The sequence below is a fragment of the Gavia stellata genome, chromosome 18 (genome assembly GCF_030936135.1).
Source record: "Gavia stellata isolate bGavSte3 chromosome 18, bGavSte3.hap2, whole genome shotgun sequence".
NCBI classification, from domain to species: Eukaryota; Metazoa; Chordata; class Aves; order Gaviiformes; family Gaviidae; genus Gavia; species Gavia stellata.
Window position 1 is genome coordinate 17,550,746 of NC_082611.1, and position 142,637 is coordinate 17,693,382.

Genomic DNA, 142,637 nt, shown 5'->3' on the forward strand with positions numbered 1-142,637 from the left:
GCCTGTGCTGCCCATGCACCCGGTGGGTGAGCTCTTGGGATACCTGCGCACCCAGTGGGTGAGCTCTGTGCCTGTGCAGCACCATGCACCTGAGGGATGAGCTCTTGGGGTGCCCAGGCACCTGGTGGGCAAGGTCTTGGGGTGCCCATGCACCCAGTGGGCGAGCTCTTGGGGTGCCTGTGCAGCACCATGCACCTGATGGACAAGGTCTCAGGGTGCCTGTGCCCCTGTAGGCAAGCTCTTGGAGTGCCCATGCACCCAGTGGGTGAGCTCTTGGGGTGCCTGTGCAGCACCATGCACCCAGTGGGTGAAGTCTTGGGGTGCCTGTGCACCAGTGGACAAGCTCTTGGAGTGCCTGTGCACCCAGTGGGTGAGCTCTTGGGGAGCCTGTGCAGCACCATACACCTGATGGACGGGCTCTTGGGGTGCCCATGCCCCCCTCTGGGTGAGCTCTCGGGGTGCCCATGTCCCCATGGGCGCGCTGCCGGCCCCACGGCGGGTCTCCTCTCGCAGGCGGCACTGGGCTGCCGGGCGGCGCAGGTGCTGATGCAGTACTGCATCCTGGCCAACCACTACTGGTTCCTGGTGGAAGCCGTCTACCTCTACAAGCTGCTGATCGGGGCCGTCTTCTCTGAGAAGAATTACTACAGGCTCTACCTCTACCTGGGCTGGGGTAGGGGCCACCCGGGCGCGCAGTGGGGCCAGGGACGGTGCTGGACATCAGCGAGCACCACCACCCAAACCGGCTCCAGGAGGGTGTGGGGTGGGGGCTCTGCTGACCCTGGGCATCCCTATGGCGTCCCCCACCCCAGGGCCGGTTTCTCAGCTCAGGCGGGTGCTTGGTTTTACAGGGTTTGCTGTGTGACTTGCAGGGACCCCCGTGGTGTTCGTGGTACCCTGGATAGCCGCCAAGTACCTGAAGGAGAACGCGGAGTGAGTGGGGAGGGATGGGGGGGGGTCCTACGGGAATGCTCAGCCCCAGGCTGGGGAGTGGGACTGAGACTGCTGTGGGTCCCTGACCCACCTCATTGGGGCTGGCACAGCTCTCAGCCTCATCCTGCACCCCTGGGTGATGGTGCTGCTCTCCGTGTCTCCCTGGGCAGGTGCTGGGCTCTGAATGAGAACATGGCTTACTGGTGGATCATCCGCATCCCCATCCTGCTCGCCTCCCTGGTAGGGAGGCACCTGCCAGCCCCACACTTTTTCGGAGAACAGCAGCTCAGCCCCCTGGCTCCTGACCCTGGGGGGCACAGCGACCCCCAGGGCCGCTCCCAGCAGAGCCCAGGAGGGAGGAGTTGTTCTCCAAGGCATCACGCTAAATGCACATGGGTGGGTGGGAGGGTTTGCACCAGTTTGCTAACCCCCAGGCTCTGGGGTCCGTGCAGGGGGGGCTGTGCTGAGCCCCAGAGAAGGGGGCCGGGGGTGGCTGCTTCCAAAATCCCAGCTGCTTCCTAGCCAGGATTTTGGGATGGCGGGAGAGGAGGAAGGGTAGCTCTGGGGACCCAGCGCTATTGGGCTGCAGCAGCCTTGGCAGTACAGAGGGGTGTCACCTCCTGCGGCCCCCGCGGGTGCGTATCATGGCCGGGGTGGGCTGTGAGGCGTGGGGGTGATGGGCTACGCGTGCCCCTGCACCGTCTCCCCTCCCTAGATCAACCTGCTGATCTTCATGCGGATCCTCAAGGTGATCCTGGCCAAGCTCCGTGCCAACCAGAAGGGCTACGCAGACTACAAGCTGCGGTGAGCCGGGAGGGAGGGAGGGAGGGGGCAGCCAGTCGGGGGTCCTCCCTGGTCCTGGGGCTACACCACGTCCACCTCCACCCCGCACATCATTAAACGACCGCCCTGAGATTAACTGGGAGCTGGTCCCTGCCTGTACCTGTGCCCCAGCCCTTTCGTACTCGCTGCCGGAGGGCTCCCCTTATACTCTTTCAGGCTGGCCAAAGCCACGCTCACCCTCATCCCCCTCTTCGGCATCCACGAGGTTGTCTTCATCTTCGCCACCGACGAGCAAACCACGGGCGTCCTGCGCTACGTCAAGGTGTTCTTCACCCTCTTCCTCAACTCCTTCCAGGTGAGGTGGGAGCGTGACATGTCCTCGCCCTGCCCTGGGCACACCATGGAGCAAGAATTAGGGGGTCCCTCTTCCAGCTCGTTCTCCCCGTGGTGCCCCAGCCTGCGGCGGGGCTGAGGGAGGGGGACACCGGCTCTCCCACCCCCAGCCCTGTTGTTGAGTGGGTGATGGTGCCTCCTGTGCTCCCTGAGGCAGCGGTGGCCCCAAAAGAGCCCAGAAATGACCTCGGGGGACTAAGCCCACCCCAGCCCTGGGAGAGGGGGTGGCGGTGGGGGCTCACTCCCCTGCTCTCCCTCCAGGGCTTCCTGGTGGCCGTGCTCTACTGCTTCGCCAATAAGGAGGTACGTACCCACTGCAGCCTCTCCTGCCCGGCGCTGCCTCGGCCGGTGGCTTTGCCATCCCGCCCCTTGCCTTGCATGGGCTGCGGGGAGGGCATGGCCAGGGAAAAGCCCCCGCTCTCTTCCCCGCCGTGGCAGGTGAAGTCAGAGATGAAGAAGAAGTGGCAGCTCTGGAAGCTCGACCACCCGGCGCTCTGCTGTGCCCAGTGATGCCGCGACCGGCCCCGCAGAGCCAGAGGAGAGGGGCTGCTGGCCGCGACGGGCGCCCGGCTGGAGGGCAGGGGGCCATGGGGAAGCCATGCTGGGGCAGCACCCACCCGGGATGGTCAGACTGGGACCGGCGTCTCAGCTGTGCCACACCTGAGAGCACTGGAGCTGCCGGAGGGGCCGTCCCCCCGCTGCGCTCTGAGGGGGAGGCAGGCACCCTTGACTCTTACCAGACATTGCTCAAAGAGCCTCACCTTGCCTGGGCTTGGTGAGCTGCGTGGGGAGATGCGCCTGCTGCTTTCAACCGCTGCCTGAGCACCATCAGCTACCTCTGTTGGCATCCGCCAGACGTGCAAACCCCCTTCCCATCCGCACCAACCTGGGCACCTGTAGAAGCGGATCCCGGCGGCTGGAGAGGGAGCCCAGCCATCAGCAGAGGGCAAGCAGCGGGGACTGGGAGACGCGGCTCAGCCCGGCGCTGCCGCCCAGATCTGCTGCCCCAGTGCCCGGATGAACAAACACCTCCTGTTGCGCCCTGGGCCATGCCAGCACTGCTCCGGTCCAGCGCATCACTGTCCTACTCTCCTTGTCCTAAGCAAGGACCGTATCACCAACACCCCGAGAGCTCCCAGACACCCACCCCAGAGTCACCCTACAAAGCTCTTCACAGCGAGGTGCTGCTTCTGCACCTTCTCGCCACCCTCATCGCCGATACAGAACGTGGCATCAGCGCCTGCCGCCCTCCTTGCTGCTCTCCAGCCGCACAAAACGCCGGCTTTCCTCCTCTCCGAGCTCCTCCTGCAGCAGATCCCCACCCCAAGCCCCCCTTCGCAGGGAGCAGAGCCAAGGCAGCAGGCACGCATGTAGTTTCCCGCAGCGCTCGAGCACTTTCGCTGTTGTATTTATTCTATGCGGTGAGGACAGCACTGCTTCTCCTTTGGTGGCAGGGGAAAATCGCAAGGGAGAGCGAAGGACTTGAGAGCAGCAGCTCGCCAGGAGCTGAGCCCGACCTCCCACGTCCCAGACCCAGCATCCAGCCCAGCCACCTCCCGCTTTGCGGCAGGGAGAGCTGCGAAGTCCCGGGCAGGAACCATGCTCCGCTCAGGAATTGTTTTGCTGACAAAAGGCCGGGCAAGAGCTCTGGTTCAGGATGTTCGCGTTCCAGCAAGGTGCCGAAGCACCCGCTGCCTACCCTTGCCAAGCAGCCTGGTGAACCCCAGGAGCATCTAACACCTCTCTGCCTTTGCGAGCGAAGCATCCGAGGCCGTGCGGTTTGAGCAGTGCTGTTCACGCATGGCTGCACGCATCCGGCTTACGGCTCCTTCCCTGGGACTGGTCCTGGTCCTCTCCTGTAAGAGCCGAGAGCAGCAGCAGATGCCACCGCCGCCACCCCGGCCCCCTCGCTCTTGCATTCACCAGCAGGACAGACGCACCGCTGCGTCCGTTGTTCCTACCACGCGATGCTTTACTTTGCAGAAAAGGCCACTCCAGGAGGGAAAAAGCAGCTCGTACCCTCCACTACAGGCAAGTGGATGCGGGGGTTCTCCGTCTCCAGCCCCATCCGCTCACAGGCTCAGGGAAAGCCTCTTGCAGATGTGGTGTCTCAGGGAGGGTTGCCTTGAGCACAGAAAGGAAAGCTGCAGCTGGGTTCAAGGCTGGAGAGTCACGCAGGAATTTTCCTGGATCGGTGTAAGCCCTGTGAGACCATTTTACACATTAACTCTCTTTTCAGATGTAAATAAACGTTTATTTTTCAGCAAGCAGAGCATGCTGCTTCTATCTGCTCTGAGGGAGGGAAACATGGCTCAGGCTGCATATGTGAACGTACTAATTTGCACTCGAGCACACACACAGTCCCAGTTACAGGGGTATTAAACAGGGACGCAGAGCCCCCGGCTCGAGGTAGCACTGTGTTCCCCTCCCTAGGATTCCATTACGGGTTACTCAAGGAGGACAGTAGCAAAATAAACACTTAACATGACAGTGATAAATAGAAACAGCGACCCAAATCACACGCCAGCTTTGGTACCAGCAGAGACCAAGGGAGGAGGTAGTTTCTCCTGGACAGGAGCTGGACCGCTGTCTGGATTCTCCTCCGCTCTTTGCTGGGTGCTGTGGGATCCAGCAGCCTAGCACCGGTGCGAGCACTTGGGGCACTGCTAGAGAAGCCAATGCCAAAGCTGTACAAGGTCACGCTGCCTTAGGAGGAGAAAGCTGGCCCTCTTCTTGGGATCCAAGCTGGTCTCCCTGATGAATCAGGGCTTCCCACGCTTCCAGGTACTCTCTGAAGTGCCTTTTGTGCAAGGTGCAGCTGAGAAGAGACAAGTAACAGTTCTCTACACCAAGGACCTTGAATTGCAGCAGGAGAGGGGAGCCACTTCCAGTTCTCTGCTGGCGGTTTGAGACCAGGGTACGGAGACAACTGCTGCTGTGGGACATGACCGGACTGAGCTGCAGGTATCCGAGAGCGACTCTGCTCCACTCCTAGCAGTCCAAAGCCCAACTCAGCTTAATTTATGTTGAGAGCTTTAGTTTTGACCAGAGAGAGATTTTTATGTTGCCCTATTTAAAACTTTTTGCGATAGCTGCTGCATAGCGTCCTCTTGCCAGCCTTGTGTCTAGCCACAGATCAGAGGTTGGCTGAAGGTTTAGAAGAGCACAATCACACCAACAGCTCACAGCAGTCTCAAACCAGAGCTGGGCATAAGATCAGTGCTTCATCCCAAGAATCACAGAGTCATTAAGGTTGGAAAAGCCCTGTAAGATCATCAAGTCCAACCATCAACCCAACCCCACCATGCCCACTAAACCATGTCCCGCAGTGCCACGTCCACACGTTCCTTCAACACCTCCAGGGATGGTGACTCCACCACCTCCCTGGGCAGCCTCTTCCAATGCTTCACCACTCTCTCAGGAAAGAATTTTTTCCTAATATCCAGCCTGAACCTCCCCTGGCGCAACTTGAGGCCGTTTCCTCTTGTCCTGTCACTTGGGAGAAGAGACCAACACCCACCTCACCACAACCCCCTTTCAGGTAACTGTAGAGAGCAATGAGGTCTCCCCTCAGCCTCCTCTTCTCCAGACTGAACAACCCCAGTTCCCTCAGCCGCTCCTCATCAGACTTGTGCTCCAGACCCCTCACCAGCTCCGTCGCCCTTCTCTGGACACGCTCCAGCACCTCAATGTCCTTCTTGTAGGGAGGGGCCCAACACTGAACACAGCATTTGAGGTGCGGCCTCACCAGTGCCGAGAGGAACATACCAGCACAACTCAACAAGGCTTAAACTCATTTCTGAATTAGTGCAGAGACAACTTTTGTCGTGCAACTGAGACCTTTCAGGGGCAGAAGTGGCAATCCCCAGCTAGGAAGGAAAAAGCAGAGCCCTCGAGGAGCACACACTTTGTTACCTCTGCAGCTCTGGCACTGCTGTGCACATGAATTCCCACATCACCCACCCAGCTAGTGCTGCAAGGGTGTCACCCCTGACAGGAGCCAGGCAGGGCAGGGAAGCTGCAGATAAGGCAGCCCTGGACCCCTCAGCATGCAACCACCTGGGAGAGGAAGCTGGAAAACTTTTCTGAAAGCTGTTCCTCAATGTCCTGAAATAAATCAGTGAGGTTATTCATGATTCTATAACCCCAGCTCCCACCAGAGAAACCCACACACCAGAAACAGGTTTTCAGTTTTTATTATCTTATCCAAGTCAGCAAATACTATTTTATTCAGACAGCTTGCCTTAGGGTAGCACCAGATTCCCTGCTGCCTGCACAGCCACCCTTTCAGCAATGAATGCTGTTTGAAGTCCTCCATTTAAGGGATTGCCTCCTCAGGGAAACACTCTTCTATAAAATCCACTCCCTGGTGTAACCCTTGGGCTAGTCTAGCACCCCTTTAAGCCTTTACATCCGGGCTCCTGCAGCACCTTTTCTGCGGCGCTCTCCTTTTCCTTCATACATACGCTGCTGCACCTCTCACCTACCCCTTTTCCCAGGTCCCCAGGCATTACACTCTATTGGGTGTACCATCTTACCCCTCAAAAAAACCCCCTTCTTCCCCCCGTGACCTAGAAAAGCCAGCCCCAAGTCTGTGTAGTCCCTCCTTCCAGCCATCCACTTCCCTGCACAGCCCACCCAGCTCTGAAGGCATTGCTGAGCCAGGGCTCCCTTTGATCTCCAGATGCTCCCGGGCCCTTTTACTTGGGTTTTTGGATTGGGTTTGGTTTTTTTGCTTCTATGAAAACTTTTCCCCGTTCCCTTTCAAGTCTGGGCTTCCAAGGGACACAGCACTGACAACCCTGTACTAGTGCAGCCAGAGACAGGGGCAAGGCTAGGGAGAGGGCAGTGCAAACTGCCTTGGCACTCCCCACCATTCCTCCAGCAACAGGGAATGAAGGACAAAGTCCAAAATACTCTTCCAGCACAGCCTCAATACTCTGAGCAGCTTTCAGGGATGCTGCCTTAGGAGAATTGGCTCCACCTCATCAAAACTAATTCTTCAGGGTGAAATCTCCTGCAGCCTTGTCCCACTGCCTGCTGCGCAGCTAGCGCCAGATGCCCATGCGCATACACCCGTCTCATTTACTAAAGAAGAAAAAATAGTGTGCCATGTTAATTTTAAGAGTTAAACATGAGTAGAAAGCAGGAGCCCCAGCTGAGCACACTGCCAAGCACATACAAGCTGGCAGCAGGGCAGGTTCACATCAGAGCGGGCCATACCTGCCTTGGTGCCCCAGGACTGTCCCCCAGAAGCACAAGTACACCAGTTCAGTGGAACAGTCAAACTAGATGTTACCTTTACCAAAGGCAGACTAGCTTTCAAGCCTGCCTAAATGGTCCCAGGCAGCTGATCAGAAGGGGTGACTAGCTCAAAGGATGGAGCCAGAACAGATTTTTGTATTTTGGCATCTGTGATCGAAGTCCAAAATATTAAAATCAGAAGGAACACAGTTTCTTCCCCTTCCCAGCAAAGAGAAAAAACACTTTTCCAGACTCATCAAGGCCAGACTTCAGGATTTGTTGTTCCCCCCCGCCCAGGACTCAGCAATATACAGGAACAGAGTCACTGGAAGCCATTTTACATTAACGTAACTGTCACCAGAGCCCTTGTGGCTGCTCGCCCAGCTCCAAGAGATGGAGCAGTCTCTCCGGGGACAGAGCCTCTTCTCACACCATTTGTCTGCCATTTGAAAACAGCTACACCACCAACATAAGAATGCCTTGGCAGAACTATTTCCAAACACTAAAGCCCGGAAACCAAAGGCAGGCAGTGGTTGAGGACCAAAGCTTTGCACCACGGCTACATCTGGGATGCGATTTCTTTTGCCCATCTTCCATGTGGGACAGATCTATCCCTCAGTTCTTGTTCTGCCTGCCTTGGCACTCTCCTGCCTGCCAGAGGCACAGGAGACTGAACAGTCTCAAGCTCTTCCTCCTCTCATGTCCCTCCAGGGGAACATCTGCCCTGCAACCACCAACCACCGTCAGTGTTGGGATCTTGGCACTGACAAACCAGACCACGAGTCTCTGCCATAAAGCATTTACCACAAAAATGAGTTCTTTGGGACTGAATAACATGATCACAACCAACCCCTGAGGGAGACAAGAATCTCAGCTGAACCAGGGTGGGCTGGTTGGAGGGAGAGGTTTTGAAGCAGGGATGGCAGTAGGGCAGACATTCCTGCTAGAGATCAGGGCTGCATGAGTTTTGCTGCAGCTCAATAAGCTAAACATTATAAACTCTACTCACTTTACCCATCCACAACAAATCTGCCTTCCTTATTGCCTCAGATACATTTTTCTGGGACAGCTCCTGAGCAATCCACATGGCATAGAAGGGGCCAGGGCAAGTGTCAGAGGCCTTGGGGAGGACGGGATGTGGAAAAGGATAATCGATTGCTGTGGGTAACTGTCAGCTTTCTAACACCACGCAGCCCTGAACGACAAGGGCTGCAGGAAGCTTAAGGCAGATAAACCTTTTAGACTCAATGCTTCTCCTCTTAACTTAACCTTTTGGTATGAACGACAATGATCCTGGGAACCTAGACAACAGTCAGGCCCAGAGCTGCTGGGTTATTGTCTTCTGCTGTCCCTCATTCTCCCAGGCACGTTCTCTCATGGCTGAGACCTTCTTCCACGCATCCACCAGCTGCTGTGGCACTCTCAGCAGAGCTGCGGTGCTGCCAGCACGGCGACCCTCGCGCTCATTCTCCCAGGCACACTCAGCTTCCGGGTGGAACAGTCACCCGACGTCGGTATTCCTGAAGTCACCAGGGAAAAAAAAAAAGAGGACAGTCACCCTTTCACTGGGGCAGAAGGACAAGAGGACTAAGGATTTTCCAAAGGGAAAACTAGAGGGCACATAAGGACTAGTAGAGCCTCAGTGTGCAGGCTATGAGGGAGCAGTGGGCACAAGCAGCAGATGGCTGTTACTTGCTGGGAGGAATGATGCCCCCCTCAATACCACTGTTCTCTGTGGCTGTCATTAGTTCCCACTCACCCTCCTGCTTCGTTATGGCTCTAGCCAGCTCTGCCCGCCCTGCCCCGGGCCTTGGAGCCTTTGGAGGTTTTGAGTCACAGTCTGCAGAACTTTTCCTGAGGGCAAACCAAAAGGAAAAATTAGTGTTAGCAATAGGCCAGCAAGTGGTAAAGACCAGGCTGCAGTCTGCATTCAGGCACTGTTGTCCTGCCTCCATGCTGCCTTCTCCCCTGCAGCTTCCAGTGTCCTGAAAACAGGAGTGCATCTACCCTCTGACTGCCTGATGTTGAGATAAATTCCTGGCATCAGGAGAACAGGACACAGGCTTTGGGAACCACTTCACAAGCAGCTCTGACCACTGAGCACAGGGCACATAGCCCCTTCTCTCAGCCTGTACCTGTCAACAGAGGATGAGGCAGAGCCCAAGATCTGCAAGAAAATGCAAGCACCAACTTCAGAGCCTGGAGACTTCCCTGAATGAGGGGGGATTGCTAGGTCCCTCCAACCTACCACTGTCAAATCGTCAAAAACCTGCCCAGCCATGCCACCCCTCCAGCACAACAGTCACTTCATGTGGCCAGAGTCCTCCCCCACCTTACCCATTTCTCCCACACACTCCTCTAGGACAGCTGACAGCTCAGGCAAGCTCAGAGACTTCAAGGAAGGCGGCCATCCTTCCAGCACTGCAAGAAAGAAGAACCACACATTTAATCAATCTGCATGCTCTCTGTGACAGAGCAGAGACAGGGGTTTGGTGTTGCTGTGAAGCATCCACACCCAAAGCGGCTCCAGTTAGGGGTTCTGAGTCACATGGGAAGAGAGTTGGAACTGCCTATGACAAACGGAGGGTTTTTTCTGGCAATTCTACCACTTAGGATTTTATTTTTTTTTATACTGTCTGAATCATGTATTAAGGGAATCTCAAAGAGAGTTGTGTAGTGGAAAGAAATCAACAGGATCTCTACTTGTCTCACTTTTAAAACACAAGTGGCAAAGAGCACATCTCTGGAAGCATGTCATGGGCAGCAGGATCACTTGCTAACTCCTCGCGATAAGGAGCTGGTGGGCCAGGCCTGCCCAGCCACATACAGCAGTTTGCCCCACAGACCAAAGAGCGCAATCCCCCAGACTGGGTCAGAGAACCAACCATGGCTTCCAATTCAGACCCTGCTTTAGCACGCAGTGCGGTAACACACCCGAGGTGCCCACACACTGCAGTGTAGGAAGGGGAAGCCACAGGCCCATGAAGCAGGGCTGCTTTGCATTTTTAGCCACAAACACCTGCCAGCCTCCAAAACTTCCCACTCGCTAAGAATCAAAAGGTGCTGAGAAACTCTGCTGCAGTTAAAGTCCAAACACCCGAAGTGTTTTAAATGCTTTCCCTGAGCAAGAATTTTTACATTAAATTTAAAGGTTTTGGCTGCTCATCTGTTTCCAAATCACTTCTAACTTCATCCTTTCAGCAACAAAAGGCAAGCACGTGGCTTGCTCTGGGGTTTCCTGCTGTTTACCCATCCCTTGCACCCATTTTTGTAGTTTGATAAGCTCTTCCTCACCCGGACGCTCACCAGGCCGCCTGCTCTCACCGGTTCCCAGCTGCACCTTTGTGTCCAGCACTCTGCCGACTGCCTGCTCCTGGGTTAGCCGGGAGGACAGCTCTGCTTGACAGGATCTGCCAAACAAGACAAAGCCCGTTAGAAGTGCACAGGGACACTCCTTGGAACAACATGCCGGTCTGTGCACTCCTACATCCTGCAAGTACCTGCTTGGGGTGCCGAGGGACCGCATCTAACGCCCTGGGTTACAAACTGCTCCTTGATCCTTCCCAGGAAGAGGAAGACGTGCCCCAGACAAAGCTCGGGCCGCTCTCCACTGTGCCCCATCTCCACAGCAATCTCTGCCCCTGTCCACAGAGGAGCTGCGGGGGGAGAAGAGAAGGAGGGGGCGGGGTGAGCAGGAGAAAGCCCAAGCCAGGGGCTGTGCCTGGTTTATATCTGAATCATGCCTGATCCAAGGTTTCTAATGGGCAAATGAAGCTACCTCAGGACAGGCAAGAGAGGCACACAAAGTTCTCTGGGTCACACCATCAGTAGTTCAGTGTATCCTCCGCATGGCAGGGCCCTTCTACCAGGCAGCCTCAGCTCCTCAGTCAGTGGGGAAAAGACAAGTGCTCTGCCCCTCGCAGCTGGGAGTATTGCTCTGCTGTCCTTCTGGAAGCCAATCCTAATTCACACTGGCTTGGTAGTGAGCAGGCCCCATTCCCTGATGGGCTACGAACTATAGAGGTAGGACTAATGCCCCCTTCAAGGACATGTCTGGGCTATCGGTGGACAGAACAGGGCCTGTGACAGGAGTCCAACTGGGGCAGGGAGACAAGCACCACAAAGGCAACAAAAGATGTATTAGGAGGTGTGGGGAAGACAGAACTCAAAGGCAGTGGTGTGAATGAACAGGGCAGGTTTTTTCTGTTAGGTGTCAGAGTTGCAAGAAAAGTATTCTTCACTAGCCAGGCCAGGACATTGCAAGCCCTTTGACGTGGTTTGGAAGTTAAACTCTATCCTGCATTCAACCCATCACTAAGTTATACCCTGGTCACTGGGTCTCATAAAAGCACAAAGCACTTAGCCTTTTGGTTCCAAAGGAGCTGAGTGCCTTCACCTTCTGGTTGAAACAGGAGCACTCAGCATCTCTGATAAGTCAGGCCATTTATAGCTCAGGCATCTGATTAAGGCTTCACATCTGCTCACATGGCTGTGGCTTTCCACTAGAGACAGTCAGGCAGGATCCAGAATGGGTTCAGATGCCTGGTGAACTCTCCTGCCTCACCCTAAGCATCACCTGTAAAACTGCCACTATGATCTCCGATCTCTGTACAGCCCAAATCCCATTTCCCAGTAGCCTCAGTGACATTTCTGAGGACTGACTTACTTGATCTGATCCAGTAGGACTCCAGCATCCTTGGTGATGGCCTGCACCTCTCTGAGCTGGCACTGGACAGCATTCCAGGTCTCATCCCGCTCCATCAAACAGCTCTCAGCCACTGCACGCAGCTTCTGCTCCTGGCACACCTGGCCCTTCATCACCTCCACCTCTTCACACCTCTACAGCAGGGCAGAACAGAGGATTAGGCTGGGAGTACTGCACACCACTCTCACACATGCCTGCTCTGACATGCCCCTGGAGTCCCTGCTATTTTAACAGCTTAGGCAGCCAGAGGGTTCCTGCAAAAGTGCACCCAACCCAGTGGGAAAGGAAGCTGGACAAGGCTTGTACACGGAATACAGTTTCTCTCTACACCAAGACCAGCCCCACAGTTACAATTCTCCCTTCCTCTCCATTTACAAAGATACTCAGTAGGCCCAATTTCCCAAATCAACAGAAGTGTGTTCACTAATGGCTACATGACTTCACAGAAATGACACTACTGAAAAAGAGTAGGTATTCAATTCTTCCCACTCACCCTTTTAGTTCTCAGGGAGATGGGAAACAAAGACGTAAAGGCTTCACAAGCATGGAGCACAGATGAGGAGTGGATAAGCTGCACTTATGGTGCTACCTGATCTACTTGACACCACGCATGTCCACTGAAAGTTACGTCTTTTCCTTTACCCCCGGCCATTAGAGGCACAGCACAAAAATACACCACCGATCACTTATTGCAGTGTGATAAGGCATTGAGCAGCTCATGGAAGACTTCTTACCTTGTGCAGCTGAATGGCCAATTCCTGCATCTCAGCCTCCAGCCGATCCGCGTAGGCCAGCTCCAGGGCATCACTGGGCGGCCGAGCATTGCTGTGCCATCGGGCAATGGCAGAAGTCATCTTCCTCTTGGGTCCAAACAGACTGGTGGGAGAATGGCAAACTGTCAGGGACCAAACACTGCACCGTCTGTCCCTAAGCCCAACAAGATGCCATGAAGACCTCTGCAGTCTCCTGGTTCCTCCAAGGCACCTCCAAAAACAGGAGCCTGTTGCAGCCAAGAACTAGGGGAATATCAAAATTGTGTGGGAGATGGGCAGAACAGAAAAGCACTCACTAGGTAAACTTTCCCGACCAGGATGTGTGCATGGTTTGTAACGGGAAAGGTGAGAACTACTTTACAGACACTCACGTGATGCCTATTTCCTTCAGATCACTCTCTGTGAGGGTCAGGAAGATCCGGAGGTCAACATCTTGCTCCTCAAACACTTGCAGATACTTGAGGCACCCAATCTGCTCAAGGAATGTTGCCAGGTCCTGCAGCCCAACCAAAACAAACTTATTTATACCCTTTCAAGCACTGTCATGCCTCTTCATTACAAATATCTGCTTCCTCAGGTTGCTGTTACAGCTTCCTAGGTTCTAGCAGCAGTCATTACTTCCCCTGGTTAACTGCCCTTCTCTGTGGTCACACAGCACAACAGGACTGGCCTGTCCGCTGCAGCCATTGCCTCTTGTAACAAATGCAGAGAAGACACACCAACATCTACCCTAGCCCCCACCACAGCCATGTTTGGTAGCACACCCATAGGCCTGAGGGTCTAGAATAACCCCCTCCGAGCAACAGCAACACCTAAGCAGACAGTTCTTTGTACAAGAAATTGCTGTTTCACAAGCATTTAAGTTTGGACAGAGGTTTGGAATCAAATGTTTTTTGGTGACAACTTCTCTTTTATCTGAGAAGGCCAAGAAAGCAGCTTAGGCAACCTTGGAAAAACCTCCCACGCTTGCTACAGTGACACAGTCTGCATGACTTCAGAGACAACTTTCTGTGTGGAGTTACCTGGGGCCCTGTATAGGCAGGGGGATCAGGAAGGATTAGGTGCTGACTAGAGCCGCCAGCTTTCCCTGGGCAGTGGGTCCACTGGCTATCACTGTTGCTGTAGCGGTTCTTGATCTTAAAGCTCTTGGCTTGTTTCCGACTAGGGGGACTGTTTGCATGGTCAGAATCCTGAAAAAGAAAGAAAAACACCACAAAAGGGGTCAAGGACGATCACACAAAGATGCCAGGATCACTACAGCTAACAAGCGCAGACTCCTTCAAGTCTCAAGCTCTAAATCCACAAACACAGGCAACAAAGACTAACAAAGCCCTTATTAGGAAGGGCTGAGTCAAGTCACTCCCAAGATGGCAGCCTGGTACTATGGAGTGGTATCAGGCTCTTGCAAGCCCAGCTTAGGAAGCAACAGGCCAGAGCAAAGAGCAACACTGAATCCTCCTTGAACCAATACAATGCACTGAGATTCCAACTGTGAGAAGCTCCTCAAGACAGAGGAGTTTTGCTCACATTCAGCTATATCACCCTCCTGTACATCAGCCCCAGAGCTACACCTTGAACCATGCGAGCTGTGACTTGAACTATGAGTAACCTCCCACCCCCTCCCCTTTCTATACTTCAGAAATGCCAATGCAGCACTGCTGTGCTTCTCTAAATCTTACTATACTGCCTGCTGTCTCACCAAGCTTAAGGGCTGACCCAGCTCAAACAAGTAACACCCTTTCTTGACCACAACCTAGCTAGAAGTCTGCAAAGAGTTCAGAAGCTGGAGAGAACTTAAAAATTACTGACTAGCCATCATCAACCTGTTCTAGAGTGAATGTTCTCTGAGAGCTGGCTACTATCCAGAGATCAAACAAGCCAATCCATAATCTTCAAACATGGAAATTGGTTTTCTCATCCCTGTAATACCACCTTTCCTCACCCAGCCTGGTACTACAGCCTCCTGTGGAGGTAGAATCATAGCAGGCTGTGGAGGGGTGACAGCACTGGCCAAGCTGAAGGCAGAGAACAGAAAATCAAACACCCCACCTCATTGCTTTCCAAGGAGCCTTCACTGCTGACCCCCAGGGCTTTGGTCAGGCATTCGCTACTGCTGCTGCTGCTCCTGATAGTTGCCAAGTTGTTGGTGAAGAAAACATTATCTTCTGGAAAAGAATGTGAAAAAAAAGTTTGAGGTTCAACTTCCTTACACCCAGTGCTGTTTTTGCTACACAATTACCAGCAAAACCTGCTGGAGGTGTAAAGGAAGGAGAAACCCAGAGCAAGGCTTCATATGCAGCACTCATGGCACAAGATGATTCTGAAACAGAAATATCACATCTTATCCCAAGCACTAATGTTTCTCCAAGTCTGTTGAGTACCACAGAGAGCAGGAAGGCTGTGTGTGTGTGTTTCTGAGAGGCTCTTGGTTATGGGGTGGAAAAGCGGGTTATTACTACCAAGCCTGCACTCCCATTAGTAAAGATCAGGGAAGGCACCTTTCCTTGAGCCCAGAGCCTAACGCAGAGCCACATTATCCTTTATTAATTTAGGAACTGGCCATAGATCTTTCCCTCGTGCTGCTTCACTGAATTGTGAGGTTGGAAGGGACCTTTGGATGTCATCTTGTCCAAACCCCTGCTCAAGCAGGATCACCTACAGCAGGCTGCCCAGGACCATGTCCAGGAACATCTCCAAGGATGGAGACTCCATAACCTGACACCCTGCCCCAGTATGCAGTCTCCCTCACAGTAAAAAAACCAAAAGCATTTCCTTATGTTCAGAGGGAACCTCCTGTCTTTGAGTTTGTGCCCATTGCCTCTTGTTCTGTCACTGGACACCACTGAAAACAGCCTTGCTCCATCTTCTTCACATCCTCCCTTCAGATTATTTGTACAAGTTGATGAGATCCCCACTGAGCTTTCTCATCTGTAGGTTAAACCATCCCAGCTCTCTCAGTCTTTCCTCATGAGAGGCTCCAATCCTCAAGACCTTAGTGGGAAAGGAACATGCAAGCCAAGGGGTTGGTCTCACATCCAGGTGTGCACTGCAAGCCAGACTATTTTCTGAGACAGTGACTTACCCCTGCTGCTGCTGCTCTCCACATCCTGCTCATTAATTGGAGAGGTAACGTCCCGGTTCCGGATATTGTCTGCTTCACAGCTGCCATCATCATTGAAGGTAACGTAGCCCTGAGGAGGGACCTGCTCTGTGTACAAGAGGAAGGGAGAACCAGTAAAGATTAGGATGCAAGTTACCAGGGAGGCTCCAGCAGACAAAGCAACCACTCTGGGATTTGAAAATAATCAAAAGAAGAGACTGTCTTCTCAACTAGCAGGTTGCATTCTAAAAAGCAAACAGAAAAGCTGAGAAATGCATATGCCTACAGCTTCCCTCACACAAACACCCATCAGCTGTACTTCATTTAGATGGTTGCATCGAAAAAAGTCAGAGGAAACAGCCTCATAGCTCAGATACACCTTAAATAGCAGCTTTCAGCATTTCCTCTCCTCTTCATACCCAAATTATCAAAGGGAAAAACACATCTGCTTAAGAGAGCAAAGTGCTAGCTAGTCCCGTCCCCAGCCAAGCACACCCTGTGAAGCCAACTCCTCTGCATCTGTGTTAGAACACTAGTAGCATCCCACTGTTGTTTCAGAAGCTGACAGTATCATTTCAATACAGCCATGGCCTACGGGATAGCATGTATCTGTATTAAGAGAGCAAACCGAACTTTGAACATGCTTTTAAGTCCATATTCTTGGCTATTCTAGACAACCAGGTAATCAGCCTGAGAAATACCTACGGCTATGACACACACAAGAAAACAAAACTCATACCACTGAATCCATGGGTTGATGTCTGAGCTGGGATGTTCTTTCTCTTGGCCTATTGCAAGGGTTTTACAATCTCACTTTTAGTAGCATTTCAAGCATCAGGAAAGACAAAACTGACAGGTCTAGGAGCAGCGAGTTCACTTTCATGATCAATGATTTCTTGGTCTGTATGACCACTTCCTCTGTCATCAGCTTGAGAAGGGTTCTCAAACTTTTAAGCCTACCTCAAAAAGGGAAGCTGGACTGTTCTCAAGAGTCAGGGGAACAGTAATTGAGGTAAGAACAGTGTTTGGTCCACAGAAATGTTCCACTCATCAATATCCAGCCCCGACAAGAGAGTTCAAGGGGTTTTCTTTTTAAACCAGAGACTGGATAGCTTTGTATGATAGTGTTCACTATCTTTGTTTCTGTACAAGCCATGCATGAATCCCAAATCAAAAGAAAAAACGTTAGCACAGAAATAGCTGCAAAGCATTTGAGAGACCTCAAAGGACTCTCAGGCTTCTAACTACTCTTACCATAGCGAGACTGTTTCTTTCCCCCGATTCCAACTGCTGTTATCTTAGCCAAAGCCTGAGGCCCGTCATGGATGCTGGGACCCTTGGTCCTACGAACAGGTCTCTGTCTCTGGGGAGCAGAACATGACTCATCTGAGGAACTCAGCTCTTCATATTTTCCTGTAGTTCAAACAAAGATTATTAGCATCATAGTAATTCATTTACCTACTTTATTTGCTACTGGTCCTATAAATGCAGTGGAAAGTAAAAAGGAAGAGTGAAACAGTTTAACTGGTCAGAAAAGGGCCAGCAGACAATAAAATTGTTGGATCCATGCCTCTTCCATCCTCAGAAATGCTGGCATTTCCAGAACAGACCAGCTAGTACTACCCCATACACATAGTAACATACTTTTAAGATATCAAGCACCTCCCTTCAGGTGCTATCTTAAAATGAACAAGCTAAAATATCTGTTACCTGGACCCCTGCAGAAGACCTTGGGCACTGGGGCTGCATGCAAATCTATCAGCCCCACAATCTTCGTATGTCCATACTTCATGGCCAGTGTCCGTGCTGTGGCTCCAGCGTTATCTCTGACATCTGCCTTCACTCCCTATAGAAAAAAACATGTTTAAAATGTACATAGCAGAGGGCACTACATACAAAAATTCAAGGGAGCCAAAGAACTGTCTTAGTTCCTCCAAGCCTATCAGAAATACGGGCTCACCTTTGATGGACAGTTCAAGCTACACTAATACCTTGTTGCCTTTCTAGTTATCCACAGTCTCTCCAATCCCTGAATGCCCAGTGAGCCCAGGTATACGGATTTGTGCATTCCCACAGGGAACTAGTTTGTTTTATCTGAAAAATGTTTTGCATTGCTGCCTCCTTCTGGAAGTAAGCTGAACCAGTTAAATAGGATATTAAAAACAAATTGCTTAACATCAAGAGACATGCACGCTCATAAGCTTTTGGAGGCAGAAGATGCCCACTTGCCCAAGCATGCAAGCCTGTAAACAATATGGAGATTACTGCATTATCTGTTTTCTAATTCAGTCATTATTCAGTTAAATCTGGACAGATAGACCTCACTCCTATCTGTGCAAGGCCAGTGTAAAACCAGAGTACTAGCCTTCAGAAAGCAGATACTTTGAGAACAGTGCTGGAAGTCTGCGACTTCGGAGGTGACTGTCATCAAGGATCAGACATAACACTGTAAAAAGTCTGGTGTCAGACTTGTGGTTCTTTCTCTAAGGGCTGGAACCCCAGATTTGCAGCTTTACAGAGAATTGTCTAGGCACTTACATGATTGAGAAGGTACTGAACAATTATCTCATGGCCAGAAGCAGCTGCTTCCATCAGAGGTGTATATCCATACAAAGGCTCCCTAGAGAGAGAACACACACATGGACTAGAATAATCAAAGCTGAAATACGCTGCAGTCTTTGCCATACCCTAACAGGGCATGTCTAGCCTCTATCCTCAGCTGGTCACAAACTGTACCATGTATTGGCTGTTCTACTGCACTCTGGTCTAGCTCAGTAAAACTCCCAGTGCTATTGCCTGCACAGCAACAGATTACTTTTCCAGTTGCAGATCTGCCTTTCAGTAGCAAAATCAGTTTTGCAGGAAGCTAACAAAGCAAGAACCTCTTGTTGACCTCAGGCAATTCAATATGCATAAATGTACAGGCAGTTCCCAAGGCATGGGAATGCACTGCACACTTCAGAACAAACTGAACTCCAAGTACACAGGAAATTCAATAGAAAGACTTGCAAAGTACACTTCAGTTCAGAAGGTGTTGCACCTGCTTGCTTTCAGAGTTTAGCCCATAATTAAACAAGTAGTAAATCTTATTTCTCTTGATCTTAGTTAAATAAACAGTGACAACATGGGCAGACTTCACTGTTCAGTTTGCAAGTCACCTGTTCTTGCATTAGCTAATAGAGTGTGCCATGCTTCCTAAGGTACAGGAGGAAACGACAAAAGCAGGCATCTTCTCCCTGTCCGTGTTTGAATGCGTTAAGCCAACTGCTGCTTCTGTATCTGAAATGAGTTATCTTTTGAGAAATGACAGCTTCCTCCTTACTTGCAGTTGGCATTTGCCCCATTGTCCAGTAAGAACTTGACCATCTGCTGATGTCCGGCGCTGGTGCAGTGAAATAAGGCAGTCCAACCATGAATGTCCTTCATCTCCAGCTCTGCGCCTTGCTTCAAGAGAACAGAGAATGTTCTTTACTGCACCCCCTCTGCTGGGTCTCTTAGCCACTGCCCCTCTGCGCTGTGATACCAAGAGAGTTTAAACCCCTGTCAGGAAGCTGAACTCGCAACAGAACATAAATTGCACACTTTGGTTGCAACTGGTGGAGAATTTAAACCATGTAGAATGACTTTACCTATTTATTATGGGATACACACCTGTAGAAGAAAGTAAGCAACACTTTCATTTCCACAGCTGGAGGCCAGCATGAGTGGCGTCTGCCCTTCTGGTGTTGGGATGTTCACATTCACTCCCGCTTCCAGCAGCAGGTGCACAATGGTGTCGTGGCCAATGTAGGAGGCATACATCAGTGGAGTCCAGCCACCACAATTCCTCTTATTTAAATCCAGGTCTCCACTAAATAACAGAGAAAAGAATCCAGCTGAACTACTGTTCTGGAGCTGTAGATCACAGCAGGTTACTGCAGCCTCTTGCTACCACCACTCTATTGAAAGAAGGCTGAAAAGAATTTAGCACTGAAGCCTGCATGGGAATTCCTACCAGCTTGAGAACAACTTCCACTGAATCATTAAGGAGATAATTTTTATCAGCAGACTCTTCCCTTGAAACTCTGTACTTAAGAACACTTCAGGAGTTCCAGGGATGCGCCCCGTTGCGATGTTAGACCGACGCATGTAGCAGCCAGTGAAAAAACATAACTGGCAGTAACTAACCATAGACCTATGCCCTCCCCAGCCCCTCCTTACCGCTGAATGCACTCCTGCACCACTTCATACTGGCCAACGGAGGAGGCCGTGTGCAAGTCCAGGGGAACGTCCAGCTCTTCCCGACAGATCATCTGTCCGACCCCATGCCACATGGAAAGACTGCGGCTCAGCAGCTCCGACTCACTGGCTTCATCACTCAGCTCCGACATCCCGCCCTGAGTAACCAAAGCAAAGCAGGACTTTTAGCTGCTGATCTCCATTTTCTATAGAACATGGCATCACCCATTGCCACTACAGCTCCAAGGTGCCATGAGCTTGGAAGGTGAGGTCATCTCAGAGGTATAGTGTTTCAAATTCCTACCTCTACTTTGATAGCCTCCTTAGCCTGAAGCAGTAAGACTTGCTGAGGAGTTTTTGCTGGCAGTTCTTTCTTGCTGCAGTGGACTCTGGGATTTGAATACACTGGAAAAATAAAACCCAATAGCGCTAAAAAAACATCTTTCAAATCTCATTTTAAGACTTCAAAGCACTGGCTTTATGTCCTTCCCTTCTAATCAAAATATGCCTAAGGCAGCTTTGGATACCCTCCTCAAGAGAAGACTAAATGCCTATTTAAGTGCTGATGGCATGCTTAGCATTATACAAAAGGATGTAATTCTTGGCCTGCATGTTTTATAATTCAGGGAGAGAATTAAGAATTCATGTGTCAGATGTTCCTTGTCTTTCTCCATCTGTCTTGTATTACAGGATGGCCCTGCCTAAATTAAGGCATGGTCATTAATAATGACAACTGTCCACTGCTCTCAAAAGTAGTTAATATCACCTGAATATGCTAATGTGTTAATATCACACTTCATTATGTCATCAGGTTGTAAGTAGATTGTTTCTACCATTTATTGTTTCAGCACTTCAGAAGCAGCCCAGTCCTGTCTCTGTGAATCTTGGAAATTGCCGAAACACTTTGAGCAGCAGTGCACCTGCCCATTCATTATCTGAGCACATCCGCCATCCTGCAGACAGTAACTTAATTACAAAGCTAGTACAGTTTCATGACTGCCTGAAAGGTTTATTTCCCATCCCTAGCCTTAGGGAGCAATTGCATATTAATCATTTTAACCACTCACAGGAGAGTGTTCTTGTTTGGCTCTTCATAAAAAGCTGCTCGACACAGCTGCATCCATCATCTGAGGTCTTCAGCCACAGTGTCAGGCTACATCCAAGTCAATCCAATGGGAAGCACTTTCCCCTCCCTGTAGTCTCATCACCCACCGCGCAGCACTTCTGGGGTTTGTCTGGTCCCACTACATATTATCTTGGACCACTAAGCCAACATAAAGTATTCTTTCTTTTCCTGATAATTTCTCGCCAGTTTAATTCAATCACAGGATGGTTCGGGTGGGAAGGGACCTTTAAAGGCCGTCTAGTCCAACCCCTCTGCAATGAGCAGGGACATCTTCAACTAGATGAATCAATCATCTTCAATTCCTCAGACTGATTCATTTTGGGGTCACACAAATGCCAAATGTGGCACCGGTGAAGAATAATAGAGAGCAGGAACACGCTTTCAGCAGCAGTTGCTTTTTAGATTGCCCCAGCTGTAACATTTCAAAACCATACTTACATTTTTCTAAAGAATTGGGAGTCTTTGTCTTGCAAGCATTAGCCCGTTTTCTTACAATATAAGCAAAACGCCTTTTATTCCTACCTCTTTGCTCCCCATCTGGATCCTTTCTCCCACACCTTGCTTTTTCTCCACTCCTCCTTCTTCAGTTTGTTAAGACTACAAAAGCACCACCCATTCTACCTAATCACCATGTGCTGGTAATAAATGATTCCTTTCTTAAGGCATCTGCAAAAGCACCTACTTTACCTAATAGCAGTAATTTGTATTAAACTGGCAACCCAGAGCCCTCAGCCAAGAATATGCAGGACAACACACAATGAAAGACCTGAACACCTCACAATGAAAATACAAGGAGATATAAATGGATTTAAGTGGATCATAGGGAGAAAAGTAGGAGTATTTCTCACTACAACAGACTAAAGTCCCCCCAGAAGGCAAAAAGGTATATTCACAACTAGTTAAAGGAGGTAAAATCCAGGACAGTTTGTAGAAGCACATCCAGATGAAAGTGAAGCTCCCTGTTCTTTCTGCAGACCTCCCTGTTAAGTGGATACATTAATTATGAAAAACACAGTTGTTTAGTCTTTGTCAGTCAGTCCCACATCAGGTACTAGTTACCAACTCAACTTTGGCAAGTTGATCCACAGTCAACAGGGCAATATGGACACGACAGAATGGTTATGCTTGACTCCAGAATATTCAAGACTCTCAGCCTCATTCCTACCACCAGCACTGTGCTCTAACTGCCTATGTCTTTGCTTTTTTTTTATTCTTTTATTTAATCTGAGATTTCACCCCAGCCTGAACTGGAGCATGATGTCAGCCATGCAAGCACCTGAGAAAATGCAGAGGACAGCTGAACATAATCTACATGAGAACAATAAAAGTGATCAGAGCCCTAAGGACTGAAATGAAAAGACTGGGTGAAATGAAATCAGGGTTGTCTGGTCTAAAGAGGAGATGCCTGGAGGGGACATGTGACACAGCCTTCAAATACATACATGGTTGCTGCAGAGAGGATGACAGAAATAATCTGTTCCTTGCAGCCACAGTGAATATGACAGGAGACAACAGGCTCAAACTGTAGCATGGAAGATGTTGGTTAAAGACCACAGAAACCCTTGTAACAGTGGAAAGAAGAGTACTGTGATGGATTAGCAGAGATTCAGTTGCTAAGAATAAGCTAGACAAAGACCTCCTGAATATTTACAGGCTGTTTTCTTGCTTTGGGGCAGAGCAATTAAGTTAACATTTGTTAGAGACCTTCCTCAGCCCTGTGAGGCTGTTAGAATTAATTCTATTTACTACACCAACACCTATTTAGCAGGATCAACAATAACAACCTATTTATCAGGATTAGAACTCTACAATGCTGAAACTCAGAGCAGGTAGCAAACACCACACTGTCCTGGATTCAGAGAGTTTGCTACATGATCAGATGAGAAAACCAGAAGGCAGAGGAAAAGAAATATACCATAAAAACTTAGTAGAAAAAATGCAGCAAAAAGCAGCTTAGTACACCTTTTTGGAGGATAAGCCTAAGGAATAAGTCACAATAGATGAAAGAGTGGCAGAAGAGCCATACTAAAATAAATGGGAGACAATTTGAGACGCAACTGAGGCAACCAGTCTACAGAACAAATCCAACACTGCTCGTTAATCACCAAACAGGCATCATTAAGCTGCACTGGCTCTGCCAAATTCATTCTCTCACATCCTCTTCCACAAGCACAAGTAACATCCACATGGGTCCTTCTGTCCCAAAAGACACAAGACACCCAAGACAGCACAAGTGTGGAGGTTGTTGGAGTTTTCAGCTGAGCCATCAAGCTGACAACATGCTTCATTTCTGCTCCTAACTTAGTTCTATCTCCACTAAATTCAGCAACAACCTATCGGAAGAAATAAGAAGCCTTGTTACACCCTTGTATAGGTACAACTAGCTGTTACCAGCTCATGCACAACAAGCACTCCTAGAGCCTGAACATCTCATCTTTGCACTACTGCTGTCTGCTGACTGACCAGAGATGGGCATACACATTACAGCTGTAGGAACCACATCAGGTTTCAGAGGATAGTGGTGTGTGAAAGAAAGTATTCCTGCAGCCCAAGCGCCAGCTGAGGACCCGCAACACCTAGGTTCAATTCTACGCATGCCTACTGAAAAGACACCAAGCTCTTTATTTGTACCACGAGCCTGGCACTCTCAGGCATGTTAAAGCACATAACAGGCTCCTAAAAAGACAAGATAAGAGACACAAAAGCACTTCAACAGCCACATTAGGGAGCGTACGTCCCAGGACAGGGGCTATGCCAGGCAAGGCGCAGCACTCCAAGGCAGCTGGTCGCCACAGCCCCCGGGGCTCGGTGCCGGGCAGGCTCCAGTCGCACAACGATGCGCCTGAATTGGAGCAAGCCCGGCTGTAGCTGTCAAACCGGTAACTACATGGCTGTTACCAGAAGCCTCACAGCAAAACTGTTTCCAGGCACGTTATCCTCGCACTTTACCGGGCCTCAGTTCCCCCAAGGACCTCATAGGGACTCGGTCTCGGCCTTGCGCGGGCGCCGCTGGGGTGCCCCGGCCTACCCCGCCGCAGGGCCAGCAGACCTCAGCTAGCGGTCTGGAACCGCTCCGGTCTTAGGCCCAACAAGACCGGCAAACGCCTGGGGACGGCCCTCCCCACAGTCACCGGAGAACGACCACCGGCCCGGCCCGCCACAAGGCCCACCGCCCCTCACCTGCACACCCGGTGAGCTCCGCTACCGGAAGTCGCCCCCACCCACGCAAGGAATGCTGGGAAACCCCCGACCGAGCCTCCAGACTACAAAGCCCAAGAGCCTCCACAGCGGAAAGGGCGACTCCGCCCCCTGCGGCGCCGGGCCAATATATGGTGCCGCTGTGAGGAGGCGGAGCGAAGGTCAGCCAATGAGATTCGGGCTTCGCGAGAGGGCGGGCGGTTCTAGCAGGCGGGGCGGACCCGAGCCGGTGGCTGAGGTACGGGGAGGGGGAAAATAAAGAGTGGTGGCAGAAACGATACGGGCGGGCGGAGCGACGATCGCGGAGGCCTCAGAGCTGCGTTGTTGCTGACTGGCCCCTCCTGTTTTCTCTTCATCTTATAAGTCACAGCGGTTCGTTTTTACCCCGCTGCCAGGACCCCAGGCCGGGGCTGAGGCGGCGAGGGGGGAGCTTGGAGGCGCCCGGGTGGGTGCTGTGAGTGAGGGGAAGGGGCGGTGCAGGGCAGGGGAGGGGGGGCCCGCGGCGGGAAGCGGCGCCGGGACGGCGGGCAGCCGCTAGACGCGTTGCCATGGCGACGGCGGCCGCTGGCGCAGCTGCGCGTGCGCCGCCCGGGCCGCCATCTTGGGTGGCTGTCAGGGAGCGCCCTCAGCGGGTTCCCTCAGGGCGTCCGTCTCGCCCTGCGGGTCCGGAAAGCTGTCGGTGCGGTGTGACGGCTGCTGAGGGCAGGGGTTAGCTCATCCCCCGGCTACGGCGGGCTGCGTGCCCGTGAACACCGCCCCGAAGCGAAGGTTTGTTTCCCGCCGTCGCCTGCATCGTCTTGGCTTCTCCCTCGTCGTCGTCGCACCCAGACAGCGAGGCTCCCGAGATGGACGTGAGGGGAAATGTCAGTTCTAGAGGCACGGAGAAGCTCGGGATGTCACGTCTTAGTTGGCCCAAGCTTTCCAGAAAGTGCCTGTTGTGTTACAGCTGTCTAACAAGTCTGCGCTTTGTTTTAAACATAGAGTACTGCTTGCGCCCAGAGAAGATGCTGGATTAGTAACTGATAAGTCAGATCCAGTGTAACATCCTTAACCTTGGGAGGCATCTTCTCTCAAGTTGGCAGAGGGAGCCATAGTATGCAGCTTGTTTTTATCCCCATGGGACTCCTCTTGCCCTTAGCAACCTCTGCTTACTGTCAGAGCATAGTACTCCAGACTTGGAGTACTCCCCTTCACCTAAATCAGACTCAGGGGTTGTCTCACTTGAACAAAGCCGCCACTGTAGGGCTATAACATACAAAATACTTGCAAAGGCGCTTTGCAACTTGTAAACTTCCCAGGGCATGAGATGAGTTTCACTTTATGTTTAGGGGGGTGTTGTCGGTCCATGCCAATGCAAATAATAGTGACAGTGTAACCATATGAGCAGTTATTTGAGTACTGAACAACATGCAGTCACAAACCTTTTAACCTTTCTTGCCAAACAGAAATTATTTACTCTCACGTTTGATTCCCCAGGAAACCATGCAATTGTAGCATAAAATTTAAAAAGCAAAGGCTTTCTGTGAGGGTTAATTATCTAACTTGTCAGTACAGCAGTAGTCCCTGCTGCGTTGTCTTGATTCCTCATGCACATCAAGGAAAACATGAGGAAAGAGTACGCTTTATAAACACTTTGAGAGGTCAAAATCCAAGAGCGTGCCTATTCTTGGCTATTTTTATACAAATCCAGCGGAAAAAAGCAAACATAAATCATTCTGTCTATCATTTGAGCAGTGAGGAGGGGAACGTGAGACAAAAAGGAAAGAGGAGAAAAGACCAGCTGAGAGCAGAGGTGTCAGCCTTGCCTTCGCTGTGTACCTTCCCTCTCCTTGCAGGCAGCGTGAATGTGCTTTTCTGAGAACACAGTTACAAATCAGTCTGGCTAAGAATCCCCAAAATGCTTTATAAACGAGGGGCTAAACTGCCCCTCGTGTGGCCCCAATTATGGGTGTATACGGTGAGCAGGACAGAAAGCTCTCAGCCCTCTGAACTCAGGTGGGAAGGAACGACTCCAAAAATGCAGGCTTTATCGTTCACTGCTGACAGTGAAAGCCCTGGGAGTGCTGAGAATTATGCTGACCCTGAATGCACATGCTTTGTTCTTGCTTTGTACTGATGTTATCCCTTGTGTTCTTTCGTGAGGTGTACTTAAGCTCATCTTTCATTTGATTGAAGGGAAGCTGTTCGAATGGCCTCTGAAGGGCAAAGTGAGGATACAAAGCATCCATCTGAGCCTCCTGCAGCTCCTGTTCAGAGTAACAGAACATTTCAATGGGGAGCCATACTCGCTGCAGTGAAAGATCAGCTCCCATCTCTGGACTCTGACACCTCCACAGTAAGCACTGAGACCTGCCTTTCTTTCTCACTGTCTTTTAGAAAAATCTCTCAAAAGCAAGAGAAGGTCACCTTAGCTAGGCATTTCTGAGTAGCTACTATGGCATCCTTGATGGACTACCTGTTCTGACTATTGTAACACTGTGCATTAATCCACAGCCTTCTGGATTATCTCTAACTGTCAAAGTGTAATTGCCATCTCCTCTCACTGTATTCTTTGGAACCTGAAAATGGGACTGATTTTTCCAGATGATAAGTATTCCTAGGTTGGGAAGGGGAGGGTAGGGGGCATCTTGCAGCATGAGCCCCATTTCCTCTTAGTTTGTTCAGTCAAAAATACAGTATGAAAGAAGCATACTGCTGATTTAAAATGAAATAAGGTTTTATGCTTGAGAGCATTATGCTATTCATTCCAATAATGTACTTGCCAGACAGTAGGCCTGTTAGTATGTTTTTCTATGTATGAGGATTACAGGAAAGTAATATTCCTGAAGACTTTGTGGTCCACTGGAAAAAGCATTTGGCAGATACCTCAATCCTGGATTCTGCTTTTTTCCCTGCCTGTAATTCTCTGCAAGCCATGTTGCCTTTTTGTGCTTCAATTCTACCTGCAAAGACGCATAATGCCACTAACCTTTTAATATAAAGCATAAGATTGATAGATATTGTGCAGTATTCTTCAGTTACAGGTTTTTTACATGTTAGTGTCTGGGACAGGCTGCCTCATGGCTGCTGAAGATCTCTGTTCACAGGACAGCAGCAATCTGGTGGAAATAAAAGTGCCTGCCTCTCTAGTCCAAGATGCTAGCTCTGGCATTGACTTTTCCAAGGTGATAATGTGTCTCAAGACTCAATTATTAGTGGTCTTTTGTCCAAATCAGAATATTTTATTAATTTTCAAACATGTATAAATTTGAAAAAATATTTTTGAACACTTAAAGGATATATTTTACTCTAACTTAGTGTGGCCCTGAATGGTACAAAAGGAGTCTTGTGAGCAGTGAAGGAGCCAGAAATGCCTCCATGGTGTATTTAGTACTTATTATTAATCAATCGTGAGAAGCAGTGTGATCTAGTGGATAAAGTGTTGATACAAATTCCATGACTTCTTTTCTGCACCTGGCTCTATCACTAACATGTTGGACAAGTTATATTGGCCGATGGTTTCTCAGTTCCCCTCTACCTACATTCTGTTTTAGTTATTTAAAACAACTGTTGCATTTTAATAAGTGTCTATATAGTATAGATTAAGGCCCAACACTCAAAAGTTATTTTTAGGCATTCTTGTTGTATAAGTGGACAATAAGGTTAAGACAGAGAGATAGCTTCGTACTTTGGTGCCACATACCATGCTGTAACTCTAAATCATGTTGAATGTTTTTTTACTTATAAACAATCTCCAAATTCTCTGTTTCTATTACATGTGGAAAAAATTTCCTGCTGAAGGAACTGAGGCAATCTATTTGGCACTTACATGCTACCCTTAATTTGCATTCAAAAGATCTGCTTGTATAATCCCTCTTCTGCTTAATGTGAAACAGCAGCCTGCTGAGCCTGCAGTTTCAGTGCTGCACCTCTGTCCGAGCGGTTTCCACTTGTGTGAAGATACTTTTACGCATTTGAGATCTGTAACCTCAGCAGGCTGTGCTCCTGCATTCAAACATGACACTGACCAACCTGTTTTATGCCCTGAAGTACTTTCATTACCCTGATATGGAATTTATTAAGAGGAAAGAAGTTCTATTGCAGTTTGCTTCATGTTAGGAAACGTTAATTACACCACAGAGAATTCTCCGAAGCGTGAGTTACTGAAAATGTACACTTGCAAAACAAATGCACAAGCAGGAAATCTGGGTCCTGACTGCTGAGGAGGTGCTTGATCTCACTTTGGTGTCTATGCATAAGGATTCATCTCAAATGCATAGGTTATGTTCAGAAATGAGATTTTCAAGGCTATTTAAACTCTATCCAACCAAATACAGATACTGCTTTGCATTCTGAATTGTGAACAGCAGGGTCCTGATTGCAATAATAAGCCTTCATGGCCCTGCCTAGCCTCACCTGGGGCTCCCACCCACATGCCCAGCAGCTCTATTTAAGCCCAGCTCTGGGCCTTCACTTTTTGTCTGAGCTATGTTGGAGGAGTACTGGTTTCTAGTTACAGTCCTGCTTGAGACAGGCTTTTATCTGTGAATTGACTTTCAGGCTTGATCTCTGACCTGCCTCATCACCACAATATTGCCTTATGATCTGGATTCTTGACCCAGCCTGGTCACCATCTCTGGTCTGTCCTGCTAACTCCTCTTAGGTACTGTGGGACCCGGCTTTGCCTGGTGAGGCCCTTGCCGTTCCAGTTCTGTGCCTCCCCTCCCAGCTCCCCTTCCCTTAGGGAGCAGCCCTGCTCTTGCTATTCCGTGGTGGTGAATGAGGTAGTATAAAGAATCACTTGGGAGTTAAAGAACTTGCCCGTTCCTGTCATCACTTTGCTCAGAGGGATGTTAGTCATCAACCTCCATGGTAATTCAATGTTTTACAGGGTTTTTACAGTTGTAGCTTGCTCAAATGTTAGGCCCCTGTAAGACGGCCTAGGTTGCTGAGTCTTGGGCTATCAGACTGTCTAGTGAAGATGAGACTGCACAGAAAATTGTCTCTGAACTTCAGCCGAGTGGTGACGACACAGGATTTGTCACTGCAAAATAGATATTTAGGCGAGTATTATAGTCTCTCATTTAATTTCTCTTTTTTGTTTGCAGTCTGATTGTGAGAGTGATGGGGAGCTTTTCATCTTCCAGCGGGAACAGCCAAACTTAATTCCTGACCTGACAAAAGAACTGATGGAGTTTTCCCTGGAAGACGCAAACGTGCAGGTTGTTGACTGTTGTGTGCGGGCTGTAATACTGTAACCCCACTCTTCTGGTTGTCTCCAGTGTGGGTAGCTGCTGTTTTTTGACCTATTTGACTGAATTGTGTGGTTGAAGAGCATAGTCCCCAGTACTTTCTCCTGCTAGAGACTAGATCTTTCTTTACGCTGTGACTCTTTAAACTTTTCTCTGTTCTTGAGATTTTTAGACCTTTTTTGTCCTACTCCTTGCAGTTTTTATTATTGCCTTTGCACTGTTTTTTTCCTGTGCACTAACAGTAACACTGCAATGACTCCTAAATTTTTCAGGTTTGAAATAGTTTCAGCCATCATTTTATGTATCTAGAAAATGCAGAATTAGTTAGGACAAGGGGTCCTAAGTAAGGAGGATGAGTATGAAATTTATCCCTTGAACAGCTTTTCTGAGGTAAAATGGTTACGTTGTGTCTGCAGTGATGAAGACTAGCCATCATAGGAAGCTGGCAGAGAAGCCAGCTGACCCTATTGCTTCATCATGGGAAGACTAACTTACTTTGTTTGTCTTGGTGTAAGAAATGTTATATGATAAGCAGATGTAAAGGAAATTAATTTCAAGGATGTTTAATACTTCCTGAAGTTAGACTTTGAAAAGTAAACAGCCTTACTGTTTTCCATGGTGGATATGGTGTGTGCTGTTACCAGATGGTGTCTGAATTGGAGCTGCTATCTGCCAATCACTTTGTTTTGCTTTACTGTCAGCTTCTAAAGCTTAGGGAGATGTGACTTTCTGCATGCATGTATTTTCTCTACCTGTGGCAAACCCAGGAAACAGAAGGACACCCATGGGAGATCTGGAATGAAGATTTGGAAAGTTTTGGCGTTCAGAAAAAAACAGATGGTGCCCAAGTCATTGCAAAAGATGTACAAATGATTAAAGATGAGACACCCAATCTTGCCAGCCATACTGAAGACAGTCCAAACCAAAAGGGAGCTGTTCTTGAAGAGTCTCTTGCAGATTCCACAGATCACCTTGAAGAGAAAGAACTAGGCAGGGCCAGGGAAAGAGGTAACTCTTGGCTTAATACAACATTCTCTGTGGAAGAGCTGGATGATCAAAAAGAGAGAAGAAAGCTGATAGAGACAAAGATACTCTCCAAAATAATTGTGGAGCCGTCACCAGGCCACCCAGAGCTCGATGTCAAATCTCCGTCACATGGCATTAGCAACAGTCTAGAAAGACTTGCTAAGGAAGAAACCTCCTCAGATGATCATCTTCAAGATCTAACCCATTTGTCATTGCAGGTAAGTGGCCCAAATAAATGGTTTTGGGGAGTGCTGCTTGTGGGTTAGAGGGCACAGCACATCGCTTGCAGAACCCTACTAAAACAAAGAACTGAAGTGCCAAATTCTGCACACACCACCGCTGCCCTTGTTGCTTTCATTGTTGTCCTGAATTTGGGTTCTGTTGGGTCATGTGCTATACGCTCTGCCAACAAACTAGCTCTGTCTCATAGAGCTGTGATTAGAAGCCTGTAATGGTAGCAAAAGCCATGGGTCAGCAGCATGGTTCATGGTCTCGTTCAGGAAAGCCAACCGCAACATCTGTCCCCGGGAGGCAGGGAACTCCTCTGCTCCCAGGCAGACTTTGCATTAAAACAGTGAGCCCTCTGGCCTTCCAGCATCTCGTCTTTTCTGTAGCACTGGGGTAATGCCGGAGGTGAGAAGAGAAGGTGGTTAGGGTTGTTTCTGAAATCTTGAATCTCTTCCACCTAAGGCAAGTGCTTAGGTCTGCGGGGTGACCAGTCACGTGTGCTTAGCTGGTGTGTGGCCCCAGTGTAGAGAGGTGGTTCTCTCCAGTATTATAGTTATAGATCTCTTTTTCCTGTATCGATTTTTAAGGTCATTAGGACTTAATCAGCACAGAATGTGAGCCTGGTATTTCTGTTCAAATCCTGCTATGGAATCAGAGTACAGACGTTTTCTTTCCCCTTTCACCTACATTCACAAAAATAAACTTTTTGGTGTTAGAGTGGTTCTAGTGTAGGCAAAGGATGCAGGTGTTTGCCTGTTTTTTTTAAATTGTGCTGCATCATTTAATCATGCCATTATTGGAAGGGATCTTTTTCAAGTGGTTCTGGGTTTAATTCCCATCTCACTTTGTATAAGTCAGTTGCTGTATCAATTCAGGAGGCATGATTTTCCTTTCAGAACATGTTTGGTATCACCGACTTCAATGACCTGAAGTGTGATGCTTTTGGGTGAGCACTGAGACCAGGCTTAGCGTGTTCTCACTTTCATAAAGTGAGGGCAAGGCTGTATCCTTTGTATGCACGTGGTGTGTGTGTGTTTAGGTTTCAGAGCTGGTTGTTACTTCCCAGCTCAGCAAGGTACCTCAGTTTTTCAAGTAAAGTTGTTAAAACTAATACATGGTTTCTTCTTGATTCTAATCATATCAGTTCGTTGGAAGTTTTTTTTTTTCTTAAAGTATATTTAAGTCTTTCTCTGTCTTAGAAATGGAATTGTGCAAATTTCTTTTTCTTCTGGACACTGTATAGTACTTCACAATAGTGCTGTTCCTGTTCAGGGGTAGGAGGATAAAGCCTTAATACAGCAGGTTAATGGTAGTTTGGTCTTTTTACTACAATGGTTTGTATTTAAGTGCTATTATTGAAAAAGAAGCTTAGTAGCAGCTGCATCACAATTAAAGTGAATGCATGTGTTGTCTTTCCCTTCAGGCTGTTTTATCAAACAGCATTTGTACTGACCTGTGACATGATTCTCATTGCAGTAAGCTCAGCTGTCAGTCATTCTTCACTCTTCCAGGCCAATACATCTCAATGACATTGTTGAACCAGTATTAGCTTTGTGTTGGTGTGAGAGACTTCAGCTTGTGACTCTCATCAGGCTTTTACCTTTCATCAGCTGCAACTTGTAATATTAGAATAGATCTAATCATGGTTCAGGTATGTGTGAAGATTTATTGCTCTGGAAAGAGTGAGAATCTTCTCTTAAATGGGAGGGGCAGATGACAGAGGTTTTTACAAGGTGAAACTGTGTGTTGTGGAGGCTCCTTCTGCTTTTCTAAAGCCCTTGAGTGGTAATTTGAAATGCATGTTAGTTGTAGTTGTGATATTAATTGTGTAATTGACAGTCAGCTTCCTTTTAAAAAAATCATGAGTACTTCCAAGTTCTGGTGATGATATTTCAGATGGATGTGGATATTTTTAATTAAAACTTCCCTCTGAATATTATTTGAAAGGATAAAGCAATCAGTGTTTTAAATGCATGTGAACTTTTGTCATCGCAGACTGGTTCTCATACAGAAGTGAGCAGTGTGCAGTGCGAGCATGCCCTCAGCCAGTGCACGTGTGATTCATAGCAATGAAACTGATGATCTTATCTTCAGTGTGGGATAAGCAGCTGTGAGATCACAGCTGATGCTGACTGGACCTAGAGGAATGGGAATGTGCCCTGGTTGGAAGTTGGAGGGGGAGGAAAAGGTTGTGGGCATCATCTCAAAGAACTGAAAAGCCAAAAGTCCTTCTGTCTTAGTGGCAGTAAGAAGTTCTCGGCATTATTCAGGATCAACATACATATGCTTGGTCTTGTATCAAGCCTTCTTTTAATCTTTTTTACTATCTCCAGTGGTTTTCTGTAGCCTATATCAAAAGGGTTCATGATTCTAGGAGAAAAAGCCTCAGCGGAAGAGGATGAAGCAGCTGGATAGATGCACTGTCCAAAGAGATACACTAAACACGTTCATTTCATTACAGCAGTTCCACAAGGAAGTGCTGTAAAAGCAAGCTGGCAGTATAGTTAGGGGCATCATCTTTTGAAGATGGTGAAAGCGTGAGGAAGGGTACTTGGAGGCATGGACAGAGGGAAATAAAAAATGTGGGGATCTGGTACTGTTAGTGGGTTTGAGGGATGAAGGGGAGTACTTGCGGTTGGAAAGAGACTCCACCATGTGAATGCATGTGGAAGACTGAGCCACGTGGAGGACACAACATGAGTTAGGTCCCAGCTTATGGCGAGAAGGCTCAGGTGGATATTTAGGATGGGCTTATGTTTCTCCTTTTAAGTTCAATCCATTCTAGAAACATCTTCTAGACTTTGCAGTTTTAAGTGGGGAAGGAGAAGGCACTCCACCTTTGTTATATTTGAGTGAATATTGGTTAATCCTTCACTGGCTTCTCTTAGTAATTATACTGCACTTGCCTATGCTAGATGTGCAGAGCCTTGGCAATGATGTGAGGCAAGCAGTGTTCAAACAGCAAATATCCTTTTGTTAGTCGTGCCAGTTGTTGAGGCTCATGCTGAAGCAACTGTGTCCAGAGTGACACACTGGTTCATCTACTGCCAAGTGACAGTGGCATAGTACTGGAGATAAGTAGGGTGACCTTCCATGCCATTTGTGTATTTATATGTGCCAGAAGAATCTGATGGAGTTACTACAAAGAATGTGAGTCAAAGGAACTTTTATTTTGTAGCAGTCTCTTGGGAGTGAATTTTCCATCACAGTTCAACTGTCTTCTTTCAGAATATTGAGAAATGGGATCTAGACAAGATTCTTGAGGAGCTGGAGCAGCAGAAAGATAACACTCATGCAGAAGGTTCTTTCTCCTCAGCAGATCATGGTAACACTGCTAAATTAATACCAACTTTGCTGAAAGTGTATAAAGATAAATAAAACTCAGGTTCCTGTGTTTAAGTCATTCCCTGCAGCATCATCTTGAATGCTGAAATCATAGTGGTTTTTAAACGCCTTTGTAAAACATATTTTTAATTAGCTTCCCTCAAGTTTTCATCTTGCTTTTGTAGCTTGAAACCAGTGCTTTATGGCCTGTCGTGGCCTAAGACTCAATTGGACAAGATGGATGAAGGTTTGGAGTGAGTGAGAGCCAGATGACAATAGTATCTTTATCCTTCCCCTTCTGACAGGCTGTAGGAAAAGGGACAACGTGAAAATGGGAAAGGGTATGTTGGGTGACACCATGGCAGAAGACCACAACTGGTGATTCTTTTTGTTGCTCTTCCATAGATACCTTCAGGAGTAGGTCTGAAAATCAGCTCATGGAAAAGCTAGAAGAGCTGTGTGCCAGGCAGTCCAGGACACTGTCTCCACACTGCGGGTGGCCATCAGGCAAGCTTTCCTCCTTTCGAGAACAGCAAGAGAATAAGAAGTAGGTCCTTTTCTGTCATATACACTAGGGAATTATGACTGGCAGTAGGGATACTTGGAAACTCATGTTCTATAGGTGCTTTTCTCTGTAGCCTCTGCAGAAAGCTGATATCGTGGTTGGAATATGCTACAGGGATGTTAAAGGGAAAAACTAAGACTCGGTCATTCATGTACGTTTGATGATAAACAGGCAGTATCCTGCCACCTTAGCATTCTCCATCAACCACCACATTTGCCTAGACCTTACCAACCACTTGAGACAAATGGGAAAGACAGGAAAACAAGGTGAAGCAAATTATCATGGCCACATTTTTTGTCATCTAGGGTATCAGTTTCTCTCACTGGTACCTCAATTTAGCTAAAGTATACAGGATGATTTTTTTTTGTAGGTATCACTGGAGATGTCAGTGCATCTTGGAGGGTTCTGTGTGAGGGAAGTGGGTTTCCAGACTGTTCGGATGGAACAACATCAATGGTGGCAGCACAGAGGAAACAATAGTGGAACAAGCCTGTAAAGGGGAAGGTGCAGTGAGGATACTTTTCCAGAGCAGGGAGAGCCTTGAAGACGATTCACAGTTTGTATGCTCTGAAGTATAAAATAGAATTGCTGAAGGAGGCAGGGAGGAAAAAGGGACCTGTCTTTATAGATTGACACTGGGTTCTTGAAACTTGTAAGCTCTTTGGTATGATAACTGCTTGCCTTCGTTCTACAGAACAGTTTGACATTGTCAGCCTTTAAGAACTAAATATCCCTCATCATGCTGCCTGTGATCTGTATTCCTCAGGGGAAGCTGAATCTTTGAGTTCAGCTTTGTAGCGTGGTGGATAGTAGGCGGAAGCAGAGTCTGAATCTGTACAATAGCCAAGCACAAAGCTCCTTTCACAATCCAATTTTGATCATAATCCACACCCTGCAGGACTTCTCGTCTGGATAAGGCGGAGGACGTGCTGAACAGTGTTTTCTGTACTTAGGGATGTTGCCTTCCTATCAGCTTCACGAAGTTCTCTAAGGATGGACATGATGAGATTACAGTGCCTGCCAGAGCCTGTAACTGTGTACATCGATTTAAGAGATGCTAAACCACAGAAGTCAGTAACGTTCCCTGATGAGAAACAAAGGTAAATTCTGGCTTTGTTACTTACTTCTCACTAACAATAAAAAGTAGGAAATTGAAACCTTCTTTCTACATCTCACACTCATGAAATATTACTTTAAAAATGTTCTCTTCTTCCACACCTCTGTGACCTTAGTAGGAAGGCATAGCCCCTGTCAGAGCACAGGCATATTCTCAGGAGAGAATAACTTGTCTCAGAAGAATTAAATGTGTGGGGGTGCAGGCAGCACAGAAAGGACATGCAAATCACCCAGGGAAATAACATTTAGAAAGTTTCCATCTATAAAGGAATGGGCAGTGACTACAAAGCAATGCTTGCAGCTGTCTGACAGCACTGTGTACAAAATGGACATCCTTGACTACATTCCTGGCAAGCAACTGTAGGTGCTGATTTCTGTCTCCTGTGTGATAAGAGGGCCTTATATAGTCAGTTATGGGAGGCCAAATTCTTCTCAATCTGCAAGAGATTCTGGTAAACATGTCCTTTCCCCGAGAGCTAACGGTGTCTGAGGTAGCTGTTTGCTCCCTTCTCAGGATGCACATTTGCTGCAGCAAGGGGTCGAAGAAAACAGTCACCAGAAGAAACAGCTAACACATATTGATGTAGTTGCTTGAATTTATTTTTTTGCTAGAATAATAGTGTGAAGAACTATCCATAACACTGAGGGTATCGCTCCCTTTTTCATAATAGTTCTAAATTTGCATCCTAGAAATGACAAAAAGCCAACACCCAGTTGGAACAGAGTTAACTAACTCTAATTTGTTTCATAGTGCAAGCGACAGCTCCAGTGAAGAAGAGGCTATGACAATTAAGGACCAAGAAGAAAGACGAATGTAAGAGTCTTTTCCAGGACCCTAGTTCAAACAATACAATGTTTATTTTTTCTGAAACTAAAAGAATTGCCCTAATGGCAATTAGAGTGAGAACTCGTGTACTGAAACATCTCCATTCCTGGTCTTCACAGCAAAAAAGCCCAATAATGAAAGTGCTTCAATCTGGCCCCAGGAGATCACTCTTTTCTCTTGCATGGTAAAGATACCAAAGCTAGAAAATAGTTGTTGATCCTTGTGGCAGTACAGCACCTTGCTCCTGTACAGCTGCATGGAAACAGCTCAAAAGACAAATAGAGAGTGGACCTGGGTGGCTGGGAAACCTGACTCTTTCTCCAGACATGTTTGAGTGACATGAGAACTGTTTTTTAAATGACTCAGAACCAAACTTTGGAAATGTTGTAGGGAGTTGACTCAGACAAACCTTTATTTTTAGAAATAATAAAATAGGCTAGAATGGATGTTGATTTAGAGAGAATATTGAATACATTGTGTGGGCAGGGGTGCTCTCAATTCTCCTTAACTGGGGGGAGAGGAAGGCGGGGAAAGGGGAGAGAGTGTCATGGATGGAATCCTAAACTGTAAATTCTTCAATATGCACAGATGCCAGCCTTTTCCTGTTGCTAAACTCAGGGCTTGACTCATACCCATAGGTTGTTAGACTTTTGTTTAATGTGAAGTGGATATGTCAAGCTTTAAACATCTTACTGCATTTATGCTCTGGATTACATTTAGAAGTCTTATGCATGTAAGTTCACATTACAGCAGTGCAGAGGACAAGCAGAACACTTATATTGTTGTGCCAGCCAATTACTCTTACTCTTTTTTTAATAGTTTGAAAGAATAAATGATTTGACAAGGAACGGAGCATTAACACTCAATATAATTTAGAACTTCTAATACAAAGCCAGCATAAAGCAGGGACAAGATGATGCTTGGGGAACTCTCACTGGCACTGATGCAAATGCAGATGTCGCATCAATCTAAATCTGGAGTGATGGACTGCAGAGCTTAGTTGATTGGATTTTGATCCATTTTAATGTTGCTAAAGAACATACACAAATGAAATGTCTGGCAAACGTTATTCAGTTCTGTTTCTAAATAAGAAAGCCTCATGGTCTCAGCAGGGCAAGATTCTGATCTCATTCACGAGGGGTCAAAGCCAGTTTCATTCTTATCTGGATGGAATTAGTACAGGGCCACATATTCTGTAGTACAATGTACTTACATATCAGGGCCTTTGGAGGGTTAGTTGTATTGATCTCCAGGCACTTAGCCTAGAAAATACGCTGTTGGATTATCCCTGGAGTGGTCAGGTAGTCAGTGCCATCTCTAGCACTATACCATAGAGCTGCTCTCCAATACATAGTGCTCCCCTAAAATTCCTGCCACTTGGGCATACTCCTTAGTAGTCCAGCCATCAATGTTAAATGTTGATATGATGGTGGGAGAAGTGAGATCCTTAAGGAGAAAGAATACTATCCATCTGGTTTTCCTTTGTTCTGAGAAGCATAGGTTTAGTTTAGGTAAGTACAGCAGTACGATGCTGTGTACTCATACACACCACCTAACCGCACCATTGATATCCAACTCAATCTGTTGCTTAGTCCATGTACTTTTCAGCTACCACTAAAATAAGGTATATTATTTGCTCATAATCACCAGATGAGCTACAAATTGATGGTAGTCCTCCTGTAGCAGATGATTTGAGAGACTCATCATTGAACAGAATTGCAAGACAGAATAACCATATCTGCCCCTTATGTCATGATAGGACATGTCACAACAGAATACTATCACAACATTGTGGTTGCTGACAGTTCATCAGTCTCATTAACTTGGAGGAGACACGGATGAAATGAAGTCAAACACTCAAAAATCCTAAGAATTATTAGGAGAACTTTTCTTCTGTATGTATTTGAATCCCAACCCCTGTATCCAAAGGAGACAAAGATCTGTAGACTCTGATTTCCATGACAACATTACATTTGTTCAGGGCTCTTCTAGTAGGTGTTTGTTGTGCCTGAAATGCAGAAGAGGTAAGTAAATTGTCAGTAAGATCAGTTTCACGTTCTGTCACTGTAGCGTTTTATATATTACCTGTGTGCTGGTACTGCTATTATTTGTGTAGATGCCCAGTCCTTGTTTTGAGCTGCACTCACATTAGAAGTTCCTCAGAGTTTGAACTTATTCATATAATGCTTTATCTTGATTAAATCAGTTTTTTATTTTCTCTGCAGGAGGAATTGCTCAGGGAAAAGCCTGCTACTGCAACAACTCCATACAGCCCGTAAAGAAGACTCAGAGCTTCTTCATAAAACATCTACCCAGGCTGAAAAACTTGAAGGCATAAAACAGGATCCAGAAAGTCTGGAAGAGATAGGTTCCTCTAAAATCAGTCAAAAGCAATATTTTAAAGTGAGGGAAGAGACAGACAGGGTGATTCCCAGGACACTGATGAAATTGAAACCAGAGAAAAGAAATACCCCCTTGTCAAGCCACGGGGGCAATGGAGCTGGCGTAGAAAAAGAAAACAAAATGGAAACTGAGAAGGTTCAACATTCAGGAAATGCTCCGGAGTCTCTTCTAGCTACAACAGAATTGCCAAGGTATCACACAAGAAAAGCCATGAGTGGTTTTGATTATGGCTTATCTGATTGTCTAAGATTAAAGAACATTACTTATCCGGGCTGTAAACTGGAGCAAAAGGATGTGTCTGGTTTTGTTACCCAGAAAGACAGCCAAGCCTGGCTACTATTGCTTAAAGGTTTAGAGGCAGCCAGACTTAGTAGATCAGAGAACTGGCTTGGGATTAGACATGCTATGGCACTTCTGACATAGTAAATTTAGCCATTTTCTTTAGTTTTTATTCTATGTAAGAGGAGGATAACATGGTATTGATCTCCTTTATGGAAAACAGTACTGAGATTTACTAAGCATAGCATCATAGAAGATACGTCTGGAAGGGTCTGTCTCCTCGTATCAATGTAGAGTGAGGTAAAATCTGATCCTTTCCGGGTAGATCTTTATATAACTTGGTCTTGAAATCCTCAATGGTGAGGATTCCTTGACTCCCCAGGTAGTACATTTTGCTGCTTAATTATCCTTACAATTGTAAAGCTTTTTCTTAAATCTATTTTAAATTATTCTAGCTCCAGTTTAAGCTTATTATTTCTTGTTGTGTTTCCAGGAGGTATGGAAAATGGTTTTTCCATTTCTCAGCATAAAAATCCTTTTACAAACTGGAAGATGATCATGTGTCCCCTTGTAACTTTTTTCCCAAACAAAGCAATTCTGACTCTGACATCAAGAAAAGGGCAAGAGCTTAGAAGGACAAAGTATACCCATGAGGAACAGGTTATACCACAGGAATATCTTGGAAAGCTTTAAAAAAAATAAAAATGGTATTAATAGAGGAAACAGTAGAGTTATTTGGACCTCTGCCTCCTTGGGCTTAGTTTAATGTAGTGTATTCTGCATAAGGTCTAATTTTAAAGTGAAATCAGGTCGTTGCCTTATGCACCTGCCCAGCTATTTGGGAGAGCTCCATCATAGTGACTTTTCAAAGGTTATATTCTGCCTGCTATTTTCAGAGTGAAATTTAACATTTTGACTTTGACATATGAGCCCTTGAAAGAATTAGAATCTGCCTGCTCCAGAGACTATTACTTTTTCAGTGTCAAACAGTTGCCTACCCTGCCACTTAGACACTTCAGTGACTGTGTACTTGGTTTAAATGGCGGATGGTTGGTTGCAGGTTTTTTTCTCTATGGGATTCCTGACATTAAAGCTCATTGCTTCCATCAGTTCTATAAAACTCCATTTTGTCTACCTTCTAGCTTGCCACATAGATGGCAGACCATGCTTGCCACGTAGATGGCAGACCATGGCGTGGCAAGAATCTGGGTTATTTATTGTTGCTGAGTAATATCTCAGAATGATTTTAACAAATTTTAGTTTTCTTGCTATTCTAATTATTGTTGGGGCACCTGGGGCTTGAAGAATTCAGAAGAAATTGAACTTACCATTTGCCATGGAAATGACAGATGAAATCTTTATGCAGGCATCAAAATATAGAAAGATGGAAGGCCTTGGTTCAGGGGAAGCTTGCCACTGTATCATAGCAGATAGGAAAGGAAATGGAGTTAGACTGAGAATTTTGGTGTGGAGATGGGGAGTGAAACATCACAAACACATCTCTGCTTAATGGAGTTCCGGTCTCCAAATAGATTGTCACCACTTGTCAGAGGTTTGAGGTCTGCTCCTTTTCTTTTTTTTTAGAGATGATTTCATCCAATGACAAGTTCTTGTGTTCCCCCACAAACACCATAAGCGCTTTCTAAATCTATTTTAGCCTTTCACGTCACGATTCACCCTCAAGTGTGTGGTATAAAAACAAGAAAAAAGAAATGCAAACAGATTAACAAGAGTGCTTTTTCTCCCAAGTGAAAAGTTAAAGCGAAGAAGAATCTGTGTATTTTTCAGGACAGAAGAAAGTAAGAGAGAGCTATCCCAAAAGGAGGAACAGATGAAAGAGAGACACAGGAGACACAGATTCCAGGAGCAGCTGGAGAGATTGCAGCCTCAGCAGTCAGTTACTGGAAAGCAGCCTATGGCAGAGAAAACCCCCATTTTGTTCCACATGGTTAGTAGTTCAGTGTAGGACTGTCCCTTTCAGAATGGCTTCCTGGCCAAATGCAAGTGTGATCCTAGAAGCAAAAAGTAAGTTTCATTGCATTATTTAAAATCTGTTTGTTATGGAGCACTGTTACCTGATGAGATGAGTGCTCCTACAGCTCTTCTCTCATGCTAGTAATATTTTTCTCACCTTTCCTGTATGGGGAGTGCTCCCCTTACAGCTGCCCACCAGGCTTAACACAGGGTATGGCAGGAGTCCTGGCCTGCTGAACACAGTGGGCTCAGTGTCCTCTACTTCATGGGAGCCAGAGTTTCACGCATGATTTTTCAAAACCTTTTAGAAAAAGTGAAATATTTGTACTGTCATACTTCTAAAGCAAAGCCTATACTGAGTCGTGTCTGGTTGCCTGCCCCTGGCAGCTTTATATTTCAGTTTTGTGGGTAGGTTTTGAGGATTGTAGTTTTAGTAATAGTTTTTGCTTTTGGCTGATGTCCTGATTAAGGGAGTATGAAATTATCCTGATTTTTCCCAGAACCTAAAATATGGCTCAGAGGACAGGGCTGTTTTTCCTCCTGAGAAGACTTGTATATGTAGTCCTAATTCATCCTTGTACTGATTTCACTGAACAAAAGGCCAGCTGAGAAGGTAAGAGGAGATGAGAGAAACTCCAGAATTTGTCCATGAGTTCACCATAATGATTTATTTGAGCTAATAGCAATAACAAAGCTCTTCTGTCAGTACAAAAGTTGAAAGACCTTAGAGCCCTAACTTGTGGGATGGACAACTCAGATTTGTTTCTTTTGTAAGCAACTGACTAGTGTATTTCTGCAGATTAAAAGCTCATTTTTTTTTGACATTGGATTAATAACTGATGAGAAATACAGGACTAACAAACTGACAGCTGAATTTCCCTCTGTCAGCCTGCTCTAACAAGGACAGTGCACTGCACAGAACTCTGTTCTGAAGGCTGCAAAGGTTGTGAATCTAGTCTTCAGACTAGCTCCTTTCTCAGTCTGCTGTGAGGTACCACTGAATTCCAGTTAGCCCTTATTAAGATGTAGGCACTTACTTGCTTGTCAGAAATACTGTTGAACCTTGCTAACTCACTCCTGACAATGCACCAGGTGGTTGCTGAACTGTTCTGTATCTTGGTCATTTCCCATGTTTGCTGTGCTGAAGCCAATAAAATGAAGATAATGGCTTGGTAAAGTGGTTTCTCTCAAGTATGGCTCAGGGTGTATCTACACTGGAGTGTTGCTGTAACTGGATCACAGTGTAAATACGCCTGTAATAGCTCTAAGGGTGTTACCACCAGCTAGTCACAGCAGCATGGACATTGGCATAAGCTAACCAGCCCAGGATTTAATCAGCTTCTGATGCCTGTAGAAACAGGTACCTGAACTGATGACCTGCTTGAGGGAAACCTGCCTGAACTGACAAGGCACTGTTGGTAGAAACAAAATCAGCACAACCCTTAATAACTGTGTTTTGTGGGCAACTTTGCTCTTAGTTCTTCTTCAGAAATATTCATTATTAAAATTAAGAATGAAAAATGTATCAGCATCATCTATCAAATACAAGTCATCTATAAGATTACTTGAAATTCGTCTTGATGGCAGGATTTTTTCTTTGAATTAGAACAGGTTTTTCTTTTCTTTCTTTTTTTCCTTTGCACATAGGAAGACAGAAAAACTTGAATGTTTTGACATTTAAAACTAAAGAAGCTGTAATTTGGCAACTGTGTCTCTCAGTGAAAATATCTATATATAAACACGTCTATTCAAAGAACAAGCCAGTGTTTGACAGAGTAGCACACTTTCAAATTTGTTTTTTAAGTCCTTTGTTTTGGCAATGATAGATGTGCAGATCTGGAACACTTGTCATAGCTTCCAGAATTCCTCTGACCATTTATAATGTACATAAATAATTGAATTGAATAATAATCAGAGGGAAAGTTTAGAAACTCTGCAATTACTGTAGCTGAGGTGCTGGGAAAGAAATGCAAAGGAAATTTAAAAAGCTGCATTAGGATTACATTAGAGTTCTTGTCTAAAATTTAAAAGCAGTGAAATTCAGATTTAATGCTGCTGTCTTTTTTTCTTAACCTAGTTCAGTCAAACTCTGTACTCAGCTTCACTCTGTGGGAAGCACTAATACAAATGAGAATCAAGTTTGAGAACACCACTTTCAAAACAGTGCAGGTAACTTAGGAGACTAAAAACTAACTTTGAGAGGTACTTCAGCATCTAAAGAAGTGGCTGATACCCAGTGGTATTTTCAAGACATGCAAGTAACAAGTTCCCCTGGAAACCAGTGGGTTCATTCTAAGAATTCTGCCTGTCAAGTCTGCGTCTTTAGGTATCTGAACATTTTTGCAATCTGGCCCACCTCTTAATTTCAAAAATGCATGGAAGAACCTGATTTTTTTTTTTCTGCTCCCCTCCACCACCCAAACGTTCAGTGAAACTTAAGACTGGCATGAGTTGACGTCTTCTGAAAATGGGCCCCTTAACCACATTTTAACCTTTGGATCTAATTCAGAACTGATTCAAGCATCTACAGTTCTGCTGAAAGCCAGCAGAGTGGTGATGTGATCCATGCTGTAAGGTCAGGCTCAGTTAATAGTTTAGAGCAATATGCATAGGGTTTGTTTCAGTATTTGATCAGAGTAAGTGTTATTGGCAAGAGAGACAGAAGGAATGCTGCATAGTATGTAAAACAGTTAAATGGAGGATGTAAAATGAAATGGGTTTGATGTGTCATTTCATTCATCTTGCATATTACGATAGAGTAACTTATTACTAATGTTGATTTCCGTATTACAATCCCATTAGATGGGATCCAGGTAATAGTTGTTATTTTTGCCGGGCTCATATCTGAATTTTATGCCAGGGAGCAGCACAAGCAGGTTACTCTGAAAGGGAAGACAAGTGGGGAGCTGCAGGTGACAGCAAGGCAGGTAGGGGCAGAGACCTCACCAGCAAGGAGTGCAGTCCCACAGTACCTGGACAAGAAAAGCAGAGCAGGTCCAGTGAAGGTAACCAGTTGGCAAGTCTGTGGTAATGCGGTAGGTCCAAGATGAAGGCCAGAAATTCAAGGCAGGGACAGGACTGGGTCCAGTGACAGTACACAGGCTCAGCCAGCAGCCCAGTGATCACCCAGGGAGTCTGTGGTGATGAAGCAGGTCTGAGATCAAGCTACAAAGTCAAATCAGTTAAGGGTAGGGTTCAAGTGAACAAGGTACGTAGCCAGGCAGAGGTATAGCTGCAGTGTAAGCTCGGTCAGGGACCAAGGGCAAGCGTCTCAGCTTAAATGCAGCTCCCAAGCAAAGGGGGAAGGGCCCAGCAGAGGCTTCCCACAGCTCTTTTCACAGCAGTCTTGTCTGAAGTTACACGACTGAGCTTGTGTTGGAAATGGCCTTAAACACAGGCAGCTAAACCACTTCAGGGGGTGGTGTTCATGGCCCCAATACTTTACATCCAGCTATGGAATTAATTTGAAACAGTAAATAGCATTTAGCTTTTATTAAGCTCTTTTATTATTGGGACAAAATAGGTGTTTTCAACAGGGCTTCAGCTTGCTTCTTGCTTTACCTTTATTGCTTTATCACGATATGGCAGAACAAGATAATGTAGTTTGAAAGCTATTAGGAACCACCTTGTTACCAGTACCTTATAAACACTGTTTTATCTACCTTGTACAGCCCAACTGTTTGGAAAATGAACAATGTGACTCATACTGAGGCATCTAATTTTTCTTGGCTACACAATCACTTTGGCTAACCTTGTATTAGTAATTATATCACCACACTCATCATCTTATTGCAGCTTAGCCTTACAGCTGGCTTACAAAACAAAAACATTCAGGCATGCAACCGAGTCATTCTAGCTTAACAAATATATTATGCGCATACTTTCTTCTCCATCGTGTAAACATAGACTCTATTCTGTCAAGATTGGTAGGGTTTTTTTAATTATTATACCGTTGACTCAGCTTACTGATGTCAGGTAAAATTCTCAACCAAAAGATTTTCTGCTTGCATTGCTGCAAAGCTAAAATTAACAATATACTATGGTCAAAATCTTCCTTGCCCTTTTATTGCCTTATTGTCACTTTGATCTGATATAAATTCTATAGGAAAAATCCCTGACAAAATTCCTGCGTCGTACTTACCATCAAGAGTAGTGCTGAAGCATTGTATGTTCAGTTACTGTGACAGCTACCCTGGATTAGCACAGTATGACTGAAAGTAGAGGTTGATTTCCAAAACTTGTAGAAATATTTTTAGTTCAATTACTGGTCCCATATGTTTCTTTTTATGTAGTAGGTGCTTTGATCTGCACAGTTGTTGGTGAAATGCTTTTGATTCTTTACCTGTCTTACTAAAACAGGTGTCTGTGATTTCCATTACTGTTGTATGGGTGTCTTGATCTTTTTAAGGCAGTAATGCTGACATCACCATTGCAAACTGCCGTTTTCTTACGTCTTACCTGAGTACAAAGGGTTGTTCAAGGACATTGACTGTGGGTCCCAGGATCCTGACCTAACAGTTTACCAGCTGGACCATACTACCTGGGCGTCTCACCAGCTCCATTGTAGAACTGCTTACATGAATACACTTAGGTGATGTCCTAAGCAGTATTTAAAAATTCCCCATTTTTATTGCTGTGTGGAAAATGCATAAAGGAAAAGAACTGTAAGAAAGTGAAATTCATGTCCCAGTGGAAAGAATGTACAAGGGCCTGATCCACCAGTTAGGAAAGGAATAGGTTTTGTGGTAGTTCTATACAGAAATGTCAATTTATCTCCGACAAGGTGGTGCAATATACATATTTGGAGAAGTCGAGGAAAACGGTTAAATCTTCTTTCAGTTATAATGATCTTGTGACACAGTAGCTGAATTTTTCTATATCTGGATTACTCTAAAACTGATCTTCTAAGTGTAAATCACCCTGTGACCAAACGTTTTCGTTTACACTGAACCAAAGCAACCGCCGCATTTGCACCTATTATTTTACTACAGTTAAAAAAAATTAATTGAAAAAATTGCAAAAGATTTCCTACACTAAATCTTTTTCTGGCATCAGAGCTGAATTTGGCTTGTGCTTCACGCTAGGTCTGCTCGCTCTTGGACTGACTCTGCGGGGTTGTGGCCAGCAGTCATGTGCCAAACAGCCAGCAGATGGCCCCTGAATTCCTCCCTTTTCTTACAGTGAGGTGTTTAATGAGTTCCTGAAACAAGATTAAAATCTTGTGTACTTAATGAACCTGCTGCCTCAACTCAAGAAAGGCTTAAAAATAAACTAAGGCAATTAGAGATGTTAAATTTAGCATGCAAAAACAGAAGGCCAAGATTCCTGTTTGTACCACCAGTCCAGCACACAGGATTCAGAATAGCATGGAAGTTCCCAAGAAAATGTTTTTCTAGCATAGGCTGTGTTAGCTGGCACAGAGCCTGTGTTTCTGGCCTCCTCTTCATCTTCCCACTTGGTACCAGTGAAAGAAAATGAGGGGGGATTTGCTGGCACAGTACTTTATGCTTAGGTTGAGTTTAGCTGGTTTATGGTCTCCTTGGCTGTAGTCAGCAAAGCAGAGGAGCTGAGGCAGCTCCTGCCTCTGCCATGGCCCAGGATGGCACAGATCTATCCTAAGGATTTGCCTTAATAGGCAAAGCAAGGAATCTAGGCCTTAAATGTCTCTGTTATAAACAACTTCCTTTACACAGGCAGAGTCTGCTTGCTTGCTCTCCATGTTCTCTGAGTAAGAGATGTTATGGAAGCATGTGTTTTGGCACTCTTAGGGCACAGATTAAAGCAAGTCAGGAACTTTACAGACTGATGACTCTTCTCAGTAGTTCTGCTCACACGACCAGAGCAGTTAAAAAATGACGTACAAATCCTGCTTTAATAACCTGTTGTCTGCTTCAATAGGTTTCTCAGCCAAATTGCTGCATATATGCTCAGAACCAGGAAACTCCCCGTCCATACTGAATGCAACAGGACCACCAAAAAGCTGTAGAGAACCTTGCATTTAAACTTCTGCGTGGAGACCCAGTCTGATGGTTTCACAGGGGCTCCCACCTTTGTCCATTACACTTTCCAGCTATGGAACAAATTGAACAGTCAGGTCTTCACAAAGAAATGACGGCTTTCAGTGCTGTTTCTCTGATTGGAGTTTGAAATGGCCCCAGGAAAATGTGAAATATTTAATCCTTTATATTCCTTGGCATATCTTGGAAGTGATTAAAATGAGTTTATGCTTATTCTTGAATATACTTATGCATGGTCTTGACAGATGGGAACATTCGTTGCTGTTGCTTAAGGGAAAGGTTAATATAAGTAAAAAGAATAGCATTTCCAGAATTACATGCATGAACTTGCTGCCAGTAGAGGTCCTAAATACTCCTCCATTCACATGAGCTGGATGGTTCAGATTAAACTTGAAGAGAAGACAATAATGTAAAATGTCCAAGGGCTAAATTCTATTTCTCATGTAGAAGAGGGCAGGAGGGCAGAAAACCATTTCTGAACCTTTTGTCTCCGCAGGTCTTGCTCTTTACCAGGTCCTGCATTTGTTGTCAGAAGGAATAGCTACCGTAAGTTTGCAATGCGTATGAACAAGTGCCAGTCACCTTTAATTATATAGTAAAATACTTTCTGCCATGCATCTCTTTCTTGGAATCAGAACAGCATTCACAACTCCTGGCCTTACCTCAGGGCTCTGATCAGTGATGCTATTTGTAGATGAAAGGAGGCTGAATCTGTCCCTCTGTTTTTCAAAGGGGCTGTACAGGCTTGTCTGACACAGCCACGCTACTGTTAAAAAAGCTGCATAATTTAAACTGTATTCCTAGTTTTTCTCATGCCTTCTTGTTTAGCATTGACTTAGGTTGGACTGCAGTTCTAAATCTTAACACACCGGGGGATAAGCTTGGTCACAACTTGTAAACACATTATTACACAAATAATAATTATGGAAGCATTATTCTTAGTGGCAGGGATTGGAATTCAAGGCTTTATCTGAGATTATGGAGTGGAAGTATCATGCAGTTATTTTTATTTTAAAAACATAGAGCTCTGTCTAGCTCTGTGCCAAGCACCTGGACTTCCCACAAGCTTCAGTGGACATTGTAAGCACTTAGCAGTTCTCAGAATCACAAAACCCCCATACTTACTGCCTTGGAGAATTCATAGGCCTGAAGGGTTATCTGCATGGTATTTTGCAGCTGGGCACAAGATCACAGAGCCTGTACGACAACTGGACACAATCCATTCCTAAACTGGAAGCTGATAGTTTGAAAAGCAAGCCACTTGAGCACTGGTAAAACTTCCTGATAAGGCAGCTGAGCATAGTTTGCACCCCCCTACCCCTCTTCTTTTTTTTCGTGGGGGATTTCCATAGAGTATCAGGGGAAATACATGAAAAGATAAATAGGTTAAAGACTAGAAAAAATAAGGCTTTACCCAGGTTGATAAGTATATGGTGAATCTCCTGGAGTATCAAACTAGAGTAATTTCAACAGTATTTAAAGCCAGCTAGGAGCATGTGCCAAATACCAGCCTAGTTTTCAGATGGCTGAGAACTAATGCCGTGCTCTATCACAGGATTTCAAAGTGACTGTGTACAATTCCCTTCCCTGCTGTGGGTCTGGAAATCATGGATGGCACATTTTATTTGTGAGGCAGTTTGAAATCATTTGAAGAACAATGTTATGGAAGATACTACTCTTCAGGTTTTGGAGGACATGATACTGTTTCAGGAATGTCAAGAAAAGGAACAGAGATTAGTATCGGAAGTTGCTTGATAATCTTACACTGTTCCTCTTCAGAGTGTTTTACAGCTGGGTAATTAATCCAGCTAGACAGGGACTAGGATAAGGAAATATTATCCTCACTTTACAATTTCACAGAGAAATACTCCATTCCAGAGCCAGGACTGAGTCACAAGTTCCTGATTCCCAGTTTTGTGCTCACATGAGATGTGTAAGTAATTAAACTTCTTTTACTTATTTCAGCTGCTTCTCCTTAACCAAGAGTATAAACTCATTAGAGGAGGAACTTTTTGTTACGTGTGCTCAGAACACCAGCACAATGAGGCTATGAATCCCTCTAAGCCTAAGTGTTACTGTAGTGTAAACACCAATCATGGAAAAGGCACTTCTCATTTTTAATTATTATGTCTCAGAAAGCAAACAAAACCAAACAGGATTCAGTGTTACTTTGATTTGAATTTTAGTGCAATTTTCAGAGCAGTCCTTTGTTTACATGAGGAGCTGAGCCTTTGTCAGAAAAATTTCCCACTCCTAACAAATAAAGAAGAAATTGTTCCCACTTCTAACAAATAAAGAAGCTGCTTGTTACCGGTTACTTGTGCCAGTTATTTGAATGTTTTTAGCTGCACTCAGACTTGTTGCTAAATGGCCTCAATTTACAGACTTTTTCTTGAACATATTCACGTGCAAATACCCATTTTCAAACATTTTTGGTTTGTTAACATACTTTGCAACCATGCAAACGTTCTGTGTTCTAATGAACATTAGAATTACTTTGGAATTGGTCCTTAGTCATCTTAAAGCTAGGCTGGTATTTGACATGTGCTCCCAGCTGGCTTTAAATACTAATTAGAACATTCTGTGTCCTAATAAAGAGCAATTCTATCAAGGAAGCCATCGTTGCTTTAACTGTACTTGCCTATCAGTGCTGACTGATAGATATTCTTGTTTCATTCATAGTATTCTGGTCTAGTGAACTCTGACTGACTAGGAAGATATTGTCCAAAAAAGAACATTAGCTGGTCGCGTAGGACTCTAATAGTAATAATGTTCCTGGCCGAGGCCAGGACAAAGCAAGAGATCGCAGTAAGACACACTAGCGTATACAAGAGCGACAGCGTGGCAGGGGCAGTGCTGTGTACTCACATCAGGAGTACTGGCAGGACAGGCAGAAGGGAGCAGGTTAGGACAGGGAGCACGCTCTAGGGTACAAGATTCTTCTTATTCAGGAGAAAATGTTTGATGCTGTGGAGTTCTCCACTGCCGATAGCAGAATAAACGTACGTTGAATTTTGGGCCAAAAATACTTTCTGCCTGTGTGATCCTGAGTGATCACACAGTGTCTCTCTGCTGACACATCCTATGGGCCAGATCCTTGACTCCCATGGAAGAGGGGTTATGTGTATCTTTGATAGCACAGATGAGCCGTTAACTCTAGTGAAGCAGTTGAGAATTCCCTTAATGCAGGCTAAAGCAGAAGCGGCATAGAACAGTGTAATTCACGCTACATCACATCTCTTTGTTGTCTTCATTTGTGCTGAGAGGGATTATGGATAGGATGAAGAGGGATTTTTGTAGAACCAGAAGCCAGAAATGTAACTGATCCTAGCTGTCATTAACTGTCTGCCAGTGTTGTGGTGGCCGTAAAGCTACTTTAAATTGCACTTGGAATTGACCATGCTCAGCTGGCAGCAACATGAAATGGTATACAAAGTGAATTTTGCTGTCCTCGGTTCCTATGCTGAGCAGAGCTCAGCTCCTCTCTGTGCATCACGTCTGAACTGCACTCCTATATTCAGTAATTTCTGGTGACGAGCTGACGTTTCTCTTTGACACTTGCCCTCTTTATGCTCCAGCAGAGATGCTGTCTAGCTTTAGCACACTCATGCTGCCAGAGATGGAAAAGTGGTTTCTTCTGAGTCAGGAGAGGTTATATTCTTCGTACCCAAGCCTAAGAATAACTGTCCAGAATAAGAAGATAACTTTCAGCAAAAAAATTTTCTTTTTTTTTTTTTTTAACTTAAGCTCACAGGATATGTAATGTCCTAACTGAACTGGAGAACTACAGAGTTCATAGCAAATAATGCTTCCATTACGCAGCTCTTTGAATTCCTGCAATCTTACTTTGGCAGAGTTATCTGCTTTGGAGGATCATAACTCCTCCATTTTAGCAATCTGAAGCTCCCTTCAGATCAGAAAATTTCAATAACATCTTGCCACCATCATATTTTTCAGATCCATAACCTCAGCATGTTTGATACTCAGAAAGCCATTGGTGCTATAGTGAGTGAATCTAGTACAAAAATGCATTAACAGAAAGACCATTCAGACCATTAACATCAATCGTACTCTCCTTTTTGTTACGAAATGTTGCCTTCCCAATTACAGTATGTTCTGCCAGTTGCATGCAGGAAATGCAGATACTTCCCTCATTCTTACCCATTGCTCCCACTTTGCAATGATAAAGCAGTTCTTTGAATGGTTTCAGGGTCTATTCCACTATTGAACGAGGAATTTCAAATAACCTAACAGATGGCATTGTCATAATTTTTCCTTCCCCACAGAATGAAAATGAATAAACACGTGACATTTCCAATATGTCTTCATCTAATGCAAGAATTTTTAGAAGCCATGAAAGAACGTTATCTGCTTTGCCTTAGATGGACAGAATTGTTAAATGTGTCCTAACTATCTCCTCTCCTACATTAGCAACACGACTGCATGGAAAAATAGATGTATAACCACATAATCAACATGCTTGAGTTTTGTTCCGTGAGGTCTGTCTATAATGAACCATGAACATACAATGCTAGAGCTATTTCAGCATGAAAGTGTAGAATTTTCATTAGAGAAATTAGCTAGAGCTGCTAAAGTACCTAGAAATCAGCTCACATTTACAAATGTACAGCAGATGCATCATTTGGCACAAGATTTCTGCAGTCGGTAACTTGCCATTCTTCAGGGATTGCCTCTTAAAGCTGTGATCCAAGCTAGGGTGCACATGACATAGAAGGATAAATTTAGACATGGCTGAAAACAATTATTTTGATTAAGCCTCCAGCCAATGAGAGTAAAACTCTTCCTATTCCTCCCCTTCCCCCTCACCCCCTCCAGTAAAGAAGGAGGAGACTGTGTGAGTATAACTTATCTTCATTTTACATGCAGTGGGTGTTTTGATTTAGTTCTGGCTGTTGTAGAATCTGCTCAACGTAGCAGAGAGTGGTTTTTTGATTGAAGGTGATACCTTGCTTCAGTGTTAGCATCAGTTTAGTTAGTATTGGAAAAGGTGCTGGAAGGGAAATACAGAAGTTTTGTTTACCTGCAAAAGAGAGACTATATGTGTAAAAAAAAAACAACAAAAAAACCCCCACAAACAAAAATTGGCTTCTTCCTGACCTATCCTTCTACTGTGAGAAACCCTCAGACTGGGCGAGCTGATTCTGCTGGGAAATACTAACTGCTTTCTTGGGTCTATGTGATGAAATGAATTTTCCAAATGTGTAATGTAGTGTGGTTCCCAAACAGCAGTTGATAGCAACTGCTTACACTTGCTATCAGCTGCTTTCACTTGCTGTCAGCCTTGTACCTAGCTGGAAACCATCAGCAAAGTTGTCACCTGGCCCTCTTGGCTCCTGAGCTGCTACTCAGTCGTTCCAGCCACTAACAGTTATGAAAATGTTTCCCAGTTTTAGGGCGACGGAGCTGTTTGTCCAATCTAGTATGCAGACGTAGTAAAAGCAATGCCAACTAGTCTTTTAAAAAAGCATCAACAAAAGCTTCATTTAACCAATTAGAGCTATTTTATTAGAAACAAAATGATGTTAATCTTGGCTGACAAACTTGTATCTGCTAAGCTTTGGCTTGCTGTGATCGTAAACAGCTGTGTTTTTTTAAAAAAAATCTATAATATGGAGGTAAAATGCCACTTTTTAAATGATTGCCTGTATGGATGCCTTCACATTAGAGGGGTTTTTTTATGAGTAGTAGCTCCCTTTGGGGCTATGCCTCTGCATGTGTAACTTCAACACCGCTGTAGCTGAAGGCTAGACTATATAGGTATCCTTAAGTTGTCTTGCAAATCCTTTTTCCTCATTTCTTTTTTGGTATGGATTTGGGGGGTGGTTGTTCCTTGGCTGCTTAATGTGGTTACTGCTTCTACTTGCACCATTGTTGTGTTAGAGGGGAGAAAGATGGCTGGAGCTGGGAGTGGAGGGGTGGTTGGAAAATGGAGCTTGAAGGGCTGTAAGTTGCAATGTTGTAAACTATAATTGCAAAATAAAATAGCAAGCACTTTGGGAATAGGAAATTTTATCTTACTTGTTCTATGGTAATTGTTGACACTTGACTACAATCAGCTGCAAGCCTGTCTGTGATTGGCAGTACAATTCTAGCCAGAGCAACCAAACATAGCCCAGCATTTGAGTAATTTTAGTCTTTTTGTAATCTAATACTGTCACAAATAAAAGCCAGTGTAACACGTAGGCAAATTGAACTCTCTTCATAGGTAGACTAGGGTAAATTGGGCAGTGCTGTGGGTAGGTGTACTAAGAAAGCCCTGAATGTATCTTACTTCAGCAATTCTTGCCCAGAATTAAATAGGATTAGCTCCTTTTTTGTTCATTAGCCTTAATATTTCTGAAATTAATTAAATTCTTCTATGCCTAGATTCTTGTTGGAGTAAGGAGGATGGCAGAGGGAGGAGACAGAAGGACCAACATTGATCAAAACCTCACTCATTCTCAGAAAGAACTTTAATAAGTAAAATTCTTAGCTGATCTTGGTCAGAAAACCTATTGAGCCCTCCCATGCTGCTGGGCCAAGCAAATTTGGAAGAGTTGGAAATTTCCTGCTGAAACATTAGTAGATACTGGTTTCATCTTTAGCTCTTGAGTTACCTCCTGTCATTGATCCCCAAACGGTTGTTGAAAGAGGAAGAAAGAATCATTTCTCCAACGCAGGATATAGAAGAAGGTCATCTTTTCCTGAAAGTCTCCAGGTTTCTTTTAAGGCCTCTTCCTTGGAGAATTACAAGGGTAGGGTCAAAGCCCTGATAAATTCTGGGAGCTCCCCAGGACTACAGTAATATTCGTAACGCAGATCTGCAGCATCAGAAACTTTTGCATGACTACTTTTCCTTTATTACTAATTGCAATTTTTATTTGGTACTTGTAGACAGTGCTGTGTCTGCAGCAGGTATTTCGGCACCAAAACACTGGATGATGCAATAGATCTGCTTGGGGCTTTTTATTAGTATATATTTTTGAAAACTGTTCCAAGCAATTGTCTATTTTGAGGACAGGCACAAAAGTCAAGCTACATTAACTTGTCAAGTGGGTTAGTCATTAAACACCTTTGTGGACATTTTAATTCAGATTTAAAGTGGCTTTAATTGGATTTGGCTTACTTTGCTTCCAAAGTAAATTCAGATAAATCAAATTAAGGTTAATTCAGTGTAAATGCATGGGCAGACATCCTCATTAAGGGCTACCTGGAGCAACTGAAAACATAACTGCTTAGCCGCTCCTCAACACCCTCCTGTTCCCATTGTGTTCCTATGGTGTTCCTCAGCTCACAAAGGGGGTGCTTGCTAGTCTCACACTACGGTAGGTTATTTCAGATTAATTCTGCTCGCCTTAATTAGCAGTTTAGTCTGTTGGCTGATTGCGTTGACATGTCCAGGAAATGCAGTCATGTTGCACTTTGCTGACTCCACAGTGGGGAAGCATAGCCCTCAGCTGATGCTGTGACAAGTAGCTTGGAAAAGTTAACCCCATAAACAGATCCAGCTATTTGCAAAATGAATGTGCATCCATGCCTATAGAATATATGCGCTCAGGATGCCTCGGGAGGGGCCCTGAGGGTCCTTATTAAAGGATCATAACTGCTGAGGAGCAATACTCTTATGTGTACTGGGGAATCTTTGTGATTTTAGGGACTAGCTTCCTAATTTACAAAAGAAATGTCAGGGACAGCAAATTGAATACAGATAGGAATAGCAAGCCAGCTAATCATTACAGCTGTGGCTACTGCATCTTTGGAAAAACAAAAAAGATCCCATAAGCTATAACCCCACAGTTCAAGCTTGGGGTTGTTTCTTAAAGAACAGGTCTCTTAACACAGAGGGAATTTGCATCCTAAATAATTAAGCTTCAATATTAAAGTGAAGAAGGGAAATGAATTCGCTTAAGTGTAACATCATCTATGAATGACATATGTTAGATGAAGCAGAAAATAATGACAGTTTTGATGCTTTTATCAGGCTTGTTTTGAAGACATTTCACTGATTTAAAAAAATAACAGCACTGAATCTTAAAGAATACAGAATAAATTTGATAATACTATTTCCAGTTGTGACCATGTAATCTCCCATTCACTGAGCAGTGTTTGACTAAATGAAGACCCAGGTGACAGCTCTCCAAGAAAAACTGAAGTGCTCCAGAAGGTGTCACTGATATAATGACCTAGCTTTTATGGCTCATGCTTCCTCTTTGATAAATGCCTGCTAGATATTAATTGCCCTCCTGTGATGGCAATGAGTGTAATTCATTCATGATGATGAATAGAGTTCCAGTAATCCACATGACTTACATTTTCGTACTTGTTTTTGACAGGAAGCCTCTTATTTGCCAGATATTGACACATTGCCTAGACCACACAGTATGAAAAATGAGGTGCTGCTTATGACCATTTGGCTGTCAAGTTGTGGCCAAGTAGCTACAGCTCAGTGCGGTGATCAGGTGCCTAATGTGGTGCTGAGAGCAGCCAACATCTACCAGGCCCTTGTGACGTGGCTTCTCTCTCTGGTGAGTACATGCAGTGACAGTGCACAAAAGAAGGTTCTGCATGATTAAGGCTGTGTTTTGCCCTCTGGTGAATATATAATCATTCTTGAAATCGCCTTCTTCCAACAGCTATAAAACAGTGGCTGAACAAAGGGGAAATTATGTTCTAACTCACCTGAAAGTCAGTAAATAAAAGTCTTGCTGAAGTCAGTGGGATATGGGTTGTGCCTGTATTTTATGAAGAATGTGGCAGAGAAAGTAAAAAATGGTTGAGCCAGGCTCGCAGTAGTCAAAAGCGACTATTGGAAGTAGAGGGCTGTCTAAGTATTGTACTCTCTCCTTGGCAAAAGAAGCCAACGGACACAGGTGCCTATTTCTTACTGCTTGTTCTAATTAATAATAGCTCCTATCTGATAGTGGAGAGGGCTGTAAACAAGTGGTGGTCTGTTTCATCTTAATTGCCCTTTGGATCAGGTATTTTTCTCCTCTAAAGAAACCACCTTTTTCTCACTCTTGCCATTCATCCCATATTAGCCTTTTCCTCTAGGGAAAACAGGCAATGTGTATTTTTCCTCCCCACCCTGCATGTTGGCCTCATTCTTTTCCCTGGTTAAAGACATCGGCTTACCAATACCAATCCCTGCACTCAAGGCAGATTTCGCCCTGAGTGGACATCCTGCACAAGGCTTTTAAATCACTTAAACAGTATTAATTGTTAATGATGTTCACACTCCCATTAAAACATTGCTAACATTCTTTAATGTTAGTTCAATGCTAATGAAAATGGCCACTTCAACAGCCCCAGAGTCTGAATCTTCCATTCAGAAACTAGTTAGCTTATGACCAGCTGCAGTGTGAGCTTTCTTCCCTTGTGTTATTCCTGTTTAAAAAACCCAAGCTCTGACTTGTAGCAGCTCTCTCCAAGCCTGAAAAGGTATCTCAGCTTCCAGGGCTCAGTGTCGTTCTACTGAGACTGTAGGGTCAAATGTTGTGATAGACTTTGCGCCCAATAGAAACTGGGTTAAAATCCACCAGTTTATTTCACACAGGTTCTCAAATAGCTGTTGGATAGCAATGAAAAAGGCTGCATTTCTTTAATTAATTAAAAATGTGGAAAGGTTGAGGCATTTTTTGACCAAATTCTCATTTGGTCGTAATCTATGTGATTCCACTGATTTGCTGGCTTCCCGGCTTGTGTGAATCAGCATATCTTTACTGATTTCATTGGAGATATGCGGATTTCTACCAGTTGAGAACATGCTCCTCCAGATGTGAGCATTCCCCAGTGACAGAGCTGCTACAGAACTTCCCATATGAAACCAGTGTTCAAAGCAGTCAAGGACTTGGTAGTGCTATTTTGAGTGATACAGCTGACCTACAAAACAGGAGAAAATCCACTTGGGCGCTGTGTTGAAAACATTTCTAAAGGCATTTATCTCACTGTAAATAGTTTTGGTTTATATATGCAGTAAATGGCAGAGCTGTTAATCCATCTAGAGATCATGGTGATGGTATAAACCATGAGAACAAGACTTAGTGGTTTCTGTATTCACCAGAATCCTGGGAAGGAATTATAGTCCTGAAATTCAAAATTGCCTGTCTCTTCATCTAGTGTGTGATCTGTTTTGGGCATCTCTGCCTCACATGGCTGCTGTTCCTTTCTCATGGCTTTGCTGGTTGCCTGTGTCTGACTTTCCCATAGCCTTCTGCCCTCCTTCACCTGCACCCAGGTTTCAGGATGCTTTGCAGCACTGCAGTGCCTTCCCAGGCTGTTTCAGGTGTCTTTCCTGTCTCCCTTCTACCTTGTAATAAGGTTTCTGGTGTGTTCTGTATGCTAAAATGCATCACGTTTCAGCATGCTTTGAGCAGCCTTATGAACAAATGAGTGGTCTATCCTACTGGAACCCTATCTGTGGAACTAAACTGATATTGCCGATAAAAGATGTGCAGTGTTCATCTTGGGGTTGGTAGAAGTCGCTTTTTACCCTGCTTATTTTGGATCAGGTATGTATATTGGAAAATAGAATGTTTGCCTCCTACGCATATGCACACAATTTTATCTATCAAAAAGAAATCACCTCAAACTAAAAGGTGGATTCACTGGATAGGGATTGATGGGTTTTGGCTATTAGTGATCACTAATAGGGAAGACAAAGACTTATTAAGGAAGCCTGCACTAGCTCTTGAGAATGGCATAATCACTTAGCATTGATATTAGAACTGAGATTGGATTGATCTCATTATCATTAATAAAGGCAGCACACGGTGCCTCTGTGACAAGAACACACAGTGCAGCATTGACAGGGACTCTGTTCTCATTTCTTACTAGACGAGGGAACTAATGCAAGTCTTGCTTTCACATAGTGAAATTGGTGGAAGTCAGAGCTTGCAAGTCCTCACTGAGAAAATAAATCCTATGACTTATTAAAACCTACATGTTATTCCTATTTAATTTTGTCTTTATTGATTTTTCTACTGGCTAAACCACAGCTAATCCACTAATCAAGCAAGAGTGCTCCCTGGATTATTGTACATTAAGGGGCTCTACTCAAAAGCAACAGAGCAAGATAAAGGGTTATTTTCAGTCTCTAAATACTGCCGTCTAGAACTGAAATTATGTTCCAATGGATTTACAGGTGCCGCCTGTGAAAACAAAAGATGGACCCAGAGCTCCATTTCAGGTGGTAGGGCTGCAGCAGGCCTGGCGAGAGGATGGCTTGGCCCTATATGCTTGTCTAATGCCAGCAGATGAGTCTTCAGCCCAGAAGAGCACCAAGATCCAGAAGATAAACGTGAGTGGCAGCATTTACACTTGCTAGTCATGCACAACTGCCACAGGCAGTTACCACTGGTTTTGACTAAGGACCAGGCTTGGATATGCCGATTCAAGCTCAAATTTCATCGAGCCAGAATAGAGCAGCATAAGTGCTGCTCTAAATTAGAATGGGGGAACAGCCCAGTACTGTGGGAACGGAAAGATTGCTTACAGCTAATTGCCAACTCAAGCTGTCCTCAGTTATGCTGAATTTAGATTATGTGCAGATGAGAAACCAGTTCTCTATGGAGTAGTCTTTTGTCTCTGCTGCTTATTAGCTGTTAATATATTTTTGGTGGCTGTAACCCCACAGTGCAGGAATTTGACTGGATTCAGAGGAGATGTATCTTTGGCATGTATTATAGCTTTTGCTCTTATATTTTATTCATGTGAAGAGTGTGGCCCATGAGAGGGAATATTGTCTTGCTATTTGGCTCCCAGGAGTTGGGGCCTGGAGGCCGGACCTGAGACTCCATTCAGTCAACTCTGGTAGACTACAGGGTCTGTGCTGTGCAATAAAATGCCAAGCTGAAAGGTCTAGCACACAAGCTGAAAATCTATGACATGTATCTATGACATTGAGGCGCTGGAGCGTGTCCAGTGGAGGGCAATGAAGCTGGTGAGGGGTCTGGAGCACGAGTCTTGTAAGGAGCAGCTGACGGAGCTGGGGTTGTTCAGTCTGGAGAAGAGGAGGCTGAGGGGAGACCTCATCGCTCTCTCCAACTCCCTGAAAGGGGGTTGTGGTGAGGTGGGTGTTGGTCTCTTCTCCCAAGTGACAAGTGACAGGACAAGAGGAAATGGCCTCAAGTTGTGCCAGGGGAGGTTCAGGCTGGATATTAGGAAAAAATTCTTTACTGAGAGAGTGGTGAAACATGGCAATAAGCTGCCCAGGGAGGTGTTGGAGTTGCCATCCCTGGAGGTGTTCGAGGAACATGTGGATAAGGCATTGTGGGACATGGTTTAGTGGGCATGGTGGGGTTGGGTTGATGGTTGGACTTGATGATCTTACAGGTCTTTTCCAACCTTAGTGATTCTGTGATTCTGATGTAGGTGGCACAGTGTAATGTGATCCTTGTGTACCCCAGATCTCCTGTGGGCCACTTGCTTGAATAACTATTCTGTTACTGAATAACCTTTGAGATGCTGGCCCTGTGCTCCGTTGAGGCTGGCGAGTTTCTCTCGGGTGGCTCAAAGCAACACTTGTGGCTTTAGCGAGCTGGGAGTGGATTTTCTGATCTATTTTTGCCTGCCTCCCCCCGGTAATGTTAACAGGAATGAGATGATAGATGTGCTTATTCTTCACACTTCCTCTATGCTGAAAAGACCCCAGAGGACCCAATAGCAGGTGGTCTTAGGGTGCTCCCCAGGTATCTGAGCTGCACCTGCTGGATGTATCATGTGAAGTTTAAATGGAAGAGGAGGTGTAAACATGTTTTAAAAACATGTTTAAGCTTTCCCTACTCAGCTGCTGCAAGCATTCTTCACTTGCAGCTGCCTGCCTATGAGCAGTAAAGATTAAATTTCCCATGATATATCATAAAGCCTGGAGTATGACAGCTGTGGCTCCAGTGCTCCTGCAAGTAATTGATTGATGTTTGCAACAAAAGTCATGATTAAAACACTACCAAAAAACCCAACCCCAAAACAATAAGCAACCTTTCTGTTAGTGTTTGTGCACCTGTCGGCAGAAGCAGCAAGGCTGATGAGACTAAGCAGCCTGCTAGGCTGGACAAGAGCTTAATGTTGATTTCTAAGGCAACTGAATTCAAGATGTTTACTCTATGGAGCAAAGAAAATGGAGGAACAGAGACTGACCTGCCTTCTGTCCGCTTGCCTTGTTGCTCTCCGCTGATTTCAGCTGAGGGGTTGGCCAAAGCATCAAAATTATTGAGCACGGAGTATGCTCAAAATATGTATCCAGTGTTACGCAACTGAATGAATTTTTGAAGCTGCAGGCTCAGGCTGCTCTGAACATTTGGTTGGAGCTGGGAAGGGTTGTATCACAAGTTGGTGGAACAAGCCATGCAGAGTTTCCAGTCCATATATAAATTGTAAGTGCTATTCTGATGCCCCATTTACACTTACCAACACTGCTGTTGAGTTCAGCTAGCATGCACAGCAGTGATCATACAAGGCATTTGGACATGTACCTCAAAGCAAGGCTACGTGTAGCTGAGGTTTCCTCTCAGAGGCTCTACCATATGTCTTTGTGGTAACAATGACTTTTGTCAATTTTGCTTTCCTGCAGCATTTGTAAAGCTGCTGCTCTTTCCCCAACAGAGATCTAAGCTGACAGGAACAACAAAAGTCATTCTGAAATGTCAGCTACAGCAGAAACAAGGAAAACAGCAACTGGTCCTATCTCCCCATTCCTCCCCTTGAGCATCTTCAACTATTGGTGGAGAAAACTGTGGTAGATTTTGCTTTTCACACTTAAGTCTCAGTCTCTTGCTGTAGCGTTAATGTACAGTATTTTAATGGTTGAATCAGATAACAGAATTCTGTTGTGGCGCTTATTGGTTCTTGCTCCAGTTGTCTCCTATGGGCACAAAGAGAACTACTTATCAGGGCTTACCTTCAAAATAAGTCTGGGTTTCCAGGCATTTTTGTTGCATCTATTTGCTGTAAGAATGTAGGGAAATCTTAGTTACTTTTTTTTGGATTATGTAAAAAAGACATACCAAGTAATGTGAATGTTAACCAGACGCATTATGACAAACTGATATTTTAATGTTCTTAATGTGTAGAGTCCAGAGTCCATTTTCAGTGCCAAAGATGGGTACATACAAGACTATGCAACATATTAGGTACAGATTTGTGTCTGCCTGATGCTGAGAGGGAAATGCCCGTCTTTCTCTATGTATCTGTACTCGTATCTTGTAATAGCAGCAAAATGACAGTTGTCCATGGATTTTCTTCAGATTGTAACATGAATAAGATTTTTACAGCAGACGTTGGATTGCTAATCTAAGAGCCTAAGGACCTATCTGTATCAACAAGGCAATGTTTCACTTTTTCCCCAGCTTGCCCCGCTGTTAATTCCCCGGTGTGATTGGACTGGCCCAAGGCAGCCTGCTAGTTTCATGTCACTATAGGTTGTTGCTGGGGTTTTTTTGTTGTTTTAGTTCGGGGTTTTTTTCCCCAGTTATTAGTAACTGGAGCTGAGCTATATTGCAGACCTCTAAGCCATCAACTTTTTATTTACTGGCCACTTTGCTGTCATCTGTGTGTCTTTTATTGTTTGTCACATTTTATTTCTCCATCCCAAGGTCTAATGGTTATGAATACAAATATAATAGTAGTTTCTCAAGGCAAAAGCTCCAGTTCCTGGCAGATCAATAAGCCTTTTGGCTTATTCAACTAGGATGGCATCTATTCCTATATGAAGTGGTTCCGCTCTGTTTACTCACATTTTTGTCAGTTTTTTGGGGTTCAGTTTTTTTTAATTTCTGTCCTCCTCCAAACAACTGATAGAAGTGAGGCAAATTTGGACATCCCTGCATGGTTTTGGTTTCTTGACTTGTTGTCAGAACAAATGCGTACACACTCACCTCTTGTAATTTTTGCATGCTGATAGACAAGCTGCAGTTACAAGCATGTCTGATGGGAGTTAGGTTTGTACAGAGTATGCTTTCTAAGAATATACTAAGCATTCCCGATTAGGCACAGTAGCACTGTGCAGAGCAACGTGGTTCTTGTCTGTACTCTTCGATCACTTCACGATTCTGTGGCGGCTCAGAAGAGCTTGTAATCTCTGTTATCAGACTTACCAGATTTGGGGCTTTTTTGCGGACCTTTCCTGCTTGAGCTCTAATTTCTAAGTGCAATAGTAGCTGGTGTAGAGAAGGTGCTTTGCATAATTGTTGATTCTGTTAATTTCTAATTGGATCTTAATTGAGGTCACCAATTTTGTTCTCTGGAAGTCCTGCTAATTAAGAACCAACCTTGAAGAACAAAGGGGCTTAAAGGGGAGGTTAAATGATGGAAAACTGTAATTTAGCAGTGCAGTATTCAATATTAATGTATCAATATCAGTATCAATCTTTTAAAAATCTTGGAATGAATAAATCTTTTCATTTATATCCCTATGACACCCTTTGCAAATTAATGTTTCATTGTATTGGGCTGTTTTATCGTCCTGTTTATGGCATTTTCTCCCTCTTTCAGTGTTTTATGTAATCTGCTTCAGAGTAATATTTGTGGGCTGATGGATGTCATGAGCCAGTTATTTTATACTGGTGTCTTGCAACCAGCTGAAGATTGCTATTAACTCGCCAGTCATCATCTGTGGTGGAGTTTTATAGCAGAGCGGTCTGAGCGTGTTGAGAGCTCTGGTGCAAGGGCAATGCTGCTCATTTCCCCAGTGCCTTCACCAAGGGGCACTCTGAGTCAAGTCTCTGTGGAGGCATGTCGCCAAGTCACAGGGTGAGCCCTTCCACACAGGTGATGGACTGTTGCAGGCAGCATCAGCTCTCAAGTCCCATCTCCTGGGTCAGGAACCCAGATAGTATCAGGACCTTCAATTCTGTCTTTGGACCTGGGAGTAGAGACTTTGTGGGGTGATAGCAGGATCGTGAGAGGAGTGTGCTTTCTGTGGGCAAGGGGACAAGTTTAGAGCTCGGGTTGCAGGGATGCAGGGTGTGATGGTTTGGGAAGCTGAGGAGTGTTACATTAGGGGTTTGGTTTGGAGAATCTGAAGTGCAGCTGTGTGGCAGATGAGTGAAATATGAGGCTGGGATGGTTGGAGGCAGAGAAAGAGCTGCTGCAGGTGCATGGTACAGAACAGAAAGTTTCTGAGGCCATCATCAATGCTTTTTAACTGTTGACTCTTTGCAGACTAAAGAAGATCTACAAGGAACATCCACTTTTTACCAGGAGACTTCTGCATTTCTAGCTTGTACGTGGCTTCCGGATGTTATCTGGTGGAGGGCAGAACTGGCCAATCACTTCCAAAACCAGCTGTGTCCACTTCTTCCTGAAATTCCCTCTGTCCTGCTCAGTTACATCACTGCTGTTAATACTGATCCTCAGGTACTGTACAGAAATGCTTGGACTTCTGGTAAATTTTTTTCTCATTAGGTCCAGTAAAAGTTGTTGTTCTTCCAGCGTTAACAGGTATTCTCGTTTGCTTTAGCTAAGGATTTAAACAGAGTTTGAAAACAAATGCTTCTAAGCCATGTAGATTTCCACTGAAGTGTATGAGATTACAAGGATATAGCACATCTTAAAATCAAGTGCTTAAAATCACTTGCCTGCCTAGAGATGTCTGCAAGAACATTCACCTCATGCTGTCTATAAGTAGCATGATAATTAACTTTTTCACTTCTATCAGGTTAGCAAGTGCTCCATAACAAATATTCAGGTGAATGAAATGTTACAAGAATTCATTATACTTCTTGGGAGTTTATTACTTGAGGGCATCCAACGTTGCTTTTAGGCCTTTAACAGCCTATCCTACTTAGTGTAAATATTTAGACCAGATTTTCAAAGAAGCTCTGAATGTGACCTGATTTCCATACCTTTTGAGGGAATGTTCTACTTATTTCTTTCCCATGACATCACCAGCCTTTGGACAATCATGGTCTTTTCCCAGTATTTCTAAATCAACAAAAACCTTGAGACACAATTCCAGGGAAGGGTGAAGACAGCAATTCTGGTTCACAATGAAGTTTAATTCTGAAAATAATGTAGCATGAGAACTTTTCTGCAATTTCAACCAGATTCGGGGATTACGATTACTCTGTGAGAATCAATGCCATGAAAGCTCAGGGGCTTAGCAGTGCGCTTAGCAATTTGCCTAAAGGTTTATCCCACTTCTATGGAGGAAAAGAAGGCTTAATGTTGTTGATTTGCAGTCACTGTAGCTTTCAAGTAGAAGCAAGTGCTATAAAGCTGTCTGATGTACTTGTAAAAGATAAATCTGCTGCACACTTTTAAGGCATAAAATAAGGCATCATTTAAAACAGTCAGGGCTTTTATGCAAATCCCTTATTAGGGGAATTATAAACCATTAGAAATTGAACAGCAAGATAGCAGGCACTTTCTGGGGGCGGATCTTTGCCTTGATGCCATAGAAAAACTGAAGTCAATTTAAAGACCACATTCTCTCCCTCGGTTCAAACGCTCTGTGCCACCCAGGTTCCCAGGCCTGAATTACACTGAGACCACTATGTATCATGGCTTTTTGATAGATGTATCTTGCAGTTAAACAGAAAGGCTGATTTCTTAAAGCAAGGCTCAATGAGCCAGACGCTCAGCAGGCAGCAGCTAACTCTGTTGTCTGCCCTGAAGCTTTACAAAGTGATACCAACTGAGAATGTTCCCAAGTGTCATTTAAATACAACCAAAAAGTGCTGCATAGAGAATACAATATCAAATTCTTTTAACTTCATTGGTTTGAAGATTTTGTACAAGGCCAGTGATCCATGCTCGCTTTTTATATATTTGTGTTTATTCTGAGGCGGTGTATGCAAAACTAAGTAGACGAAAGAACCTGCTACTGCGTGTTGGGAAAGCATGCAGTGAATACCTATTTTTGCTCCAGGTAGCTTGCAGCCTGAGACAAAAATGCTGAGGTTGATGAAACAAATGGGTAGGAGTGGAGGGAGAGGGAACATCAGGTGAAATTGCTGTCTGCTGTGTACTGACTAGCTCTGTGTATGATTTTTATGAGTAATTGTTAGCAGTAATTGTCATAACCTTTAAGCACATTGTTTGTTAGTGCATGAGCCAATGTCTTGTTTTCAGTCAATTGGTCTAGTGTTTTTTCAGTCTGTTCTGGACCCCAAACAGATTGTTTTTCTCTTGCTATTTTTCTTTGCAGCTTTCTTATTAATGCTATGCATACAGCCTATTAACCTGCAGTAATTCACTTTTGATATGAAGAGTAAACTCACAATGCAGTCATTAAAACCTCAGGTTAGGTTAGGAGTGACATAATCCCTGTGGAATTATTTACTGCAGTGTCACTTGTCAGCAAGAAGAGGACTGCTTCATTTTAACGTAAAATAAAAGTACTTTCTCCTGTTAAGCCTTAGGATGCAAGCATTAACCTTAGGGATACAAACAACACATGTAGCCAGTGTTGATGCTTCTTTTCCTCTGCCTGTTTGTTCCATTAAGGCACACTGGATTTCTCATGCTCTCTCTCAGCTGTTCTGGACACAGGGACATTTGCCCAAAGGGTGCCACCCCTAATGCTCACCATCTTTTTGGTCACCTTCCAGAGCATCTCCTTGAACTCCCAACTTACACAGGTGCCTGCCATTGCAGAGGAGTCAGGGCATAGCAGTATTGTATGGGTGATTGTGTCAGTGGGGTTTCAAGGCAGAAGGGGAATCTCCATCCCTAAGTCAAGGTGAATGAGATTTTTTTCTTCTAGTTCCAGAAAATTGATTTTGTTGTACCTCCTGGTGATCAGTTCCCTACTTGCTGCTCCTTTAGTTAGTCTCCCTGCTAACTTCTAGTGCAAGGGTTGTGTTTTCTTTCTTGAGACGATAGTACTGATTAAGGGCAGGTCTACACAAAAGTTCCCTCCTTGCTTTTCACTTAAGCAAAGCTCCATTTTAATTTTTTTAATGCAGTTTTGCCTAAGCTTAGATAAGAATTCCAGAACTGGGTCCAGGGAGCTAAATTTGCCCCGAAGTTGTAACTCAATGCTGCCAAAAACTTCAAACAACACAGACTGAACTAACAGGAAGTTTGATGTATGGGAGTGGACTTGCAGAAAGTACAGCAGTTCTTTAATGTGGTATCTCAGACTTTTGGGACTTCTCTGCGAGAGAGCTGATGGCAACTGTGTTACCAGTGGAGCTCTACATGTGCACACTTACACACAAGCTTTGAAAGTTGCAAACTTTTTTCCAAAGACTGAAATACCCATGTAGCAGAAGAGCTGTGCGTTGCTGATGGAATTGGAAATCACTGTTTCATGCTGTGTAAAAGCAGGCCCAGATGCATCACTTGTTACTTTGTGCACTTAAGGCACCTAATTTAGATACGTGATTGCCCTAACTCTGTGTATAGTCTCTGAAGAGGGAGCGAGAGGCATTTCCAGAGGATCTTTCAGATCTGTGAATCTGTGTTTGTGTGGGCTCGACAAGAACACTGTGAGCTTTAGACTTTGAATGCTATGATGTTATTTCATTGGCAAGCATCATGGCCTTAGCCCTGCTGAGTGGCTTCAGCATCTTCCACTGTCTTTTACTGTAACTTCTCATTAGCATTGAGCTTAAAAGAAGCTTGCTCAGAGAACTGCTGCTTAGTACCACATCGGCTTTTCACCCAACTCTCTTCAGGCTCTTGGCTGTGTGGGCATTGCCTTTCACACATTTCAGACTGTAACAACTGGTGGTATGCTGTGGTTCAGTGCCTCGTGGTGTTGGCAGTTATACTGGTTTGATTTTGGGTTGTTGCCCCATGTGTTCTCTCTTTCTTCTTTTATCTGTGTGAGAAGCAGCAAACTAGCAGCTTTAAGCAGTACCTAAGCTAGGCTGTGTAATGTTTCCTGGGTGGAGAGCACAGACTGAGCTACCTGGAGTGCAACACAATTTGGCCAGCTGTTAGACCTGAGGCACACGTTGCTGTAAGCTCTCAGATTTAGTGTATGGCTCAGGGCTGTGCTTTCCTCCTCCAAAGCTTCTGCTGAGCCTGATGCCAAAGCTGAAATATTGAGCAGCTGAAATGGGCATTAGGGAGGGATAAAACACTTGGAACAGCACCTCCGCATCTGCTTCCCCAAACCAGAGCCAGCAGGATGTTGAGACTTGCAGGATGTTGAGACTTGCAGCATGGCAGGTGCTGGCCCCTAAAACCAGAAGCTTGATGGTTTGAAATCTAGGCTAAAGTTGTAAAACAGGAGACTCAAAAGGACAGGTTCATCCTTCCCTTTGCTTTCCAAATCTTCCTTGTGTCTTGTCTTTACCTGAGTTGGTGCTAAGGGCCAGGTGTCACATGTCTGGCACCCGGAGTCTGCTGTGCAGCCTGATAAAGCTGTATCAACAGCTTTGGTGAGAGCACGTCATCTGACTGATGGTTCCACATGGATATGACTCGTCTGTGGGCGAGATGTTTGTCCTGGGGCCTCACCTATATGCATTTATAGAAATTAATCCACAGCTGCAGACACAGAATAGCTGGATGGCTGTATGTTCATGAGGCAGAAGGGAGAAGGTAACATCCTGGCCCTAGCTGAGTCCTGTTGGAGTCTGACGTTGATTTTAATGGGGCCAGGAGTTCAGGCTGTCATTGGTATTTGTAACTGAAAAAGGAGAAAGGACTACAATGATGTCTACCAGAGCTGGCACAAAGATGAAGGCATAGCTTGGGGAGGAATAAACCATTATAGTTTTTCATTCTTCCTAAAATTTGATAGCTCACGTTTAAATTGTGACTACTGCTAATTATTTCAGAAAAGAGCAGCTTAAAAGAGCTATCAAGCTAATGTGCTTAGCCATTGGTATTGTGTATGGTGGGCAGAAAGGGTGGAAGTTACTGTCCCCTCCTTTCTCTTCCGTGTTTGAAGATATCCCTTTCCCTGTCCAGAAGGGGGGCAAGGGAAAGTGAGATGCATCTTCAAACTGCCTGAAAAACAGTCACCAGAATTACACATCTTCAGTGGCAAAGCTTTAGCCCTCTCTATCCCCAGCCTTTTTGCTGCCTGGGATCTTCCTACTGTGCTTTAGCGTTTGCTATACTAAACTCTGTAGCCATCTGAAGTGAGCAGGCACAATGGGGAGGGAAGATGTGCAGGAATCTGGATTCCACAAAGAATGCTACACTAATGCATTGGGGTTCATGACAGCGGGGAGAGGCGAGAGTTTGAGGATAATGCTGCCTAATTCAGGGGCATGATTCAGTGAATCCATCAGACATGAGCCTTGCCTGTGTGTTAGCATTGAGGCCTTTCCTAGAGTGAGAATAGTGCTTCCTCTGCTGCCACTGATGCGGTCTGTGGAGTTGAAGGGGAGAAGTTATATATGTACAGAATTTGCAGTCTGTCTCTGGAGTTAGTGGAGGATGCAGCATGTTTCTCCAAGGGATTTGGGTGTTGTCTCATACTGATAATGGCTGAGCAAATCTTTGCATTGGAAAGTACCTTGCATATGAGGAGATGAGATTGTGGAGTACATAGAAATTCTTCCTGCAGTTTCTGTTTTCCTGCTGTGGCTGGGAAGCAGTCTAGAAGACTCGTTGCGACTTAAAAGACTCTCTTAGATCATCTGACAGCAAAAGCTATTTCTTAGTTGTTGGAAATGAGAACAGAATACACTGTAAGCAAGAAGAGATATTGGATTTGGTCATACTTCTATGTGACAGTTAGAATCATGGGTTTGCTGCACACAGCTCCAGTCTTCTCTAAAATGTGCTTATTTTTGTTTCTGCTCGGTATTTTACAACACATTTTTGTCCTGCTGTGAATTTCCTTCCCATAACTATCTGGCTTCGTCTTGGTAATGTTGTCTGAAACAAAGCAGTAGCTCTGGGTTTCTTTTTAATGCTTTTTGAAAAATTGGTGCGCGTTCAGTCGTAGCTATGGTACAAATTGATCTTTTCCAGTGTCTTAAGGTAGAAGAAATCGGAATTTGTCTCCCAAAACAAATAAGATAAAGGATAATTGACAAAAAAGAATAACTACAAATGGGAGGTTATGGACATGCCCTCCCTTCCTGCTCTTTCTGATCATGGCAATATGGATGGAGAGGGTATCAGTGCTGTAAGAAACCCTGCTTTCTTACAGCGGGGGGTGGGGGAGACCCAGTTATGGGAATGGTTATGGTTAAATGATTCTGGGTTCTGAAGCCTGTCACAATGTAAGTCAAAGTATCTCTGGGGCTGCTTAGCTGCTGTTGGCTGACTGTAGGGTACCTTTCCTCCCTGGTATAATGCCTTTACCATGAGACGTGAGATTATTACAGTGCTCTGAGTCTGCCGAGCCTTAGAAAAGAGGAATGTTCAGGTAGGTATCGAAGGCTGGACTGCTTCTTTGCTATTCTGCCCAGTGCATGGGGAGGGAGTCTCGTCTTCTCTCCGCCAAGCGGCAGGTCAGCGTTCAGAGATGATGTATCAGCTAGCCTGGGAGAGACTTTCTGAAATGCTGTGTTTGCACAGAAGCTTTACAGCTACTGTAATGTCGTTGGAGGCGTAAGAGAGGAACCAGCCCTGAGGTGAAACTAATACAGTTCTCACGCCTACCCTCTCTCTCGTTGTGGAACATTAAAAGTAGCACCAAAGTATCATAAATAGTGTCAAAATCGCCAAAGTGATTTCGATAAGCATGGGATCCTGCAGAGGGTTATTCTGCATTATGTGTCAAATAGGGCTCATCTCAATATTTTAACAACTGACTCTGATGCAATTCTCTTCTACGTGCACGGGGAAAGCTGCTTTCTTCCTATTTTTCCTGCGCGCTGCATAGGAAGGCAGTGTCAGGGGTTTTCCTCCACTGCCACGTTTTAGCTACACTGGAAGAAGCAGGGGCTGTCATACTGTAGCCATCTATGTGTATTTTCTTACCCATGAGGAAAAGGATTTTCTAGGAGAACTAAGACTTTTCAAGCTTCATTTTCTGTTGCTTTGTGAAATCACGTTCAGGTTGGCTGCTAGAAAACAGAATCTGAAAGATCACAGTAACAATTTCCCACAGACCTTGATTCCCAGATAGGTGTGGCCAGATCCCTGCTCTGGCGGGGAGGGAGGCCAGCCACGTGGCAGCGTGCCTGGGATCACAGCTGATCCACAGCTTACACCATGGTGCTTCCTAAAGGTCAGCTTTTTACCTTGGATTTCCCAACTTGCATCCTCTGTGGCCTAACCAGGGCTGAATGATTATAATGGAAGTTTCTATGGAAATGTAGGCTGGAGTTGGTTTGACCACATTTGTCCCTTCTCTTTTCTTTCTTCTTGAAAGTTCATAGACTTGAGGATTGTTCAAGGAACAGCTTGAACCCCAGAAAACAGGGGTCTTGCTGCATTCCCATTTTATAGGGTTTGTCTGTGCTGACTGCATTGTGCCAGTGTTGCATGCAGGAGCTGGCAGCAAACACTGGAAACGGAGAAGATCTGTTTCCTTAAATCAACAATTTCTTGCTTTTCCTCTGATGATATTTTCCACAGCAACCAAGTGTAATATCGCAAGTGGAGGCTGATGAATTGCAGGACAAATCCATTGAGAGGTGTCAAAGCTCTTAGTTTAGTCTGGTTGTGTTGACTGAAACTGGGTGAAAAGTGAAATCCCCAGTTCTGCTTTTAGGCAAATATCTCATGAAGCACAGGAAATAGAGGAAGGAGAAAACATAAAAGGTTACTGAAGCAGAAAGGCAGATGTCAGAGGGGTTTTAATATTATTCAAATTAATTTCATTTTCTGGTTGTTGTTTTTAAGCATTTGCAGAATTATATGAAGTGCCTATTATTTGCCAAGTAGTGCAAAAAAAAAAATCTTTCAGGTGATTACACAATTAAACAGTATTATATATACATCATAATCCAGAATGGACTCTTCTTCATGCAGTGTTAGTCCATTTTCTATCCATAATAAAAGTCCCGGTGAGACCATGTTGAAATTTCATTCCTTTTTTTCTTTTTTGAAAAGGTCTGTCCACATGAGATGAGGACAGATTAATGACAGCTGTAAATCAGAGTCTTTAAAAGTAGTGAAGTTACTGAGATATAGGCTCAGGTGGTGTATCTCGAAAGTGTCAGTTGGGTTTTTTGGGGTGGTTTTTTTCCAATCTTGGAATGAATCCTGCCCAGTGTGAACTCTGCCTAAATGCATCCGTATTTCTGGAATGCTCAATTGTGGCATAGCTATGAACATCACTTCTTCCCAAACCAGAACTTGACAAACATGACTTAAAAGCTGAGTTTGTTCCTGGACTATGGCCTTGCTTACTGAGCATGCAGTCACAGCAAATTCTCGTGAGTGACACATCCTTAAACTTGCACTTGTACAAGTTGCTTGCTTGGCTGCCCAGAAAATGTATGAGAAACAAAATAAGGCGCTGAGATTGGGAAATGCTGCACTTCAGTAAAGCTGTGACCTAAATGCCAGGTTTTTGCCTATCCATGAGTATATGGCACAATAAGACTCACAGATATGTGTCACTTGTGGTGACATGAGCACAGGAGAAATGTCTTATTTTGGTTACAGGCATGTAGAATTTCATGCAATTCTTTCCCTACCCTTCCGTTTGATTAGTTAATTAGAGCGTTCCTTTAAGAAAGCTTTTTTCCACTGGATGCTCAGCACAGTCATGGAGAATCAAGGTCTCGAGCTGCTCAGCCTGATCCTGCAGTGCCTTTTGCATGCAACTCCCATTCATGTCAGTGGGTACTCTAACGTGTTGGGGAGTCACTGGATTGGGCCCTGGGAATGTTCAGTCTCTCAGGAAGCAGTTGCAGATTCATATTCTTTGGATATCACTTAGCCGGAGCTAGTGGTAGGGCTGTAAGAAAGCAAATGATAGATTAACAGCACTGGACCAATGACTTGAATACATTAATGTGCATCCTTATGTGCTTTTTAGCTATAAAATGCTTTTTTTTTTTTCTTAGCGCTTTATTTTGAGGGATCAAGATAACATACAGGTAAGAGATGTCCTTTGTGCATTTCAGGCAGTGGAGAAAGTGTTTGCAGTGCCAAATGGATTTTACTGGCAGACAGTTGAAACTGATGAAAAATACTTCCCTAATAGCAGCGACATCGAGGCTTGCAGAGATACAGACACTGAGGTAAAAAAAAAAACCATACAAACCACTCCTTTCTGACTTCTGGGATGATGTGGGAAGTTCAGAGACGATTAAGTGACCTGGAATATTTCAATCTTGAGGTTTGGTACAAATACTGATCCTGAGGTATTTCTCACTGAGACCTAAATATATCAGCTGAGTATTTTGTGTCATCGGTCTTGATGCGCTGATTGCTCTGAGCCACAGAAGACTAAACTATGAAATGTGCGAGTTGAAGAAATTGCTACCAACCAGGTGCAAATCAGTAACAGTAGAGAAATTTTGATAACCCAAAACCACTTGACTGCAAGCCAATATACAACGCAACTTTTTTTAAAACTTGCACTCAGAAACATTCAAAAAAATTTCGGAAGCTTCTGGTACTATCTGCCTGATCTACAGTAACGGTGTATGTGTTGCATGAACAAGTCGGAAGTAATTCTACTTAGTTTACCTCAGAAGAAGAGAAGATTAAGGTAACTTAAATTAGCTGATATTTACCTCCATTTAGGAGTGCATACCAAAATGTAGTGGACCTCCACCCACGTACGATAACTTGTTAACTATGGTAACTCACCTTTCTTAGCTCTTGTGCAACACAGAACGTGGCATGTTTGATCTGACAGAGTTCAGTTCCCTGTTAGCATTGATTCAGGGCGGTGCAGATATATTAAGTTCTCCCTGAACACGCAGCAAGCCTGACCAGTTGCTGAGAGTGTACCAGGCTTGCTCCTGGAAGAAGCTTGAAGTCCACAATTAGGATCTGAAGATACCTGGCACTTGGCGCAGTCACGAAACGCCTCCTGTCTTTGTTACCATTCCTGGACTGGCCTCAGGAGTGCTGTTAGTGGGTCTGTACAGACCTTCTCACATGAAGGGCAGGATGCTCTGTAAGAGAAGGCAAGCTAGGTGCCGAGAGTGACAGCAAGGCAGGCAGAGCTTGCGGGCAGGGTGCAGTCCAGCGTTACCCACATTACCCAAGCAAGAGGAGCAGAGCAGGTCCAGCAGCAGCAACCAGGATCAGCCAAGAGGTCACAGTGACAAGACCAAGCCAGAAAGTCAAGTCAGCAGATTAGGGTAATGGCCAGAATCAGTGACATATGAGACTGGGCCAAGGCAAGGCTGCAATAAAGCTCAGACAGAGACCAAAGCCAAGTGCCTGGCTCCGAAGGGGAGCCAGGCAGGTACTGAGGTTTCTCAATGCTGGACAGCTGCGTTATCAAAGTTGGCCCTGAGCCCAGGCAGCCAAGCCCCAGGGACTCTCACAGCAGCTACAGAAAAATGCTTCCTTACTGGCTGCTGTGAATATTGGGTTAATATCAGGAGAGCCTGAGCTAGACGAACATAAAGAAATAGGGCTTTTATTCCTAATTAGACTACTTTTTTTACGATTTGAGTAAATTTATATCTTCATTTATCATGACGGTATAAGCCTCCTAATGTGTTTATGGGGGAGTAGCATTTCATTTAAAATGTCCAATAGTGATAAATTCATTTGGCGTTCACTGCAGCCATAAAGCTTGCTGCTGGGGATAGCGTTGTGTTGCTTTACATCCGGGAGAACCATGCACAAATTTGAGGCCAGTACAATCATGGTTCTCTGATCTACAGCTAGACAATCTATTACCCACAGCACCACACAGCTTCCTGTTGTAAAGCGCCTGCTTTTGCAAAACAATATGTTTTTTCTGATGGGAATGTAATAGTAATTTGCTTCCCTTTTGGGTGTTCAGTATGTGTTGGTGTATGTCTTCCTATGTGTCAGGATGGGCTGAATTGGATTAGTCTGGCAAAGAAGAGTTCAAAATATAAATTTGGGACAGTACCATTGATGTGTCTGCCTTTTGATATATATTTTTTTAATGTTGATTTTGGCACTTTTGTGGGTATAAAGAAACAACCAGTTGGTCTATTGTTATTTAACCATCTTTCTGTAGTACGTGAAGTTAAACAGCAGGAGTGATACGCTTCAGTCTTTGCCCCAGAGAACTTGTAGTTTTTTATTAGCAGGTTTATGTGACAAAAGGCACAATTATATCAGCAGAAATAGATTCAATCATAATTATCATAGATAGTTATGATTCAATCTGAAGCTAAGAGCCTACTGTGCTGAACTGCATGTAAACATAAAAGAAAGCCTCTTTGTAGCTCTTACAATGTAGATAAAGCATGGGAACTAAAGGTGAGCAGAAGAGATACAGCTGTGTGGTTGTTGAGGGCTTGGAAGCATTTAGCTCATTTCTCCAATGTGCTCTTGCTGTTCAGGTTGCCATGGTGTTGCTGTTTGAAACTCTCTTCCAAAGTCCCTTAGCTACCCATCACATGTTGCAGCTGGTACTCAGTTCTGGTCTGGATATCTGTGGACTCCGCCTGCTCTATCCTCAGCAGGATGTGCTGCTCTGTAGCTCAGGTGAGGTCTAGTTTCCCTCAGAGATTCCATCATGTGATGATACTGAGGTGCAGGCAAAGATCTGTAAATGTACTAAGGTGAAGAGTGATGTGGTGCTGGGGGCATGGGGGAGAGAGTATCAGATTTACGTGAGTGTTGCGTTATCAGTGCTTTATCTTTCCCAAAAGAAATGATAAAAGATCTTGGGCTGTTTCTTTCCTTCTATTCCCAGTGTTGAATATCTGAGAGGTGAATTTTTAACCCTTGATACATTTTTGTGTCTCAAAGTGCTTTAGTTGTTGTTGCTTTGCAGCTATCTTTCCCAGATCTAAGCTCCAGGGTTAGACTCATGTGGGTTTAATATACTAAATTAGTTCCCACTGATTTTTCCTGAAGGTTTTAGCTGCAGAAAATCCAGCCTCCCGCTTCCTCAAACCCTTCCATCCCATTGCCTATGGGATTTCAGAAGCATGGGCAAAAGGAAAGTACTGATCTAGCCATCCTGTAATTGCACTGGCTGATAAGCCATCACCAAAATATCACATTTGCCAACAGAAGATGATCTGAGATGAGAGACCAAGAAGATAAGGCAAACAAAAATTACATGGGTGTCTGAACTCAAATCACTAAGTTTTTAACATTAGACACCAATGTTTTCAAATATTGGCCTGTACCACTCAGGTATTTTTTTTCCATTTGTGAAACAGATAATGAAGCCTGTCTTAAAGAGCGTATGGAATATTATTAGTTGCTAATGCAATATAACCCTAGAGGAACAGGCATTACATTAGCTGCAAAGTATAGCGATTGCCTCTACAGTATAGTATGGCTTGTACTTTCTTTTAAGGCAAGATGTTCTCCTGGAAGGTTTGTATGTGACGCCATCACAAATACAGGCAATCTGTTTCTTTTGGGGAAAGGTATAGGCAGGCTGAGAGTGAGAGAAATGCCTTTTCCTGAGGCAGAAGGTGAGTGAAGACCAGCTTAATCGGAGCAAAATTCTCCAGTCTCTCTGTCCCGTTTTTACATTTGAAAACAATAGGAGCAGACTGCCTTAGAAATAGGATTGGAGTATTGGAGTTGCACTTGTCTCAGCGCTATGCACATAATACATTCATACTGATAGCTGGAGAAATGAAGAAGGACTTCAGAAATGAATAAGAAAACCATAAAATCAGCAGTTGTTAGGAGATGACAGGCAGCAGATCTGCTTCAATGCCCTGTACCACGCACGATTATTTAGGAACATTTCGTATGAAGAGACAATTTATTTCAGCTGAGAACTGCTAGGCGAGTTTGTAAATTAGATTTTTACCCTTAACTTGAAAACTTTTAAATTATTATTTCAAATATTTACAGCCAGTTTCTCCATTATCTACCTGCTCTGGAGACTTATGTTCTGGCTTCTGATTCTTATGCAACAAATGATGTAATTGAATATGTTTTTAAACCTCAGGGAAGAAAATGACAGGCCTTACTTCTTTTTCTAACACCTGTAGTAAGAACTGCAGAGGAGCCAAATTTGCTCTTTTTCTGGGGTTACTTACTGGACCCCAACTACAACTGCTGACAGTAGACACGGAGAAAGGTTTGCCAGAGATACAGGGAAGAGTTGTTGCAGGAAATAAGGAAAGTCACAGTTCAAGTCCTGGCAGGGAAATAAGGGCGGCTGATCAAATGTTTGCCTGGATATGTCATCTTACAACATAGTACAAAATCTGTATTTGATGCAGAAGGAAAAAAATCTAGAAAAGAAGTCTACAGATTCCCAGTTTGTGATCCCCTTCCTAGTTTTCCCATATCTGATAAAAATTACAGAAAACATCCCTCTCCTCAGGCCCATGCTCTTGTCCGGTCTCCCCTTCGATCCCCCAGCCTTCCTTGTGGGCATGAACAACATACTGCACAAGAAGTTAAATGCTGACTTCTAGTACATCAGCTGCTCTGTAGCAACTAACCCTGTGCACACTCCTTTCCACAGCAAATATGAGGCAACCAACTCCTCCTTCTTTAACAGACTACCTTGAATAATCTCAGATTTACTATTGGATAAAGACTTGCAGCTGATTGCCAGCATTATCACCCACAGGACAAGTAACCAGTAGGTTACTCTGTTGAAGTCTGGCTATGACAGATCTGAAAAGAGCATTTGAGTGGAATGAATGGCCTTGGGGCGGGTTGTTCCATGTTTTAGTCACATGTATGTTTGTCTTTCACAGAAAAGCTGCCGCCTTCCTATACTTCAAAGACTGGCAAGGTGCCACCAGTGCTGGCATTAGGTGTGAGAGGGCCTAAAGCATGTAGCACCTTGCAGAATATTGTTGGGCCATCTGACCCGCAGCTGGCGAGCGTGACGGACTGCAGTTCCATCAATGCCATCTACTGCAGGAGCCAAGCGGAGCCTCTCGTCTACCTGCCCCACCTGGACAGCCGTGTGCACAGGGAGCTGTGCCTCTGGTTTGGAGGGAGGGCTGCTGATGCAGCACTGCATGCCAGTATCCTGGATCCAGCTTCCCAGTGCAACAACAGAGCAAGGTGATGGCCCTGGATGTTTTTGAACTATGGTTGTTCTCACAGGCAAAGTGTGACGTGGAGGCCAGGCAGGCACGCAGCTAGCATGCTTTGTCTTTACATATCAGTCTTCTGTGAAAGGTCTCAGTAAACAAGAGTGCAGGGTGGGAGCAATCTGTCTACTTCTATAGTTCCAAACCAGTTACTAGAATCTGCAAAAGTCCCTGTCTTGCAGGACTGTCTCCTCTGCAGCACATAATAGATGTGTTGGGTGTGGGACTTACAGTTGCTTCCCATCACTTGCTCCCTGGTAGCTAAGTCTGAAATTCATACACCTGTAGCACCTGCTCTTGGGCCCTCTGTGCCAGATACAGCTGATCAGACTGATTTGAGACCTCTTCCAGCTGTGCCAGGTGCTGGAGAAGGGCTGCAATTGTGTGCCACTGAGTGGCCCTTTGCTAGAAAGCCTGATATAGCTTTGCCCTATATCCCTTCCATATCAACTGATTAGAGATAAGGGGCTTCAGATGGAAAAGGTTCTTTGGAGGATTATGACAGAAGTGTGTGAAAATGAAGGGTGACTTATAAACTTTTAACTCTAGCAAACAGCATTAGAAATGCAATTTAGGAAATGATGGCATAACAATAGGGTGCCAAAAAACCCTGGGAACAAGTGACATTCAGGAATCTGGAATCTCGCACTCAGATGGGTCTGGATATGGCTGCAGCGGGAACTGGGCTTTTAAGCATCTATTATTGCATCATGCAACCTCCACCGTCTGTGCTCTGCTGTGTAGTGCTACAGGGAGGGGGACTACAGATTCCAAAGACTCACTTAGACTGTCTTTGATGGAAATGGATTTACCTGATGTTTTTTAATCTTAAAGTTGCTTGGTTTATAACATTGATGTTAGGCTGCCAGAATGCCTGCTATTGGCCTTACTCAGCAGAGCAGAGGTGGGTGAGGGAAAGGGCTGGGGGGCTGGGAGCAAAGCTTCAGCAGCTCTGTGGAAGCTGGCACTGAGCAGCCCTTGCACACCATCTGCAGAGAGGCAGAGGGAAGGCTGGATCAGTAGCCTGGACTCTCTTGCACTCCTTCCCAGCACTCTGTTCCCAAACCTCTCTGCAGCTTTTCCTTGATGAAGATGAGTACTTTCTACAGCACAAAACGGTCACTTCTCTTTCTGACAATCTTGCGATTTCCTGGACAGAGACTCAAACCTAAGGATGCAGGAAGCACATTTAATCCTGTGTGTGTAAATGAAGGTCTCTGCTGCACTCAGAGGTTCCTTTCCTCTGGAGGATCAGAGTAGACTGGCCTGCAGAGGGAAGAAAAGAGGTACTTGTCTTTTTTTGGCTGCTGAAAGACACCCCTGTGGTTGTTCCAAGCATAGGTAGATCTGTGGCTTGAAGCATTTGATTTACAGTGCTTTAACAAAAGCTTTGGCTTAGGGCTTCAAAGAATTTCCACCAACCAGGAGAATATCAAGCTACATATCTCCTCTCCCTGGCTGTCGTGCGTGTCACACAGGCCTGTGTAATCACATGGGATGCCAGCCTCTACTTTACACTGGGGTTTTCAGGCCCTGGGCATCTCCTTTTAATATTGCTGAACTGAATCATAGTATCACAGAATGGTTTGGGTTGGAAGGGACCTTAAAGATAATCTAGTTCCAATCCCCCTGCAATAAGCAAGGACACCTTCCACTAGACCAGGTTGCTCAAAGCCCTGTCCAACCTGATCTTGAACGCTTCCAGGGTTGGGGCATTCACAACTTCTCTGGGCAACCTGTTCCATTGCCTCACCACCTTCATGGTGAAGAATTTCTTCCTAATGTCTAATCTAAATCTACTCTCTTTCAGCTTAAAGGCATTACCCCTTGTCCTATCCCTGCATGCCCTTGTAAAAGTCCCTCTCCAGCTTTCTTATAGGCCCCTTCAGGTACTGGAAGACTGCTGAAGGTCTCCCCAGAGCCTTCTCTTCTCCAGGCTGAACAGCCCCAACTATCTCAGCCTTTCCGTATAGGAGAGGTGCTCCAGCCCCCTGATCATCTTCGTGGCCCTTCTCTGGACTTGCTCCAACAGGTCCATGTCCCCCTTATGTTGGGGGCCCCGGAGCTGGACGCAGTACTGCAGGTGGGGTCTCGCCAGAGTGGAGTAGAGGGGGTAGAATCCCCTCCCTCGACCTGCTGGCCACGTTGCTTTTGATGCAGCCCAGGATATGGTTGGCCTTCTGGGCTGCGAGCGTGCATTGACGGCTCATGTTGAGCTTCTCGTCGACGACACTGTGGTGAAACTCCCCTGGAGAAAGCTCAGACAAGGCCCTGTACCTGTAAGTTCTGGACAGGTTTTTAAAGATTCCTTCTGATGCTGGGTGCAGCGAGGCACGCTGTGTCAGTGGCAGCAGGCTGGGGGTGAGGTAATCTGCAGTCCTCTTGGTGCTTTCTGCAGAGTGGCAAAGTGTACCCATCACCCATGTAGAATTAATCTGACGCTTGTGGAGGGACTGTGTGTCAGAGTTCAGTTCTGCTGGGCCATGAACAGTGACTCTCATCATTTTCACTTTTAAAATTTGCAAAAAATTCAATTTGGCAGTTTCATTCTCTTTATTTATTTGTTTATTTTCTGCAGAGATGCTTTTTCCTCTTAGAAAGATGATGAATTCTGCTCCTCTGATATATCTTAGCCAGTCCAGAGCGGCTCTACATTCTAAATAATGCACTCGTCTTTCTCCTAATGCTGGTAATTTGGTCCATTGGGAGACAAGAATACAAACTGCAACTCAGATTGCAGTTTTCAGATTATACTTGCAAATGCCGTGGTCTCCTGGGAGTGAACAAGCAGGATGTATTCCAGCCAACTCAGTGGTGGCAGGGGATGAGGCAGGCAGGTTTGCCTGAGCAGCCTGCACTTCACAGACCTAGCCAAACTGTTTCACAGACTGCAGTTTGCGTTGCTGTCAGTCCCTGCCTTTCGGAACCACACCTTATGTTCGCCGTTCCGTGATTTGGTCCTTTTGGGTATGCAGGAATGTTGTAGAGGTTTCACTGCCATGAACATCTCTGCCAGACTTGATTGTGCTTGTTGCCCAACATGAACCTTTAAAACTGGTTAAACTCTGGCTAAAGAACTGAAAGTGAATAGCAACTATGTTGTATCTATGAGTAGGAAAAGCTCTGGTAATACAGCCTGACATATTTCTTGATTCCCAGATTTCCTTGCCAAGCTGGCTACTTTGCATTAGCTACTTTTAATTGAACACAGAGCACCTCAGGTGGAGTAATATAAAAAGATGTTCAGTCAGAGAGACCTTGATGCAGTTCATGTCACGGACAAGGGATTGAAACTGCTTTTCCAGTAAAGCAGTTTTATCAGAGAAGTTTCTGTGGCCCTCGGTTTGTTGCAGAAAGTAGGTTTGAGTCAGAACCTCACGTAACAGCTTTTAATATTTATTGTTTTTCTTTAGCGCTCAGAGTTCTTCATCAACTAGGGCAGAACCAGATGAAAAAAATGCTGATCTCCAGGGCATGGCGCTGTCTCGACCTCCAGCAATGCTTGTCTCTACTACCAAAGGTCAGTGTTAGGGAATGAATCTTGAAGTTTTATGGTTCTCCTTCATTGACAATATTACCTTACTCCAGCCCACCTGTTTCAGGAAATTCTGCCTCCCTGGATTGCTCAGTGCTGTGACCTGGCCAGCTCTAGATCCAGGAATGAATTTCTAGTGAAACACTGTCACCTAAAATGAAGTGACAGAGGAATGTTATCACCTCATCCTCCTCATGGGAGTAGCTGCTAGAGTCCTGTAGGCTGCTTAGATTTCACTGAAGGGGGGGGGGGGGGGGAGACAAAGAAACACCCCACAGGAAATCTCTGCACATAGGGGCCTGTTCATCAAAGAAACAGTTGTGTGAAGACCTAACAGTGTCCTTAAACTGCATGTATATCTGATTAGAGATCATCTGTCTCTACTGGTGAAGAGTTGAATATAATCATCATAGGTATGAAATGGTTAAGACTTTGTTCAGGGCAGGACTGACCACATGATCAGAAAAGAAAGCACTTCATGGGGCTAATATTAACTGGCTATCACCTGGCTCTGCCCAAATGCCCCTTTTCCCTTTGCAGGAGTAGTGTTCCAGCTCTGAATTTGTACCTAGCTAGCAGCAAGCTTGCTGTGTTCAAGGGAAACCTGCCAAGGCATTCAGGCCTTATAACTGGCTAAGAAGGATCTGTGTGGTGTAGGGGTGTCTGCTGTAGCAGGCCAATGTGCTGACAAGCTCCTGTAGTGGGGCCTGGCACAGAAGATCTCAGGCACAGGTGGTTTTTAGACAATGCTATTAGAGCATTGCTATCTGGTTTCTACTCCCACAATTGAAGATATTTTCACAGGAAAAAAACCTGAGGGGTGTGGAAGCTCAGCAGCTGTCAGGGAGAAGATGGCAGAAGGAAAGCAGGGTTGTACTGACATAGAAAGAAGGCATGGAAAATTATATTGCCAAAGGAAAGAACGTTTGAGAAAAGAATGAAAGCATAAGCCAAAAAGATGAAAGGAGCAGAATGCGACAGAGAAGGGTGATGGAAAGAAAATGGGGAAGGGAGAAAGACGAAAAAAAAGTCTCACCTTTGAGATACACTCTTTCATATAACTGGGCATGTTAACTCAAGTAGTTTGGCAGACAGCCATTGGCTCTGTGTTATTTGGGATTGGTATTGATGGCAGCTGGTTGCTGCTGATGGAATGAGTCACATTTTCTGCCTCTCCTTCCTTTTATGGCCATTAATGATTCACATTTGATGTGGGCTGCTGAGTTACACCACACCACGTTCCATCTGTATTTGGGCTTAGGAAGTCACTTTCAAGCTTTGCTCCTCAGATAACTGTATCATGACTCTCGGAAGAGAAGCTGAAAATCTGGTCTGGGAGCAGACGCCCTATGGGGTTTTAAGGAAAGGAAGTATTCATGGACTCCTTTCCTCAGGTCTCCAGCAGCTTGTCTTGAAGACAGGAAGATATACCCATGCAGAACAAATATACTGCTGCTCCCAGCAGGTATATCTGCACCTTCTCAGTAACCAAAGTTTTACCGACCCTAGCAGATATTCTTGTTGATTTGGGATATGTGTATGTGAAAAATGTTTTTCAAGTGTTATCAACTAGAGAGGAACCAAAACCTTACCACCTGCAACCCTAAATTTTGACAGTTAGCACATGAAGAATGTGGCACTAGTGTCAGTCTGGCTCAAAGCCTGCAAAAGTAAAGCCATAAAGCCCAACAGAAATTTTGGACAAAGAAACACTCTGCCTGTCCCATCCTTAGTAATAAATACAAGCGTTCCCTTGTTCTGTTGCCATTGCTTTGAACTACTAGGCTGAGCCTTTGTCAGATTCTTGGGGGAACAGATACCCGTATCACAAACTCTGGAACCAAAAGAAACATTCACTGCTGATAGTCCTGCCCCCCAAAACAAGTGTAATTGGGACACAGAGACTAAAATACTTCTAACACCATTATATCATTTAGTTAGAACTAAGAGAAATTAATGGGGCAGTGTAGAAGAAACCCATGTAGAAGTGATACTGAGGATTTGTCTTCAGAGCTCGCTCTTGGCAGGTTATGGAGATCTGAATATACATTGCATACAGGAAAAAAAAAAAAGCTGTATTAGGACTAGGGCAGTGTAACAATGAAGGTGATGGTAAAAGCAGAGACCCAAGGTAGGATTAGAACAAAGCAAAGAGCTTGGGTAGATCAGAGGCTTCAGGGAAAAGTCTTGAGCTTGTCCTGTGGTACCTAAGATGGGGCTTAGACACTGCTCAGGAGGTCTTGTAGGCTCTTTCTCTAAGCTTGCTCATGGCATATGTTGTCATCCTGTTGGCAGTGAGCTTGGGGTTCAACTTAGAAAACAGAGTCTAAAAACCTAAGGTTCTAATTCAAGGTAAATTCCATTTGCTTCTACAACCTTACCTACTGGGTTGAGGGATACAAGGAGAGCACAAGCAGCCAGACCTAGTGGACAAGAGTCAGGTAGAAGAGAGCAGGCTGATACCATTATCACGATAGCCAAGGATGGGAACCTGTGAAGCCACAGATGGTACTAAACCAATGAATGAGGTAAGATCATAATCACAGGCTGATCCAAAGATTCAGGAGCCCCTGCCACAAGGCAAGCTCTGGGATGAAGGTTAAAGACAGGACTGAAGAAGGGACAAGAGGAAGCAGAAGGTAGTGCGGAACAAGGTTGTAGAAGCTAGCTGCAGGCTAGGACCACCAATAATAGCAGAGAGGAATGGCTGGTGTTGCTTCATGCGCTTTATAGTGGACAAATCGCCAATTGGTCTTGTTGACCTCAGTGTGGCCAGGCTTATCAGGTCCTTAGTCCTTGCAGGAGCTGACTGCTGTCGGAATGCCAGCTGTAACGGTAACAGTTCAAACACAGCCTGGCAGGGGCTGACGCACAGCTAGCACATGAACTGAGAGCGTAGATACCTCAAAGATAGATGAATAGCTCATAGACAGCTACATGGACCTGATGAGACAGACTATTTGGGAAAGATGATTCATAAAGATATTACCGATGATGCCATAAGATTTTCCATTCTAGGTTGGCCTCCAATAGCTGTCATTATGAGCTGGATAGAGCAAATAAAATCCCATTTGGGATGCACTTCAAGTTGGAACTAGCCACTGTGACACTTGCCTTGCATTGATACCATAGCTTCTGTGGAAATAATATGCTGCTTTTCTTACCCTCTTTTTGATCTAGGGGATGTCATTTTGATGGTGTCACCTGTGGTATCTCCTCACGCATATGGTAACGTGATTTCGGTCTGTACTCATCGGGGGTTTGTTCTGCAAGGAGTCAGACAGCTGCAACTTTCACCCAAGCAAGCCGTTGTGCTGAGCATGACGACAAGTCAGGTACTGGACAGAACGCATAGCTCAGTTGTGTACTTTGGGTGACCCGTTGTTCTGAAACTAATTATGCTGTGAGCTTATGGATGTGTGAGCCAACACTCCTCCAGTAAGTGTTCTCAAGGACACTTGTTCTCTCTTTAGCTAGCTAGCCAGCACTTATGTTCTCTGTATTCCTGTGAGTGGTACTCTGGTTGCTTTCAGTGATGTGTTTTTTCTTTAGTAGGAAAATCCCACCAGGCCTCAGCCTCTCACTGAGAACTGAAGTGTAAATTCATAATCAGGCCTCCTCCTACTAAGCGAAACATGAATTTTACCACTGATCTCAAAATAAGCAAGAGCAGGCAGTAGCCACGTAAACCGAAATAACAATTTCTGATCTGCAAACATGTATTCGGGACAATAGTCTTCATCTGACAGACTGATGTTTGATTATGTACTTCACAGTCCCTTTGGGACTGCTTATGGCCTTTCAGCATGAAGTCCCCTAGTTTAATGCATTCTAGATGTGTTGCAAAAAGAGGTTTCCTATTGTTAAAAATAACTTTTTTTTCTTTTTCTCTGAAGCTCTGTCTAACATGACGATAGATTTGAGTTAGAATGCAGTTGGCATTTTGACGAGTCAGCCTAAGGGAACAGCAATAATCATAAATGCAAGATTTCAGTCAAACTTGGATATGCAAGAAGTCCAGTTCTGCACTTCTTACACGATAAATCACCCAGGACTCATACGACGCTTTCTCTTACAAAGGAGTGGACCCCTTTCTTTAAATTGTCAAGCTTAGGATTCTTTGCTATGTCCATCAGGAAATGCATCATTTTGCAAATTAAACTGTGTACAAAGCCCTTCTTTTCTGCTCATTCTGTGATCAAGCCTGAGGAATAACACTTTCCCTGCCCATAATATTTTGTAGAATAAACATAACTTATTTACGGAATACTACAGCCCAAATAGCCAAATATTTGGAGCATGCTCCTAAGTGGCCATTTAAGAAGTTAACAGCAGCAACTATTGCTTGAATGTGCTGTTTGGAGCTAAATGTTTCTGAAAAATCATCCCTTTATTTGGGACTCAAGTTTGCTTTTGCATGAGTGAGTTAGGATAGTGCTGCATATCAGCTGAGCTATAACTGCTGTGGTTTTAGTCCAGCCCAGTTGCAGGGTGGAACATTTTTATGTTAAGCCTCTTCCCTGAGGTTTAAATTAAGTTCCTCTGTCTCATTAATTTGATGCAGAAACACCAAGTTACTGGAAGTTACTATGGCTCAGCTGGTGAACTGTATCTTGTTATGCCATTGTAACTTAACTATTTGCTTGAGCCCTGTAGTGATTACATCTGGGTTTAGTAGTCTAATCTGGCCCTCTTTATTTCAGATTGCTGTATTTTGCCGTAGCAAGATTTCAAGTTCACCCAATACCAGTTCTGCAGGAGGAGAGCTCTCTGCTGAACCACGTGTGCACTGTCTCATTCTGTTGCTGAGAAAGGAGAATGCTAGTCATCACATTCCTGCGTTGGTAAAAGGTAATGCTGTCACTGCTCGACAACCTCAGAAAAGAAGGTTTGCATTTCAGTATGTGTGTGTTAAACATTAACAGTCTAACCAAAGCTGTTACATTGCAGGAAAGATTTATTGAGAATATCAGGCCTTAATAGTTTTCCTGTATGTATCTCCAGACCCCAGTGTAAATCAGTCGCTACTACATACCCAACAGAGCAGGCTGATCTTTTTCAGTTGTTTGATCTTCAGCGCTGGAGTCCTCCTGAACTTAGAATCATAGAGCTTAGAACTCCTGAACTTAGAATCCCCTTCATGTTGGATGTTCTCTCATCCGATGTCCTGCTCAACACAGCATCAGCAATGAATTCAGATCAGGATGCTTAGGGCTTTTTTCAGTCAGGTCTTGAAAATCTGCAAGGATGGTGATTCCCTTGGCTCTCTGGGCCTTTGTTCCAATGCTTGACCATCCTTATGGGGAACTGTTCTTCCTTTATGTCAAGTTGGAACCTCTTCTGTTTGAATTTGTGAGCCTTGTCTCTTGGCTTCCCACTGTACACCTCCATAACAGGCCTGGCTTTATCATCTCAATAACCTTCTCTTAGGTATTCTTATTGCACAGAGAGGTAGGGTAGCAAAAATATGTATGTGCCACTGAGCCTGAGGATAGCATCTGATCCTATCAACCTCAGCCCTGAGTTCTGCATACTTGTGACTTACAAGCATCCGAACTGTAACTCATTTTATATGTAGGGACTGCCAAAAACCAGACAAGTTGCTGCCCCAAATCTTCTTACTTGAGTCAGACTTTGTTCTGAGGCTCTGGTTCAGGAAAAGCATTATTTGGTTTTCTTAAGGATGAGCTGACTTTGGTCTCAAGTGGGGAAGATCACAGGCAGCAACAGTGATCGGTAGGGAACAAAGAATCTGCCCTGCCTGCTTCTTCCTGCTCTGGCAGTGGGCGTGTTGCCTGCAGCAGGACAGTCCATTCCTGCTTCTGTTTTCCTGCAACCTCCCCTTCGGACACTACTGCTGAGAGAAGAGGATCACTGTTGTTGACCTCTCCATTAACGCCACCACAAATAGCTCATGATGGAGACATTCATCCACTGCCTGATTGCTTCCTTTAATCCATCCACAACAGAAAAGAACATTTAGAGGTTTGGGGAAAAAAAATGACGATTCAAAAAGTCCTCTGCTTTTTCTCCTGAGACTATCACAGAATGTTCTGAAAACATGTACAGACACAGTGGATTAATCATGGCAGACTAATTACAGCACCGTGTCACCTGCTGCCTGTAGACCCAAGGGAAGTTGCTCAGTAAAGAAGTACAGTTTCTGCTGATTTTCTCACGGAGTGCCACAGATGATGTTTACAGGGTTCATGTTTTGCATGGGGAAATTTCCACTAGAAATATATAGATGGACACCAGAACAAAGAATATTCCAGAAAGGTAAAATGTTTTCCCTCATTGTAGAGAGTTCATTTTTTTTCCTTTGCTTGTACACAGATTTTGCAAATGCTTCTGTCTATGTGTTCTGTGATTGCTTCAGAACTGATCCAGACAGATACCTTATTCTATATTCTAGAGCCCTGGAGAGTGGAAGCTGACATTCTTGCCACAAAAGCTTTGGTTTAGCCTCTGGGAAGTGTAGAATAGCACTAGGATTTGAGTAGGGTAAATACCACACTGCATTTGTAATTAATACCCCTGAAAAGCAGTTACCCCTTCAAGGTCTTGAACACCATTCAATTTTCAAGGCAAGGAAAAATTCAACAATCATTCCTGAAATAGAGCAGATAGATAAGTGTCTTTGGGTAATGGATCTCTGTCTTGAGGATCAAACACCATAAACTTTTGTCCAAGCTTTGCTTTTTGCCATGCGTTGAGTTTGAATAAACAGCAGAGGTAGGTAATGCTGCTGTGGCAGTGATGGCACATTTTTTGATTACTCATGCCACCTGAATTTTGAAAAGCAGATAGGTGATTGTCAGTGGTACAAGCTCAAATCTCTTGTCAGTGCCACATTCGACATATGAGGTTTGCCGTCAGCCTCTAGTGCTAATAATCTGTTTCCCATGCTACGCTACAGTAGATTTTTGACAGGCTTGTGTGGTAGAAAGCAATCAAATGTATACAAAGTAATTTAAAAAATAACAAGCCTTTAAAACTGGGGTCTGAAATACTACAGAAGGCTGAATCAATTGTTGTGGAAGTGTACTGCGTGCCAGTACCTTAATGCACTGCCTATGCGTAGCCCAGCCTTTTGGAGGAAGAACGGGAACGGAGAGGTTGCTAGTTTAAGCACTTAATGTCTGTAAAAGTGGCACGGAATCAGATATTTTCCAGACTGGAAGTTACATGAGCAGAACATGATGTTTCTGTTCAGGTCTGTAATCTAGCAACGCCTCTGTGGCCACGGGGTGCTGTGTAGGATGCAGGATACCGGCCTTGCTGCTCCCCTTGAGGGCCTGCACTCAAGCACTGGGCTCAGGATTTGTGACTTCTCTTCCTTGTGGACACCAACTTATTTAAGACACTTATTATAATTCCAGCTGTGTGGCATCTTCTCTGCATATGTTCAACATTTCAGTTCACAGCAGGAGTTAAAAAGTAATAGAAACAACTGGGGTGCTGGTCACAAAGCAGAGGTGTCTCCAGAGAAAGCTGTGCCAAGCCTCAATTTTCAACAGCTACTTGCCCTGCTGTAAGTGAATACGATTTGGAGGAGAGGGGATGATTAACTTACATTTCATGTCTCTTAGATTAAGCTCAGCGTGGCCTACGTTAATTTCTCTGTAACGGGACTGCAGTCAGATGAATCAAAACATTTGATAAGAGGAGTGCCTCACGCTCTGCACCACAGAGTTCTGTATTCCTTGTGTTTTCTTTTGTTCTGTGTGTAGGACTGATGAATGAACTGGCAAAGCAAGGCCTTCCGGGCGACGGGCAGAGCAACCTGCCTACCACTGCTGGGCTGGACCCCTCCGTGTGTTTTCATGCGGTTCCTTACACCGAGACCTTGCTGCAGGCACTGGGTAGGTCAAAGCTACGGCAAATGCATTGTTCTGGCTTTTATGAGGTCTGACAACCTTATTGGGGATTTTCCTGAATAAGAACATCAGGAATATGCTTGTTGTCTAGAATAACTCATTTAGTGTTGTGCTGTCCGTCAGTCATAGTAACTCTCATTGGATGTCTTCTGCTGCTGGGTAATGAATGGAAGAATCAATAAAAAAATGAAATGGAAATACCTTTTTTTAAAGTAAATTTAAAAATATATGGAAAAATAAGTTGTTTAAATGGGACATGGTAACAACCAATTAAGCCTTAAACCTACCATAATTAAAAGATTAATATTCATTCAATACATATTTATTGCCAGAGTTTCAGGAGAAGTCAAAATATTAAAATGAGGTAAATTGGTGGTTAAGCATGTAAAACTAGAATTTGCTGAAGTGATAAATGTTGGCAGCTGTAGTTTCTTCTGTAGGTGCAGAGAAGGCATTTTTTCATTTCGCTTTACTCAGATGTTCTTATTTTCAGTTTATACAGTTGAATTCACTTCGGTAACTCATTTGTTCAAAGCTGGGAAATTGATAGGACTTGAAAAAGCAAGTAAACATGTTTTCATGTTCACTATGACTCAAATGGGTACGAGAGTCTTAAACATACTAGTTCTATACACTTGGAGGCCATGGCGATCAGATGTTTATTTCACTAACTACAGGTAGTGTTTTCTTATGTATTCAGCAGGTTAATATAGTTTTATTTAACTAATTAAATTATTTTACATGTTGGATATCAGGATTTTTAATTGAAGTATGTTGATCTCCAAAACCAAATTCACACTAAATCATAAGGAAGAATAATAATCAAATGCGTGTCATTCACCATTTTCTAGCATTATGAAATGTTAAGATGTAGGAATAACCAAGCAAATAAATGTTAATCTATACAATTGCTTAAATAATAATGTAGTGAAACAGCATGGAATCAAACACAGATTTCTGATGGGCCAGGGACTCTGCAGACTATACCGTTCCAGATAGGACTGTGGATATATGCATGGTATCATAACAGTCCCCCATTTAGCCCTCAACTGTATGCTGTGTAATCTGCTAGAAAGTAAAATGAAGTATCAATTTAATGTGAAGTCAGTCATTAGTTATCAGTCTGAAATTGATGCCTTAAATCATTTTGGTATAGATCTGCCAACTCTGCTTAATGGTGTGAATAAGGATATCAAAATTAGGTCTGAATGTATTTGTTTTACATGGCGAAAAGTAATCCCGGTTAAGGAGTGTGACTAATTGGTGAGGGTTTGCTGTGATACTGCTCTTCATGCATGATTCTTTTTCTGGCCATGCTGAGCTGCAGCGTGAGGAGCAGTATCACAGTGAGGCACTGGCCTTTGCTCAATCAAGAATTGGTCAATTCCTTCACACTAAAAAACACTTGAGATTTGTTTTCCTGGGGTAACTAGTTTTATTTTGATCTCCCTGGCTAGGAGGAAACCTCAGTGCAGTGCCGGACCCCTGTAATGTTCCTCTGGATCTCTTCTGCAATCGAACATATGCTTCTGATCCTGAAATGGAACAAGTTGTCATGCTGACGCTGGTTGGAGTGGATGCTATGAAGAGTGCCGGAGAGCTCCTTCACCAGATTCTTCTTCCTGGGCACAATAATCAGTCTCAGACTGCAGGTGATCCCAGCTCTTGGGGAGCGCAGCGGAAGTTGGTCAGGAAAGTTTACCCTGTCTAGCTATTTTTATCATGGCAGGAACATTATGAAAAATGTGGTGAAAAAGGGCTTCAGGAAGGAGGACAGGTTTCTTTGCTTACCTACCTAAAGAACTGAAGAATTTATCAAAGCTAGTTAGTTGTGGGCAAGGCTACTTCTCATACTGCAAGCAGCTCAGGTGGGCATAATTTCTTCAGAGAGTGTCAAATTAGTTCAAAGATGTGCTTGTGCTTACTATGTAATGTGCTTATGCCTTTTATGTAATCCAGAGCATTGTGTCTTTCTCTAAGTACTGGGAGATAAAGCAACTGTGTAATTGGGGCACAGCAATGGGGATTTAGAAATCGCAAACTCTATTATGTCCACTGACATCTTTTGTGACCAGAAGCAAGACACTTCACCACTTCATGCTTTGTTTCCTCATGCGCACAGGAGGAATAACGACACTATCCCTCGCATTAAATGCTTACAAATGCATGAAGAGTGCTGTCAAGTGCTAAGCAGGATGATGATTTTATATAATTTCAAGATACGGATTGCATCCAAGTTTATAATAATACAGGAAGTGTACTAACAAAGGGCAGAAGTCTGGCACCCTGTCTTATACTACGTTGTTTCCTACTCTCTTGAAACAATCCTACAGAGTAAGTTCTGTATCACAGTAGGCGAGGAGGAGATTCTAGCTGACAGAAACTTCCAGCAACATGCATTCATGGATTGAGCCCCTAAGTGTTGGAAGTAAGACCACTTTACAAACACAACATTTATGCTGCTTTAGAGACAAGTCAGCATTAAATTGTAGCTTATTGCTATAATGAATAAAAGGGAATGTTATGAGAGGTGGTAAAGGATCTATAATTATGGATTATACTGTGTCAAACCACATTGTTACCAGTGTATTCTCAGTATTTCCCTTTCAACTCCTCTCCATTAGCTGTGTTCTCTAATCAAATGATGGCATTTATTCTCTGTGGCTCCCTGTTGATTTCCCAGATAGCCCATTTTTTTTTGTTTTCACTGTAATGTAATTTCCTAGCATTTGCATCTTGTGGTTTTTCCCGGTATATTTCTACATCTGCATTACAGTCCATTTTGGATGCAACAGGGGGCAAAGTCAAAGCAGCTTTGGAACTTACTGTCTTGTGAAAAAATCAATGGGAATTTAGAACACTTGTCTCCAGAAGAAAACACAGCTTCTATGAAACATCTGCTGTCAACTGATGCTAAACAGATTTCTCTTCTCTTGACTTGCAGAAGAACCCGATTTGGGATTTGAGCTCCTAGGTCTCAAGTGGTTGCCCCATCTCACTCGATGCCAGGCCAGAGAAATAACCCCTTTTGAAGTTGGAGATACTTCCTGGCGAAGAAGCCTTGATACACTAATGTCAAACCCAGTGCTTGTGTGTGCATTACGGCGGATCAATGCCTTCAAAGTTCTTGCGGATGCATTGAAGAGATTAACACAATGTGGGGAGAAGCTAAGCAAAGGTGGCGGTCTTCTACAGACAGTAATGGCCTTGACCCCAGAGGTGACATTCAGACAAGCCATCCTCTTCTTCACAGAGATGGATCTTGTAACTGGTAAGACGTGTTTTTACTGTTATAATGTCCTTAGGTATAAGGTGTTTGGGAATTTTTTGAATTTGGATAAAGGAATCCGGTGCTATGGGTTTTTCTCAGGCACAGAAAAACTTAGTAATTTGGGGTTAAATTCTGTGCTTGGCTGAGTAATGATGAGGGTTATGAAATCAGCAGGAGCCAGCTGAGGTCATCTACAAGTTGGCCTATTAATTTAATGTGGCTATGCATGGCCTGATGCCCTTTCTGAAGATCTCAAGGTACTCCATAAATACCAAACAGATCTTACAGCAGTTGGCAGGAACAGTAAATAATACTACCCATTTTGCCTCTGTATATAAGAGAAACTGAGGAACAGAGGCCAAGATCTATCCCACCTAAATGTGGGCACCTAATTGTGGTGCCTAACCTGTTGAAGCTAGATGCCCCGGCCATGCCCTGTTCTCAACGAGACAAAGGTACGACCGATCTGCAAGGAGCTGAAGAAAGCAGTTTTCTTGAATTTCTTTTTTTATCCTGGAAGAGAATGAACAGCTCATGAGGAACGGAGACCTTTGTTGTCAAAAGCTTCTCAGACTTCAGTGATGTATGCTAGCATTGATCTTTCAGCATAGTAAACTTGCTAGTTTCCTCCTGTAGCAAGAAATGTACAGCCATGCCTCTTTAAATCACTGTGCAGAATATGGTGTAACTGATATTGGATGCTTTGGAGCAGCAGAGTATGAGCTCCCACTGTTTTCTTCTGATGTGAAATATATTGGCATATCACCTCCATTCTTGGGGATACCTGACTCCTCACGCCTAAAGATAAACAGTTCTGAGCCTGATGATTTCTAATTATTCAGAAACAGAGAGAAATCAAGATTCTGGTAACGCCATGTATCAACTGAGGAGGAGTGACGCAGTTCCATAAATGCATTCATGCTTTGTAATTTATAGCTCTTCCCCTATCTTTTCGTGGGGAAGAAGGGTCCTTCGTTGTCAACACAAACTTAGATGCTTGTGTCAAACACACAGTGCTTATGTAGTGCTGAGTAACAAATTCGCTTGACTGAATAGAAAGAAGAAAATGTGATGGTGTCTGGAAAAAGATACTCGTTTTAGTCTCACAAAAAGTTAGATTTGACAGTGAAATATGTGGGTGTTTTATGTGAGATTGGAGAGCAAGAAGAGGAGGCCTTCAAAAAAGAAGGCATCAGACATGCCAAATTAGTTTATAAAACTGTAAGAATTCATGCATTGCTGCCCTTCATTAAAGTTATCTTGAGACCAAAAGAGCAGGATAAGAGGAAAGCAGAAGTGTGAGATCAGTTTATTGAGGGAGGTTGTGATCACAGCACCAGCCTTTCCCACCAAAGCCATTGTCAAGAACAAAGGAGCATAGCTGAAGCATGACTTCGGCATCCTGCACTATCTCTTTTATAAGGTCATTACAATTTTTTCCTCCTGTTTTTGTTGTTGCGGGAGGAATGGAGAGCTCTTGGTGCTAGAGAACAGCTCTCCAATATTTTACAGCTGGTCAAACGTCTGCCATTTCCTCTGTTAAATAAAACTACCTTCATCCCTCCCCCCCAACAATGAAGGTCCCCCATCTGTGAATCTGTAAAAACACATCTCCTTCCTTTTACAGATGCAGAACACCGCCCTGCTATGAAATACCTGCCACCACCTGGCAAGAGGTCCCGGGCTGAAGGTAAGACCAGAAGTATGTACCAGTTGCCTCTTGGATAAAAACAAATAATATAAAGTATAAACCTCTTTAAAATAGATTGAAGAAAACTGTAACTCTATGTCCTCTGCCAGAGTCATTAAAATGGGATTAGTAAACCTTTGGTTAGACAACATAATCCCAGGCAATTAGGAAGAAAAGGTCAGATGGGCCCACTTGGTACTGGAGGAAAGTGGCACTGTTGCCAGATTGCCTTTCTTCTACACAATTCTTCTGTGCGTGCCTGGATGACCTATCCAGGGCTGGTGTGGAATGTAGGCTAGAAGAGTAATTGATGCCAGCTCTTTAGTACCCCTTTTCAGTTGTAGATCTCAAAGAAAGTGAGTTGCATTATGATTTACAAAGGGGGTAATTGAAGCCTAGAGAGATGAAATGTGTTGATCCCCATTGCCCAACAAGGGGGTAACAGAAATCGGAGCAGAATGCACATTTCCTAAGTCTCAGACTGGGTCTCTGTCATTTGCATTACAGTGCCACCCAAGTCACCACGGAATGCACAGATCCTAGACGTTCTTTCAAATAACCCCAATACTAAAGAAAAAAATCGGTACTCTGAGGATGTGAGCTGCAAAGTTATGAGGCAAGGACCTTGGAGCTGGTTCCACCTCTTATATGTACTCTTATTAATCCAGCAAAATAAGACAGACATGTGGAAAGAGAAGAAGGTCTCATTAAAAGAAAAGAACACTTTGGCTAGGTATCTAGCCAAATACATTCCAGATACATTGCCCTGGGAAATAGAAATACATGGATTTCAGACAGTAACAAATATAAAAGAATGGTAATGATTTTGTTTTGACAAACAGAGTTTAGTTTTCTATTATCTACCTTGCATGTCACACTGGTTAAACTTGCCAATCACTGGAAAACGAAGTCATTTATCAATCCGATGCAAGCTTCTCATTGCACCCCAGTCCTAGATAACTTCTCAATTCACATGTGCCTTGAAGTACCTTAAATTTTCCTCACCTCTCCAGGTCACTGCAGGTTTTACATCAGACTGAAGGAAACATTTTTATATAGGCTTTTGTTTTAAGTTCTGACTCACCAGACTCCTTTTATACTGCTCTGCTCTTGTGAAGAACCACTGAAGCGACCATTCCTGGCTGCTTGGGGAATGTCAGTGAGGTTTTATCAGCAGAGCTGAGGAAAGGACTGAACAACAGATCTGGGCTCAGTAGGTGTGTAGTCAGAACACACAGCCCTTCTTTGCTTCCAAGGGCACAAGGGAGGGCATTAAACAAAACACTTGAGCTTCTGGGACTTACACTGGAAACAAGGCAGCTTCTAACTTGACTGTGAAATATTGGGACCACAAAGGTAACTTAAAACCACCATTAGCCACTCCCTGAAATACACAGAAAAGGTAACCAAGACTCAACATGATCTAGTACTTGCAGTCCTTTTCAGCACATACTACTGGGCTTACTGGAGAAGTGGTAAGTACACCATCTCCCAGGGTGTCCCAATACATCTGAATGACTGAAATCAAGCTGTGCATGTCCCAATATAACACTTTAAAATAACAGTGTGATGTAGCAATGCTGGCTGCGTTATGTAGAGATAATGGCAACATTCTCAAATTATTGTCCCAGAACATGCATGCCGCTTACTCGAATGTGTCTGCTTTTCTTTATTTAGTGGGAGAGAGCCAGAGGTGCCACGCAGAATCACTGTTTACCTACTTGCAAACAGGTGAGAGAAGAGCAAATGGAAAAATGTGGTTTGATAAGGACTTTGTGGAACTAACTTGCCTAGATGTACCAGCCAAAAATAAGCAAAAGGATTATACCAACTTTTTTCCTTAGGCTTGAATATAGGCAGTGATACACACTCTCTTCTCTAAGCATGCCAGGAAATCTGCTACTTGTTTCTCTTGAGTTTACACTTACTTTAAGCTACACACATATCTAAAGCATTGCATATAAATAGAATATAAAATAAACAGTATTTTTCACAGTTATACACCTAAAATTACAACGTATGTAATAATTTTTTTGGGAAGAAAATCATTGGCCATGAGGAAGGGATCTAAAGATATTACAAAGTAGAAAAACGTAACAAAGACCAGGCAAATTGGGCAAAACTGGAAAGGCCACTAAACAGCCAGAACTGGAGATAGAAATCAGGCACGTTTGAGGGCTGCCAGCCAGGTGCCTCTGGCAATTCATGATCAATAGAGACTGTTCCATTGATAGATAGGGGTATTTTCTCTAACTGTTGTCACTTATAATCACCGAGGAGAGAAAACCAACTCTAGGTGGCAAGGTGTCCCACCTGTTTTCAACACTTGTCTTTGACCAAACCAAGATGGCAAAGTGGCATAAGACAAATCCCTCCTGAAGTGTCTGAAGTACATAAATATGCAGCATGTAGTGATTTGCTTACCACAAAAATAAGAATGTTTGCCCAGAAACATAGCAGATGGTGAGTAAAACATCTGGAGGACAATGAACGCTTATGTAACAGTATACAGTTGAGATTGCCGTTCTGTGTGCCAGCAGCTGAGTGGATCCCAGCGGCTTGCTTCTGCACTTGCAGGCTGTTGCTATGGCATTTAAATCTTTCTGTTCAAGAATGATGCGAAGAAAATAGCAGATCTTTAATAGGAGGGCTCCCTGAACAGTAAGGGTTAAGTTTCCATATCAAGTGGAGGGGCAGTAATCTTGCTTTTATTTTTGATCCCATATTTCTCTGTCATGAATCAGCAACATGCTTCTTGCCATTTGAAAATAACAGTGTGCATTAAATTATACATAGCATTGTTGACGCTTCGTTGCATCGACATCTGTATAATTAGTAGTGGGGTGTACAGGAAACATAAAATGACGTTTTATGTACACAAACAGATAATCGTGGATCAATTTTAGCAGCCTGCGGTACTGTTACCTCATGCTTCATGCTAATTGACATGGTTAGGCACCAGCAGTTAATGGGTCCTAGCTGACTGGTTCCAACACTACAGTTGCCAATAAATCTTCAAAGGATGATATTAGGATAAAATCTTAACTATATTCCTAGTAATAAGGTACTTCAGATTAGCAAAACTAACAACTTGAAAATGCTGTCATTTAAAAATGAAATGTATGTATTGTCTGTCTGTTAATACATTTTTGTATCCTCAGACAGCAAAAGTATCTTGGTCTGTTTTGTTTTCTGTTTCTCGTAGCACAGCGAGTGCTGCACCTAGCTGGCAGCTCTGCTGGGAGAGCTTTGTCAGAAGCAAAAAGTTTTTGCTGAAATGTCAACTTTAGTAGACATGATTCTATTCGTAATAGGTTTATAACATTAATTGGGACCTGTCATACTTGTTAGTGCCTCTCTGAAACATAGCTCTAACAGAGAGATACAGAACACTGAGAGAGAGAAGCTGTGAGAAATAAGAATTTAATAGCTGCCTTAAGGATTATGTCACATAAACACTACAGTTCACATGAAAAATGTAAAAGGGAATATTTCATCCCTCTTAAAACATTCATATATAATATAAATGATTGAGTCTTATCCTAAAGACCTGCCACATAAACTTTTTGGACTTGGAACAAATTTCTTGGGGGGGGGGGGAATCTACCAGCCTAGACTGTTTTAGATAGATAGATTTTTAAACTAAAAAAATCAAACAAAACAAACAAACAAAAAAACCCCAAAATCCTGTATGCATAGGGGGTTTTTTTATGGACTTGTTCAAATTTTTATGAACTTCATGCCAGCTTTTAGATATCCCTCTCCTACAGATGTCTGTCTAGGCTAGTAAACAAATATTGCTGTATGTTTTACCTTCGTTTTTAGGAGTGGCTTTGGGTTGCACTAGTGTGCTTTGTTACAGGAGCCCAGATTCTTTGCACGGTGCTGCTGATCAAACCCGGTGCCTGGAGCCATAGTCTTGCAAGGATCCTCCGAAAACTAGACCTAGAAAAATTCAGTGTGGTTGGAATGAAACACGTAAACCTGGAACCAGACGTTGCCTTAGGACTCCTTTCTTCTGAAGTGAAACAGGTTTGTTAAGAAGCTGGCAGATCTGTGGCTACGCTTAGGTTTAGAGTGGGGAAATACGTTAGCTAGTGAATAATCCATTCCTGAAAAAACCCAAAAATTCCCCTCCGGGATTTCTGAGTTGTTGTTAGAAGTGAGCTATATAGAACAATCAGATCTGTACAGGTATCAGACACAAAGAAAGCTGACATGCTGACAGTTTCTTTTATCGCATGCCATAAAGAAGCAGACCTGGTTTCTCTAAAACAAAAGGTTGGAGGATATGGGCAATATAGACCTCCCAGGAATCTGTTTAGTCGCTCATTTGCAATGCTGACTCTTTAACTGCAAAGCAGGTGTCCTCTCTTTCTTCCCCAAGGTCATTCCAGGTAGGGCACATCTAAGGAGCATACCACACCCCCTGCACGTGTGCCTGCTTTTCCTTCCATGTGTTTAAACCTGGGAGCTGGGAAACATTCCTTGCACTGCCAGAGAATATATACCTCTGGAGCGCTGTTACCTTATATTACGTTATGTATACAGCTGAATCTCTGTTCCAGGAGCATGTGTTCAAGAGTCTGTAAAAAATGACCTGCAAAGAGAGAAAACTCAGTTACTGTCATTTCTAATGTCTAATAGACAATAAAAAGGGTTCTTAAATCTTGGGGTGTTACAGGTTTTTGTTAGCTAAAATAGATTTATGTTTCTGTTCTTTTATAGCATTAGAAATTATTTTTTTCCCCAACCTGAAATATCCTGAGATGAGTGTAAAGATATTGTGAAAGCCAGGAAACTGGAAGTTGGGCGTTTTAGAGGCGTTAGATTTTTTTTTTTATTCCCTTGAGGGGAAAAAAAAAAAAATCCTTGTTGTTTGATTGCTTTCATGAAGACATTTAACAATTAACTTTTACAGAAAACAAGCCTTTATAATCGAGATTGCTCTTAGGTTAAGTTGGGAGACTTTATAGTACTCTCTTGTAGAAATTCTTAGTAGAGTCTTCCAGAAGAAGACAGGAACATGCCAGGACAGTGTTCTAACATAACCATCAATCAGGAGCAATTAATACCTTCTCCGTGATAGCAAAGCAATGGAGCAAAGGCATCTGATTTTTAAATATTTACGGACCACTGGTAAGAGGCGTATAGTGGCTATTAGAGTTGATGGGGAAGTGCTTTCCAATATGCTTTTTAATCATACAGCTAAATACAAAATTGCTTAGCTGATCATCTGAAATGGAAAACATTTTAAAAAATCCCAATGTTTACCTCAGGAAGCAATGTAGATACATGTGGGGTAAATTTGAAGAGAGGTTGTTTCATGAAAATTTTCTCTTACTTGTTTTTGGAGTTCTCTAGCACACTAGAGCAGCTGTTGAGCATTGATTTAGTTTCCTTGAAGAGCTGGTGACTAATGAGTTTAAAAATTACAGGCTACTGGGGGGTTTTTCATAGGGGGAAAAAAAAAGCAGGTTTTGAAAGTGAGAAAGCAGAGATAATAGACTGCCTTTGGCAAGGGGGGATGGACAGTAGGAAATGCTTTCTGCTGTACAGGGGCTCCTTCTCATTTTTAGAACACGTCTGAAGTCTTTCACTCATGAGGGCTGAAAAAGGCTGAGCTCCCAAGATAAGTAGGTAGATTTTTCAAAAAGCCTCAGCATGCTTCAGGGACTAGGTTATTTTGAAAATCTGGCTTGTAAGTGTTACAATGGCAGCTGGTGGGGGCAGAACTATTTTTCACAGCTGAATTTCATATAAAACATTTGAATTGGAGCAAATGTTCATTGTTGATCTGCTTCTCAGTTTAGGGGACAACAGGATACAATGCTCTTTTTAAAATGAGACTCTTAATATGGAGGCAAATTGCTGAAATTTAGCATCTCCTGTTGAAGAACATGGAGCCAGTGTGTCTGACCCTTCTAGAAATTCTGTCCAGGGCTTTTTATCTCCTCCTTACCTGGAGCCTGATCCAAAATACATCTCCAAAAATCTCCAGAAAACTTCCATGTGCTCTGTGACGTGACAGTTTGTTGTATGTACATAGTACTTGATAGCAGATTTGGGTTTTATTCACTGGTAGCAAGACCACCTAGCATCTCCTTCCTCTTTCAAACGTGTTATTTACATGCACGTTGACAAATATCCTCAGCAACATGATTTCAGACACATGATTGCTTTTACAACTTAAATACTAACATTCAGCTTCTAAGTAGCTTTTGGCCTTTGGCATACAATAAATAATGGATTGGTCTGCCGTTTGCTGATGTGATCTAATCACAGGAGCCATGATAATACTTTTTATCTGAAGTTTAATAATAATTAAAAAAAAATAAAGGTCAGGTAAATAGAGCTGACATTGTCTTTCTTAGCTCCCAGCATTCCCTGAATCATGTTCAGACTGTGGAAAGCGACTGCTCCCTCCCAGAGGGAGTTCTGCCCGTGGAGGCTGTATCTCCTTTCTGCGCTTATCCAGCAGATCCGGTACTGTAGAGGTTCATGTGTTTGGCTGCTAGCTAGAAAGCTTGACTTTACAGTGGGACCTGATCATTCTGTTGGGGATTAGCTGATATGATTGTCTGTGGTAGCAGGTCATTGGACTCAATAACTTGATGCATTCCCTCCAGTCCTATCTTGTGATTCTAGCCATAGAGGCAGAAGGAGAATTTTGCTGCTTTTAATCCCGTTAGTTCTCCAGAGCCAGCGCACAGCTGGAACTTCCTCTCCGTGTGCATCAACAAAATTGCTCACTGAATCCAAGTCAGCTGCACGTGTGCAATCTTGCCACAGCTGCTCGGGTATCAGCAAGGACATAGTTGAAGACAGTGCGGAGGCAGGATGTAAATAAAGGCATCATTTGGCTGGCAAGAGTCTAGAGCGGATGTGAGGATCTGTCAGAAGGAAAGAAGTCGCCTTGACTCACTGACACCGTCCACAGCAATTGGAAGCAACGTCTTGTCTTTAACCCACAGCCTGCAGGTTTGCTGGGGAACAACCGAAAGAACGGAAACAGAGACAAAAGAGTTTTGTTACATAGATCTAAAAGCACTGTTTAGAAGCTCTGGAAGAAAATAATTTCATTTATTATGGTCTGTCTAACAGAAACTGTCTTTGAACAATTTCTTTTGCAGATGTTTCTGATGTGGATGAATGTTGATATGTTATATCCAGTCCTTTTGAAAGTTTTCATGAAGTCATCATCACTGGTTTTCATCTCCCAAAGAGAAGGCCTCTAGAAAAGTGGATTACATACATATTTTTTTTTAAACTAACAAAAATTTTCAAGCAAAAAGGGTTTATTTTGTGTTATACAGAACTGAATGAATGTGAGAATTTTGCAATACACTATCACATGCTGAAATTCTTCATCCTCATCCAAACAGAGCTCTCTTATCACAGGAACACCTGTGAAACTTTCCTGTACGTTTTGAACATACGGTCATGCAATGTGACTGACATCCCAGGGTTTCCTTTGCCCTGTATTTCCATCAGGTGGGAGGATTGACAAATATCACAACTTGCATCAAATCCCTTATATAACCAACCAATTTAAGAATAGGGGGGCTTTCTTATGGATCATTTTGCATTTTCAAATACAGGGGAGAATATCAGGATTGAGCCCAGGGTTTTCAATTTATAGCCTACTTCTTAGAAATGCTGTTTAGGAGGAATGCGAGTGACAAGGTTTAGGTCAAAGTCAGCGAATGGTTTCATATGATGGAAAAGCAAAAGAGGCCTTGAAGTATTTTATCTTCATATTTTAAATGAAATGATGGGGGTTTTCGTTTGGAAATGTTTTATCTAGAGAATTGCCATACTCTGGTGCTTTTAGAAGATTAAAAAATAGAGGAATTAAAACCTTTAGGGGGCTGAATGATGTGATTCAGCTGAATCAAATGGTGGTTTTTCCCCCTTGTTTTCATTTCCTCAAAAATTGGAAAAAAGTAAATAACCATGGGTTGGTTCAGGCGGAGAGCTGGGAATGCTGTTTGTAAGCTGTACAGAACGTACAGCACTGGCATGGAGCTTCTCTGCGGCATGGGCGTTGCTGTGCTGTGGAGCACAGGGAGGCAGAGCTGGGTGCTCCTGCCACTTTATGAAGAAGAAGGGGGCAGGAGGAGGTAGCCTGCAGCTGCTATGGGCACCCTGACCTCAGTGGAGACATTTGCAACAAGCCTGGCTTTCCAAGGTTTTGCTTAATTAAAGCAGTCAGCGAGACTGAGTGCTCTGCTGCCTCTTGGTAGCCTTCTGCCCCAGGCAGTTGCTACCTTTCCCTGTGCTTCTCAATCATTATGTCTGTCTCCAGCCTACAAATGGGACTCTTCTCACTTGTGCAGTGCTTGCTAGTTACCATTACCAGTCATTCTTAGTTAAAATAAAGATCCCAGGGTGTTGTGACTTGCACACTTACAAGAGGAACATGTCTGCTCAGGAGTGGTCACAGGCTGAACTGACAACACTTGGAAAAGAAGCAAAGGTAGAGAGACTTGTTGTGGAGCACAATGCATCAGTGGCAAAGCCAGCAGGGTGAACTGGCTTCTTTCAGCCTCCGTCTAGTGCCCTGTCCTGAGTCTCCTTGTTTAAAGCTCACTGTTTTTGTAGTCCTGATCCTAACAACTAGTGTATGAAATTCTACCACGCTCTGGGAGAAGCTGGGCTGTAGCAGCAGGGTGGGTGTGCGGGTCCTTCCTTTTGTGAATTCAAAAGGAAAAGTTCTGGTAGTTGTAATCCATCATTTTATATCAGCGGAATAATTAAATGTGGCTCCTTATCCCAGAGCATTTATGACCTTGTTGATACTGCTAATGTCTGTTGGTTCCACCCTATCCATATGTCACACTGAAGGTAGTGTGAAAAGGGTATTGCATAAATCTAAAGTTCAGCAGTAGACAAGTAAACTGCAGAGTAGCCATTTGGTTTTGTTCTTACTCCCCAAAATGAGCTCCACCTCTGGTACCTAGTGTGTACAGATATGCAGAACAAGTCACAGCACAAGGCTTTTCTGTCTTTTAGAAATAGGGGTTTGTTTCTTTTCTTGCTAAAAGATATTAGGAAATTGCTGCTGAAGTTGTTTGTATGTGTAAAAACTACCATTGGCTGATCTATGACCATGGGGACTAAAACCGTGACCTGCTATGGCTTAAGCTCAGTGCTTAACTTGTTCTTCAGCTCTGTGTGGACTCAAGGTGGGAACTAGACCTCCTGTTACCTGGTGAATGTCACAACAAATACTGGCTTGGTGGCCATGGTATATACTCTGGAAGCTCTGTCTGCAGAGGCCACTAGCACGTATGTTACAAAGAGGAGAAAAAGCAAGGGTAATGGCAGAGCTGCTTGCTTCAAACAGGGACGGGTCTAACCAAAGGAAAACTGGGATGTACCCAGCACTCGCCAGCGCTGTTCATTATAACCTGTTCCCTCCCTGTTCGTTCTTTTCAGGATCCTGCTGTTTTAGAAGCTCATTGTACTTACCTTACCTCAGGCACTGCTCTCGTGCTGTGTCTGCAGAGGCTGAATGCTGTGAAGAAGCTGATAGATTTACTGGGGCCAGAGGATCCTAAACTAGCCCAAGCACTAGATCCGTTCCTCTGGAGGGCTCAGTATGGCATCAGCACAGTCCAAAATGGATTTTACGGTAGGTTTTTGTAAAAGAAAAGTCTGAAGGCTCAGATATGCCAATGGAAAAAATATATTAGGTACTGTTTCCTCCTGTGTTGTCACTACAGATCTAGCCTTGGCAGGCAGCAGAGACCATTATTCCCTAGAAAGCTTTCATTGTTTTCTTGGTGGCTGAGCTGAGTATGTCTCAAGCTATGAAATATTCTCCCAGAAGATATATTAAAAAAAGGTTTCTTTAGAAACAGCCAGAACAGCCCTAGATCTGTCTTCCATCAGAACAGATTTCCTTTGATCTCTTCACTGCTTGGTCATTTTGTACTTTTAGCTTCGTTATTTTGTAATTACCTCCAAGAACCCATCTGTCTTCTATCTGCTTGTGAGTCCCCTCCTGATAACTTCGCAACCCATTGGCCAACTGCAACCAGATTTCACAGAGGTATAAAAGACTCCAAGATACTGAGTTCCTGTAACATCTCAAAACATTAATGACTGGCTAAAGAGAGGTGATCAAAAATTGCTTTCACTGAAGAAAGCAGGTAAACTCAGCTGTTTTCCATTCGGAGGGGCTCTTGCCAGCTGGCACGTCAGCAGAGGCACACTGGCTAGTCAGCATCCTCAGCGTGCTGAACCAGTCACAATTCATCTGCCGGCAGGGAGGGAACTAGGATGTTGCAGCATGTGTGATGGGTGGGTGGTATGGGAGATAGCCGAGAGTGTGGGTGAAGGATGGGAAAATGGGAAGTATTGCTGGAAAGAGTGGCCTATAGAGAACCAGGGGTATTGCTGGAGGGGGCCTGGGCTATTGCCACAGGGAGGGAAAGATGTAATTCAAAAATTCATGAGGACTTAAGCATCATTAGTTCACTGCCCATGAACAGTGTTTTTCCTCAGTGTGGTACTGATTGTGCTGTATGTAGTTAAGGGAATATAAAAATAATAAAAGTAATGGTTTCTATAAACACAGGTGAGCTAGTAGGTTCCAGAAAAACTTTCCTGTTAAGATCCATTGGATTTTTTGGCTCTTTCTATTGTATTGTGTGCTCTCAATTCACTCCCTGTTTTCATCATAGTTTTCATATCAAGTGGTCTTTTGAGGACAACTAGTAGGGAATGAAGTAGCTACCATGTACAGCTTAGGGAAGAGAATCAACCCCTTGATGTAGAATCTTTTTTTATCAGATACGATCATAATCCTTAGAACCAAGACTAAACCGAGTGAGATCTCCCACTATGATTACTCCCAGGATCTCATTCGTGGGAGTGACTGAAGAGCAGCGTCTACCTACACAAAAGAAATGGTCAGGACTCTTCAGCCAGTACTTTTCCACTATCAGCCTCTGCTTCTTTTGCTCTTAAGATTAATAGATTGTGTATCCAGGTTGCCTTGAGAATGAGAACTCATCAGTCATGGCTAAGAATGGGTAATATATACCCAAAACTTAAGATGCCCATGCTACAGTTAGAGCATCCCTAGCATAACTCAGTTAAAGATTAGTTTATATTAGCAAGAGAGACTGAGTCTCATCCCGTCTTTTGTTAGGAGTCACGGAGAACTCACTATGTTAGAGAAACCCTCAGATGTCTGCTGAGATTCCCTTCAGATCCCTGCTTCCTTCTAAGACTGGGTTAAGCACAGAGGAGCTAGTTAGCTACCACCTGCCCTCTGAGACTGGATTGTGCCTTATGTTGGAGCCAGCTATATGGCTGGCTCACAAAGCCATCCTTGCACGCATTCAAGGAAAATGGATGCAGCTGTAGCTAATGTACTCAGTAATTCTGGCTCAAGAACCTGATCCAGCTGCTATGCCAGGGAGGTGTCTGTCCATAAGGAAAGGAGTGTTCATAACCCCTTGCACCTCCAAGAGCTTATCCTCTAATAAGGGTGAAACATTTACCTACAAGCTAAGAAGGAAAAGCTTAATCATTGCATGAGTAATCATTTGGGGGACTGTGGAAGACCATCTTCCTTTCCTAGAAGGGAATACCAAGCTTTCTCAGTTTTGCTCCAGCTGAGGAAGATCTCTAGTTAATGCCATCTTGCTGAAGTAGAGCAAACTCTAGCTGTGTGTTTCCTCTCAAAGTGACTGGGGAAATTCAAGTAAGATGAAGAGCGGGTTCCAGTTTTAATAATGCAGTTTTAATACTCTGAGGCTCAGCTACAGAGGTAAAACTGCACTCCTCTCATCTCTTCTGGGTCTTAAGGAGTCATTGTATAGTGCTTTTTCTTGAACCCAAAGAGCTCTTGCGCATGCATCTTGTACAGTCTTATATCTTGAGCAAAGTGAGAGTAAAATGTTGCTAGCTTTGGGAGCTTTTGTGTCATCTGTAATCGCTTCAATGATTTAAACAAGGAAGATTTGACATAGAGGTACATAAAGGATCCAGCATGACTTACACGCTGGTGACTTACGCAACCTTAGGATTGTAAACTACTGCGTTAAGGGCTCTGGCTATACAATACCTAGAATTATGAATTTCAAACAGGGCTGAGTGCTCTAAGAGCAGTAAGACATGATTCTTTGAATGGGTAGCCTGCAAAGGTGGTAATATTTCAGAGGATATTTGTGTTTTGTGTATTTGTATCCCAGGAGTGGGGATCTGTGCCAGCACATTGACAATCTACCTGAACTCCAATTATATAGAAATAGCTTTTCCTTCTCTAACATTTTCCACCCACATTGAGCAGTGCTTTATAACACTGTTGCTTTATAGGGAAATATTCAGATGCTAAGCCTGGAGGGACCTTTCAAAAGTCACTGAGTTCAGTTAATTCTCTCACAGACATGTGAGAGAATTATATCATGTATTCCCTTTTGTAAGCATCCACCCCAGTTGGATGGTTGTTACAGAACTTCACTGCTCTGATAGCTAGAAATCTTCTTAAATTTTCAAATTTAAATATAGTCATATAGAGATTGTATCCATTTGTTCTTGTGCCAATACCTGTACTTTAATTTTAAGTAGTTCTTTTTTCTTCTGACCTTTTCCACCCTGATGTGTTTATCAGAAATCAGATTCCTTCTCATCTGTGTGTCATGTTGTCTCAAACAAGCCAAGGTCTTTTAGTTTTAACTCTTTAGATGATTCTCCATTCCTTCCGTGATTCTCAGGTTCTTTCTCTGTACCTGATCCAGTCTCAATTTACCTTTCGTGACTGCAGGCGAACAGAAAAATATACTGCTATCAGCAATGTCTCATACTACTACTGATTTCTGTTGTAAATCAGAGCCCCCAGCGTATTTGACACTTACATTATTGTTACTAAGCACAGTTGTTTTACTAACTAGTAGCTCCTTGCCATTCAGTAAGACCAGTTTGATGTAATCCAGAAGCAAGGGAACAACAATGGGGGATTGGAGCTGGTATTGAAGGGTTTTGCAGGCTCCTTAACACGATTCCCTTGACTACACTGTTAGAAAATAGAAGGAGTCTTGTTTACATGAAGAACAAGCTGAGCAGTAATAAGACAGAATCAAAATACCAAGAAGGCAATGGAACTATTCTAAATATAATGGTTTTAAATGTTTGCTATTACTGTACAGAACAGCTGGCCTTTAAAGTAATTACTGCAGTAAGTTGCACATCATCAATCTCTCAGAATGATGAGTGTGAGTCTAGAGAATGTTTAATTCATGGCCTGAGAGAATCTTCTCATTGTATTTATCTCTCAGGCTCCAAATCCTATCAAATAGCTGTCCGGGATATGAAGCTGTTTTTCCCAGAAGGGCTGTGTTGCGCCGAGTGTCAGACATTAGAGGAGGAAGAGGTAGGATTCTGCCCTTTCCTGAGAAGTATCCTGCTGTGTCAGAGCAATGGCTTTAGCCCTTCTGTCCATGACTTCTTTTCTAGTATGCTTTAGATAATGCTTTTTTTGCTGTGTTTCACCAGCTGCTGAGTTTTCCCTTTCCTGTGGATGTTCCTACCGCGATGTGCTAACTTTGTATTGACCCAGACGGTCTTGGTGGAAAAGTGCTTTTTCAGATATGTTTGTTCAGTAACCTGTGCTGTAAATTCAGGAGGGCTCAGGGCCGATACTCAAAAAGCAAAGTTCCCAGATAGTCAACATTGCTTTGGAAGCAGGTCACGGGAAGGGATAGCAACATCACTGATGATTGCTGACACGCAGTTGGCCCAGAGGCTGTTTTTTTACCAGCTTTTCTCACGTAGTGTTCAGGAATGGAGATGAAGTGGGACGGCTGATAATGTAACTTGCTGGTTGCTGAACGTCTCCCACAGACTCTATATGCATCCACACCCCCACAGCGTGGAGCGGTGCCCTATGCGTGTGACAAGGGTGTTGTCCCTTGTGCCCTGCCAGCAGAGGTACCAGTCCACAGCAATGAAAAGAGTGGAGCTGTCTCGTGTAAGGCACCTCATGCTATAAAGTACAGGCAGTTTACAGAGCTGCTGGGTGCTTGCATCCTTCCCTGCCCGCAGATAGAGGCATAAAGACTTGGACTCTGGCCTCTTGGCTTGCATTGTAGGCAGAGCCAAGAAGTCTACTAGTAGTGGTGTGGCCTTCTCCTGCTCATCTGGCCCTTCACACTATGTAGCTGCTGGTCTCTGATTCAAACCACTGTAATTTGCCAGTGGCTAAAATGAAACAGTAAGTTCCTGTTCAACTGGTTTTGTATGTCATTTCTACTCTGATCATTTTTTTCTCAAAACCAGAGTTTGAAATGAATGGGTTATGCCCATCGAACGGATGGAAATTTCTGAGCCTTGCTATGTCCACATGGCACAGGGGTGACCCAGCTGAGTTAGTCCAAGGAAATTAGCTCTGGAAATGGAAGCAGGTGGCCACATCTGTAATATGCCTCACTAATGTGGATGCCCTCCCTCTGCAACTCAGTCCGGAGCATCATGACTGCGCTGCGCTAGGACGCATGGATGTGCCAGTTCACTCAGAGACAGAAGGGAGCCGCTACACACCAGTGTGGCATTGGATAAAGTTGTCAGACACTCACAGTCCTTGAGTTTCTGGCCTTGAAAAGCTGGGAGCAGAGACCTTACAAAGATGTCTGGATGTAGGACCTTTAAAAGAATGACAAGATGCCATACTGAATTAAGCCTCAATAAAAAAAGAATGCATGCAAAATGTTCCTGTATCTCTAGACACACAGGTATTTTCTAGGCTGGCAATTACAGAAGTACACAACACCAACAAAAGCTTCACAGCTTGCCTGAATCGGTACTTGAGAAGCGTTATCCTTTCTGATTAGGTAATGGTGTTCACATGACTTACCTCTCTCTCCCTCCCTCCCCTCCTGCAGATCTATAACCTGAAACGTGACCCCATAGTCAGTTTGGAAATCAAGAAGCAGCGCAAGATCATAAAACGTGAAACAGGAGGGCAACTCAATTTATTGGGCTCTGAGCAACTATGCAGTCTTGGTAAGGAAATGTGTAACTCTTGTTATAGATTGAGACTGTTATTGATTAATTGGACAGCAAGACAAACCATCTGGTGGCAGCAAGGTTTGGTATTGATGTCCTTTCAGAAGGGAGAGACAACTCTGAGCTGCAAAGAACAGCTCCAGTGGAGTCCAGCCATTTAACTGTTTACCTGCCAGGCCTTTCCACTGCCAGTGTTTTCCTGGGTTTAAGTACAGGGCTGTTCAGAAGTGCTGACCTTATCACCAGCAGAGCAAGCCCTGTCAACACAGCTAGTGTAAGCAACAGCGCATGTTTCTCTGCTGAGCTTCTACAATGCATTTCAGCACCCATTTGGCCATGGTGGTTTGCACATCTGTTCAAAGCCTGCCACAGGAGAGGCTAAGACACCATAGTGATGGGCGATTGTGAGATGTTTTGTTCTGATAAATAGCAATTTATGCAGGGATTGCTTTTGGCAGTGTGGACATCTAACTCTCAGGAACTGGACTGAGTTCTCATTCAGTTCCCACTAGCTGCTGAAGAGCTGCCAGCTCAAAATTACTTCCAGTTATCGCTGGTCTGAATTTGATTTGAAGTCAAAGCTTCAGCAAGTCTGTCAGTTCCCTCAGATGCCTACAGTTTCTCTGGGACTTTTCTGTTGATTTTATTTGATAGGCATGTATACAACACAGGCTGTGAGGCAGCACCATTTATGTCAGGAGATGTAAGTAACACATGGGGCTGCTTCCATGTTGGGATACTGTGGATTGATCCCAAGCCTTTATAAACAAACAGTGACCAGGTAAAGCATCCCTGTGGTGTTCACTGGGGAGCAGACGTGTTTGGAACTGGGTCATTCTCATTCCTGTAGCTTGAGTTCTGATGTGGCTGGCAAGCAGGAGGGTGGGCAGCTGAGAAAATGTTCCTGTGTTACACCCAATTGCTGCAGTTGTTAATCCCAGCAGTAAACCCACAAAATTGTTGTGGGCTGGGAGAAGAGTGTGATAAAAATTCTAGAGGATTACAGACTGTCACCTCCCGCCTTAAACCCTTACTGATACAGGACTTTTGGGCATTGACCCCACACCAGCAGGTGCATGAGACAGCACATGCACGAGTGCAGGGAGGATGGGGGTAAGTCAAGACCTTTGCCTTAATGACAGCATAGCTGCTTGGTAGGCACCAAGTCCCTTTTGTGTAGGGGATCTGTGAAGGAGGATTTTTCCCAAGGTCATTATCAATTAGTTCTTTCCACTGTCTTATGTTGGCTTTGGGCTATGCCCTACACATGCTTCACGATCATTACAAAAATCACAAATCCTCAGGCAAGCTCTTTTTCTTACGTTGCACACTAATACATCAGAGACTGACTGCATGAAGGTTTAAGACTTAACTGATGCCTGTGGTGAGGGGTGAGGCCTATCTCGCAACATCACTGACATTCCCAAGCCATTGTATGAGTCCTGAAACAAGAGCTTGGCAACTGTGTGTATGTAACAGCAGCTTTTTTGAGATGACCAGGCTGTTCTGCATGTAGCTGTCTGACCTTCTTGTCTGGGTAGCTGCAGAGATGCGATTGCATTGTTGTCTTTCTGGTGGGGTACGTCAGCTTAAGCTCTGTTCAGAGCACAAAGCTCCAGTGAGAGGAGACTTGCAGGTGTTCCCAGTCCAAAATATCCTGTGTTGCTATTGCTGACAGGCACGGTATTTCCCCCATCAACTTACTGCACAATGGGAAAGGACCAGGTCTGTAGCACAGAGTTGCTGTGATGGAAGCACTTCTTCATTTTTTTTTTTTTTAATTTTTTTTTTCAGAAGAGGTTGCAGAAAATAAAATAAAATAGCTTGTTGTGGAGAGAGCACAGGTATTCTGCAAGCTTTGTACAGCCCAGTGTTGGGAGTGAATCTCAAAATACGTGCCCCTAATTTCCTGCTGCATGAGGATCTCTTTGCTTTGAAGATGTCTAAGCAGAGTAAAAAGGAAACCAGTGTACAGCCCTGATGTGTTTGTGTCTCAGAAAATGTATTTCAAAGAGTTACTGTCCTGGAAAAGCAAGTACACGTGATCTCTGAACTGTCAGGCACAATATAGTAAGCGCCTCCAGCAAGCCAGACACATCATTCACTTTATGGTCTCATCTTGAACACTAGAGGTAGCTCTTGCACGCAAAGAAACCTCTCCTTTCAGCAAATAATTATCACAAAGCTGCTGCCTAATGGACAGACAGATTTATCATGAGGAAAATATGAAATACATTAAGTCTTATGTATGCTGATCAGAATTACATTGTGGATTATAAAAGCAGCTAGACTGACAGATTTCTTTGCTTGGAAGAAATTAAATGGAATAGTATCTCCTGTAGCAAACCAGCAGCTGTCCTTGTTTGACTCCTGAAACCGGGTCACTACTGCTGTCTTGTGATCTCCAGCTACATACACGTAGGCATACAGCAGTTTGACAGTTCAGGATGAGCAATCGCATCTGTGAACGTCCCAAATGATACAACAATGCCCGAGTGCCTCTGATCTTCCAGTTACTTGTCTGTGGCAGGGAAGAATTACTTAAAGGGCTAGTAGTTGAGGGGGGTAGATATAAAACAAGCAACTGTTGTGTTTTGATCTCTTCCCATCAGATTGGCCATTGCTTGATAACCTCTGCCAAACCACTTGCCTCATATTGCCTGGGATAGTCCTTCGGGGTTCAGTGCACCCACCTTATGTCGAACTGCTTGATCAGCTTTTTGGCAAAGATTTCACAGTGACTGGAGTACGCCTCACTGTCCTGGACGCACCACAAGCTCACTGCGTCTCTGAGGCACTAAGCAGAGCAAAGTGCAGCGTTGCAGCAAAGGTATGAAACAGCTGGAGTTGTGCTTTGCTTCTTTCATACAAAAAAAGAGCCTTTTAATGCCATGCTGTGCTAAGATATCCAGGCTAGCTCTGAGCAAACTTGCTTTGGTAGCAGTATTAGCACAGCACTGCATCTGAGCTCTAATACCACTGGTAAGTAATGTGGGCAACGTGCCTTGCTAACTAGTCCCTACCTTGTGTTCCTGTATCTCTGCTAGCTCACTGACACCTAACCTTGACATCAGTATGTGTGAACGTATCCTTAATGTGAATGGCACGTCCCTGTTCAACATTTTATTCCATTCACCTATCGGTCCGTAATTGCTGCTATTATGTATGTTCTGCTGCTGTATCCTGTCTTGTTTTTCCAGATAAATACAGTTTCTATTTCCCTTTCTCTAATCACACCCCATTAATCCTCTTCTACAGTGCTAAATAACCCTTCTGCTTTTTGGACTGTGCCCTGGAGTCCTGGGCAGAGATTTCATTTTGCTTCTCGTTTAGTTGGTGCTGACAGCTCAAGCCACACTCCAGCATGGGGTTTGAGCAAGTGCTCGCAGGGCTTAAGCATGAGATGTGCTTCTGGGATGAGAAGGATACATTGCTTTACATCAGCAGAGTATCTAGCCCAAACTGTTTCGCTCTTTGCACATGGTGTAGGAGAAGCCCACCATTTTGGGAACCTTACTAGGGCAAAGCAGTAAGGTAGAATATGCATGAAAGTGCTGTCAGAGTAAACAAGGGCGGAAACTGCTTGTACTGGGAGTAGCAATCAACAAAGGGCTGTCAGAGACACACAGCAGTCCCTCTGAAAAAATACAGACAAACATTGGTGCTTTCAGCCTTTCCGTTATAAGAGTCTTAGGTGTTATCTGTAATAACAGGTAAGGTCTTTTCAGGTTGTGATTTTTTTTAAACTGACAGCATTCCTTTGAAGTACATCTGTATAGAATAGCAATTACATCTAGCATCCAATTAGTCTAAGCACTACTTTCTTCTCCTGTGGTTCACCTGAGGATGCCACCCCTCTGCACACGGGAATGTGCAGAGCTCTCTAGGAAGGACAAAGCGAATCAGCGCGTGGGAAGGAGAGCCATGGCAGCAGCACTGCTCTCCTGGTGATGGGAACACTTCCTCCTGTCAGAGATGAATTACTCTGGGCAGAGCTGGCATGTTTCCAGAAGGGTCTGGCACTGCTGAGCCAAAGGTGAACATTACAGCATTTGCATTCCCTTGCCAGAAGGGCAATGGGCTCCTTCAAGTAATGTTTCTGCTACGATATCTCAACATTTACCATTATCTCCGTATTCCTGCTTCCAGCAGACTTAGTGACTGAATCACACACTTAAGTAACCTGCTTATTTTCACTCTGAGAGAAGGGAACAGGAAGAATAGCATGCCACAGGAGCGGGATAACTAACAGTTCAGACATGATACTCTTTCAATTTGAAAGAGTCTGTTGCTTTGTGACTTTCATCCCCTCACACAGCACACCAGCAGTTATCTGTGCTGTCAGCAGTTCATCAGTGAGGCTTACAGACTCATTTAAGTGGATAGCAATGCCAAAGCTCTGTTCTGCCCTCTCTTGTAGTGTTCCCTCTTAATGGACGGTTTGTGTCTGGTGCTAGCAGCACAGCGAGACAATGCGGTCATTTGCTTCGACTCCCTGCTGGACAGGTAAGCGAGGACGATATCGCTTTAACAGCACTGTCTCAACCCCCTGCTAGAGAGCTTGTGATCTGAAGGAGGGCAGCTGACTTTCTTCTCTGTAATTCACTTCCAGTTCGGACTCCCATGAGGTCAGGCGTGACTCAAAGACACCCCATTCTTCCTAAGTTCTGTTGTTGTTAATGGGTCAATACCTCAGAGTGTTCCCCAGTTTCAAAGTCATGGGTCCTATACTCAGGACCTTAAATACTGAGTTGTGTTGTTTGTTAAGGACTTGGAGTGTCTGCGTGGCTTGGCGGCATGGTTCCACAAATACAGGGAATTCTCTGAAATAAGGGCTCGCATTGGGAATAGACCTGCTGAATCAATAAAATTCCTAGGAGAAATATCTTAGCAGATTCTATGTTTGCTATGAAAAGAAAATTACTTAAAATAAATGCCAGAGAGCAAAATCAAAAATCAGCCTCTTAAATAAATCACCAGAAATGCTGGGTAGAGGATTTATAAGCTTGGTAAAACAAATAGAAACCCTCTACAGGGACTGATTAGTGGAATAGAATGATTATCAGGCCAATTAACCCACTGTTCCCCAGAGAGAGAGTTTCCTTACGCAGGGGCTGGTATTTGGCAATGCGATGTGTAGTTCATGCACATGGTTTCCTCTGGGAAAGGAAGCCAAGAGAACCTTTTCTCTGACACATTCAGTATAGAGCAGTCCAGCAGCCACACCGATAAGGCTGTTGTGACTTTGGCTGTACCATCTGGAGGACTTCCGGGTAACACTGTCAGTGGGACAGGAATAAGGAATTCAAGGATGCTGGAGTTTACGAGCATCAAGGGGATAAAATCTGAATGTCCAAGTTGCTAGACACCTTGGAGTTCTCGTACTTTGATGAAACGTTATGGTGCTCAGTCACAAGGCCACACCTGGGAAGAATAGTTGGAACAAATTTCATTGGTCACTTTTCAAAAACATTTTTAAGCTAATAACAAAATGTTGACATTGCTCCCATTCATTTAAAATCACACCCTTGGGAGCCACATCCCAAACCTTTTACCCTGCAAGGTACAGCGCTAAGGGGAAGCAAAGAGCAAGTTACCCAAGACCTTTCTAGTGAGTTTTCTCCCACTCTTTCCCTGCTTTACAGGAAAAAAGTGAGCTGTTGGGAACCCCAGAGATCACTGCTGAAGGGCGTTCTGGGAGAGTGGCTGTCAGCAGAGTTGGCAGCCGATACAGGATCCCTCACGTCTTTATTTTTCGGCTTTTGCTGATGAGAGTCATGGGTGCTGCGTAACAAGATGAGCTGCAGTACAGTGCTGCTCCTCTGTAGGCTTAACTTCATATGTTTTAAGATTGCCAGTCTCAAGGCAGCACCCCCAGAGCAAACCTCACAGTGGCTTCTCCTGCCATTCGCAGTGAGCCGAGGGGCTGAGGAGGAAGCGGGGAGGAATAGGTGCCAGTCTCAACTGTGTCTTTCACCCCTTATTCTGGTCTGTGCCAGTATGGCTGTCTGTACAAAGGATAAACTTCCTTGCTGAACTGTAAAATAGGTGTGTATAGATTATGGCTGTTAGGAGGCACTCCCAAATGGCAGGATCTGCTCTGCCTCTTACCCTGGTGCCAGAACTAGTGATCATGCAGCCATTTAAAACCAGCTCTACAAAAAAAGTATTTGCCTTCATGATCGATGACGCTTGTGGAAGGGAGGGGCAGCAAGGTGTGCCCAAGGGTGGGGAGGAGGGGAGGCAGTGATCCTCAGGTAGATCAACTTTAGCCAACAGTAAACTCATACCCTTATTGTATCATAAGCCATCATACTGTTTAAAATCAGCTTTGCAAATATCTTTGAAAACCCAGCCTGACTTAACTAGTGTCTCATAAGGACACTTCATGCTAAGACATCTTCATTGCCTAGTTTATAAACATTTCAAAATAACATCTGAGGTTAATTACACTTATGACTCCATCAGCAGGAGCCACGTGACCTTTCTTGTACTGAGTAAATCACTGTATATTTATTTCATGCTTACTGCCACGGCCCAGGATTCCAGTACCTGCACAGGTTCTGGCCTGCATTTCAGCTGCATTGCTGAAGCACCACGGTGTAAAAGATTATTTTACGGCCCTGGGAGTTGACTCACAGCTGAGCCACATTACTTAGGCTTTGTGCCATGGGGAGAAACATTGCCATCTGTATGGAAGCCTGGGATATGATGTCAGAGATGGGCTGTGATAAGAAGGAGGAATCAGGTGTTGAGAGGAACAATGCGGGCTCTGCTAGTATAACTGCTCGTAGTTCAGAGCCTATTAAAGCTTTCCTAAGCCAGCTCTAGCAGTGGCACGTCAAGGGGAGAGACATTCAGTCACTGGAGGATGTGCTGTGCAGAGCAGTTGCCTTGAAGACAGACGCGGACCCTCATAACTGTGTAGTGATTATTGTTCAGCAGCAGCAGTGCCCACTCTGTTCTCTGGACGTCTATGAAGGCATTATTTCTGCACCAAAGGGCAGGAAGAACAGAGAAAGGGACAAAATTTATGCAGGTGGGGGCACAAAAGCAGCCTGTGAGTTTGATTGACTGCCAAGAGTGGAGCCAAAGTAGGAATCTGGGAGAATCTGGGAGGGTGCCAAGGGCAACTCATAGGGCAGAGTGAAGTAAGTGTTTGGAAGAGGTGAGGGGAAGCTGAAGCACAGCCTGAGAGCAGTGGGGACCGGGAGGAGAATCCACAGGAGGAAGTGACACAACCCTAGCCACAGACAAGGAAAAATGATGCGAGACTTACCTTTCTTGTTCTGTCAGCATCCGGCTGCCTGGATCTCCAGTATAAAGCATTTGAATTTTCCCTGTCATAACTTGTTTTTACAGCCAGATTTCCTAGCTGCGGGGTGGCAGAGGGAAGAATTTACAAGTAGATTCAAAGCAACTCCTGGAAGAAAGGCATGCTCTGCTTTTTATGCATGACAAACTAGATTTAGCTGCCTTAATAGTTGATACTGATTTAATAGCGATTATTCCTCCATGGTTATTTGAGCTTTTAAAAAGTTCTTTCAGATGCCCATAAGGTTGTTAGGACCTAACTATCTTGTGCACAGTCTTTAGGAACTCACCTAGTTAACGTACTGAACTCGATAAGTAGCGTTTGACTAAAGCACGCCAAAAACCTAGCTGTGTCAGAAGAAAAACGGGGTGTAGACTAGGCCCTATACCTTCCTGCTTTTAGACAATGTAATGCAATCAGAACGAAAGTCAAGTGTTAGTGAAATTAGCTGGATGTTATTCTCTCTGATGAAACATTCTTACCAAGTGTTAATTGCTGTTAGCAGGGAGTGATGTTATCCCTATAGGAAGCTCATCTCTGGGAGCTTTGGAGGGAAAGGAGGTGTAGAAATCAGAAAATGAACACATGAGATGTAAAATCTTGGAGCTGTTGAAAACAACCGAAGGGAAAACTGTTGCCAAGCACAATACCTGGATATGGGGGCAGGGAGCAGGGAGTGGTTTCCAAAGCCTCTGGAGAGTTTTCAAGCCTAAGACTCTGAGCATAGAGTTAGTTTAAAAGGCAATTTTGAAATTTGTATCTTGCCTTTGAATTTCTCTGGTATATGTTTTGTGATCAACTCATGTGTGGCTTGAGGTGGCCCAGAGCAAAAAAAGGACTAATGAAGCAGACCCTGCTGTTGAAGGCAGGGTTTTGGGCAAAACACACACACTATCTTTGTTGAGAAAAAGACTCTTGCACAGAGCTAACTATCTACATTTACTTGTATTTCCCACTGCCCCAGAGACCCCATTATGCAATAGGTCATTACTGTTTGTTTGAAGGCTTATATTTTAAGAATCCAAATCCATTTGTACAAAGCTTTGTAAAACCCAGGATTTATCTGTGTAGAGAAGTTCAGAAACAGATGCACATGGCCGGAGCTGCTGGCACAGAGCATAGTCCTCCTCAAAGCTAGGTCATCTGCAGTCTCTGACAGCTTAGATGGCAAAGTAACACTGGCTTCCGTTTCTCTTTACCCCCAGCGTCTGTTGGCAGAAGCAGTCAGTCCTGGACACTGCGCAGTATCTGCTTTATCCCCAAAATGAGAAACAGGCAAGTAGAGAAGTTTATGTTACAGATATGTGTCCTTTGTGCCCCTGTGATGAATGAAATTTGTCGAAATTGTTTGAGTTTTAGAAGAAAATGTCAATTTGTATGAGACGGAGGTGGTGCTTTATGACGGCCCCAAGCCTTGGCTTATACTGAGACCCAGTACACGGTGGAAGGTGAGACCCAAACCCCTGTCAAACTGTCTTCCACGTTGCACCAGTGGCACTACTTTGAATCAAAATATTTTGAGACTTTGATAAAGAGTCAATATTTTCTGAAGATGTCAGTTACTTTTTATGAAGAATAAACACTTAGTAAGATATCTGTGATACTTATCAAAAATAAGCGACAGGAAATGTTCATTCAGCCCTGCTTCCAAGCTGGCACTTGTCCTATGTTCGGGAATTTATGTTTCAGAAGCCCAGGTCCAAATGGAAGATGACAAATGAAGCCATTAGCCATTCCAGGGATGGGCTAGCTGAATATTTTCTAAGTAGCTCATACCAAGAAAGGAAACACTAAACTCCAGGTTTTCAAAGGCATGTAGGCACCTAATGGGAATAAAGTGCACAAACGCCTTTAAAACTCTGGCTGTAATCATCAAAATTTAGTACAAAACAAACAGATTTGGATACAGGAGGCAGTGCCTGAAGAATTAGAACTAGGAGGTGTAAAACAATTGGGGAGAATGAGGAACAGTAGCAAGTGGACAAGCCTGTCCTGTGGATCCCTTTTGCTTCCCAAGAAAACCCAGCAGAAGAGCAAGATACGTTTGTAACCTCATAAAACATGTCAGAGCTGCTGCCTTCAGTATCAGTGCTCTAAGGACTGAGCCTTAAAAGACACAGAGCCCTCTTTGAAGTCTGTGTTCCTGCTTTTAACGCAGGAAAAACTACCCCAAACTTCCCAGAAGTCGTACAGCTGCTGTTTTCAGCAGCTTTCCCTATGGCACAGTAAAATTCTCCCCGGGCGTAGCTGGGATTGTACGCGCTGCAGTGCCTGGGAAGGCCTGCCTGCACAGCTCTGCGATAGCTGCAAGGCTGTCATAGCACGGCGCTTACTGCTGCCAGGGTGCCAGGCTGTTGCCAAGTAATGTGACAGGGCCGCAAGTCCAGGCTGTCTTCTGATTTGCTTTGAAAAGGACATTACATATCTCTGGCTGACATAAAATCCCTTCTGCTTCATGGCTATGGGGAATCAGCCTATCAGAAAGAGGCTTATAGTACTTTCTGTGATAGAGAAGAGAAAAAGCAGATATGCTCAGCCCTTCTCCCTGCTTCTGGCAGCCTGGGCCACTGAATCAAATCCCTCTGGCGCTCGTGGAAGCAGGGGCTACTCACAGCAGTTCGGAGTTCAGACCATGAGTCTAGTCCTGGGCCAGTGGTGGGTGCAGCGCTTCTCATTGTGGGTTACAAGAAGCACAGCAGCAAGTAATGTTTATTTTCAAATGTATCTTTTGCTCCAAAGTTCAGGGTAGGTTTAGAAATCACAGAGCGAGATCTGAGGAGCAAGCTCACCGGGGAACAGCTGTACCTCAAAGGATGTACCTAGAAACGATGTTTGATCCTCTGATCTCTTGCTAATGAGTTTATGAAATGTCAGCCAGGCTTTCCAGGTCAAAGCTAATGAGCAACAACATGATATCAGGCAAAGTTCAGGAGGGTTAAATGAACATGGATTTCAAATCCTCGTGGTTTGAGCAGAGCTGCAGCATTTACTGGTGGAGTCGCGCCATGGAAGGGAAAAGGAATTTCATACTTGCTCCCTCTGTGATTTGGGACTCGGCAATAGGATGAGAAATCAGCTTTCCAAAGGTGGACTATTTCAGTGCTGACATCTGTGTCTGGGCTGGTTGTCTTGCCTCCTTTTGCCGTCACTGGGAGAAGCAAGCATTTCAATAGCACTTTCCACATGCCCTATTTGAAACATCTGCCTTAGGAGCAGATGAATTCATGCTTTGGAAGTTCCTTATTCTCAGGCAGTGACCCTGCAGCTGCCTGTTCTCCATGCAGGCTTCTCTTGGGCACACACAGAGCAGCTCGCATCTGGAAGTGATAGAGCCACATTTTGTTGGTGCTACCATTAGGGGCTGTTGAACTTCCAGAGGGCCTGTGTGGGACGTCGCTGCGCCTGGTCCATACCCAGGCTGGAACCTCCCCAGCGATAAGAAAGCTGTCAGGGAGTGCTGTGCTCAGCCTCACGACTGGGATGTCCTGCAGCTGAACAGTTTCTCCTCACATGCAGCTCTGCACTGTGGCTGGGATGAGATTGTGAGGCTGGGGTGGCCGTCCCTCAATGACGGTGCAGTACGTCATTGACCTGCCACCATTAGCGGGTCAGAGCAGGGAGACAGCATGGTCTCTGCACAGCTGTTCCTCAGTAAGAGCCCACGGATGTGCGGCTGAACCTCCGCTGGCAGGCGGTGCTAATCCCTCCACTCTGCCTGGAGCCCTGAAGCTGTTGCCAGCAGCCACAGTGGCTGCTCCAGCATCTCCCTCCCTGCAGAGATAGCTGAAACCTGGGGCTGGAGCAGAGTGACACAGGGAGAACACATCCCAGCCACTCTTGGCATGATCCTTAGCCCCTCAGCAGCAGGCAGAAGGGCTGGAATCCTATAAAAGAGACCTAAAAACCTATGAGGAGAAGCAGAGTGCTAGCAGGAGGAGGGCTTCAAGGGTTGTGGGGGGTGGACTGACAGCACAGCATGGATAATGCTTTAGAGGAATGTTATGTTCACTAGCACAGTCAGAATTACAGACTGGTCCTGAAGCCCTTGGCACTTGGCTGGCCTCCCCATCTCTGAAGCAGCCCCACCAATAGAGCTGCAGAGGAGCGAGGTTTGGGAAGGAGAGGCAGAGCAGCTGGGGCAGGGAGTTAGATTTCCAACTTGGCACTTTGCATGTTGTTGGTTTTCTTCCGTTCCTTGAAAATGTGAATCTTGAGAACAGCCAAACAATGGTTACAACTAGCAGACATTACCCTGCTGTGGGACACTCGTAGCCACCTCTGTGCTGGGATTAATTCAACCTGGAAAAACTCCTCACTATGCTGCCTGCCTGCAACATGCATGAGAAACCTACCTCCGAAAAGAAGTTTCTTTGCAATGCAGAGAAATCACAGCTCTCCCCCAACGCTTTCCTTCTTTTCTCCCCAGGCCGAAGAGCTGCTCTGTTGCCTTTTTGACTCCCTGACATCTGAGAGCATCCACAGAATTGAATCCCAGGATTGCTAACCAAGACGGTCAAGGCCTCCAAGCAGCCCAGGGGTGGATGTCACTGCGGGTATCTGTGCAGAAGGACGCACAGGGGACTCCCAGCCTCTAAGAGCACTGATATTTGTTTGTCATTAAAACATAAAGTCTGAAGTATGGTATTAGCATCAGTAAGATAAATGAGAGTGGTGGGAGGAAGGATTAGTGCCCAAGAACAAATTTTTCTGAACCATAGCTGTGGTTTCTAGGGGAATGCATTCAGAGACAATTTGCTTGCATTTATGGAGCAAGGTTTGGAGCATTCCTCTGGCTGGGAAAAACTTAGGAAGTAAAGTAAATAGGGGCAGTGGTTTGCTGCTGTCTTTCTCTCAGGTGCTTGGGGACTCCGTCTTCCCCAGACCCCAAAGACGTGATGGGGACACTCCATTTTCTGCTGCTGCTACGTTCTTTGAACCAAAGACAAAACCACAGTAAATAAAATGGAAATAGTCTGAGGGAAGGTTGGATCCCTAGAGAGTTCAGTACACCAGGTAGAGCGGTTGAATAAGATTAAAAGCTGGACAGCTTAATGTTCACTTGCCTCTGCTCCGGCAGCCCTGTTACCACTGTCTCTGCCCAGCCCGCTGCCCTCCCGAGGGCAGACAGCCCTGCCTCTTGTTCCTCCTTCTATAGCAGCCGCTGATCCTAGTCCAATTCCTCCTTGGCCGAGTCCTTTCTACGAGCCGTCTGGCCAGTAAGCTGGCATTAATACAAAGGTCCTCAGTCTTCCTGGGACCCACTGGGCAAATTCAGGTCCTTTGGGGAAGACTATTCTAAGCCCAGGAGGCCTCATGTTCCTGTCTGCCCTGCTAAGGCAAAGACTTAGACATGTGCGTGCATCCAGTTCCAGACATCACAGATGTGGCAAGAACAGTGTCTGTGCATTCTCCAAGTGGTGTTAAGGCAGAACAGGGTGCTGCTGGCAGGGTGAACCCCTTCTGTGCACAGCCTTTCCCTCCCTGAGAGCTTGGTATGAGCCCTTCTCTTCTCCAGCCACTGGCTCACACAAACGGTGAGAATTCAACACCCCTCAGGTCTCTGTCCCCCTGCAGACTAGGCTGCAAATGTCCAGTAAGTCCAAAAGCTGTTAGAGGTCTGGCCCTGCAAGCTCTGCTTCTTCGGCTGGTAATAGTCCTGCCTCGGTCTCTCCCCTTCCCTAAACTACCTTGAAACAGCAAAAAGGTTGTCACGGTCAGCTGGGTGAACAGGGGACATGGACAGGGGACCTGCCCTGGCCTTGCACAGCAGTTTGGTGTCAGAACTTGGAATTACTCTCCAAACCTCTGCTCCCCGGCACTGTTCTGCCTGGACAGGCTGTTTGGGCTTTATGGTGGGACCGAACATCTCCCGAAGAGAAGCTCCAGAAACACGTGCCGGTGAGGGAAGCAGGCAGCTGCTCCCGTCCCCTGGGAGGATGGGGTCCTGGGAGGCAGCGTGATGGAAAAGCCTGCTCTGCTCCCACAGCTAAGTAGGCCATTTCCTGCACTCCAGGCGCATTTCTGTCATGCTTGTAAGCCATGTACAGCTTTGAAACAAATGAAAATTAAAAGGATCCACCCCCAGCACTCAGGGAATTTGATCTGAAAAAGGAGCATGTTGGAATAAAATGCAGGCAGATAGCAGCTGAAGCACAAGGCCTGCAGAGCTACATGCAAGAAAGGGGCACGTGGGACCAGCAGCAGCCCTGCACCCAGCCAGCATAGTGGCACGTGGGCCACCAGCTCCATGTCCAACCCGCCTGGGCCCTTGGATCTGTGAAAAATGGGATCACGAGGAGCTGGGCATCAGGAGGTGATGCTCTGGTGACCAGCAGCAATCAGCCTGGGGAGGTGGCATCCCGTTCGGACGCCCCTGGCCCGGTCCGTGCTTGCCAGCAGGCAGGAGCTCTCCAAGCTTCGCAGCAGGAGCTGAGACTACGACTCTTAATTCGCCACGTAATAAACCAGGGCCTGGCCCAAAAGGTACCGTGTACCACATCCCCTGCCAGACAGCCCCACTGCTGAGGCTCATTCTTTGTGAGCCTCCATTCACCAAGACGCAAAGGCCTGTGCCTCGGTTTCCCATGCATGAAATAGAGGTAACAGTTCTGCCACATCCCCCAGGCACACCAGCAACATCATAAAAATGGGGCAGCACCCAGATATTTTTGGGTGAGAGGCTGCCACGGTGTCTTCGATTCCTATTTTAAAGACCAGCTAATTAGTCTCGGTGTAACAAACTAGCACGCCCTGCACAGAACAGGGGAAAGAATCATCCTCTGATATTTCCAAAATGCCAGGATTCCATAAATAACCTCACCAGCCTTTCCTCCCAGAGCACCCCACTCCTCTCCGTTGAGCTGACAACCAGGAGCACCACGGACCCTGCAGAAATCAAGCCTGTCACCCCGCTGCCAGCTCCAAGCTCCGTCAAAGGGAGCTGCAGCTCACACACTGTTTTCCCCTGCAAACTGCCACAAGGCAGCCAGGATTAGCTAATCAGAGCCGAGGAGCAAATTAATGATTGCTAGAACTAGGAGAAAGGCAGATTTGATCGGAGATTGCCAGCTTTGCAGCTGGCTCCTACTTGCAAACAATTCATTTAGATTATGAAAGCAAGAAATTGAGTACAAAACCCCCTAGATTGTTTGCTTCCTAGAGAAAGAAAAGAAAAGAAATTTAGATTAAAAATTATGCAGAATAGTATTAATTCCCCACCCTCTTGTGCCTCCCCTCTTGCTGGAAAACCAGAGCTAATCAGAATTTAGCATTGTTCTGCTGCCAGTGTCAGAGCTGCCTCAATGGAGGAGAGATAAAATACAGTAGGTGGCATTTTGTGTTAACTCCTTAGGATCCTGCGATAAGAAAGATAGGAGCGCAGCGCCCGGTGCCAATCTCCCATTTTCCCGGCGTGCTCCGGCCCGATCATCACCTCCCTTCCACAGCCAAGTGCCTTGGGGTGCAGAGCTCATTGCTGTACCCCAGCACCACCGGGTGCGGGCATGTTGTGTTTATTTGCTGTGTGGAAAGCTCAGTAGCTCTCACCTGAGCCCTTCGCTCTGCCTTAGAGCAAGTCAGTGTCCCGAGGGATGCAGAGGTGCTGGGTGCTCTTCCCGATCGCAGGCACAGGCAGTGGAGAGCTGCACTCATGTAGTAGCTTTCTAGCTCGCTGTGTTCCCCTTTGTGCCAAGGACAGATTTAACTAATTATCAATTAGGCCTAGAAATCACTACCTGGCTGCCATCAGCAGCAGCAGGACACTGATATCAAGCCGGGTGAGCGGAGGAGGACCGTAATGGTTTCCTTATCAGCACTAAGCAAGGCGCACGCACGTGACCGTGCGATTCACAGGTGGAGGAGCTCAACTGGCAGCCGATCCGCTCTCCCGCTCCACTCTGCCGGGCGGCTGGAAGAGCAGCCCATCCCCGGTGAGCACGCGCCGGCTGTGCCCTTCTCCAGGCGTCCCTGGGTCAGGGTCGGCATCCAGCCGCTGCCGGGAGAGGTGGGTGACATCTCTCTGCTGACCCTGGTTCAGCCACCAGTGCAGAGTCAGCAGCTGCTCAGAGGTTTTGCAGTCTGGCCAAACTGACTCTTCCACCCCCCGCCAAATTAAAATGAGAAGGAAAACCCCAAAATAAAATTAATCACCTCAGAGCAAAACTTGTGGGTATTTCACTCTGATGTCCCCCATCAACCTTACTTCTGCTGTATTAAGCAGATTTGAAAATGTGTGACACCTGGAATTACAACAACCCCCTAACACCAACACGTGGATTTGATTTGGGCCAGAAGAGTTCTTTTTCATTTTTATTTTTTTTCTTAACATTTACATTCACCCAAAATAAATGTTTCTGCTCCAGCCCTATGCACATGAGCCCCGCTGAGCACTGGGGATGTCTCACATCACCGCTCAGACCTGCCAGCCTGAAAATCGCTGCACAGCAAACAGGATTTACTGCCCTCCCCGTGAACTGCATAGGCATGGCCTAGAAATTGGGCGCGGGTTTTCATCTCCGTAGGCCCACGGCTGGCTCGGGAAGCAGGAGGAGCTGACGAACCTGCTGGAGTTGTTGCCGGATCGGCCGTCCTCGCTGGGCTGGATGATCTTGATCCACACAGATCCCACGCTCACAAATACTTGCCTTGCTCTTGCTGGTGTAGCTGTAAGCACCTCTCTCTCAGCTGAGGGCCACCGCTGTTGGATTTCCAGGTGTCTTTGCATCTAGAGAGCTTGCTGGACCTGGCCATGCCGGAGAGCTGAAATGCTTTTGGGCATCCGTGAGGCCAGCGGCCAAGATGCGGGTATGGCAGGGGTGGTGGCTGGTCCCTGCCGGGGGAAGCACGTGCTTCCCCATCATCTTCCTGGGGTGGGATCAGGACCCAGGCGGTAGTCCCAGCTCTGTGCCATCGGGCGGGCAGTGGCCCCTCTCCGTTCCTTGATCCATCTTCCTGGGGCACCATCTCCCAGGCCCCTCGCAGCGGGAGCCGCTGATTAATTGGTACTTGGCAATTCCCCATTGACAGGGGCTGGAGGAGGACAAAGGGCGGTTTGTCTGCAAGGCTGCCAGCTTTGATAAAGCCGGGCCGGGGATGACTCAGATGTGGGTAATTAAACTGGTTGGAACAGCGGATGGCTCAGGCAGAAACACCAGCCCGGTGCGCAAGGAGCTCTTTGAACTGCTCTAACTGGGTCGTGCAGGAGACCGGCGCCGGCAGCGCCTTGTGCAGGTTCACCTGGCCCCGGCGCGGCCATGACCCAACGGCAACACTGCTCCCTGTCCCAAAGAGCGGACGGGTTTGCTCCGTTAAAGCAGGGGAGAGGCTCTGTCTGGACAGTTTCATGTCACAGTGGTGCAGGGTTAAACTGGGGGCTGCTGGTACCGCAAGTGCTCCTGGGGAGCTCAGCAGAGGGGCTGTAGGGTTGGTTGGTTGGTCGGTCTGTCGGTTGGTTGGTCGGTCTGTTGGTTGGTTGGTCAGTCTGTCGGTTGGTTGGTTGGTCGGTCTGTCTGTCTGCCTCCTGCCTTCATCCATCCATCCATCCATCCATCCATCCATCCATCCATCCATCCATCCATCCATCCCTCCCCACTCCCAGCATGGTCCTGCAGGAGAAGACCAGCTGGGCTCTTCCTCCCCTTGGCTGTAAGACCCATCACAGGCTGGGAATGGCCGGGGATGCAGGGACTCCTGACCAATCCCCTGCTGCCCTGCTGTCTCTGGCCAATCCCAGATTTCCCCACCCCTGCCCTGGCCAATCACATGCAGCTGCTGCTGCCAGGAGGGGTATATAAACCCTCAGGGTGGGCTGGGGGGCTCTGCTGGTGGGGCTCTGCTGGGTTCTGGTGTCCTGTCCCTCCCTCTGCCTTGGAGCTGTGCCTGGCTGCTCTGCGGGGTGAGCGGATGGGTCTGGCCAGGGGTTACCTCTTCTACTGACCCCCTGGTGTCCTCCTACCTGCAGACTTGTGTGACGTTTGCCATTTTGCAGCCATCAGGAACCTCCTGAGATCTTTGTGAGCTTTCAAAGATGATTTTGAAGACGAAGACTCTTGTCTCCAGCAAGATCACCAAGTTGCCACAGCTGATCAGGATCCTTGGGTGGCTCAAATGGACCTGCTTGTGACCGGTTTGCCCAAGACCTTTCTCCACTGTGGGTGATGCTCCATGTTTGCTGACTCTGGACTGAAGCTACTCTGTGCGCTGTGGCAGACCCCATTACACTGCTAGCGCTGATCTAGTAGAGGAGATCTCAGTGCTGCAGTGTTCTGGCTGACCTGTCTGGGGCTGAAACCTGGGAGACTTCCTCAACTGACTTAGAGAGGGAAGGAGGGAGCCGGGCAGGGCGGAATGAATGTCCCTGCCCTTCTGCCTCAGCTGAGTGCTAGCCCTCAGCCGGCAGCCACTGCTTGGGGCTGGGAGAATGCATTCAGCTCGTGCTACACAGCTGCAGGCACTTACATGGCTGTGAAGCTCCTGCTGCAAGGCAGCTGCATTTCCATGCTCTGAGCAGTGACTTTGGGTGTGGGACTCATCCTTTCCAGAGCTCTGGCAGAAGATCCTGAGCTGTTTGGGGCTGTGCACTGAGGTGCTGATACCCTCTCAAAGCAGGCTGGCCAGTGAATGTCTACCTGAGAGCTGTGGAGCAGCTCTTCAGAGCTGGTCTGCAGTGGACTGGGCTTACTCCATGGCAGAGCAGAGAAGGCTTTGCCATGAACAAATGGCTCCTGAGAACGGCTGTGGGGCGTCTCTATTTGAAAGCTGGGTAATGACTCAGAGCTGGATACTTCGTGCTGCAGGGAGTTCGCTGTAAGACTGATGTGACTGTTGTGTTGGTCCCAGTCTCTGTCCTTCCACAAGATCCAGCCTCCCTTGGGAAGCCTGGAAGCCAGCCAAGATGATGTTCAGTTCCTGACCCTGCAAGCAGACAGAGAATCCCAGTCTGCTTCAACCAGCTAGAGCTGATGCCAACTGAAGTGTCCCTGGGTCCTGCAGAGCTGCTCCTCTCCCCCAAAGGGAGATATCCAAACACACAGACATTCATAGTGGCGCTACGAAGCAAAGCCATGACCGCCAAGAAGCTCTTGACCACTAAACTACCACTGTCTTCTGGATATCTGCTGCTGAACTTCTCAAACAACCACAGACTGTTTTCTGATGCCCAGCCTCCAGAGTCTCTCAGCCAGTGTGTCTGGCAGCCTCCAAATATTGAAGTCCACTCGGACTTGAAGCCAAGCAAGTGTCCCAGGCATCTTGTGGGTCAGCCAGCCAGTCAGTTCTGTCACGTACAAGTTATCCTGGCCAGCCTCAGCAAGCGATGCCCGTGAGGGCGGATGTGACTGAGGAGCTCTGCAGAGCAGGACATCATGGTGCCCCGTCCGGAGCAGGCAGGGCTTTGAAACTAGACCTTGGTCCTCGGGACAGGGTCCTGACGGTGCTCCTCAAAGCAGGCTGGGGAAGAGTCAGTCCCTTGAGTGACTGCAGGTGCGTCACAAGCTGGAGCAAGTCCAGCAGAGGCTGAGAGGGCTGGACCTTCCTCAGTCTGGAGACGAGGAGGTTGAGGGAGGGGATCTAAATCACCATCTGGGATTACCCAATGCTGGGAGTGGAGGAGATGGGGAGGTGCAAAGCAGAGGGATGAAGCGGTGGGCGCAGGCTTCAGCAGGGGACATGCAGATGGGCACAAGGAAAAGCTGTTTGGGAGGAGGGTGATGTAGCCCTAGGAGGGGACCTGAGGCCAGCCTCAGTGTTTGCCCTGCTCCGAGCAGTGTCCCATTACCCCTCCCACCCCTGCCCCCTGACCAGGATGGTGTCCTTTCACGGGGGTGGTTATGCTTCAGGTGGGATGTAGCTGTCCATTATAAACTGGCCTTGCTTTGTCATGGAGTCCTGACCCAGCTCCAGCCCTGGGGGGCACAAGGGTGACCCAAATTCCTCTGCCTGCCTTCATGCCAATGTGGGGGGGCAGGAGGGGCAATGCTTGTAAATGAAACCCTCTCGAAAGTGCCTGGAGGGATGAGGCAGCCCTCCTGTCTCATCTGCGACCTCTTATCCTAAAGTTTCTTTCCGGTGTGGTGTCTTCAGGGCTACAAGGTGATTAACATCCATTTTAAGCATGTTCCAGACATGTTCTGGATGCTTTTAAGCCCCTGAGGTGTTACAGATGACTTAAAGTTGGGCTCCATTAGCAGTTGATTCACTGTTTATTAAAGCCTCTATTAATCTTGTATTAATGCTTTTCAAAGGAGACCTTTCTGGAGGTGTAGCCGCCTCTGAGACAAGGAACTTAGTTTCTCCCCAGCCCAGCGCCACTGATGTCGGTGAGGATTTAGCTCGGGATCTCGTCAGGCTGAGAGCTGAGGTCTTGTGAGGCTGCTGAGGGCAAGAGCCACCCGTGATGATGCTCTAATTAGCATGGGGTAACGCTGGTCCCTGAGACCCTGTCGGCTCCGCTGCCTTGAAAGCTTGGGGGGAGTGAGGTCCATGATCCAGGAGCACACCACCCACCCCGTCCCCGCCCGGGAGGTCAGGAGGGGTTTGGGAGAAGCCTGGGGTTGTATCTAGCAGAAGGATGCTCTGCCAGCTGGGACCCAGTGAAGCCAGAGCAGGCAGGAGCTGCTGCTCCGCAGCCGGGCGCTTGGGGAAGAGACCTGCCTGCAGCGGTGCGAGTTGTGCATCAGCTCGGTTACGGCACACAGTGCCTGGCTGCGGAGGGGCTTTGAGTGAGAAGCAAAAGCCTCTCCCGCCGCCACCAGCCCTGTGGCTTTCAGAGGGATGTGAAGGAAGGTGTAAATCAGGAGGAGCACAGACCAGCACCCAGGAGCCAGTGTAAAAAGCCCATGGCTGAGCGTAAGGTGATAGGGGTGCTGCCTGTGGCACCCTGAGCTGGCAGCTGGGTCTGAGGGCAGGGGTGCTGCTTGTGCTGGCATCCTGAGCCGTGGCCGGGTGAGGTGGTGGTGGGGATGGCAGAGATCTCCTGTCCTTGCTGAGGCTGGGATGCTGCAGTTGTCATGGCAACATGGGAGGCCTGCAGAGCCAGAGCCTGTAACCCAACTCTCTGGGTAGTGGAGGTAGGGTGCAGGGCTGGGTGTGCTCCCCATCACCTTCCCTGGGCCCTGGCACCTCACCGTACCCTGAAATTGTGATCAAAAAGCTGACAAAGCCACCCATTTTTTCAGCAAAAAGACCCTGGTGACAAACACTGGGTTTTCCCCAGGAAGAAACACCTTTGGGTGAAAAAATATGTCCAAAGCTGTTGCAGGGAGCACGCAGACAAGTTGGAGATACCGGCAGCCTCCTGCCTTCCTCTGCCCTGCGCCGAAATCCTCCCGGCTGGCTGAGGCTGGAGTAAAGGCAGTTGGCACCCAGCAGAGTTTGGCCCAGAGCTGTTCCCTGTGGGATGCTCCTGGAGCTGTTTCTACCGAGCAGGGACCTGCCCAGGAGATGGGCTGCGGAGGGATGGGGATGGAGGTGCAGCCAGCTCCGCTCTCCCTTTGTCTGAAGGTGGTGGATCTGCCACACAAGGTCACCTTCTGCCTCCAGCCGTGGCCCTGCTGAACCATCCCACGCGGCACAGGGCTGGATTTTTTTTTTCCCCACCTCAAGACAGCTTTTGCTGCCTGGCTCCGGCAGCTTGTCCCCGCAGTGACATCTCAGGCCATCGGGCTTTGACTGACATCTGTCTGTCATCTCTCTGGCAGCTGGAAACGCAGACAGCGGAGGGGCCCTGCGGAAAGGACAGGCAGGGGACGAGCCCGAGCTGCATCCCCTCTGTAGGCAGCTCTGCAGCCGCCGGGAAGGGCATCGGAATGCCCTCGTGCGTCCTAATGCAGACCCCGTTGTGGGCAGCATCCCTGAGCAGCGGCTTGTGCTCTTGCTCGGGTGGCTCGCTTTGCGTGGCGGCCTCGAGCTCGTCCAATTTCGCTCAGGCACTTGGTGGCACATGAGTCACATTTCCTTCTAACGCCCATCTCAGCTCGGTGCCATCGCTATTTTTGGAAACTCTTGAAAGCGGATCAGCCCTAAGAAGCGCATTTAATGAACGCTCTCGCCACGCCGGGCTCGCGTCCCATCGACATCTCCGTGTGGTGGCTGGGGAAGCTGCCGGCAGCCCGGACCCTGTGCTCTCCTCCTGGATCGGGATGGACGGGAACGCTTGCCATGAGCCTCATTCTGCACCCCCTCCTGGATCATTGGGGAGCTGAAGCAGCATCTCAGTGGCAAAATATTTCCTTTTAAAGGGCTTGTTTGGGGTTGGGGTTTTTTTTGGCAATGCCGGCTTGGCATTGATCATTTGCGCTCCAAACGAGCGGATCATTCATGGTTATTTTTACTCTCAACCTCCAGTATTTTAGCTGGGGCTGCAGTGGCTCACTTAGCATCTCTAAGCAAAAACAGGCAAAATTCAGCTCCAGAAATTGAGGGCTGGATGAAATTAGAGGTGGGCAGGCTTTGCTAAGAATCATGGCCAGGGCCTCCTGGCCTTCCCACCCCGCAGCTTGGGAAGGATCTGGTTTTATGGGATGCTGGTTGGGCTGGACTTGCCGCTCCCATCCCGCATCCAGCGCCGATGCTGCTTTCCCACCTGGCGCCCTGTGCCTCTTCCCTCCGGCCTCGCCGCCGGCTCGAGGACCTGTACAAATCTATAAGTTATTTTCTTTCGGAGCAGCGCCTGCGCTGCTCATCCATCACTCGGGGACTGCCCAAGGTCAGCGGCCACCTTCACGGCCAAACCCGGCAGCAAACTCAGAGGGGCCGCGGGCAGGCGATGGCTTTGCCGGGAGGGCGATGGCTTTGCCGAGCCACCGCTTTTGCCACGGTTTTGGGTCTGAAGGTTTTACCTGGAGACAAGCAGCCCCCGTCCTTCCGGCGCTGACGGGCTCTCAGCATCCCCGACCTTGCTGGGATAAAATTAGCCATTTCACTTTGAATTAAAGACAGTTCAGCTGAAAGCAACCCAAGTGGTTCGTTTCAAAGACGTCAAATGGCAACGTTTCCTTTTTTGTCTGCGATCGGGGAGGGGAGGGTCCTTCCAGCCAGCGCCTGGTGACAATGACATTGATTTCCTAGACCTTTTGGCGTGGCCAAATCTGTATTTTTAGCTGGGGGGAAGAAAAAAAAATAAATCACGTGTCGATGATTCCCTTCCCTGGTGGGAAGGGAAAGGAAAGGAGATGAAAGCTTTCGCTGCTGAAGTCGGCAGCTGAGCAGGGCTCGCTGCCCTCGGCGTGGGGCTGGAGATGCACTGGAGGAGCCGCTGCCGCATCTTCCCGGGGTCTATCCCGGGTGCTGTGCCCCACGCCTGCCCCCCGCAGCCCCCCACCTCTGGGCTGGGGACCCTGAGCCCTCCGGCGATGGGGGGCCCATGGCGGGGAGCGGGTGGGACCCCCGCTCCCAAGAGATCCCATCCCATCCCCTCGGCATCCCCTGCAGCCATTTATCTTCCGGGGCGGGTGCTGCCTTCATCGCTCCTTCCCTGCCTTCTCCTCCTCCTCCTCGCTCTCCCCCACCCTGTTCTCATTTCCCCAAGAAGACTTTAATGAAATCTGCCCTTAATTAAATCCACATTCATTTGCATAATTACCAGGAAATTGAAATTAGCCTGCGGACGTGGCTGGAATACATTTGGTGTCAGGCAGCCCTGCCTGTTCGGAGGGGGCTGCACCGAGGGCGGCTGGGTCCCCCCCACCCATGGGTGCTGCCACCTTGCCCCACGGTCCCGCTGTGCTGCTCCCCGCTCCCCTTCCCTCCCGCCCTGGGGTGGCCGTGACGGTGCGGCTTGGGGGGACAGGGTGGAAGTGGGGGGACAGTGAGCCCCGAGGCCATGGCAGGGCAAAGGCAGGCAGTGCCCCCCAGCCCATGCCTGCACAAGCAGCATCAAGTTTGTTTTATTTAAAAAAAAAAAAGTCTTCACCGCCATTGAGAATTTTTTTGTTGCTTTTATAACTATGTATTTTGTCATTTTTTACGGATTTAGTTGTTTTGTTTTGTTTTTTTTTATCCTTTTCAACAGTGACAAACTGAGGTAACGTCTGTGACACTACAGCCTCTCCTACGGGAAGAAGGTCCGAAACCCGACAGCCGAGGGAATTGGAAAGAAAAACCTGACAACCTACCGACACAGCGACCTCGACGGGAACAGAAATCACACCCGGGCATCCCGCCCCGTGGGACGGACCACCCGGGGAGGTACAACCGAGCACCCCGGGGGTGGCCGGGATCCCTTATCTACATTATTGCACGAAAGATCGAGGACATCGAGGGACCTAAGGCAAAAAGGAGAAAAAAACCGCGCCTAGCGTCTCTACATCGGGGCAATGCTACTTCTAAAACTGGCCCTCGGCCCTGCCACCGCGGGCGGGCAGCGGGCAGGGGTGGGTGCCGCGGGGACAGAGGGCAGCGGCGGTGGCGGGGGGTCTGGCCGGGCGCCCGCCTGCTGTGTAAACTGCTGCTGCTGCTGCTGAATAGCGTTATAGCCCTTTGTGCGGGAATTGGGGGGACGGGGGGGGTCCCCATGGCACCCACCCGATGGGAGGGAAGCCCGAACCGTGCCAGGGCCTGGGTGCTACCGCCTCGGGGTGCCCCCCAGCCTCCTCACCCCGGCAGTGGGGCGAGTCTCCCGCTGCCCTGGGTGCCCAAAACCAGGAGGGGAGTTGTGACCCCCCCTCCACCCCATGACCTTGTCACTAAGGGGCCACCAGCGGCGCCTGCCGCCACCACCCCGCCTCGCTGCAGCCAGCCCCGGAGGGATTTACCCCACCGCCTCCTCCCCGCCAGCCCCAGGGGAGGGGAACCGGGGTATTGGGAAGGGGTGACAGCACGGAGGGTGATGGGGACAGCGCGGGGAGCCATGGGGACCTTCGGGAGGCTGCTTGAAGCCCCCTCCCCTGCTCCCCAGGTCCTGCCCCGGAGATGTGCCACCACCACCTTTTCCAGTCCCTGGGTACAAAAAGTCTGCAGAGGGGACAAGGGGACACCGCCGTGGCAGACATCCTGGCCCTGAGCATCCGACCCGCAGGACAGCTGGCACCGCGGCCGCTGGCCGAAGCCTGGAGCACAGCTGCCAGCTGGGAGGGGACCGGTCCCTCCGGCCGGGGGTCTGGGGCTGGTGTGGGGCCAGGCAGGAGGGACAGGGGCTGCCAGCGGCTGTGGCTGGGACGCACGACGACACACAGACAGGGACACTTGCTACATCGATGGCTGCCAGCACCTCCCGTGGCAGGGAGGCAGCCGGGGCTGCCGGGGGTCCCGGGCTGCCGGTGACCCCCCAGCTCTCCATCACCGGCCCGGCTCCTGCCTCCCCATCCCCTCCCAGTCCCCACCAGCCGGGCAGGGACCGGCAGAAAGGGGCAAATCACCACCCACCCAAACCTCCCCGAAGGCCTCCTCCACGCTGCGGGGTCATCGGCCTTCCCTCGCCCCGGCCGGGGGCCGAGCACGGGGTGGGGGAGAGCCGGTGGGTGCTGGCTGCCCCAGACCCCCCCACCCCTGGGTGGTGGCCCCCACCCACACAACCCCCCCCCAACTCTTTCTCCCCATATTGGGAGACCCCTCTTTGTGCCACCCTGGGGGGAGCCTTGGAGGGGGCAGCATGGCCGTGGCAGGGGCTGGGGCCACCAACGTCCTCCCCGGCAGTGAGCGGTGCCCTCGGCCGGGCTCCCGCCACCGGCCTCACCCGGGCAGGGCAGGGGGGCTCAGCATCCACGGCGCTACGGAGCGCAACCAGTTTTGTCCTTTTCCTCTTCGTTTTTGTTCCTTTTCTTTTTTTGCTTTGGGAGACCCGGAGCCTGGTCCCGGCTCGTGCCACCACCATGAGCAACACCCCCGATCCCTGTCCCCGGGGTGGGGGACGGGAACAGGACGGGTGGCCGCCGTGTGCCACCCCAGCGCCGTCAGACGCAGATCTCTATTGCTGTGGCCAGGACCATCTGCCCTTTGCCTTTGTCCTGCCGTCCGTCTGTCCTGCTCGCCGTCCCCGGGGGGGCCGCGCTCGGCTCGGAGCCGCGGGGTCCGCTCCCTTCGGTCAGGACGGTCCTCTTGAGCGGGGCGGGGGTGCAGGAGCCGGCCGCCTCGTGGCGATGGGGACCGGCCGGGAGCTTGTCCCCGGCATGCTTGCGGGAGCGGTAGGAGGGTCGGCGCCGCACCTCGGCCATCAGGTCGCACTTGATGAAGTAGAAGACCTCCTTGACGGGGCAGCGCTTCTCGGGGTCGAGGGCCAGCAGGCGCTGGAACATGCGCAGGGCGCTGTCCGTGAAGCGCCGCCACTGCGAGGGCAGCCCCCCCAGCCGCCCCTTCTGCCACCGCACAAACTCCTCGAAGAAGGCGTCGGAAGCCGCCGCCGCCTCCCAGGGGAAGTTACCGGTGAGGACACAGAAGATGAGCACCCCGAAAGCCCAGACGTCGATGCTGGTGTCCACGGCGAAGCCCTCCGCCCGACCGGCTTGGCAGACCTCGGGCGCCGTGTAGGGGATGGTGCCGCTGATGCGCTTGACCCGGCAGCCCACCTTGCGGGTCATGCCGAAGTCGGCCAGTTTGACGCGGCGGCAGTCGCGGTCGAAGAGCAGGACGTTCTCCGGTTTGATGTCCCGGTGCACCAGGCTCTTGCTGTGCATGTAGTCGAGGGCCAGGCCCAGCTGCTGCACGCAGCGCTTCACCAGCTCCTCGGGGAGCCCCACCTGCGGGCGCGGGGACACGGCGTCAGCCACCCGCCACCAAACCCCGTGGTGATCCCACCCAGCTCGGGAACCGCCACATCTGTATGTCGTTACACATCCAATGCAGTCACGGCCGCTTTTATCTGGGGTGCTCTCTGCGGCAGGGAAACAGGTGGTGGGTGCCGGGCCACCCTAGGGATGGGTGATGGGTCCCAGGCCACCCAGGGGACGGGCGATGGGCCTCAGGCCACCCAGGGAACAGGCGATGGCTCCCAGGCCACCCAGGGGACGGGAGATGGCTCCCAGGCCACCCTAGGAGATGGGTGATGGGTCTCAGGCCCCCCCCAGGGATGGATGACAGGTCCCAGGCCACCCTAGGGAAGGATGATGGGTCCCAGGCCACCGGTTAGGGGTCCCAGGCCACCCTAGGGATGGGTGATGGGTCTCAGGCTCCCCAGGGGACAGGTGATGGGCCTCAGGCCACCCAGGGAACAGGCGATGGCTCCCAGGCCACCCTAGGAGATGGGTGATGGGTCTCAGGCCCCCCCCAGGGATGGATGACAGGTCCCAGGCCACCCTAGGGAAGGATGATGGGTCCCAGGCCACCTGTTAGGGGTCCCAGGCCACCCTAGGGATGGGTGATGGGTCCCAGGCCACCCAGGGGACGGGTGATGGGCCTCAGGCCACCCAGGGAACAGGCGATGGCTCCCAGGCCACCCAGGGGACGGGAGATGGCTCCCAGGCCACCCTAGGAGATGGGTGATGGGTCTCAGGCCCCCCCCAGGGATGGATGACAGGTCCCAGGCCACCCTAGGGAAGGATGATGGGTCCCAGGCCACCGGTTGGGGGTCCCAGGCCACCCTAGGGATGGGTGATGGGTCTCAGGCTCCCCAGGGGACAGGTGATGGGCCTCAGGCCACCCAGGGAACAGGCGATGGCTCCCAGGCCACCCAGGGGACGGGAGATGGCTCCCAGGCCACCCTAGGAGATGGGTGATGGGTCTCAGGCCCCCGCCAGGGATGGATGACGGGTCCCAGGCCACCCTAGGGAAGGATGATGGGTCCCAGGCCACCTGTTAGGGGTCCCAGGCCACCCTAGGGATGGGTGATGGGTCCCAGGCCACCCAGGGGACGGATGGTGGGTCCCAGACCCGCCTGTAGGTGCTGCAGATGCTCTGCTGTGTTTAGGGCTGACCCACACAAGGCTGCCCGGTCCCCATGTCCACGGGGTCCCCTCTCACACGGCCACCAAAGCGCAGCAGCAGCTTTGCTCAGCACCCTGGGGATACCGAGACCCCCACACCCCAAAAAGGCTCCCACGGGTGGAGCGGGGGCTCCCACCTGCGGCGGGATGATGTCGAAGAGGTCCCCGCCGGGGGCATACTCCTGAGCGAAGACATAGCAGTCCTCGGTCTCGAAGACCACGTCGAAGACCTTGATGATGAAGGGGCTGGAGGAGAGGGTGTTGGTGATGCTGAACTCCCGCAGGAAGTTCTTCAGCTTCGTCTTGCTCTTGTTAACGAACTTCAGGGCCATCTTGGTGCCTGCGGTGGGCAGGGAATGGGGGTGAGCCCGGAGCACGGTTGGGCCATGCCGGGTACCCCGCTCCCAGCGCGGCCGCATCCCCCTCGCGTCCCCCGCTTCCCTCACCTGTGCTTTTGTGGGACACCAGGTCCACCTTGCCGTAGGTGCCCTTGCCGAGCTCGCGGATGAGGTCGTAGTGCTTGCTGATGTCGGTGCCCGAGAGGGTGCGGATGGCCAGGGACTGCATGTCCTCGGTGATGAGGGGCACCCCGCAGCAGGCCAGCTTGCGCGACGGCTCTTGCTCAATCGAACCCGCGCTCATGGCTGCGCTGCAAGGCAGAGGCGCGTTACTGCTTTTGGTGGGTGCTGCAAAGCCACCGTGTCCCGTCCCGTCCCGTCCCCGGGGCTGGGAGTCACGGCGCCTTGCAAAGGGGCACCGGGCTGTTTGGGGCGGTGCTGAGCAGCACCCGCTGGGTGCCATCCCTCTGTCCCCAGGGGCCACCAACCCAATGGCTCTGCAGAGGATGCTCCAGCCTCTACAGGGGCCGCAGCCACGCAGGGCAAGGCCGGGGGGTGCAGTGGCCCCCACGCCTCTGCCTCGGGGAAGGGGGATGTCTGGGGCAAAGTGAGGGCTCGGGGCATGGCAGAGCCAGGAGGGCACAGACATGGGGACGCACACGCACACACACGTTTCCTCGGCCCTGGTGTGTCACAGCCACCGCGCAAGACGGGAGCTGAGGCCCTTTGGGGCTCCCCCCTGCTGCCGCAGTCCCCCACGGGGACCTCGGGAGCCGGCCCTGTCCCCTCCACCCTCCTGCCTTTGCACAGCACCGGAACCTGCTCCAGAGCCGAGCGCCTGCGAGCCAGCGATGCTCCGGAGCAGGGCCAGGGCCATGCCACAGGCACCGAGAGGGACACGATGGCTCTGCAGCAAATCACTCCACCATATGCCTCTGACCATCCATCAGCACCGACTCTTGGCCTTTGCCTACCAGGACACGGGACGCTCTGGTGCAGAGCCCGGCCGGCGGCGCATGGACGACAGCGCCGACGTTCCTCACTGCCGACAAACCGGCGGCAGTTTTTCCTCACCCCTGCCATCCCCACAACGAGAGCCGAGCTTGGACTCACCCGCCACGGCAGCGAAACCACCCCAGGATCTCCTCTGATGTCTTCAGGGCGCTGCATCACCCTCCATCATCCCCCAAGAGCGCGAACCCACTGCCCCGCCGAGCCGCCCCATGCTGCAAGCGCGCATGAGAGCGCAGCGCGACCGCCCTGCGCGGAGCGAGCCCCAAGCAGAGACACGGGCACCCCAGGGCCAGTGGGTACCTCAGCAGATAAATCCGGCTGCTGTTGATTTTGTAGCAGATTGACAAAAATTATGGGACAGCAGCCGAGCGGGCGCTGGTTTATATTTAGATTTTTAATGCGGCGTCTCACTGAGGGGAGAAAAAAAACCCCAAATGAATCCCGCTTGCCTCCGGGACCAATGGTGCCCAGGGATCCGATCGGTGCCAGGACGGAGCCGGGGAGCGCGGGCAGCTGGGGAACACGGCGCGGGTGCTCAGCGGCTGCAGCCGTGGGCTCGCCGCCCGCGAATCGTGTTTCGTGGGTGGCGAGCCCACGGCTGCGAAAGACGGAGGCTGAGAACGGCCATGCCGGAGGGTGCGCGCGAACCACCCCACCGCGGGAGGGAGCCCGGGCGATGCCCGTGGGCTCAGCCCCATGCCACGGCCACGCAGGGCCTGTGGCAGCCACCCCAAACGGTGCCAGACGCCCCACGAGCACCCACGAAGCACCGCAGCACCCCAGGGGCAGCATCATGCATGAGGATCCTCCCAGCCCTTTCCCAACTGAGCCTCATCTCCAACCTCTCCCTCCTTCCTTTCCACCACGGCGCTGCCTCTCATCCCAAAGCAGAGCTCAGCTTCTTAATCTATTATATTTTTTTTTTTCTTGGGAAGTTGGGCAAAAAATAGAAAAGGAACTTCAACATCATGATGTTCCAAAAATGTAACGGCTTTGACTCATAAGATCTCCAAAGCAGCTCATCTCCATAGTGTTTTATTGGTCTCCTGGAAGAGGAGCACCATTTCAGCGTCTGGGTGCTGGAGGTGGAGGTGGATCAGCGCAGCAGCTCGATGGATGCATGACTAAAAACAGCTCCCAGCATCCTGCAAGAAGATTTCTGTCTACACTTGAATTTACAATCATGCTCGTCAATGTCTCTTAATTAACCGGTGTTGAAATGCAATTAATCAAGTCGACAAAGTTGGGGTTTGTGAAAAAAACCTGCCGGTGGGTTGGGAGAGAGGAGGCAAAGGACTGACGGCTGCTTCAAAGAGCTCTCCAAGTCAAGGGCTCTTTGCTTTTTCCCTTGGCTAAACCTGTTGGGTTTTCCAGGCAGCTCCTTTCCGACCGGCAGCCCAGAAACGCCCATCAAAAATGGGTGTCCCACCACGCGAGGTCCCCTGCCCGCTGCCTGCCAGGCTTTCGCAGCCGCCCCAGGGCTGCGGCTGCTGCGTTTGCGGTGCTTTTTGGAGCAGGCAAACCTGCTGCGGTGCGGGTCGGCGGGGCAGGCGCGGGACCGTGCTGCCGGGGATGCTGTCGGGGACGCGGGCGCTGCGGGGATCCTGCCGCGGTGCCTCCGTTCCTGCCTCGCACCTGGCTTTGCCAAGGCTAATGGGAGCGCAGAGCCAACGCCGATCCCGGGGAAAACCAAACAGTGATCACGGGCAAAATATCAACGCGCTGAGGCCAAAAAACCAACGCGCCGAGGCCAAAAAAAGCGTAAACGCAGAAGTTTTCATTAAAAATTGAAACGCTTTTGAAAACATGCTGGTTTTGATGCAAGCAGCAAAGCGGGGCAGCAGCGGGGAGAGGGAGCGAGGGCTCATTTCCAGCCGGTTCTGCGCGCTCACGGGGACGGCGGAGGACAGGACGCCGGTGCCGACGCGGCAAGAGATGCTGCCAGCCTGGCATGGCCAGGGTCGAGGTCCTGCGTCCTCGGCTTATGCCAGTCACGCCGACGCAACCGCCCCTGCAGCCGCGTGCCGGATTGGGTCAAACCAGAGGAAAAATGGGGTCTTTTCCCAGCACGCCAGCTCCCCTCCCGCCTCCATGGCACAGCCCCGAGGCACCGGAGGAGAGGAGCCAGCGCTGTGCCCGAAAGAAGCCAAACCACCCTCCCAGCCCACGGTCCCCCGGCTCAGCTGTTTCGGGTGTTCTTGAAGAAGGAGCTTTTAAAAGTGGGGAGGAACGATGCGCATCCCGGCTGAGTCCTGGCGAAGGCCCCCGCGGCACGAGACCCCAGGCAACGGCAAAGGGGCAGTGAAGATGCTGCCAAGCGGCATCGGGACGCCGCTCACCGCTCAGGCGGTTCGTGCCGTCATCTCCGCGTCCTGAACCGTTTCTCCTACTATTCAGACTAAAATTGTTCTGTGTTTAAGCTTCAGAACCATTTATCTCATTGAGTGAGGAGGATAATCCACCCACCTCTTCCTTGCTCCCTGGCAGGTATTTGTAGGCAGCCACTCGTCTCCTGTCGGCAACTGCCGCTCCTCTCCCCAAACCTCCCCGGCTCCATCCCCAACACTGCGGAGCAGCTCTCGGGAGGATGGCATCCCGTATCCGGAGCCCAGCATCCCACCGGGCACCGGGGCTGGCACCGCCAACCCGCTCCCACCCCGACGCCGCTCCCTGCAAGGGGGTGCTTTCCCCTGCTCCGCATCCCGCTCCGCTGCACGCCCAGCCCTGGGCTCATCGGCTCTGCCAATAAGTAATTGCAAACTCATTAAGAGCTCATTGAGAGGAGCAGAGGCCGCCCGGGAAAGCTGCCCCAGGTACCCGGCAGAGGAGGCTGCTGGAGCAGCGGCTGCTTGGAAATTAAGAGGGGAAGGGGGAAAAAAAATCCCTCCGGCCACATCAGAGACCGACAGGTCAGGAAAACAACCCGGTTATTGAGTGGGGTCAAGGGAAAAGGGTTTCGGGCTGAGCCTGACGCAGGGGTCTCTGCGGCCAGGCGGCACGCTGGAAGCCCGCGAGGGGCCAGGACTCGCGCTGTGGGGCAAAGAATTGGGAAGACAAAGGGAAAAACCACATGGGGCAGGGTTAGGGTCTCTAGGAGGCGCAGATTTCTCTTTAGAGAGGACAGAAAAGAGAAATACCCAGCAGCGGGGCCAGTGCAAACGCACGCTGCTCTGCCCCTGTGGATGCCCCGGCCGCACCACACATATTTTGCAGAGCTTTGATTTCCCCCCATCCCCAAACCCTCCCGCCGCTGCGACACTCACTACGACAGCAGCGTGCTCATTAATTATGGTGTAATTGGCATGAGTTATTAAGGGGTAACACTGACTCTCCCCCACTCCCACCAGCCCAGGGCACCCGCCGGGAGAGGGGTCACTGCCTCCGCACCCCGGCCAGCTCCCAAACCTCCCCTGTTTTCTCCAAACCACCCGCTGAGCTGGCAAAGTCATTTCCAAGTGAGCGCTTGGCCCCGCTGGGATTGTCCCCACTCCCAGTCCCCCACCTCCTGTACGGCCCCGGTGCTGCCAGCGCAGCAGCCGGGTGCCGCCGGGGCGAGGGCGCAGGCGGTGCCTCGGCCGTGCCCTGCGCCGAGCCGCTGCCTCCCAGCGCCCCGCTCCATTTCCAGCCTCCGCCGCCTACGTTCCTGCCTGACCCCGTTCTGGGGACATCCTCTCATCTCCTCCGTGCCGCTGGGACCAGTGCGCCGGTACGAGGTGTTATTAGCCGCGCTTCCCGGGGGCAGCGGCATGCCGGCGCCCAGGGAGGGCTCGCAAAGGCACCTTTGCCTAACGAGGCCGACATCTCTGCGGGCGCGGGGGGAGGACAGGCATCTCGCGGGGGGCTGAGAGCCATGGGTACCCGCCGCGTCCGGACATCCTCCGCCCGGGCCGGCCGCTGCCTCCCACCCCACCAACAGCAGCAAAACACGCATGGGGAGAGGGTCCCTTCGCCCACGTGCCGCCCCGGGGTCATCCAAAGCCGCTCAAGACAAGCCAAGCGTGTCCGGGAGGCGGCCGATCGCGCACGGCACGGGGAAACTGGCCAGCGGCCGCAGGCAGGCAGCATTTTGGGAACAGCCCCTCTGGCAGCATCCTACGACCCAGGAGGAGCGGCCGCCCCCCACAGAGGCGATGGATGGGGCACGTCTCCATGGCCTCTCACCGGCTCTGGGAAATGCCTGAGCACCGCTTGCACCACGAGCCTGAACAAGCACCAAACCTCCGCTGAAGCACCCGCAGCAACGGTGACTTCCCAGCGCTCCCAGTTTGGGATGCTTCTCTGCACGGTGGCACTGAATTCCCAGTTATCCTGAGTTTCTCATACCAGCTCCTTGCCCGGACCAGAGCAGCCTGCCCGGCACCAGGATTGGCTTCGGTAAAGCCGACGAACACCCAGAAACGTGCGGGCTCACAGTCGGCGGGAGCTGCTCTCCCGGCGGGGACGTCTCAGCTGCGGGGCAGGGTCAGGCCCCATCACATCCATCCGTAGCATCCCCCGTCGCGGGAACCGTCTCCCATCCCGGCCATGAGCCCGTGACAAGCTTCTTCAGGATTTAGGTTTCGCGGGCAAATTTGGGAAGAGCAGATAAAGCAACGCCCGGGTTCTTTCCTCCAACTGCCCTCACCATCCTCCCAAGGGACGGGCGGCTGCCGCTCCCTGGAGAGCCACCACTCTCCCCTCCCGCCGCCATCCTCCGTGCCCACCGCACTGCTCTCCCAGAGCTGCCAGCAGGATTTTCCCTGCCCTCGTCTGCACCGTGCCATCTCCGTCCATCGGCCCTGACGGCAGGACCTTGGCCGCCTTCCAGCGCTTCGGCCTCCGGGGATTTTTCCTGACGAGCGGGATGGCTTCGTTAGGACCTCAGCTCCTCCAGCCTCCAGCTCCTCCCGCCTTCGCCGCGCCTCGCCGCCGGCACCGGGGATTTATGATTACTTCATTGTTTGATTGGTTTCATCAGCCTGTCATCATCTCCCTCCCAAAACTCTTCCACCAGCGCCGGCAGCATCGCACGTTTAGGATCTGCAAAGACAAACGCCCCGAGCGGCACCTGCCCGTCGCCCGCCCGGTCCCCGTGGGCAGGGCCAGCCGGCCCCTCGGCCCCTCTCGCTCTCGGGGGCAGCGGTGCGCGTCACCCTGCCGCGAAAACCAGCCCTGTCTCCACTCCAAGGGGCTTCCCGGCCTTTATCCGCAGTGGGGCTGCTGCAGCCCCGCAGTCCAGGCATCGCCCCGGCGGCCCCCGCCTCGGCCCCGGCTCCCACCGCGGGG

The 142,637-nt window shown here is 46.8% G+C and overlaps 4 protein-coding genes across 4 annotated transcripts in view; 2 read left to right on the forward strand and 2 right to left on the reverse strand.

Moving 5' to 3' along the window:
- LOC132318621 (glucagon receptor-like) overlaps positions 1–2,619 on the forward strand; it is a 4,772-nt gene extending 2,153 nt beyond the window's left edge. The window contains exons 7-13 of the mRNA XM_059826541.1: positions 514–673; positions 873–933; positions 1,104–1,173; positions 1,649–1,737; positions 1,933–2,071; positions 2,371–2,412; positions 2,548–2,619. Coding sequence (XP_059682524.1) covers positions 514–673; positions 873–933; positions 1,104–1,173; positions 1,649–1,737; positions 1,933–2,071; positions 2,371–2,412; positions 2,548–2,619 — 633 coding nt within the window. The remainder of the gene's footprint in view (positions 1–513; positions 674–872; positions 934–1,103; positions 1,174–1,648; positions 1,738–1,932; positions 2,072–2,370; positions 2,413–2,547) is intronic.
- Positions 2,620–8,717: 6,098 nt separating this feature from the next.
- Positions 8,718–20,465, reverse strand: ANKS3 (ankyrin repeat and sterile alpha motif domain containing 3). The gene is made up of 17 exons (XM_009812608.2): positions 20,454–20,465; positions 20,132–20,307; positions 19,583–19,781; positions 19,254–19,375; positions 18,470–18,551; positions 17,642–17,777; positions 17,186–17,344; positions 15,914–16,039; positions 14,881–14,996; positions 13,854–14,021; positions 13,203–13,327; positions 12,793–12,934; positions 12,020–12,192; positions 10,678–10,763; positions 9,691–9,774; positions 9,113–9,207; positions 8,718–8,873 (listed from the first exon to the last, which is right to left on the reverse strand). The coding sequence occupies exons 2-16, from the start codon at positions 20,299–20,301 to the stop codon at positions 9,125–9,127; spliced, it is 1,971 nt and encodes a 656-aa protein (XP_009810910.1). The 5' UTR covers positions 20,302–20,307; positions 20,454–20,465; the 3' UTR covers positions 8,718–8,873; positions 9,113–9,124.
- A 6,196-nt stretch (positions 20,466–26,661) lies between these two features.
- On the forward strand, positions 26,662–120,752 carry DNAAF8 (dynein axonemal assembly factor 8). Its single transcript, XM_059826640.1, is given in 31 exon segments — positions 26,662–26,808; positions 29,561–29,689; positions 30,496–30,948; positions 34,187–34,283; positions 34,688–34,829; positions 35,801–35,947; positions 36,715–36,783; positions 39,018–39,383; positions 41,260–41,419; positions 55,796–55,987; positions 58,603–58,758; positions 63,618–63,812; positions 72,395–72,511; positions 74,774–74,918; positions 77,117–77,432; positions 80,875–80,981; positions 84,177–84,331; positions 85,700–85,847; positions 88,730–88,861; positions 90,334–90,528; positions 91,821–92,147; positions 93,775–93,837; positions 95,515–95,568; positions 97,700–97,869; positions 103,279–103,474; positions 107,130–107,224; positions 108,732–108,852; positions 111,468–111,685; positions 113,276–113,361; positions 117,376–117,445; positions 120,597–120,752. Coding segments are annotated over 31 exon segments (5,046 nt in total). The 3' UTR covers positions 120,675–120,752.
- A 13,112-nt stretch (positions 120,753–133,864) lies between these two features.
- SBK1 (SH3 domain binding kinase 1) overlaps positions 133,865–142,637 on the reverse strand; it is a 16,347-nt gene continuing 7,574 nt past the window's right edge. Inside the window, exons 2-4 of the mRNA XM_059826467.1 lie at positions 136,467–136,669; positions 136,158–136,360; positions 133,865–134,838 (exon numbers count right to left, since the gene is read on the reverse strand). Of these exons, the coding sequence (XP_059682450.1) occupies positions 134,056–134,838; positions 136,158–136,360; positions 136,467–136,669 (1,189 nt within the window). The 3' untranslated portion in view covers positions 133,865–134,055. The remainder of the gene's footprint in view (positions 134,839–136,157; positions 136,361–136,466; positions 136,670–142,637) is intronic.

Coding starts and splice junctions, on each gene's coding strand:
- ANKS3 (XM_009812608.2), bottom strand. CDS start 20,301: ATGTCGGAGCTGAGTGATGAAGCCAGTGAGTCGGAGCTGCTGAGCCGC. Junction 19,782..20,131: donor GTGCAGGAGTGCATTCAGCG/GTAAGGAGGGGC, acceptor TCTGTTATTTAG/TGGAGACCTGGATTTAAATA. Junction 13,328..13,853: donor CTGCCTATACAGGGCCCCAG/GTAACTCCACAC, acceptor GTTGGGCTGCAG/GACCTGGCAACATTCCTTGA.